At 40.4% G+C, this 114,769-nt stretch overlaps 1 protein-coding gene across 1 annotated transcript; it reads left to right on the top strand.

Moving 5' to 3' along the window:
• Positions 1-22,104: 22,104 nt before the first annotated feature.
• lamb1a (laminin, beta 1a) lies at positions 22,105-108,369 on the top strand. The gene is made up of 33 exons (XM_048554036.2): positions 22,105-22,442; positions 23,880-24,055; positions 31,346-31,475; positions 36,818-36,891; positions 41,439-41,627; positions 41,812-41,875; positions 43,180-43,385; positions 48,450-48,570; positions 51,755-51,943; positions 53,686-53,865; positions 55,757-55,869; positions 56,678-56,757; positions 57,254-57,389; positions 57,471-57,629; positions 57,723-57,850; positions 58,035-58,155; positions 58,586-58,787; positions 61,586-61,729; positions 63,095-63,326; positions 63,434-63,597; positions 67,209-67,433; positions 76,958-77,175; positions 79,404-79,500; positions 90,423-90,792; positions 92,563-92,747; positions 93,287-93,528; positions 93,991-94,194; positions 96,903-97,047; positions 100,663-100,870; positions 101,243-101,384; positions 103,346-103,522; positions 105,452-105,611; positions 107,849-108,369. The coding sequence occupies exons 1-33, from the start codon at positions 22,412-22,414 to the stop codon at positions 107,983-107,985; spliced, it is 5,349 nt and encodes a 1,782-aa protein (XP_048409993.2). The 5' UTR covers positions 22,105-22,411; the 3' UTR covers positions 107,986-108,369.
• The last annotated feature ends 6,400 nt before the right edge of the window (positions 108,370-114,769 follow it).

The following is a 114,769-nucleotide window of genomic DNA, read 5'->3' as shown; positions in this document are numbered from 1 at the left end:
CTGGCAAGAATTAGATTCTCAACATTGAGACAAACAAGTCCAATTTTCTGTAATAGGGATCAATAGATAGATGAGAATCTTGCTAATGATAAGGGAATGACCTATATGCATGTATTAACACCTCATTATCACATAATCTTTCCTCATTTATATGCAGGTTGCTATTTTCTCTGGTAGTAGAGAAGCTAGTTTTTATTGCAAAAGTATATTTTACTCATAGAGGGTAATCTTTATTTACATACATAGTTAGTGAAGCCATTCAGATCTACACTCTCTTTACTTACAGAGAATAAATAAACATTGGTGTTCGCCTTCCTCTATATTTACCATTAACCTCTTGGCATTTCACTGAGGCAGCATTGGCAGGACATTCCATGGTGGTATTTCCCCACTGCACCTTGGCAGTAGGTGCTCCAAGCTTTTGTGCATCCCTCAGCACGTTGTCCTGGATCTTGGAATGTGCCAGTCTGCAACAGTCAGGGTCAACTCTTTCAACTGAAAAACCAGCAACTTTCGGGCAGACCAAAGAGCGTCTTTCACTGAGTTGATGGTCCTCCAGACACAGTTGATGTTTGTCTCAATGTGCATCCCAGGGAACAGACCATAGAGCACAGAGTCCAGCGTCACAGGGCTGCATGGGACGAATTTCAACAAAATCCACTACACTTCTCTCCAGACTTCCATTGCATAGGCAAATTCCAGAAGGAGGCGTGTGACAGTCTCGTTCCCCTCTACAGCCGCTTCGAGGGCAGCATGTGGTGGCACAGAAAATCTGGATGAGCATAAATGGATCTCACGGGCAGAGCCCTTTTCACCACCAGCCAAGCAATGTCCTGTCATGTCATTACTTCATGTAATGTACTTCATGCTTCATGTCATACAGTCTTGTTGGAAAGCTCTGGGGATGAGGCATTCTCCCAAGTGACTTTGGCAATCTGCACAGAGAACCACTTGACAAGATCCACCGTCTCCTTTTCCTGAGAGGTCTCAAGGACACAATGTGCTGACCATTGCCCGATGGACTTGTGGTTAGAGGTGTTTCTCTTCACAAATTTCTCCACAAAGGACAAGTGATACAAGACGGTCCAACTACTTGGAGGGTTCCACGACAACGAGGCCAGTCTCATCCTTCACAACACTGGGGAGAGATAGAATCTCAGTATGCAACGACACTTGGTGTTTGTGCACTGAGGGTCTACACGTAGCTTGATGCAGCCACAGACATAGGTGAACATCCAGGCGAGGGCAGCATTGGGTATGTTTCTCCCATTTTGTCTAATTCTTTATACATAATGTCCCATCGAATTCTGTGTGATAGGTTAGGGTTAGGGTTAGGGTGAATAACATGAAAGATGGAACAAAAACAGAAGCTGCTGGAAAAGCTCAGTAGGTCTGACAGAATCTGTGAAGAAAAACATTGGAGTTAACGTTTTGGGTCCGGTGACCCATTCTCAGAGCACAAATGAAGTGAAGATAACAAAGTGTGGAGCTGGATGAACACAGCAGGCCAAGCAGCATCTTAGAAGCACAAAAGCTGACATTTCGGGCCTAAACCCTTCATCAGAAAAGGATTCTCCAGCATCTGCAGTTCCCATTATTTCTGATCACAAATGAAGTGAAAGTTGGCCTGGGTGACTGCAACGGCACAGGTTCAGGGAATAGGCCAGACCTGTGCCACATACAACACTGAGAGTACCTCATACCTGATGACCAGGTTTGTACCTGCAATCGAGAGAGACCAGTGTGCCCATCTGCTTTGTTTCTGCCTCAGTTTGATGACACGCTCCTCCCAAGGTTTGGTGCATGCCTCAACCCAAGTTAGTCTGCCCTGATGGTGAAAGGGATAAAGGATTGGTTGGCATAGTTCCCAAAGAGCGTGGGCTCACTCTTGCTGCAATTTACCTCGGCACCTGAGGCCAGTTCAAACTGGTTGCAGATGCTCACGAGTCTGCTCACGGACCGCGGATCTGAGCAGAAAACAGCGACGTCATCCATGTACCTGAGGCTTTGATCCACAGGCCTCCGCTACCTGGAATAGTTACCCCTCTCAGGCTCACATCCTTCCTGAGGGACCCAGCAAAATTCTCGATACAACACACAAATCAGTCAGGCAGGAGAGAGGGGGCAGCCCAGTTTGGGAAACTTTCTGATTCCAACCTGTTGTTGGAGACTGCATTAACGATGTTGGTGTAGAGCAGTTGAGTCCAATTGCAGATACCCTCCCCAACGCCCACTTTGGACAGCATTTCTCTCATGTACATGTGCGAAACCCTATCAAAGGCCTCCTTTTGGTCAAATAGGCAGGTGACCCCCCCCCCCCATCCTGCACATAGGTAAACGCATCCATGAGGAGCGTGGGGATCCCAGTGATCTTCCTTCCCAATATAGCACAGGTTCTGTCAAGGTGATCCTACAGTAGATCCAGCTTGGTTGGTAATGACCTTAGAGAGGTTTTTGTAATCTACATTCAACAATGAAATTCATTTCCAATTTCTAATCTCCTCCCTCTCCCCTTTCTGCTTGTAGATGAGGGTGGTGATGCCTTTCCTCATAGATTTGCACATGGCACCTGCCTAAAGCATACTGTCATACACCACCAGAAGGTCCTGGCCAACACAGTCCCACAGAGTGGAATGCAACTCACCCAGTAAGCGGTCCCTTCCAGGAGTTTTATTCTTCTCAAAAGTGTGGAGGGCCTTGGTCAGCTCATCCTGAGTTAACAGCTGCTCCATTCTCTCCCATGTGCTGTCATCTTAGGCCTCTGTGATAGAGGACAGGAATGACTGGGAGGCCGTGCTGCCTGTGAGCTTCATGTCATACAGTCTGACATAAAAGGATTTGAAAATCCTCAGGATGTCAGACTGACATGACGTTACCGAGCCATTTTCTTCCTTCAGGCTGCTGAGCACAGAGCTCTGAGAAGAAACACCAGTGTGTCTTATCCCGCTCTACAAAGTAGACCCTGGACTGGAAGTTTATCTTGGAGGCCTCCAAGGCAAAGGGTGAGGTTTGCTGGCTCTTCGCCTCCTGGAGATCCTCCATGACATCGACCTCGTTGTCTGCAGCAGGAATAGGTTCTGCACACTTTTCTGGAGTTTTGAGTTTTCCCCGCCTCTCTCTCGCTCTCTTAACACATTTGAGGAAAAAGAACCTTTTTGATGTTCCCTTTGACTGTTTCCCATCAGTCCACTGGAGACTCAAAGAGGGGTTCACGGTTTCCCAACCTGTGCAATCCCTTTGGAGCTCCTCAATGTTTTCTGGCATCAACAGTTTCATGTTTAGCTTCCACATTCCCTTGCCAACCTGCTGGTTATCCAGCTTGATGTTAGTGGATCTAAGTGAGAACACTGAGGACACAAAAAGAAAATCGATCTTTGAGTGGACAGACCCAACTGGCTGCAACCGGTTGTACCTGTGCTGCGCTCCATCTGCAAGGGTGCTGGCAATATCATGCAGCTTGGCGTCTTTAATCGTTTCCATCAGGAACCTGGACAGAGCGTTCAGTTTAGTGTCACATTCCCACAGATTGTCCATCCCCATTGATGATGCCGTTGAATTCTCTGGCCATAATGACCGGCCTGGACATAGCCAGAAGCAGTGGAAGCTGCTGCAAGATGGCGAGCCGCTCACTCTTTACCACCGGGGCATATACATTAATTGGTCTGAGGGCAGCGTTCCTGAACATAACGTCTGCATAAGGTTGCCCACCACCTCCTTAACTTCAGAGATGATAAAGTTGCAGCAGAATCCCCAGGCCAGAGGAGCAGGAATCACTTCCCCTCAGACCAAATCGAAGGCCCATGGGCCCACAAGCTCAACTATTTCCTACAACTGCTGAGGTGCAGTTAGGTTAACATGGAAACAGATTGCTTAGTAGATTTAACACTGCACACGTTAATCCTCACAGTTTTTAAACCCATTTCAGATTTGTACTATTGTTAAAACCCCAAGTCTATTTACCCAAGGTCTTATCACTGGGGAAGTCCCGGCATTCTTGTGGTGTAGTCAAACTGTTGGACTGATGGGATCTCAGTTTTACCATTCCTGCAAAGTCAGCATTTCTGATAGGGCAATACTCACACAGTACTGCACTCAACTGCCATGTTTTAGACATAATTGCACCACTTACTTTTCACTTGCAAGCCAAATGATGTAATCCAGAAATCAGCAGTAGTTAATGGGCAGGGGATACTATGTGTCCTTATCCCCAGAGAAAAGGTGGTGGTCATTAGAGTAATTATGGATAAGCAGTAGGAAAGAAAACATCGGCATGACTCATGATGAGATTTTATTCTCACAACCCAATTGCTAGTTATTCCAAAATTTCTTCTGATTTGCAAGTAGTAGAATTGTAATCAAATCTACTTGCTTAAATCTCTCCAAGCAAAACCCAACCAATGTGGTTTATCCCTTTCAGACGCACAGTAATTGTAAGCAGTCCAAACAATGGTAGATAAAGTTAGAAGGCAATTTAAAGGTGGGGTATAGTGCAATTCAGCCAGTAGATTTAATTTGATTTGATTTATTACTTTCAGATGTACCAAGGTACAGTTAAAAGTGTTGCCCTACGTGCTTCACAGGCAGATTGTACAACATGACACTAGTCTGCTCTATCACGATTAGTGTGGTTTTTACCACGCTGTATGCATGCTGCCTGCACGGGTACAGGATGTGCTCTGGTGTAATGAAGCATGTCATCAAAGTAAAAGAATCGAGCTGAGCATTGTTCCTCCTAGCTGGAGGTTCATTTTGCAGTATTAACAGCAATTTTGAGTTCTGACCAAATACTAATTGTTATGGGCTTTACTGTTCATCATTTGTAAGGTACTTTTGCATTGCCTATGCAAGTCTTATTTGTGACCTATGGCTCTGCCTGTATTTTATGCAATACATCATCAATTATCAGATGTTTTTAGTTTTACTAGGCATTGCTGGATGGACATTCTGCAGCAATTTGATAATACTTAAATTCTCACCCATCTCCAACTTCACCTCCAATATCTGTTAAGAATTCCTTTGGTGGCACTTTTCCATGACTTTGTCCAATATAGTGCATCACCATGGATATACTAAACTAGGTCATCATTTCTACAAAATGTCAGATTAGACATTCTGATCCCGGTCCCATAGCTTCAGATCCCTGACTACTACTTCATTAAATTCAGAGGCTAAAGGAACATTTGCAATGAGGTGTAGTGCTGTGTTTCAATATCACACCATGATCTGTTCAATAGGCGATTTATGTTCCTTATTGATAACTGTGGTTTCCTTTAGCAACAGCGTTAATTTTTATGAGGAGGGATGAAAAAATTGCAATTGCCAAATAATCAACTTCTCATTATCCAGACATCTAAATACAGAGGTCGTCTCCTTGGACCTCCTCACAAGCCACGCAAGGTTTCTTCCAAGGAATAGAAATAACATCTGGAACCACGAATTGCAACTTTACCACTTTATGAAATACGAATGCTTCATCATTTTCAATGTCCAAAAGCATTTTCACTATTTTCAATCAAAGACGTACTCGGTAATAATTATATTACACTCTGAATGATATCAGTACATACGAGTCCTGCAATTTCGCAAAGAACCACTCTCTTTGAAGATGATACCGAATTATCATTCTTCAATTGAAAGCAGATGCATATTCTTTGAACCCACTTTTGTTTACTTTGTCTTTGTTTTCCAAATAACGGTTCAGTGTGATACCACACACATTTCAGATATACCTACTATCTAATACAGCACAATTGAACGAATCAGCAACTGTGATACTCCTAGGTAAACTTAACTCTTTGGCTACTTACACAATATTTTCTTGCTGTTCGTTCTTATCAGATAGTTGACTCCTTATCCTTGGACAATTCCTGATATAGTGATTTTTAGAGTCACACTGGAAACATCTGCTAATTATTCCCTGAGGATTTCTGAGATTTATGCATTGTTGGCTCTCACCCATTCGAACATTTTTCTTGAATTCAGAAATTTATTGGAGGCATGGCCCTGTCAAAATGTTTTTCCACAATTTCTTCCTTATACAGATGCCTGCAACTAGGATCCCTTCAACTTACAAGGATTGGTAATCATAGCCCCTCTCTATCTCACTGCAGAACTCCTAGACTGTCCTGTGAAGATATCTGGAAACGGAAGCCTACTTAAAAATATTTTAGGATAGCAGCATGATCACAAAATTGAACACTGGCCAAAAACTAAAAGTCTATCTATGCATGAGATTTGTGTGCTGTCCAACAGCTTAAATGCCAGAACAGACTCTGGAATTTCTAAGATAAAACAAAGAACTGCGGATTATGAGGAGTTGAAACAGAAACAAAAATCACTAAAAATCTCGGCAGGTCTGGCAGCATTTTTGGACAGAAAACAGAGTTAATGCTTCAGATCCAGTGACACTTCATTAACATTGCTTTCTCTCCAAAATTGCTGCCAGACGTGCTGAGTTTCCCCACCAACCTCGGTTTTTGTTCCAAAATTTCAAGTTTCTAGCCTTTAATATAATCTCTCAAATGTCATGATATGTTTTTCCATAGAACGAAGACCAATCTTATCAAATTTATCAAATATTGTTCACATCTCATAAGTATTCAATAAGTCATCATTTTTGGAAACTCTGACTATAAATCGTCTTACACTGTCCAGCCTCTCTTCAGTATCCAGAATTATTGTATGCTGTTACAAAAATACTTTATTCTTAATTATACTTTTCCCTGGTAAGGATATGGTCAAAGCCATACCTTGTTTCTTCTTGATAGGAGAAGTGACCCGAATCCACATCTCTACCTGGTGGTGGTGGAGGGTTGTTTTTCAGACTGGAGGCCTGTGACCAGTGGTGTGTCACAAGGATTGTGGCTGGTTCCACTGCTTTTCATCGTTTATATAAATGATTTTGATGTGAACATAAGATGTACTATTAGTAAGTTTGTATATGACACCAAAATTGGAGGTGTAGTGGACAGTAAAGATTACCTCAGAATACAACAGAATCTTGATTAGATGGGCCAATGGGCTGAGGAATGGCAGATGGAGTTTAATTCAGATTAATGTGAGGTGTTGTATTTTGGAGAAGAAAATTAGGGCAGGACTTATTCACTTAATGGTAAGGTCCTGGGGAGTGGTGCTGAACACAAGAGAATTTTGAAGTGGAGTCGCAGGTTGATAGGATAGTGAAGTAGGCATTCAGTATGCTTGCCTTTATTGTTCAATGTATTGAGTATAGGAGTTAAGAGATCATGTTGTAGCTGCACAGGACATCGGTTAGGCCACTTTTGGCATACTGTATGCAATTCTGGTCACCCTGCTATAAGAAGGGTCTTGAAATGGTTCAGAAAAGATTTATAAGGACATTGCTGGGGTTAGAGGGTTCGAATAATAGGGACGGACTGATAGCTAGGGCTATATGCTCTGGAGCGTCAGAGGCTGAGAGGCAACCTTAAAGAGGTTTATAAAATCATGATGGGGATGGATAGGGTAAATAGATAAGGTTTTATCCCTGGGGTGGGGGAGTCCAAAACTAGAGGACTGAGGTTTAATGTGAGGGGGTGAGATTTAAAAAGGACCTAAGGGGTAACTTTTTCATGCAGAGGGTGGTGTGTGTATGGAATAAGCTGCCAGAGGAAGTAGTGGAGGCTGGTACAGTTACAACATTTAAAAGGCATCTGGATAGGTATATACATAGGAAGGGTTTGGAGGGATATGGGCCAAATGCTGGAAGATGGCACAAGATTTATTTAGGATATCTAGTCAGCATGGACGTGTGAGATTGAAGTGTCTTTTTCTGTGCTGTAATCTCTACAACTCTATGCTTATGTGGCTCCAATGCCAAAAACACTGGCAGATAATCATAATTCCTGATCCTGTAACATGACACTGCCCTTTTACTTTACAGGTCACTTGGAGACTTGTTTCTGCCACAGGCAGGAATGATCTTTCACTGTCTTTAAATTGAGAAATAGATCAAGGTTAGTCCTCTGTTATCCATATATTGAATCAAGCAGCAAAAGACTCTCAGAGATTTGCTAGGGTTTTATTGTAAATCCAGGTTCGTATGAGCATTAGTTTAAAGCTTTCCCTGCTTGAAATGCCCTATCTAGAAGACAATTCCACTGGGTATGAACCCAACTTTTTTTATTTAAATAATCCATCACCAAATTAACCAATCACCTGATTAACAAATAAGAACCCAATGCCTGAATTGTAGCTCATCACAGCTTCTTGAACCTGGTAGAGGAGTTGTGCATAATAAAGCTGGGGCTCGTCTAAAAGACCAAAGCTTATTCAATTTAATTATATGGTGGATATATTGTAGACAGGTGGTGCAAGGAGCTCACATGCACTTTATCACAACCCTGTTAGGAAATGGCACTGAGGGACTTTTAACTAATATAGGACCAAGGGTGGGGGTGGGGTGAATGACAAGGGCCGGGCTCCAATATAGCTCCAAATAGGTCCCACCTGCCCATCACATGGGTGGTGAGGCAGAGTTGATAGTTGAAGAGGGCTGGATGGCTGCAAATTGATAGGGCGGATACTCCTGCCGTGACGTCTCTCCCAAAACCCGTAGCCCCAGCCTGCATCCTGCCTCCATCTCCTACGTTGGCCTTTGCCTGAGGCATCCAGGATCCCAGCTTCTGCCTCCTCCTCGACCCTTTGTCTGTGATGAAGGCACTGGTGATGTCATCACTGTGTGTTTCGATGTTCTGCAGCCTCAGCTGTCACAGACACACCACTGGCCATACCGCGTTCAGCATAATTACACCATTAATAACGTCACATTTTGAAGACTTTCTGCTTTACTATCACTGGAAAGTTCAAGGCATGACATGTCTCATTGTGTAACATTCCATAGATGCCTGTTGCATCTCATTAATTAGTTTTATGTATTCTTAATAACATGTTGATACATAGAAAACATTTTTTGTTGTAAACATCTATTATACTCAAAGCACATAAAGCTAGTGAACTAGACAGCACAATTGGGACACTTATAGAAAACATCTGTGAAGACAATACTGCCTTTGTTGCTCTGCCCACACAAAAATTTAAAGAAGTATTCCATAAAATACCTTCTGAAATATAGTTTAGGGTCAGCTATCTTTTGTTTAGTATATTTTACTTAGTTTTCTTTCTTTATTTTCTCCAGTTAAACATTTGCAACACTAAATCCAGTGCCTTAACTCCCATCACAGGTTTTGCTCCCTTAACATTAACTACCTCTCCTCCCTGGCTATAACCCCTAAGGCCACAGTTACAATGCTCACATTCTGTTAACAACACAAAATTGACAATCAGTCAGATCCCCCTGCCTCCAACCCAGCAGCATTGCATGCCTCCACACTTAGCTCAGCTGCTGAAACTTTAATACATGCCTTTCTTATCTCCAGGGTCAATGGTCTTCTTGGTGTCCTCCCATCCTCCACTCTCCACACAATCTGATTAATCTAAACATTGGCTGCCCTAGGTTATTCTGTAATGTGTTTTATTTGCTCATTGTCCTGTCAATCCTGTTGACCTTAAGTGGTGTCTGGTTCCATGTTACTTCGCATTTAAAATTCTTCTCCTTTCCTTTGATTCCCTCAAGTATAAACTGGCTCCCTCTTTCCTGCAGAACATCCTCACACTCACAAGTAGTTTCCCTCCCCAAGAAATATCCTTTTTTGTGACTTTAAGTTCTAGTCCACAGGATCACCCGCTCTCCCTTCACCACTTCGTAGCTGTATATCTAACACACTATCCTCTTGTTAAAAAATTACTTTTCTAATTATCTCTGCCCTGTCACTTACTCTCCATCTTTAAAACTCACTTCATGCACCACGCGTTGAGTCAATCATCCAAAACTTTTGTCCTTTAGGTTTACATCTGCTTTCCCCATGTCTTAGCAAAACAAGGAATGTTTTTACTTTAAAGACACAGTATTTGCAACACAGAGATAACAAAGTGTGGAGCTTCTATTTCCCTTTATAATATCCCAAATTGAAGGGGATAGAAGGAAATAATTCTCACTTCAAAGCTAATCACCTGAGATATGAATTAATAAGATTTCATCATCTTCATTCCTACCTACTGTGCAACAAAGTATCTCCTCTCTATGACCTGCTTAAGATTAGTAATTCAATGTTTTGGATTCCATTTTTTAAGCCTATACAATGAAACAGTACACAGGGTTTCTAACTTTTTGTGCTTTACTTTAACAGTGCATACACTTAGCAGGACAAACTTGGGGTTTAATATTTTGCACACGACTAAGTGGCTGGACATATGGTAACTTTCAAGTAATCGTAAATCAGGAGGGGGAAAGAAATGCAAAAATTCTGCATGACAACTGTTGCTGCAGTTCTTGTCATTATGTTTTTTAACATTCTGCCTACGTTATATAGAAACAGTTGAATAATCATGGGAAATAGTTTCATTAATTCCCATGATATTGAAGACCACTTGAAATCCCAGTATGTAAAAGTTACAATTAAATCATTGCAGCACTGGAATATTACAAAGAGCAGAGTGGAGGCAGATGAAGCTTGTCAGACAGGCTGACGTGAGCTTTGCTAAATAACAGGAAATTCAAACAAACATTGCCTAAGTTCCAGACAGAGATAGGAAATCAGAACCTTACCCTGGGAACTCAGTTCCGACAGTGTGCAATCCACAAATCAGATGGTGTATGCCAACTTCATTATTTCTTCATTCTTTGCAAGAAAAGAGAGACCAGATTGAAGTAGAGCTGCATTTCCTTATTACGTACATATGCAGTTGGAGGTGCAAAAACAAAGCCAAGATAAATTAAAACATCTCATTGCAAATGATTCACAGTTTGGTTCTTTGAATTTGAAGCCAAAATAAAAACTCTATAAATGTCAAACACAGGTCAACACTGTATATATTTGTCAAAAAAATGAAATTGTCAGTACCAGCCACTTTCCAGATGGCTTTCATACAAAATGGGAAAAGGACAATAGGAATGTTCACCCTAGAACATATATTGATAGTGTACAAACTAATGATCTCATATTAAACTAAGTTGACCAAATTAACTACTATACAAGTAACAAAGTCAATAGCGTTGAAATTCCAACAGCATTTTTTGGTTCATTAGGGATGTGTAGTTGCAAATGTCGGAGTTATACCCTGTCTCAAATAGAGGGATACATTCTGGCTGTGGGCCCCTACGTACATCTCCAAATGATACAGAACTGATGGCACAAGTGACAACGCCAGAAATGTGTTCATTTAAATCAGAACTGGTCACAAAGTAAGTCAGCCTTGTAAAAATGAAGAGGTGGATGCATAATTTGTCACACAATGGAGTGGAATCCAGCTTTACCCAAAGACTGTATGCAAAAACATCAGCTTTGGTTGAAGCAATTAGAGAAATCTTTTCAGAGCCACACAACAAATAAAGAATTCTGCAAGATGTCTTTCAGGCTGGTTAATCAATTGCTCCTAACTTCCTGTCCTGAATGGTCATCTCTGTGGATAGTTACATAGATGTCCTTGTGGTGAAAGCAGAGCAGGAACTGAGGAGGAGGAAATGAGACATACATGTTACAAAGTGAAATCATGACAAGATCAGAGGCACCCTATCTTGACACTCCCTGAATAATGTTCCAGAAAAGGTAGGCTTAGAGAAGCAATGATTTGTTAGAGACAGCGATGGCAAGTTGAAAACTGAATCTGAAAATATCTGTTCAATCACAAACAAACATAAACGGATTTACCGAACTGAGTGTCAGTGGCATCGGTGGTAAAATGATATTGAATACCTAGTAGTATTGGGAAAGGAGGACTAAACTGAGGCACATTATGCATTACTATGTGAACTGCTAACAAAAAGAGGGTGGACAAATGAACACAAATTGTGTTTTAGCCTCATTAAGTCCCCAACTAAAATGTAAATTTAGTAGTAACACCACAATGCTATAGCGGTACCCATGTAATGCTCCAAGTTCATGAAATTTGCTGAATACATTGTTAGTAACAGAAAAAGTTAATACCACTCTTGTGCTCTGTCATTTCCTCATTCTTTCCTGGTTATGTGTGAAGCTCCCACCTGATTAATATTGGACCATTTCCCAGTGCACTATAGAAGCCATTCACAAGTTTCTGTTGCCAGACAATACAATTGTGGTACTTAAGGTACATCATAGTTTGCATAAACAGGGAATCATGGCAGTGAGTTCAGTTTTTCCTGTCTAGCTACATCGGTTTGCATGCATTCAGATGCACACAGTACTTGGAAAGTGGCAGTGAGGTGCATTGTCTGCTTCACTATGGAAAGGTGGTCCAAAGTACAATTGGCTGATTATTTCTGGACATCAAGTACTGGCAGTGTTGGTCAGTTAGCTCTTTTTAAATTTTTTAAGTTTCCTTTCTTGATTGTTGATTTGGTCTATTTGAATTGCTGGACTTGGAACATTTGGAAAGCAGTGTAAATGCTATCACTTCATTGGTGAATAAATTCTAAATAAAACAGCAAGATCTGCTAGTGAGATATAGGCAAATTAATGGCAACACTGATTTAAACTTTACATATGGACAACATAGCTCCTGCCAGACCCATTTGTTCCACACAGATAAACATTTTGGATTATTCCAGGACATGTAATTTAGTGCACATAAAGTTAATGATGGGGAGTAAACATCAATGGACTGCAAATCCAGAAATGCGTCCATATAAATAATAACAAAGTGTAAAGCTGGATGAACACAGCAGGCCAAGCAGCATCTCAGAATTCCCACCACATCCCAAAACCAGCCCAGTTTGTCCCCTCCCCACAATGCATCACACAACCAGCCCAGTTCGTCCCCTCCCCCCACTGCATCCCAAAACCAGCCCAGTTTGTCCCCTCCCCACACTGCATCACACAACCAGCCCAATTCGTCCCCTCCCCCCACTGCATCCCAAAACCAGCCTAGCCTGTCTCCACCTCCCTAACTTGTTCTTCCTCTCATCCATCCCTTCCTCCCACCCCAAGCCGCACCCCCATCTACCTACTAACCTCATCCCACCTCCTTGATCTGTCCGTCTTCCCTGGACTGACCTATCCCCTCCCTACCTACTCTTTCCTCTCCACCTATCTTCTTTTCTCTCCATCTTCAGTCCGCCTCCCCCCTCTCCCTATTTGTTCTAGAACCCTCACCCCATCCCCCTCTCTGATGAAGGGTCTAGGCCCGAAACGTCAGCTTTTGTGCTCCTGAGATGCTGCTTGGCCTGCTGTATTCATCCAGCTTCGCACTTTGTTATCTTGGATTCTCCAGCATCTGCAGTTCACATTATCACTGATCCATATGAATGATATTGCTTTTCTTGTTGTAATTGTCTGTGTTAGCAATTTTAATGATATGGCTACTCTGTGTCATGCATGCCTAATCTGTATCTTGAATTGATTAGTAATGCAGCCAGTTGATGTTTCTTAGGCAATTAAGCCTTGGTATGTGTGGTGTTTGGTTTCTTTGTGGGAGAGAACTGGTATTATATAAATTGATTTCAATGCAAAGGGACAGCACAGTGAATTCAATTCTGATGAGTACCATTGCTTATGCTATTTATACTTTTTTAAATGCTTCTATACAGTTAGGATGCTGCAGGTGTCAACTTCTTTTGGCATTATTATTTAGGATAATTTTCTAAGAAATGTGCAATAATTAAGTTGTTGTAGTACTGTACAAATTTGTTTCTCCATTCATTCACAGGCACCCTCACTCCTGAGGTTATAGGAGGCCTCATGCAGATGCATTCTGGATGAATTTGTAAGCATTCTTTGTATTCTCACGAGAATCTGAAAATGCATAAGGAAAGGTCATCATAGAATAGTACATTGCATAAGAAGCCATTTAGTTCAATTAATCTACGCTGGGGGTAACAAAAATTCAGTTACCCCCATTCTTTCTTAAAGCCAGTAATTTTTACTCCCTCACGTTTTTACCCAATCCTTTATTGGAAGCTTCTACTGAATCTGTTTCCACAATGTTATCAGACAGCGTATTCAAAATCTTACTTTTTGTTCCGTTGAAAATAAAAAGTCCTCAAGCTTCCTTGGTTTCTTTATCAATCACTTTACAATCACTCTAGTTATCAACCTTTCAGCCTTTAGGATCATGGGTAGAACACTCATGGCCTCTGAACAACATGGACAATGGTGAGTCAGTTAGTCAAACATAGCAAAAACAGAAAAGTGAGATTCTCAACAGAGAGAAAGAAGTCTGAATTTCCACCCAAAGTTTTAATCTTGGGATGAGAATCTAGCTAGTGAGTACTCTATTTCTGCGCATTATCAGTTCGCTATTTTCTAGTCTCTTCTCATTTATATGCAATTTGCTATTTGGCGGCAACTCCTGGCATGAAAGTCTAAGCAGATGTCCAGTGGCTGAAACTCACTGACCTCTCATCCAGGCATCCACATTAGCTAGGATTCCCCAACAACTCAGGGCATGTTCCATGGGCAGCTGACTGCGTCCACTTTCCATCTATGGACCTTGGCATCAAAGCACCAGACTCTCCTCATCATCAGGATATGTTTGGAGTGCACTTTGAACACAGTTCAACATTTCAATACTACACTGTAGTTCACTAAAATGGCACAGTGACTCGGTCATTAACACTGTTGCCTCACAGCACCAGGGGCTCGGGTTCCATCCCACCCTTGGGTGACTGTCTGCGTAGAGTTTGCACATGTCTGTGTGGGTTTCTACCAGGTGCTCTGGTTTCCCTCCAAAGTTCAGAGGTGTGCAGGTTAGGTGGGTTGCCCATAGAGTCCAGGGATAAACAGGCTAGGTGGATTAGCCATGGGAAATGTAGGGTGACTGTGATAGGATAGTGGGTACATCTGGCAGGGATGCTCTTCAGAGGGCTAGCGTGGACACAATGGGCCAAGTATCCTGCTTCCTCACTGTTGGGATTTTATGAACACCTTATATTATAATGCTGCTGCTAGGCCATTTTCCATGCAGGGACAGGCACCCATTTCATGCCTCAAATGAAGGTGTACTTCAGGACTGTTAGCTTGCCTTCTTAATGCTCCCTTACTTTGCACCTATTTGGATGCTCACAGCTTCTCTGCCTTCCCATGCCTTGCCTGTAAGCACAGACAGATAGCCAGGCAGGTTATTGGAAGCAATGAACAGTCAAGAGGGGCTATGGCCAGTCAGGGAGCTGGTCCTTTGTCATCAGGAAAAGTGATCGGATGTCCCAAGTGATTGAGTATGAAGCACAGAGGACACGAAAGGTTGGTAGTTTGGAGAATCTTGTGGATGAAAGCATTCAGGCAAAATGCTGCATGCAATACTGAGCATGGTAGGCCATGAAATTTCATGGAAGGTGGATACAATGGCAATAGTTACAGTGAGTCTGTTATAGCATGTGTAAGGTGGTGGCTCTTATCCTTGAAGAGTGCACTTTGTCTTTAACCTTCATGCAGCATTAATTCTCCACACTGTATACAGATATAGATATATGTACTGATATAGAAACATAGAGAACCAACAGGAGTAGGCAATTCATACAATCTAGCCTGTTCCACCATTCAATATAATAATATCTGATCATTCAACTCAGTGCCCTAATCATGTTTTCAACTACACCCTTTGATCTCTTTAGCCCTAAGAGCCATACCTCACCCCTTCTTGAAAACATCAATGTTTTGGCTTCAACCAATTTTGTGGCAGAGAATTCCGGTCTAGGAAAATCTTTTCTGCATTTACCATGTCTAGTTCTGTTAGAATTTTATAGGTTTCTAGGAGATTCCACCCTCATTCTTATAAACTCCAGTGAATATAATCCAAAGGGGTCAGTCTCTTGTCATACATCAGTCCTGGAACTCTCTCCTGATTGGCATTATCGGTCAACCACAGCAGGAGGACTGCAGTGGTTCAAGAAGGCAGCTCACCACCACCTTCTCAAGAGCAAGGAGGGACGGGCAATAAATGCTGGCCAGCAAGCGACACCCACATCCCACAGATGTATTAAAAAAGTCTTGTTATCCCAGGAATCAGTTTGGTAAACCTTCATTGCACTCCCTCATAGCCAGAACATCCATCCCCAGATAAGGAGATCAAAAAGTGTACATGATATTCAGGTCAAAGACCTTGCACAATTGCAGCCAGACAACCCTGTTCCTGCCTTGAAACCCTTTCGCTATGAATACATACTTTCAGTTACCAATGCACAAAGACACCTCCCCATTCCCCAATGTATCACTATTCACACAATAACTTGCCTTCCTGTTTTTGCTATGAAAATGATAACCTCACACTTATCCACATTAGACTTCAACTGCCATGCATTTGCCCACATACTCAACTTGTCTAAATCATTGTGAAGTATCTCAGCATCCACTTCACGGTTCAACCTCTCACCTAGTTTTGTCAACTGCAAAGTTAGAGATACATTTAGTTCCCTCATCTAAATAATTAATATGGAGTGGCTATTTCAGACCAGGCTGCCAGCGTACAGTCAGAGTTTAATTATGATATCCACAGTATGATTGTCACAAGGACCCAATAACTGCAAGTATTTCACCACTACTGAGTGGTGCATAGTCAATGAGGTGAGCTCCAGAGAACTGCATGGGATAACTTCTTCAAGCTCGCAGAGAGAATCCTTCCATGAAACCCATGGACTTTGACACTTGGTACTTTGGTAAAATTCAGCTGAATCTAAACCCTTCAAGAATATAAAGATCTCCAGCAAATTTAGTGCAGAGGAGAACCAACTCGTTTCTCCAGTCTATTGAAGTAACTGTGATCTCTAATTAGCAAATCCCTTTTTTACTTCACCACAGCCTTCACATAATTCCTAAGGCATGGTCTTTCGATGGAACACATTATTCAACTGAAGCTGAACAAGTAATTTAGAATGATTTAACACAACCTTCTGCTTTTGGTACTCTTTGCCTATATTTATAAATGCCTTGTTAATTGTGTTGTTTGACTATTCTGTCACCTTCAAAATTTTGTCCAATTTACAAAAACTGCAGAAAGCTAATAAAGTAGAGAAATTGCAAGGCTGAAATTAAAAAAAGGAGGGAAGGAAAATCTAATGTATTTATAAAACATCTTTGGGTTTTCACTGTTTTACTTGCCAATATCTTCCAGGCTTTCTCTTTGCCTTCCTTGTCTCCTTTCTAATTTCAAAACATGTCTTAATGGTCTGTTGGTCCATGTGCTTTTTTCTGTCTTACATCTCTTTCTAATTGGAATGTTCATAATTTCAAAGCACAGTGTGATACCATTCAAAACCATTTCCCCCCCCCCCCCCCCCCAAAGTTAGATAGGTAAATAAGTGATTAAGAAGGCATTTGGGATCTGTTGCTTTATTAGCTGAAACTCAAAGTAGAAGAGGAGAAAGGCTATGTAGAATCTATATGAAAAAGCAATTAAGCCACAACTAGAACATTACATACAGTTCAAGTCACCACATTATAGGAAGGAGGCAATCTCACTAGAAAAGATGCAGATCATTTATGGGAATGTTGCCAGGAATGGAGAATGGTCAATGGTGGGATCTTGAATTCAGTGCTTGAAAGGATGGATCATCATAAAGCATTCATTATAATAAAAAATACTTTGATATGCATGGAAGTGGGGGAGTTGATCATGTAGTGGTATTGTCACCAAAACCGTAGTCCAGGGAACTGGGCAATATGGTGGAAGCCCAAGTTTAAATTCCCTCATAGCAAATAGTGGAAATTAACTTGTAAACATAAATGTTTAATAATAATTTTGAAATAATAAAAACCCAATCAAGTTCATAAATACCCGTTAGGAAGCAAAAACTGTCAGCCTTACCTAGTCTGGCCTATATGTAACACCAGACTCACAGCATTGTGGTTGACTCTTACCTGCCCTCTGAAATGGCTTAGCAAACTACTCCATTGTATCAACCACTAAAAGGTCTCAAAAAGAATGAACCTGGAAGGGCCACCCAGCATCGTCCTATGTACTAGAAACTCAGCAGCAGGCTGAGCCCTGTCAAACTTGCAAATTCCTCTTTACCAAAACTTGGGGGCTACTGCTAAAATCATGTGGGCTGTCAAGTAACGTAGTCAGGATGTACTCACATCCACCTAATCATACCTTACACAAAACTGCCCAGGCAACACAATGCCCATTCCTGGGGTATGTTCTTATCCCAGTAGGATGGTCCCAGCAGTGGTGTTGGCACCGCAGTGTACATTTGGGAGTTGTCCTGGCAGTTCTCAACATTGACTTTGGTCCCAAGTATGAGATTACGTAAAGGCAAAGAACTCTCCTACTGACTACTATGTATGGCCCCTCCTGGACTAATGAATCAGTACTGCTCCACATTGAACACCATTAGGAGGAAACACGGAGGGTATCAAGTGCACAGAATGTACTCTGGATGGGGGACTTCAACGACTGACTGAGCTAGTTGAGTCCTAAAGGCATTGCTGCTAGATTGGCTCTGCATCGGTTGTAAGAAAACCAACAAGATAGGTACTTGACCACATCCACACCAATCTGCTTGCCATTGTATCAATAAGAATGGCTACCACACCAAACGTTTGGAAAAGACGTCCCACCTTAATGTTGAAGATACACTCCATTGTGTTATGTGGCACTATCCTTAAACAGAACTAGCAACTCAATGCTCTGCATTAATGATCTACAGAGGGCAATCAGCAGCAGCAGAACTGTACTCCAAGACTGAGTGAAACATCATGGCGTCCTTTCCATAATAATGATCAAGGCAAGGAATCAACACTATTCAATTAAGAGCAAAGGAGGGAATGACAAGAGCAGCACCAGGTGGACCTAAAAATGAAGTGCTAACCTGGTGAGGTTACTTAGCCAGATTGCTCAAGGCCTGAACAGCTAGGCTCGAAACCAGGCTACCTTTGAACAGCCCGGCCCAAAGGGATTTTCAGAACAAGAGCAAAGTATCCACACAGGATAAAGGCACGTTAAGGGCAAGTTCAGAACTGTGCTTAGAAACAAGACTGGTGAGTAATGGAGTATGGTCAGCAGACTTGCTGAAGGCCCAGTTTTTGCTATGACCCTGTATGACACATTGGGCATCCTTTGGCTGCCGTGGACTTGACCTGGAAGATCAGTTGGCTGACATACATAACATTCTGGAAAGACACAGCAGGGATCGACAAGGAATTAATGGTGGCCCTTCCCTCAGCAAAGAAGCGATCTGACCCAACAGCAGTGCCCCGACCACCCGGGGAAAGAAAGATGATGACTACATGCAAACCCAATCTTCACCAAGTCCATGACAGCCAACTACACAGCCTGGCCAGGTTTAACTGCACAGGTAATAACTGGTCCTAGTACTTTAGATAAAAATTGCATCAAAGTTTTAACGTTGCAATTGGTAGAGTAATTGATGTAAGATTTGGGAGTTTTATTGCAAGGAGCAGGGTGTTAGATAATATTGAGCTAAATGTCTTCATGTCTTTAGTGTATTTTGTTCATAAAATTGCATTGAATTGCAAGTCAACTCTGATCCTTCTTTCTTACAAGTGTAGCAATCAATCAAAAAGAGTTTCTGTAGAAATTGTGTTCAAAGCATAGTTACAAAACAGCACTAATTAAGCGTTAAACTGCATCAAATGACAGACAATTTGGTGATTCCAGAACCAGATCAGATTTAAGCCTTGCAATCTTGCCACATCCAGCTGTGACTGGTGATGGTCACTGAAGGAGGAGGAGAGTCTGCAAAATCTACCCATCTTCAATAGCAGAGGAGCCCAGCACAGCAGACCAGAAGATGAGACTGAAGCAGTCACAACAATCTTCAAGCAGACGGACGATTCACCTCAATGTCACAGATACCAGCCTTCAGCCAAATCAATTCACTGCACCTGGTATCAAGAAGTGGCTGGAGGCACTAAACACTGCAAAGGCTGCGTGTTCTGACATAATTCCTTCAACAGGTCTGCAGATGTGTGTGCCATACTTTGGCGTGCGCTTAAAGCTGTTCTAGTACAACCACAACACTCACGTCTCCTAGATTATGTGCAAAGTTTACCCAGTTATGTTCTATACTCAAAAAATCAAAAATTACTGCTCCATCAGTCTACACTTGGTAACCAGTAAAGGACTTTCAATCTAGCTATCATACAGCACTTGCTTTGCAATAACCAGCTCACTGATACTCCATTTGTTTTCTATTAAGTCTACTCAACTCCTGACCTCATTGCAGCCCGAGCTCAAATATGGACAAAAGTTTGAATGCTAGAGACAAGAGGAGAGTGATGCCCTTGACTTAAAGATGACATTTGACCATGTGTGATATCACAAAGCCTTAGTAAAACTGGGATGAATGGGAATCATGGAGAAACTGTCTATTTTTTGAGTCATACCTGGCCAAAAAGAAGATGGTTGTAGTTGGTGGAGGTCAGTCATCTTAGCTCCAAGTGTTCCTTGGCCCAACTATCTTCAGCTGTTTCATAAATGATCTACCTTCTATCAAAAGGTCAGACGTGGGATATTCATTGATGATCTGAACAATATCCAGCACAATTCCTCATTTACTGAAGCAGTCTATGTCCAAATGCATCAAGACCTGGACAATATCCAGGCAAGGGATAACAAATGGCAAGTAGCATTTATGTCACACAAGTGCCAGGTGATAACCACCTCCAATGTGAGAATCTAACCACTCCCCATTGACATTCAATGAAATTATCACTGTTGAAATCCCCAATACTGTTTCATCATGCTGAGGTGACCATCAACTCAAAAATGAACAGGACCAGTCATATGTTGTAGCGACAAGAACATGTCAGAGAATAGGAATCCTGTGGTTATAATCATTTATATCTTGACAACCCAAGGCAGAAGTCATGATTGCAATGGAATACTTCTGATTTCCCTGGATTAATGCAGGTACAATAATACTCAAGGCAATCCAGGGCAAAACAGCCCACTTGATTGGCACCTGATCAACAAGCATGCACTCCCTTCACGACGGATGCTCAGTAGCAGATGCATTGCAGAAATTTACCAAGATTCCTTCAACAGCACCATCCAAACCTACAGTCACTACCATCTCGAAGGACAAGGGTAGCAGATACATGAGATAACCGCCATTTTCAGGTTTCTCTCCAAGTCATCTCATCATGAGTTGGAAATACATCACTGTTCCTTCAGGGCCACCGGTTCAAAAGCCTAGAACTCCCATTCTAATGGATAGCGTGATCCACAGCAAATGAATTGGAGTGATTGAAGAAGATGGCTCGCCACCACAGTCTCAAGAGCAATTAGCGATCAGCATTTTCCCTGATTTTCTTTCTGGCTGCACACGTCTCTGAGATGCACATGTGGCAGTCAATACCGTGATCGCCGGAGCTTCGGAGAGGCAGTGTGCCTGCACAGCCAGGCAGCTTAGAGGGCGCTCTGCAAGGAATGGACAATAACTGCTGATCCAGCCGGTGGAACTCAAATCCCATTAAAAGATGTTTAAAAAGTGCTGAAATCTACAAGGGCACAGACCAAAATCTGGAAAGTTGGATTGCTGTTGGCACAGATACAACGGGCCGAACTGCCTCATCGGTAACCGTTCGATGTATCTACAGAGGAGACTCATTATTAAAGACATTGTCAGACTGATGAGCTAGTGGCTTATAAAGCAGAAAAAAGGGCAGGGGTCGGGTGGGTACAGTGCTAGCTACTCAGACTGGCAAAAGATAGAAAATACTATCCCAGGGGAGACCTTTGTTTTCGGTTTTAATTAAACATTTCAGGCTCTCCAGTCAGACACACTGCTGTATTGTTAAATTCTTGAACATCTCTGAAGGAGAGATTTAGTTAATACTTCAATACGCTGCGGGGCCGGTGAATATCTTACAAAAGGGCAGAACTCGCTGAAAATGTAAAATGCCCCATTTAAAATGTGAGGGTTTCTGGAAGCAGAGTGGGCTGCCGAATGGTCTCCCTGGGTTCCGACCCTTTCCTCCGTGTTATTCGCCAGTTTTCCTTCCTTCACCTTTTGTTTTGGTGCCTATTCAAGTCACTCTCTTTGTCTTAATTTAAAGAAAAGTCTCAATGAAAACATACTCGGAAGTCAGCTTTTCAACTATCTTCCAGCCAGCAAACAGGTCCCGGTGTGTGTCTGTGTGAACGGGAAGGTGTGATGAGAAACTGGTTTTTTGGTGTGGGGTGGGGTGGGGGGAGGTGCTGGACATGTTGCGTGTAGTGTCCCTCCCTCCGCCCCCGCCCCTCGCGGACCTGGAGGCAGAATTGGAAAAAGTCCGAGGCACTTGGAGTTAGGGAGAGTTCCGCGGATCGAGCCTCGCCCATTGCGGGAGAGTGCACACACTGTCCAGGCTCTCTCTCACACCCCGCTTCAACCTTCATTAACTCTATCCCTCCTTTCTCTCTGTTCGTGGTAAGCTGGAGCTTTCTACCCCTGTGAAGAGAGGGCGTTTCGGTCACAATGTTCCACTTAAGGATTTTAACTGTTTTAGGTGAGTTTCTCTCTTTATTCTCCCTCAAAACGTTCAGATGGTGTACGGCAAAGTCGGTTCTTTCGGGAAAACATTCAAGAGATTGAGCAGAAAAGAAGTCATTGTATGCGGCTGGGAGCAATTAACTTTTTTGTTCTTGCGAAACGCGAATTTCCTCAGAGAAATGCTTTAAAATGTATTGTCTGCCAAATTCGCAGGTTTTATTTGTAGGGAAAGTGCCCATCAGTTAAAGTGATGAGTTTCTCCTGTTGTGAGTGCTAACACTTTCAAACGATTATTATTGCAAGATATAGTGGTTATTTGTTATAAGTTCCGCACATTGTCGATTAATTAGTGCGGAGATTTGTTCAAATATAGCAAGAACTGAATCCATTCAAGGGATTTCCCCCTATCAGTTGTCTGATTCCAAGATAATTTTAACGATAAACTTTTTTTTACAAAGTTATAATTTACTGAGAGAGTTCAATAAAATTTGCATACGGAAAAAAACGGTATAAACTGTAACTTGGATCGACCTATTCTGCAGCCCCCACCCTCCAGAGTTCTTGAGTAATAGAACTAGCTTTTAAAGTTAAATTTTAATGACATCTCTGTTTGATACTGTTGTTGGCGTACCTTTTAACAGATCTCTCAGACTTCAGTGTTTCACAGACCTTTAGAATTTTTAAAGAGCCGTTTTAAAAGCAGCCACATCTAGAATCTGCAGTTCCTATTATCTCTGTGATTCCCAGTGCTCCTAAATGAGAGGAATGAGATAATCAACTAACCATAGCAGATGTTTCTCACAAACCAGCATACCAGTGCTGTGGAGCAACCAAGTTCCCTCAATCCCTCAATTTCATTTCAATATTGAAAAGCTTACCTGAATTTGGAACTTCAGAAAAAGGCACATTTAGCCCATAAGACATAGGAGTGGAAGTAAGGCCATTCAGCCCATTGAGTCCACTCCCATTTAAATCATGGCTGATGGGCATTTCAACTCCACTTCCCTGCACTCTCCCCATAGCCCGTGATTCCTTGTGTGAATGTTTGGTTGACTGGATGGCAGTATGGAAGGAAGCCAGCAATATCTCTGATTAAGACAGGTATCAAAATACATTCATTCTAATGTATCCATCTGAGTCGATCTATTGATCGCTATACTTTTGCAGTCAAGTGTTTTAACATATTATGCAGTCTTCATGAGAATATAGAACAAATCTTAAACAATGCATTAGGGAAAATAATCTAGTACAGTGTGTCTTATTTTAGATTTGTGTATTCAAATGCTTTGAACTGGATATTTACCTGAAGGTGGGAATTACAGGGAATTTTGGACATTTTGACAGAGATGTACTAGCCTGAATGGCTTTATTCTGAGCAGTATGATCCTGTGGTAGCGGTAGACATCTTTCCACCTATTATGTGCTGTAACCTGACATGCTTTTTGTCTTTCAGTCACACTTTGGCACTGTGCTATTGCACAGGGGCCAGAGTTCAGCTATGGATGTGCTGAGGGAAGTTGTTACCCAGCCACGGGAGACCTGTTGATTGGGCGAGCAGATAGACTATCTGCTACATCCACCTGTGGTTTGCATAAGCCTGAGCCCTTCTGCATTGTCAGCCACCTTCAGGTATGATATGCTTGAGTGTGGTTGTGAGAATTTGAAAATCAAGCCTTATATGTAACACAAATATAGTGGTGTACTGGAGCCAGGCTTTTGCCTACAGATTAAATGACCAGCTGCTCTGTTAATAGCTTGGTCTTTAGCTTGTTCATGTAGCACAGGTGCTAACATGGTAGGACTGGGATACAGCAAATGTCACCTTGATGGGAACTACTAGGCTATTTCCACTGCACAATCACTTGAAAGAAAACTGCTTTGTAATGTTTTCTGTGTCCGATCATGTGGAAAGTACTCTAATTGTACTGTGGATCAAATTGCATTGATCAAAAAGACCTATGCATGCAGCTGAAAATGCAGTTTTAAGATGGTTTTATGCTGAGATTAACACTGGTGCCATCGCCTATGGAAGTGTGGATCTTGTGCAAAGCAAATGCAAAACTGACACTCTGCAATAATTTGTTCAGTTCTTAATGCCTAGCTTGTAAAATGTGGCTGAAAACTATATGCAGAATGATATCCCTGAAAATGCCAGATTGAATAGAAATGCCTAGCTTTAGGTGGTCATTATACTGATACTTTCAATACTTGCCCGAAAAGAACTTGTCTCCAGTTGATCTGTTATTTGCTGGTATTAAAGTGATATTGCTGCTGTAGTTGAGACTGCTTATGGCAGCGGCTCACAGGTATTTCATAAATATTAAAGATCAATAGAAATCACTGAAAAATAATTATATCTGCATTTCTCATGTATTAATGCTTGTCAACAAGGGACTTCATTTTCGTGGATATATATGGCAATATCTTCACTTAGAAACGCTCTTTCTATTCAGTTACTTTTGTGCAGTACTGAAGGTGTGATGGATGATTTCAGGTGTCACCTTTTGACTGTAACAATAAGTCAAAGTCCGCCTTGCTGCTCAAGTGAATGTGCACAATCCCATAGAATTATCCATAGTGCAAGTGGATCTTACATACTAAATTAAAACCAGGATCTTCGTAAAGGTTATGGATTGTAGGGAAAATTGACCAAGGAAGTGGCGTGGAACTTAAGTACAAGAAAGCATTTGAGCAGACTATCGTCAGAAAAAGGAGAGGTTATGAGGCAGAGCTGTATTTGTTTAGCAGTAAAGTGTATGTAGAAAGAAAGAAAAGTTTTTTGTGTAGAAAGGGATATAATGGCACTCCAGTTTGAAGAAGCAGGGAAGCCAAGTAAGACAATGTGCAAGGAGTTAAACCATAAATCCTTGAGTGGTATAGTTAAGCTCGAAGTCGAAGTAGCTTGCTCATAACAAATCATCATCCGTGAAGAAGACAGTTCTTCTCAGGATTGGACACATTTCTAAGGCACTCGGTCTTCATATAGTGGCTCTTTAGTTTCAGTTGCAGTACAAGAGCTTTTTTCCTCTACGTTTATATGTCCTCACATTACTTGAGACCATAAGACATAGGAGTGGAAGTAAGGCCATTCGGCCTATTGAGTCCACTCCACCATTTAAATCACGGCTGATGGGCATTTCCACTTCCCTGCACTCTCCCCGTAGCCCTTGACTCCTTGTGAGATCAAGAATTTATCGATCTCGGCCTTCAAGGCATTTAACATCCCAACCTCCGCTGCACTCCGTGGCAATGAATTCCACAGGCCCACCACTCTCTGGCTAAAGAAATGTCTCCTCATTTCCGTTTTAAATTTAACCCCTCTAATTCTAAGGCTGTGCCCACGGGTCCTAGTCTCCCCGCCTAACGGTAACATCTTCCCAGCGTCCACCCTTTCTATGCCATATGTTATCTTGTACGTATCTATTAGATCTCCCCTCAACCTTCTGAACTCTAATGAGTACAATCCCAGGATCCTTAGCTGTTCATCATACATTAAACCTACCATTCCAGGGATCATCCGTGTGAGTCTCCGCTGGACACGCTCCAGGGCTAGTATGTCCTTCCTGAGGTATGGGGCCCAAAATTGGACAGTGTTCTAAATGGGACCTAACTAGAGCTTTATAAAATCTCATCATTGAAGCACATCACTGCTTTTAATATTCCAACCCTCTCGCGATAAACGACAACATTACATTTGCTTTCTTAATCACGGACTCTACCTGCAAGTTAACTTTGAGAATCCTGGACCAACACTCCCAGATCCCTTTGTACTTCTGCTTTACAAATTTTCTCACCGTTTAGAAAATAGTCCTTGCCTGCGTTCTTTTTTCCAAAGTGCAAAACCTTGCATTTGCTCACATTGAATTTCATCAGCCATTTCCTGGACTACTCCAAAACTGTCTAAATCTTTCTGCAGCCTCCCACTTCCTCAGTACTACCTGCCTGTCCGCCTATCTTCGTATCATTGGCAAACTTCACCAGAATGCCCCCAGTCCCTTCATCCAGATCGTTAGTATATAAAGTGAACAGCTACGGCCCCAACACTTAACCCCGCGGGACACCTTTCATCACTGGTTGCCATTCCAAAAAAGAGCCTTTTATCCCAACTCTCTGCCTTCTGTCAGACAGCCAATCCTCAATCCAAGCCAGTAGCTCACCTTGAACACCATGGGCCCTCGCCTTGCTCAGCAGCCTCCCGTGAGGCACCTTATCAAAGGCCTTTTGGAAGTCTAGATAGATAACATCCACTGGGTTTCCCTGGTATAACGTACTTGTTACCGCTTCAAAGAATTCTAACAGTCTAACAATTCTAAGTGCAGTCAATGGTGGATTTCAATCTCCTTGCTAACTGTACTTTGATATGTATAACCTAATTAACTCGAATCGATTGAACCGTTTCCCCACAAAAGCATTGGTCTTCAAATTTTCTGCAAAATTAAAGCCATAAGTTCTTATAATCAAGTGTCCTAGCACCCTTAATTACAAGCAGGTCTGCGCATTACATGGTTGAGCTACTTCAAGTTTCACAACATCTTCCTACAGCAGGGAGACCAGAATAGAAGTGTTCCAGTAGTAGCCTAACCAATGTCCTGTACAGCTGCAACATGACCTCCCAAATCCTATACGCAATACACTGACCAATAAAGTCAAGTATACCAAATGCCGCTGCCTTCAATATCATATCTACCTGCAACGCCACTTTCAAGGAACTAAAAACCTGCACACTTCCCAGGACCTTGCCTTTAAGTGTATAAATGCTACCCTGATTTGTCTTTTCAAAATACAGCACTCACATTTATTTAAATTTAAATGCATCTGCTACTCCTCAGCCCACCGGCCCATCTGATCAAGGTCCCATTGTACTCTGAGGTAACCTTTGTGGCTGTCCAGTGCACCATCGATTTTGGTATCATCCGCAAACTTACTTACCATAACTCTAATGTTCGCATCCAGACCATTTAGCTAAATGACAAAAAGCAGTGGACCCAGCACCAATCCTTGTGGCACATTGCTGGTTGCAAGTACCTAATCTGAAAATCAACTCTCTTCCATCACAGTCTGTCTCCTACCTTCAAGCTTGTTCTGTATCCAAGGAGTTGATCAGTATGAAGGTGAAACTGAATATATCTTTCTACATCAGTCAGTCAACTTCAGTAACTAAGCTAGAAAAACTCTCGATCTGGCAGCATCTATGAAGAGAGAAACAGAGTTAACATTTAGTTCAATGAGCTTTCTTCACAGCACCACAAAAATGTGGGTCTGCAGTTCTTTCATCACATTCGGAGCATAGGCTCCAAAGAAGACAGTACGACTCTGCATACTAATGAATCATGTCTCTTCCATGGAAAGGTTATCAACTTGAAACTCCAGCTCTCTTCCTCTCTCTGCAATTACTGCTGAATATTTGAAACATTTCAGTATTCTTTTCAGCATTAAGCAAACCTAATTCATGTAAACTTGACTCATTATTTGCACCTTCAAGTTTCAAACTTCAGTTTCGACATCTTGTAGGAACGCATTAAACTGATCCAGTTTCTTTGAGCTTAAAAAAATTTGTTTCTCCTCTTCGAGTTAAAGCAGTAACAAGCTTTTAGTGACATGGAATATATAAGCTTCTCTTAAAACTTCTCTTGCAACTGTGTTGTAAAGCTTTACTTTCAGTAAGTCCAATCAATTGGAGTACGATAGCTGCTTTAATCTGAAATCACTGTGTTTAGAAGCAATCAGAACTCCTGTTTTATTTGTCTGCTTTAAGTGAGATCTCGTTAAATTTGGATAGTGCGGTTTTTTTCTCTTTGTTCAAGAAACTATGTAAATAATGATGCCCTGAAGAAATGATTATACTTAATTCTTACTGACAGCTGTAACCTGGTCATAGGTGTTCCATGGCTGTCAATGTATTAAGCATCACATGTAGATTTCTAGTCAACATAGCTGAAAGTTATTTGAATTCTCTGTCTGCTATATGCTTTCTTGCACAGGCAAATTTGTTTCAAATTTTAAATTTGCTGGAACTGGGCTGACCGATCTTTTATCCCCGACACCATCGGGACAGATTACCTGAAGGTGCTGGGTGTGTGGTTTGGAGGGGCTGGGGCATGTGCCAAAACCTGGGAGGAGTGTATCACCCAAGATGAGTCAGAAACTGGGCAGATGGGAGCACTGTAGGTAAAAACCTAATCATCAGGTGAGAGATGCTCTGTATGTGGGGCAGGTCTGGCCTATTCCCCAAACCTGCGCTGCTGCAGTCACTGAGCCATCTTTTATTTCATTTGGAGGTTAAAGCTGGACCATGTCTGAAGGGACACTGTGTAAAGCGCTGGAGTGAGGAAGAATGTACCCAACACCACTGTTAATCTGATGGCCACATTCATGTGTGGCTGCATCAAGCAGTGCATAGACTCTTGTTACACAAACACACGTGTCGCTATGCACTAAGGCTTTACCTGTCCTCGTTATTCCAAAGGATGGGACTGGCCTTGTTTGCTGCAGCACGGTCCAAGTAGTTAAGACAATCCTGAATCACCTGTCCCTCATGGAGAAGTTTGTAAAGGAGACCTTGACCATAAGTCCATCAGGCAATGATTAGCACGTAGTGTTCTCGAGACCCTAAGAGAAAAGGAGAGAGTGGATCCTACCATGGGTTCCCTGAGTAGACTGCCTAAGCCATTTGGCAGAATACTTAAGCACCAAGATATCACTTATTTTGTGGGGAGAAGGGCACTCGACTTGAGATCCTTCATGAATGCTTGGACTCTCTGTGCTACCACACACTGCCTTCGAGACTGGGTTGAGACTGTTGCTCATCTCCTGCTGGAATGAGCCTATGCAAAGGAAGTCTGGAGAGTGATGCGGTGGTTTTTGTTGAGGTTTGTCCTGAGCAGTCACATGACGTGGGATTCTGTGCTCTGAGGTTTGTTCCCCAGGATGCGCACCAAGACAAAAATCAACTGTATTTTCCTGCTGGAAAATAATCAACTGGGCAGAAAACGCCCTTTAGTCTGCCCAAACTTGCCAGTCTTCCCGTTGAAAGAGTTGATCCCAATCGAGTGTTGCAGACTGGCACGTTCCAAGGTCCAGGACTACATGCTGAGGGCGCACTAAAGCTTGAGGCAGCTGCTGCCTAAGCGTAGAGGGGAAAGTGCACTGTCTAAAGTCCCTCTGCCAAAATATAGTGGGGATCCATTCAATTATCAAACACCTCCCAGCAGCTCAGATATATGTAAATAGTTCCTAGAGCCTAGTATAGTTAAGAAATAACTTTGTATAAGTTGTATCTACCAAGAAAGTCAGACACCAATGTTTGTCGTCTTCTTTTGTACACAAAAACTGTGTTGATCTGAACTGCTTTAGTAACTCTCAGTACGAAACGATTTCCTTTCTTATGAATAAAGTATATTTTGGCAAAAATAAAGATACTGTAAGCATTTGAATTGCATGACAGCATAGAAGTATTTTGGCATTTCACACTTTATTTATAATTACTTTCTAGGCAGTAATTTTGATTAAATATTATGAACACAAGCCAGGTGGGGTGCATAATAGGCAGCTGATCCACAACTACCCAAAGTGAACCCTGAGTAAAATTGAATTTTACCCCTTGGATAGATTTTAAACTGCATGGTATGTGATTTGTTGGGAAGTCAGTAATAGTTTGCAGATGGATAAATTGGCTTCCATGTTTTTGATTTTTAATTGTAGTGATTCCAAAGTTATCAAAGGCATGGACAAATGCCTAAGAGTAATTTATGATTTCAAAGTGCTTTCATTTTGTTTTAAAAAGATGTCGGATGAATTTTTTTTTGTTCACAAACGAGATGTAAGAGTAGTAAGTTTGAAAGCAAGGTGTCATGTTACTTGCATCTGATATCATAAAAGAATGATACATGATTCTACTTCTTTATGAATACTTTATCATGAAGTAATCACCAGAAGTTTGTTTTAAGACATTTTTCCTATGCTGATATGAGATTGTGACATAATACAGTGTTAAGGACTGTTATTCTATAATTCTACACAATTTATGCCTGGTGTACAAACTGCGAAGTGTAGCCTTTTTTTTTACTATACATCAGTTGCAGATCTCCTATCATAACAAAGATGCTTTGAAAGGTAGGAAAGAGTCATGTTTAGCAGAATATTTTAGTATACTTTCTGTCATGTTAAATATAGCTGTGTGTGTACTCCTGTGTTTTTTGCTGACCTGTTCTTGACTAAGAACTTCTGAACTAGGGTCGTTGGGCCCAAAATGTTAACTGTTTTTTCTCCACAGATGCTGCTAAACTTTTGCTGAGTTTTCTCAGCAAAGTCTGTTTTTGTTTTTGATTTCCAGCATCGGCAGTTCTATGGATGTTTACCCCTTTGGTTCTGAAACCATCACCTTCAGATTTTACAGCTGCCTCATTTCTGGCTCCTTTTCCCTAATTTTGATTATTTTGGAATTCCCTGCTGTTATCATTTTTCCTCTTTTCCTTCTTGTCTCTCTCTTGTTCTGCATGTACGTCTCGCTCACTCGCTCTTTTTGTTTCTTCGCCTCTGCCTACTTCATGGTTGAATGTCTAACAAGATCAGACGTATATTTCCCCACTCCATGGTTGAACGAGTGTAAAATAATACTTGTTATCCCTGCTGTCACTCTAATTGATCTTCTATTTCACCATTAACTATAACTGAGACTTGCCTTGATCAGTGAGACTCCGCATCATAATTGATTCATCTGTCCACATTAAGAGCATTGAGAGTTTTTTCCTTTACAAAGGGCAAGATAAATTTGGCACTGTGTGTATTCCATATAAAATATGAACAAAACATGTTTACTATATGTATTGGATTTTGTTCATTCGGTTTCATCCAATTTTACATCGTATTCAGTAAGAAGAAACTACAAAGCATACTAAATATTCAGTTTCTTTTTCACAGGAAGAAAAAAAATGTTTTTCATGTGATTCACGTGAGTCTTTTGCTGAAAATCCAAAAAGTCATAGGATTGAGAATGTTGTCACGACATTTGCTCACAATCGATTAAACACCTGGTGGCAATCTGAAAATGGTGAGTGATATGAAAATATAAATATAACAAACATCATAAAACAAGCTGTGTTTAGTGTCCGAATCTTATTGGATAATGCAAACCAACAAAAACTTGCAGTTGTACAATACTTTTGAAGCATAATTAGCACTAACCTAGAACTTTGAATGGAGTAAGTTTGAGAGTAAATGGCTTCTAGTATGTTACTAAGCAAACAGACCTGCTTTAGAAGTTATAACTCTCCACAGGATAGACAATATAAGTGCACAAGGCTGCTTTCATTAATTTTACTCTTTCTGGATTTGGAGAGGGAGAAGTACAAATCGGTCAGAGTATCCAGTCAACAGCTCTGTTAGGTAACCTCACTGCCGGGAAATATTGATAGAGACAGACATCCACTGGGTTATGATATCCCTCCAGATGCCAACAATAAAATTTTATCCTCTGTTGATTTTAGGGGATTCATGGTTATAATTAACTAATACAGTCAGTTGCTTTTATAGCAGTTTCCTGATAGTTTATTGAGAAACAACAGTTTAGAAATGGTACATTAATTAGGCAAAGGAAGGAAATAGACAACCTGTGATGGATGAGAATGCTTTACCAATCCAGGAGCTTTTCTGCAGAATGGAGGAGTAAAGGCATTGCACTCCTACACCCCTAAGGTCCTGTGTCTTTTGAGATGATCTTGGAAACAAAAGTCCTTGTTCTTCCCATGGACTGATGTCGGGGAGCTTCCTGTTTTCCCCCTAAGGAGGTGGCCTGATTTGTTTCCCAAGACCAGCTTATCCTTGTCTTCTGTTCCTATTAATATTCCTCATTTTGGGGATGGCCATCAGTGCTGTGTTAATCATCATCAGTAGCGTAGAACAGCCAATCATGGGTCAGATGACAATTGTCCCCTTCCCCACCTCTATTTGAAGGTTAGTCTTCATTACTTCTAAGACCAGAACCACCTTATTTTCAATATACTACATTTGGTAATAGAGTGAGGTGGCAGATGAGCCCAGACCTGATGATTTGTACGTTCTCTCCTCTATTTTCATTTGGAGATGTGTTTACATTTGGAGAAGGCTAGTTACTAATATCTAACAGATGAGTTCATACGGAATGCTGAGTTAACAGTGGTTTAAGGAGGTCCCCAGTTCTCAAAACCACCTAGAACTTGCACTACCACTTGGTGGAAGTGATACAGGGCTTTTATGGTTATAAAACAATATCTGCATTATGTAAGGAGAAGTTTAAAAAAAACAAAGAAAATTGAGAGGAAAATGTCTTTCAAAAAATCATAAATTTGAAAAATGTTGACATAACAGGAGAACTCTTTTGTAATGAAGGGAGCTTTAACCAGCATCCAAGACTCTAGATGTTTGTGTTCACCGAGTTGGAAGGTTTGATAACTCTGCGAGCCCACTACCATCTACAAACAGCACCCAAGCTACAAACCTTCACTCAAACCCTGAATCCAAGACTCTAGTCCAATGTATATGTTGACACCTGGAAGGACTTGATCCTTCAAAAAAAATTTGCCAAAGCAAAACATGAGGTCCTTATAGTTTAAATTTTGGTAATTAATTTTTGTTTACGCAGTAAACTAGTGTTGATGGTAGGAAGCAGTAATGATTAGCTATTGAAAATTAATTTGACCCAGTGTTTTCAAAATGGCCAGAATATTCTAAAATGTAAATCTAAATGGCTGGAGTCAGATTTCTCAGGAAGTAACTTGTTGACCCATGTTACTCATTTGAGTAACTTAGATGTTCATTGTTGGTTTCTGTAACATGGATTTTTACAAGAGAGTCTAGATGAATTGTGTCTAGTTTTCAGGCCAGTAAATAGTTTCCAGTTTTCAAAAAACATGTCATAGCATAGTATTGTGAGCCTCCATATGTGTTGCCTCTAGTGTCATTGTTATTTTACATATGCAATCTTCGTTAGTTGTTATGGCTTATCTGTTCATGGACTAACCAGTTCCACAGGTCAGGTTTATCTACTGTGTTACCAAGAGGACTGGGCAGCGCAGCGGCTCAGTGGTTAGCACTGCTGTCTCACAGCACCAGGGACCTGGGTTCAGTTTCACCCTCGAGCGCTTGTCTGTGTGGAGTTTGCACATTTCTGCCAGGTGCTCTGGTTTTCTCCCATAGTCCACAGATGTGCAGGTCAGATTGATTGACCATGCTAAGTTGCCCAAGGTGTCCAGCAGTGTGTAAGTTAGGAGGATTAGGCATGGGAAATGCAGGGTTCTAGGTAAAGAGTAGGAGGATGAGTCTGGGTATGCTCTTCAGATGGGTGGTGTGGATTGGTTAGGCTGAATGGCCTGTTTCCACACTGTAGGGATGCTATGATTCCGTGATTGGAAGATAGCTGTGGATATGGAAGACCATCCAGGCCACCTAAGCTTATCTACCCAGCAAAATCTTCCCACAGCTTCTCCTTTCTGCTCTGGAATAAATCTTTTTGATTGGTTTGAGCCAAAGATGTCAGATTGTAATTACGGTATTCATCCCATTAGGTCCATTTTGTTAATGATGACATCATGGCTGATCTGATAATCCTCGAATTGCCTTTCCTGCTTTATACCCAGAAATCTTTAATTCCCTTACCAATTGGAAGTCCGTCACTCTCAGCCTGGAATATAATTAACAAAAAGCCTTCACACCCCTCTGCAGTAAAGATTTCCACAGATTCACCTCCCTCAGAAATAAAGGCCAACAGCTCATTTGTGTTCCCTACTGCACACTGAATTTTGCTACCTTTGTGACTTGCACAATGGAATTGCCAAAGCTTTGTGTAATTTACTGATGTTTAAATAATATTCACCTCTTCTATTCATCTTGTGTATAAAATACATATTGTCACATTTTCCACATTATATTCCATCTACCAAATTTTTGCCCACTCCCTTCATCTGTATCCCTCTGGAAACTCCTTATGACATCCTCCATAGAGTCATAGAGCTGTACAGAATGGAAATAGACCCTTCGGTCCACCTTGTTCATGCTGACCCATATCTCTCTCAACCCTTCCTATTTGTACATCCATCCAGATGTCTTTTAAATGTTGTCATTGTACCACGCTCCACCACTTTCTCTGGCAGCTCCTTCCATACATGTTCCACTGCAGTGTGAAAGAGTTGCCCCATAGTGCCTTTTTAAATCTTTCTCCTCTCACCTGTTAGAACTGTGCCCTCTACTTTTGAACTCGGCTACTCCAGGGAAAAGACTTTGCCTATTCACCCTATGCATGCCCCTCATGATTCTATAAACCTCTACAAAGTCACCCCTCAGCCTCTGACACTGCAGGGAAAATAGCCCCAGCTTATTCAGCCTCTCCCTGTTGCTCAAACCCTCCAACCCTGGCAACATTCTTGCAATTTTTTTCTGAGCCCTTTCAACAACACCCTTCCTGTAGCAGAGAGACCAGAATTGAACACAGCATTAAAAAAGTGGCCCAAACAATGTCCTGCGCAGCCGCAATATGTCCTTCCAACTCCAATACTCGATCCACTGACCAATAAAGGCAAGCATACCAAACGCTGCCTTCACCATTTTTGCTCAGCAACACTACCCAAGACCTTATCGTTAAGTGCATAAGTCCTGCCCTGATTTGCCTTTTCCAAAATACAGCACCTTGCATTTATCTAAATTAAACTCCATCTGCCACTCCATGGCCATTTGGACCATCTGACGAATGTCCTGTTGTACTCGGAGATAACCTCCTTCGCTATTCACTACACCATCAATTCCCTTTCCATATATTTTTGTGTCAACTGCAAACTTGACAATATTACATTTATTTCCATCATTTAAGTCATTAATAAGTTTTGTTAATATTTGTGGCCTCAGCAACGATCCCTGTGTGACTCCACTAATTGCACTTTGAAAGTGATCCCTTTACCCGACACTCTGTCTTCTGAAAGTTAGCCAATCCTCTCCCTGTGCTAATATACTATCTCCAACACCATGGCTTCTTATTCAGTAGCCTTGCTTGCAGAGTCTTATCAAATGCCTTTTGGCAATAGAAATATATCTACTGGTTCTCCTTCATCCATTTTGGTTGTTACCTCCTCAAATAACGCTGATAAATTTGTCAGCCGTGATTTCCCCTTCATGATGCCTTGCTGCTTCTGCTGGATTATATTGTATTTCTAATTGTTCTGCTGTTACATCCTTTATAATGGTGTAACATTTTCCCAATGGCAAAAGTTAAGCCAACTGGCTGATTAATTTTTTTTTCTGTTTGATAAGGGTGTTATATTGGCAGTGTACCAAACTCTGGTCCCTTTCCAGAGTTTGAAGATTCTTGGATATTCCCACCAGCGCGTGGACTATTTCTGTAGCTGCTTCCTCTAAATGCCAGGATACAACCCATCGGTTCCAGGAGACTTATTGGCCTTAGCCTTATTAGCTTTCTGCATATTTTTTTCTCCAGTGATATTTATTGTGTTTACCCCTTCCACCCCACCCTTTAACCCCGATTATTTAGTCATTTTTGAACTGCAGTTAGTGTCCTCCACCATGACTCCACTTTGAAGCTGGATCTTTCACGACTTGTACTAATTTGCCTCATTCGTTGTTATATTAGTCAAGGTAATGATTCCTGTACATGCATTCCCCCTTTAGCTACTTTTTCAGAAGAAAACAGGAAAAAATATGTCTGAAGTTATTAGGAAATTTATATTTTCTGCATTATTTTTCTGCCAAGTAGACATAGTTTGATTTTAAATGATGTGCCTTTTAGTGTCTCAAGACTTTTTAATAGAAGTATTTATAAATACTTTACTGCTGTTATATTTTCAATACCCATTTTCTTTCCCTGTCTGTTGTTCCAACAAGAAACTCAGATTTTCTCACAACAGAGTCGATGATAGAGTAAAAACTCTCAGTTGAATTGTGAATGTGGTCCATTCCCTCTTCTTGAACACAGATGCACAGAACTAAAACTCTAGCATTTGTTAGGGCACTCTTGACATGTTCAACGGAATTTCGGCTTCTGCTAAACCCTCAAATCTGTGCTTATAGAAAAGATATTGGAAAATTGCTCGTGGAAAAATATGTTTCTCTTAAATGCTTTCATTTTGTCATTTCTCATATTTTTATTAATTATGCTTTGACATTTTTTAATAGTGTGGTAGAAGTTATTGCTTTCTGTATTTTTATTAGTAGCGTTTTTATTTGGGAGCAGACTTGTGTAGACCATGAACTCCAATATAGATCAGTTACGTTGAAAGGTCTGTTTCTGTGTAAGTCAATTTCAATGTAATTTGCATCCTGTCTTTTGCCAATTACTTGTAGTAGTAACATGTTTAAGTGTTATGAGCTTTCCCTGCATTTATTTTTAATTTAAAATTTGCCTTTCCATAGGTGTGGAAAATGCTTCCCTTCAGCTAAATCTGGAAGCTGAATTCCATTTTACCCACCTCATCATGACTTTCAAGGTAAACAGTTAGTTCAGCACTAAGTGATCCTGTTGCTGAAAGGCTCATAAATTTTATTAACGGAAGGAATACGTGGAATGACCTTTTTATCAGTAAACTTGTTTTGACATGAGTGAGTCACAAATGATTATTGGTCATTCATGAGTTTCCAGACTTTCTAATAACTGTGTGTATGCATTAAACTTGTATAAGTTACTGCTACTTTGAGCTGTAAAACGATTGAAGTTTCTTTCAGGAGTTTACGAATCTTGCTAACCTACTACCACGCTTTTAGAAAGGCAATACTTTACTCGATCATGAATAGCCTGACATTCACACCTTTTATTTCTGTTTTGTAAAGCTCCACTTAAGGAATATACAATTTGTTTTTATGTTTAAATGTACAATTTATGCTTGATTTCCACCTGCCTGGTAGAGGCTCTCCTGTATTTGAGTTAGTCGCCCTATAAAGACTGGTCTATAAACCACCAGCTGAAAAAAATTAAAAATTATTTTATTAGTTATAGTATGGCAAATTGAAATTAGAAAATGAATGTGATTCTATGCCATCATAATTTGGATGAGCTGGTCCGCTTAATGTAAAGAGCACATTCACCCCTGTCTGCATGGGTTTCCTCTGGGTGCTCCGGTTTCCTCCCACAGTCCAAAGATGTGCAGGCTAGGTGGATTGGCCATGCTAAATTGCCCGTAGTGTTCAGGGGTGTGTGGGTTATAGGGGGATGGGTCTGGGTGGGATGCTCCAAAGGGCAATGTGGACTTGTTGGGCCGAAGGGCCTGTTTCCACACTGGGAAATCAACTCTAATCTAAAGCGATTCCAATTTAGTTGAGTTAATCTTTCGTTACCATTTGTATAGCATCAACTATTATTAAAAATTCATTTTTGTGATGTGGCATCGCCAGTAATTAACTTATTGCTCATTCTCAGTTGTCCTAATAGTAGACTCCTTTCTTGTTTGTGTTCTAGTTGTAAATACGTTCATTTTCCTTAATTTGTCTTTTCACAATTGAAGAATCCTAATCAAGAGCAGTGTGGATGCCCAGTGCAGTGCTACTCGTACTGTTTGTTGTTACTTGGAGGAAACATCTGCAGCCATGCCACCTCTGGTCATTCTGTGGGTTTACCTAATATGCAGAGTTCAATCTGGATGCCTCTCAGAATATACTGGAAAAGTGCTAGGTGAAACTTACCCCTGGGCATAGGGCAATTTTTTTTTTTGGATTGAGCTGTTACAATGTTTAAAACCTTCTTTAAATTCCAATTCAATTGCAGTGTTTTTTTTAAAATTAGCTTCTATTCCCAAGTAGGTTTCCAGTATCTTTTGGTACTAACTAACTAATGCTGATAGGTTCTTTCTATGCAGCTAGGGATTGAACGAGGGACCTTCTGGTCTGTATTGTGTAGTTAGTTTCCATCTGTATCATGGAGAATAACATGATAATTTAGTAAAATTTGACAGCCCTTTCTAATTGCCCCTTTCCCAACAGAATACTTTGTGTTACCTACAATGTATAAACAAGGAGCAGGAATTATTTGGCCCCTCAAATCTATCAGCTCTGCTATTTATTAAGATCTTGGCTCATCTGATTATATGTCAAACTTGATATACCCACCTGCGCCGATAATCTTTCACCATCTTGTTTGCCAAAAATCCATCTGCCTCTGTTGTAAAAATATTCTAAGTCTCTTTACTTTAAGTCTTTTCAGGTGATGGTTCCACAGACTCTTAATACTCTGAGAAGAGAAAGAAAATGTCCAGTTTAATGACTTCTGGTTTTAAACAGTAACCTTAACTTCCAGATTCTCCTATTGGAGGAACCATCCTCTCCACGTTTGCCCCTATTATGACCCCTCAATCAGGTCATCTCGAACTCTTCTAAACTTCAGTGAATATGAGCCTAGCTCATCTGACCTTCTTTGTAAGACAATACACCAATTTTCAGATATTAGTCTGGTGAACATCTTTTGAATTGCTTCAAAGTCATTTAGATCCTTCCTTAACAATTTTCTACCATACTCCAGGCATGGTCTTGCTGATGCCCTGCATAAGTGAAGCTTAATGTTCATATTTTAGGATTCAATTCCCCTATCAAAGAATGGAAAAATTCTATTAGCTTTCCCACATTTTCTCACTATTTATTATTTTTAATACTTCTAGCCAAAATGGACAATTGGGAAACTGTCTCTGCTCAGATCTTTGTCCACTCATTTAGACTCTGTATATCCATTTCATAGTTTATTTTCCTAACTATCATTATCTTAGCAGCAAGTTTAACTCCCATACCATCTAAGCCAAATCATTCCTATAAATTGTAAACAGCTGAGGTTGCAGTGCAATTTCCTGTGGTACATAATTTATGAAATCTTGCCAAAATGATAAAGACACATTTTTTCCTAAGCACTGTAAACCATCCAATTACCTGGTCATTTCAATAACATACACCTCTGTTTTGGCAGTAATCTTTGTGGCACCTTATTTTCTGGACATCTACGTACAATACACCCTCCAGGTCTCCATTATGCACAGCACATGTTATTTCTTCAGAGAGCTCAAATAAATTGGTTAAATTGATTCCCCATTTGTCAACTCTATCTGATTACCCTGAACTGCTAGAACATCTTTACTGATAACTTCTATCATTTTTCTTATGACTGATGTTAAACAGACTTTCCTATATTTTCCTGTTTTCTGTTTCCCTCCCCTTTTTTTAAAAAAAAAGTTACATTTGCCATCTTCCAATCTAACGAGACCTTCCCCGAATGTAGGGAATTTTGTAAAATTAATAGCAATCTGCCAACTGTCTCACTGGCCAATTTTAAGACTTGACATGAAGTCCACTAGGTCCTGGGCTGGTCAGCCTGCAGCTCCCAACAATTTGCTCAGTACCACTTCTCTGGTGATTTTAATTCTCGTGAGCTCAATCCATCCTTCTACTTCCTGGTGTACTGTTGCCTGTCAGGCATACAGATGTATGAATCAGGAACAGAAATAGGTCGTACGGTCCCTTGAACCAGCTAGCTATTCAGTAAGGTCACGGCTGAACTGATTTTAAGCTTAAATCCACATTCCTACCTACTGCTGATAGCCCATCAATACCTTGCTTAACAAGAATCTATCTACCTCCACCTTAAAAATTTTCAAAGACTCTGCTTCTACCACTTTCCCAAAAATTTGAGAAATGTTTTAAATGGGTGACCACTGGTTTTTAAACAATGATCCCTAATTCTCTTGCAATGTTTTAAATAGAGATGAAGGCAATAAGCATATCTAATCTCTACTTATTATTAAAGGTAATGTCTTGTGCTTTGTGACCTTAAAACAAGATCTAAGCAATATAAAATGCATTGGAAAAATAATGAACCTTGACCATAAACAAAATTTGTATTGAATTGTACAGAATAGAAATCTGGCATATCAAAACCATGTACTCCTGTACTGTACTAGTTGAGTTCTGAAGCCTTTTGAACTTTCCTCCTCCTGTTATAACCTAAAAATGGAAGAACAACTTCAGAGAGTCATTGATCTGCTTTCCTAATTGATGCACACATAACTCCATAGAGGCTGAAATTTCTCCAAATTTGTGCATGTTCAGTTGATTTGAAAATATTTCTTTGTTAACCTAACAAATATTTGTCTAAACATACATTATGGCTATGAACAAAATGCGGTTTTCTTCTACAGATATGAAACTTTTTTTCAGAAGGAGAAGGAAAATGCAGAATGGCTAGTAGGGCAGTAACATGCCTTAAGTAACAATAGCTCTTTATTCAGTGACAGTACAGCGTGGAGCTGAAGGAACATAGCAGACTAGGCAGCATCAGAGGAGCAGGAAAGCTGATGTTACGAGTTGGGACCCCTTTACCCTCCACATTTCTGAAGAACGGTCCTGACCCGAAACATTAACTTTCCTGATCCTCTGCTGCCTGACCTGCTGTGTTTCTCTAGCTCCATGCTGTATTGTCTCTGACTCCAGCATCTGCAGTTCTTGCTATCTCTAAACTCTTTAGTCAGTAATAGTTTCCATTTCAAAGCTGCTCAAGTTTCTTACATTGCTTTGCAGTTACAGGGGTGGTGAGTGTTGAATTCTAAAGAGATTTCACATAAATTTACTTTGTATTCCTTCCAGTTTAGAAGTGTGAGAGGTTATCTAATAAGAGGATTCTGTAAGATAGCTACTCCCCTCAAGAGAAATTCCATAATGTAAGTAATCTTAAAAATGGAGCAGGACCTTTCATATGTAAAATCTGGAAGTGGTATTTCATACAAAGAATAGTGAAATACATGAAATTCTCTCCCAACTGATGTTGAGCCCATTGAAAATTTCACAATAGATCAACAGAACATTGTTGGATAAAGGCTTCAGGGAAATGGACTAAAGGTAGCTAAATAGAGTTGTAATTAGCCAGGATCTAATTAAATGGCTAAATAGGTTGGATACACCAATGCTGTTCATAAGTTTCATTTCACACATACAAATCATTGAATAGGTTTGACTAAGTTTAATCACTTTCTGAAAAAGATAAAATATCTCTCTTTTCTCTCTCTAGACTTTCCGCCCAGCTGCTATGATGATAGAGCGATCTTCTGATTTTGGGAAGACCTGGCAAGTCTATCGGTATTACGCTTACGACTGCGAATCATCCTTTCCAGGCATTCCAACAGGATCATTAAAGAAAGTGGACGACATTATCTGTGACACTCGGTACTCAGATATTGAGCCTTCTACCGAAGGAGAGGTTTGTAACAAATGCGTAGTAAGAAGCAGGTCAGGGCTTTCAGCTTAGTTCAACTCAAAATCCAAAATAATGATTGAAAATATCATTCCAAAATACTTATCTAAACATTATCATGTTTTTCTCATCTTTATAGGATGCACGTGCATTGCCACTTGTATGATTTATTAAACTTTTCTGTCTTCAGGTTATCTATCGGGTACTGGATCCAGCCTTTAAAATTGAAGATCCATACAGCCGGAGAATACAAAGTAATTGTTACTTCTACACTTGCTAATATTACTACAGTTTACTCTTTTTAATAAAAACTAAACATTCCTGTAATTTTTCCTCTCATTGCTATCAATGATTTATACAGTGGTACAATGATTTAATTGTACTCCTGCCAATATTAACATGGACCTCTAAATATTTTCTATTGTACTCGTTTTTCTGATAATGTTTCTTTATCAGTGGTGGTAACTGGGTAAATAGATGTGTGTTAATCATTGTTTCCTGTCTGCCCGACATGCTTCCTGTTGACCTGAATGTACTGGTTACAGTAAAGAAGTGTAGGATGTTCCCCATCAGGATATTGTTCTTGGCAGAGGACTGGAAATTGTAGATTTTTTTAAAAAAACTGTTAACTTCCAGGTTTTGTTTGATTTTTGTCAGTTCCATTTGTGTTCTCAATGAAACAGTAAGGGTATTCTGGTTGTGATGGTGAAAGAGAATACAGAGAAAGAAAAAGAATGTTTAATGCTTGCATAGCATTTCTTTGTCTGTGTCTTCCCATCCCCTCTTCCTCTTCCCCCTTTGCCCCACCCCCAACCCCGAGAACTGAACTTGAGCATAAACAAGAGTTGGATTTCGGATGAATGGCAGATTCATCCAGGTTTACATTTAAATCCAACTTGTTTGTTTCAGATCAGTGGAAGCACTCTCTCTCGTTCAGAATCTACCAAGAAAGGGGGTACATTAGTTGTGATTAAGCTGAATTTTGATCTTGTGCAGCAGTTTCACTCAACTTGACCTCATGCAGGGGTTCTCCAGCTTTTTATTTTATTGGCTTTGTGGAATTCAGGAAGAAACCTACAATTCTTTTTGTCCCTCAATTGATCTAGTTTTTAAAGATGAAATAGATTTTGGAACTGATTGACCAAAGAGGTGTTGGTTCTGTCAGACCTATGTCAGTCTTTAATTCTTTCTGTATTGTAAATTATGCAGAGATGTCCACTGAAATGTTATTGGAAAAGATTAGGCAAACTGATTGCAGTATATTTTGCATTCCGTTTGTAGTGCTGCATTGAGATTGAGCAGAAAATCTACTTCAATTTCTAAACCTACCGATTTGTCATAAAACACTTATCAAGATTATGAAAGTCGACAGATTTGAAAACATGATTTTTTTAAAGCTTCTAATTAGCGTTGCAATACAGTGAAATTGCAGAATTAGTGGATGTTGGCTAGTAAAGTTAACATTTTGAATGTATTTGAGAAAATGAACAACTTCATTGTTTCTAAGGCACTAATTTTAATGAGGGATTTTAGTTTAATTAGATGTTTTGTTTTGAAGATATGCTGAAGATCACAAACCTGAGGATAAAGTTTACTAAACTCCATACTCTGGGTGACAACTTGCTGGATTCTCGAATAGAAATCAAAGAAAAATATTATTATGCTATCTATGATATGGTAGTTCGGGGGAATTGCTTCTGCTATGGACATGCCAGTGAGTGTGCTCCTGTTCATGATTCCGATGACCAAGATGTGGATGGGAAGGTAAGTACAAGGGTCATTCGCAATCATATTGCCCTTCCTGATTAAAGCAAATATGTTTTCAATTTTAGTCTTGAACTATTGTTTAAATACTTTTCATTGTTTGGGCTTTGACGTGCCGCATTACGGCAATAAAACGTATATTTTTTCTTTCAAACTGGCTGCTACAAAATGTAAAGAGTTGCAAACTTTGTTTTGAGCCTTGAAATGGGAATGTGACCCGCTCCAGAGTGAAGCGAAATAAAACTCCAATCAGACTTTAATTGAACCCAGATGAAAAGTTTCCTTGACCTGACTCTGCCATTTCCTGTTCTTGAGCCTTAAGACAAAACTGAGCTTAAGTTTGCAAAGACTCAGCAATTAGAGATTTTTCACTTTCCTGTTACCGGGGTCAGACTGGTGTCTGGACGTATTCGTTTTGCATGAGACGCACTGCAGTAATTTCATTAGTATCATTTTTAATTTTTTTTCCTTCCTTTCCCCTCTCCCTGGGTTGCATCCCAGGCGCTAGATAAAACTGGCATCAAACCTGTTTCAGCCCTTCACTAACAGCCTGATCCAGCTGATAGGATGTAGAAAACAGTGATCTCTGGGACAGAAACTGCTTCTTGTTTCCCTTTTGGTGCCTCTGATTCCTGTTTGCCCAGCTGTTTAAAGGCAGAGATAATTAATTCAGTGGTGTGACTTAAAGCAGTATGCTTGTGTCTCTGTTAGACGGCGTAGTGCTTTAGCCTGCTGAGCCACCATGCTGTTTAAACCCTTTGCTGATGAGAATTTGAGTAAAGTTTGAACTCCACAGATATTCGTCTTGGCATTTCTTATTACTGAAGTGTTTCATTAAATGTACGCTCATTCAGCTTTTGGGCAAAATAATTTTTGATAAAGTAGATACGCTCTTCATTCCAATTTTGATTAATGAGTTTTTCCGAGTCTTTCAGGAGGCCTGTGACCAACGGTGTGCCACAAGGATCAGTGCTGGATTCCCTGATTTTTGCCATTTATATAAATGATTTGGATGTGAACGTGAGAGGTATGGCTAGTAAGTTTGCAGATGACCCCAGAATCGGAGGTGTAGTGGACAGCAACAAGAATACCTCAGAAGACAAGGGGATCTTGATCCGATGGGCCAATGGGCTGAGGAGCAGCAGATGGAGTTGACTTTAGATAAGTGTGAGGTTCTGCATTTTGGAAAGGCAAATTGGGGCAGGTCTCATATATTTAATGGTAAGGTCCTATGGAGTGTTGCTGAACAAAGAGACCTTGGTGTACAGGTTCATAGTTCCTTGAAAGTGGAGTCGTAGGTAGACAGGGTAGTGAAGAAAGCATTTGGTATGCTTGCCTTTATCGGTCAGTGTATTGCATAGAGGAGCTGGGAGGTCTTATTGAGGCTGCGCAGGACATTCATTAGGTCACTTTTGGAGTATTGCATACATTTCTGGTCTCCCTCCTATAGGAAGGAAGGATGTTGTGAAACTAGACATGGTTCAGAAAAGATTTCCAAGGATGTTGACAGAGTTGGTGGTTTTGAACTATGAGTAGAGGCTGAGTAGACTGGGGCTGTTTTCCCTGGAGGCTCAGGGTGACCACCTACAGGCTTAGAAAATCATGAGGGACATGGATAGGGTAAATAGGCAAGGCCTTTTCCCTGGGGTTGTCGAGTCCAAACTGGAGGGCATAGGTTTAAGGTGAGAGGGGAAAGGGACCTAAGGGGCAACCTTTTCATGCAGAGGGTGGTGCATGTGTGGAACGAGCTGCCAGAGGAAGTGAAGGAGGTTAGAACGATTACAACAATGGAAACATACAGCATCTGGATGGATGTATGAATAGGAAGGGTTTAGAGGAAATGGACCAAATGGTAATTTTGATATATCCAGGAAAAATTGGTCAGCGTGGACAATTTGGACCGAAGGGTCTGCCTCTGTGTTGAATATCTCTTTGATTCTATGACTGTAAATGCATTTCCCCTCTTCCACAGTATCATTGCAGGTGAAACAGAAAAAAGATTTCAATTTCACAAAAACAGTGGTGAAATTGCTCTCTACCTTCCAAATATTTCTATAGAATATGATTGATTAATAATGATTCACAAGTGCATAGTGTTCCTAATACATTAAAATTTTGAATCTTTGAAGAATAATTTTGTTTCAAGAAATATTGGGCCTAAATGTTGAAAATTATGAATGTGTGTAGCGGTTAGCAGTTTGATTTCGATCCATACAGAGAATAAGTAGTTTAATATTTGTGACTCAACTGGGAGAGCTGCAAGAGTTTTGAACTCCAAATGTTCCTGTGTGTGTCAAAGCAGCATTTATTTAGACACCTAATGATTATAATCAAGTTAAATAATGGCCCGGATTGTGTTGTTCCCATACCTAGTCTCTTATCCTTTGTCCCCTGTTACAGCTAATCTTCAAGTTTGCCGATTTATTTTGGCTCCAGAGAGGGTGCCCTCAATTGTTAAGCTCCTGAGTGAGGCAGGATGTACTGCTTTTCCTTCTTTATTCACCTGTGCCCTTAGGTTGAAATAAAAGATCCCTCCCCTTTTTTAGGGGGTACCTTTCTCCCAGATCAAATGAACTTGTTGTAGAAGAGCCTATGTAACCAAACTTTCTTCTCTTAATGAGAGAGAGTCAATTGGTTACTCAGGCAAGCACAAACAAGCACCTCTGCACGCTAGCACAGGCTGAAGCTTGTTTTGCTCCTTGTATTCTTGAAAGGGGAAAATGCAAATATGTCTCTCACCCAAACTGCTGTCTTTTCTCCTATCATGTGCACTGCCTGAGACAGTCAAGATCCTTCTGAGGAAGGGTCACCAGACCCAAAACATTAACTGTTTTTCCCTTCACAGATGCTGCCAGACCTGCTGGGCTTTTCCAGCAACTTTGTTTTTGTTTTTGTTCTTGATTTACAGCATCCGCAGTTCATTCGGTTTTTATTTGGTCAAGATTGTGTGTTCGCTTGCAACGCATTTCTTATTTTGAAACTTCCTTGACCTGTTCATGTGTGACATTCTGGAAGACATTCCGGACAGCCATGGTCACAGTCACCCTTTGGCAGTTTCGCCTTATTTTGAACAAAAACACTGCAGTTAAAAGTTCAGCTTGTCCATAGGGATCAGGCATTATGATCCGCGGTCATCACATCATTCTCTGTATTTCTTGGCCTGAGTTCCTGTGCTGGATGTTTTACATTATGTGTAGTGTACCTTCAGTTTAGCTGAACCCTTGTGTTATAGCATCATTGGGGGATGTCGGCTGTATCTGTTTTGTTTGAAGTAGTGCTAATTGCTGGAGTCCAGTAAGTGAAGAGTTTAACTGCTGCACAGTCTCAGCAAAAATCTATGGAGGGAAGGGAAGTGTAAGGAAGGTAGGTGAAGGGATAGTGTAGTAGATGAGTGGGTGAAGGGATGTGGCAATATGTAAATAGGTGGGGGTAGAAAGATGACCGGTAAGTGGATGATATGGTTATTTTATGAGCAGTCCTTACCACTGTTCCATAGTGTTGCATGGTCCCTCTGTAATGTTGCTCACCATAAGATGGATTTGCTGCTACCACCATCTTTTGAGACAGGGATTTACAGGATCTGCTTCGTTTATTGTGGCCAAGAAAAACTACTTAATCTCCTCTTGTTAGACTCTTGTAAGAGAGAGAATTTATTGTATGTTAGCAACAATGTATGTTACGCTGATAAAGTCACCATAGTTACAAAAACTGAGGTAAAAGCAGTCACCTTGGTGCCAGAGGATAAGGTTGCATTACAGAGGGAGACAACTGGTAGCTGTTTAACCTGAGGGTCAATTTCGAGTAAGAGAACAGGTTGAGAAGAAGAAGATTTCAGAATAATATCAGCTAGTGCGGGAATTGAATCCATGCTGTTGGCATCACTCTGCATCACAAACTAGCTTTCCAACCAACAGACTCACTGTGTTGGTCGTACTGTTGAAAGATCGCTTCTTGCTTGGTGTGATATCTGTCGCTGATACAGAGGAATCCTCCGAGGAGACTAAGGAAATTAAGTTTAAAAACCAAAAGAACTGCCAATTCTGTAAATCGGAAACTAAATTGGAAACAAAAACAGAAATTGCTGGAAAAACTCAGCATGACTGGTAGCATCTGTGGAGAGAAATCAGAATTAACATTCTGGCTCAGACCACTGAGTTTTAGTCGCCAAATTGTGTGACCCTCTGAATTATGTCAGTTAAAAATTCAATGAGTTCTGCTGTGGTATATGATCTAATAATATTGTGACGTTTGCCTCTGTATCAATTTTAAAAGTTGTGAGATTAATTAACACAACTGTTTTCTTCTCTTGGTTTTTCAGTTGCCTGCTGTATCTGATGAACCTCTTTTGAACATCCATTTGAGTTGATGTGTTGTGATTATGTACTACCTCAGCACACAGTTCCTGAAAATGACATATTGCATTCCTGTTAAACTATTTATGTTGCATTATCAGATTATGTACTGTGGCTGAAGAAACACTATATGTAGCAGAAGCAGTGTGATAACATGGTCCAAGTGATATAGTACTTGAGGTTAAAGGTATACTACAAACCAGTCCCCAATAGCCGAGAATTTACATGCACTTCAGTAACAAGAATTCTCACCCTTGGCATATGACTGCATTTGGTGTCCTCAGTTGTACAGGACTTGGAACAAGTTTTAATTCCTCAGTCATTTTACGTTGCACTAAATTTTCTGGATATTGTTATTATTTAAATAAGTGAGTAAAATTCCTTGAAGTCTTAAACTCTGAATTAGAGTTGAGGACGTTTTTAGAGGGTTTCAGACACCAGGTAAATAGCCGTTGTAAGTTTCAACTTCTTGAACAAAGCCTGTCTAGTTGGTGCATTGGAGCATCCAAGAGGTTCTATAGTGCATCTTCCAGACTATGTTGCTGCAGCAACTATTTTCCAGCCAGAAAATCTGGAATTATTGGTTTCATGGTTAACTTGTGTTAAAATCAAGTGAATGTAGATATTCTTGACAATGTTAACAATATTTATGTTACAGAAATATCATTGAAATAACCATTCGTAAAGCACTCAATTCAATTTTGTTTTTCAGGTGCATGGCCGGTGTGTGTGTCGTCACAACACCAAAGGGTTAAACTGTGAGCTATGTCAGGACTTCCACCATAATGCACCTTGGAAACCTGCTGAAGGACGCAACAGCAATGCATGCCAAAGTGGGTTACACTTAAAAAATATTTGCAAGTTGATGAATACTTTCAGTTTGCTTCCTTTTTGCATGCAACATATACTTGTAGCTTTCTTTTTCCTTAAAATAAAAAAGGTAGCATTTCCCCGGAGCTCAGTAAGATTATCTATCGAGTACAGACCAAAAGGCCTTGGGTTCAATCTCCTGAGTTCACCTCCCTCAACTAAAGTGACAATCGAGTTGGTTGGAATCAACTACAATGCATGTAGTTTGCTGAATGATGATACAAACTTGCTTCCTGTTGTGGTTTAGTTCTGTGGGCAGACAGACAGACAACTCTTGTGACCTAAACCACAGACCCACATGCGTGCAAACAATAAGAAACACGATCCCACATATTTGATCTTTTTACCATTGACTTTCATATCTGACAATTTTCCATTCCTTTCTTTTATTAGAATTCACAGAAATATATCACAGTGGAATCACTTTATTGGATTCTTAGTGACAGCATCAGTAGTCAAATTCTTGCTACAAGATTGATTGAAAAGATAAAGCAGCACAACAATTGCTATTTGGCATCCACAAATACCTAGAATAAAGCAGTGTACAAACTTAATTATTTTCCTGGATATGTTTTGACTTACGTGAAAACCAAAAGAACTGTGGAATTTCCTCCACCTGGCTGAGCTTGTCCTCACCATGACCAGCTTCTCTCTATTTAACTCTTCTGTCACTTTCTTCAGGTCAAAGGGGTGACCATGAATACCTGCATAGGCCTCGGTTATGCCTGTGTCTTCATGGAGTACCCCACCCTTTGTCCTCACCTACAATCCCACCAGCATCCACATCCATGGAATTATTAGTCACCATTTTCACCCGCTTCAACAGGATTCCACTGCCAAACACATTCTCCTCCCCTCCCTCGTCAGCCTTCTACAAGGATCATTCCCTCCAGGAAACCTGGTCCACTCTTCATTCCTTCCTAACATGCCCCCTCATTCCTAAAGCACCACCACCTGCTATCACAGCAGGTGTAACGCCTGCCTGTTTACTTCCTCCATGGTATTCAAGGGCCCAAACACAACTTCCAGGTGAAGCAGCGAATTACCTGCATTCCACTCTGTCTAGTTTACTGCGCTTGCTGCTCAAAATGTAGTTTCTACATTGGGGAAACAAAGCGTAGACTGGATGACAGCTGGATGCAGAACACTTACGGTCTGCCCAAAAGACTGAGCTTCCAGCAGCCTGCCACTTGAACATAGCACCTTGTTCCCTGGCTAACATCTCTGTCTCAGGCCTGCTGCAGTGCTGCAGCAAAGCTCAGCACAAGCTGGAAGAGCAGCACCTCATTTTCTGCTTGGGAACTGTACAGCCTCCTGGACTGTGTTAGGCTCAACAGTTTTAGGGCTTGATCCAATGTCTCCCACTGCTGTTATTCCAGCCGTCTTATACCACCCCTTATTATCACATGGTCTAGTATTACACACAACCCATTGTTAGTTGTGAATAGTCCCTATTAGCAGCTATTCATTATTGACTCCTTGTCCAAGTGACCTCCTCTCTATTTGGGGTCTATCTCTACCTATCGTTTACTCTTTGCCCCCTTCCGCCACCCTAGCTTCTGCATTGAAAAAAAACAACTGTTTGCTCGCTGCTTCTGAAGGAGGGTCACTGAACCCAAAACATTAACTCTAATTTCTCTCCACAGATGTTGCCAGACCTATTGAGTTTTTAATTTCTGTTTTTGTTTTTAACTATCGTAAATGTTTTAGTTGATACCTTTAATATACATAACATGAATGCTGATCTGTCATTGTACCGTTATGTGAGAGAATCCATTTGAGTTCGCTATCTAAAGTGAACTCCTGGAGATTTACAAATAAGTTCACTTTAGATACACGAATCAAAAGGATTCTCTCATGTAACCATACTATATTATCAATCAATTTTAGCTATCACATGGATATTTCATTTGATAAAATTCAGTTCAGTTACTTTGGAGATCTGACATTCCAAATAAATATTTTGCTCATAGTATGTAGCTTTAAGACTGAAAATTCATAAACAATAACCTCCTCAAAAACAGGCAGTTTCTTATTATTTCCTAGACCATGGCAATTAGCCAGCCACATTATTACCTCAGCCTACCCTCTATAAAATATCCTCTGTAGAAGAGTCGTATCGGACTTGAAATGTTAACCATTTCTCATCCACAGCAATGGATGCTGCTGCCCGACTTGCTCCAGTATTTTGTTTTGTTTCAGATTGCCAGCATCTGCAGTGTTTTGTTCAGAATTGTGTACTATTGGACTTTTCTCAAAGAAAACAAAATGTTTCAGAAGGCAGCTAATCAGAGTTCTCAAAGTTTCTAATACAGTTGTCTCTTTAAAATTTCCTGTGAAAGAAATGAGATTTTACAGTTTTGAAGTAAACTGGTGCGATGTTTTGTTGCGTTTAGACCCCACACCCAGTTGCTGACCAGCAACCACGATTGAGAGTTTGCTTTCAAAGTCTGCATTGGACTTTGATCTTTTACTTCCACAACTTGCTAATATCTGCTGTTGAGACTTGCGGAATAATGAAAGTTACATCAGTGGCATACCAGACCATGAATTTGCCTCTTGCAGTAGGTCCCACATAAAGGGAATAGAAAAATTAACAAAACACACTAAGAGCAACAAATCTATTTTCTGGAGCGGGAATGTTTGGTTATTTATACTAAGTTAGTAAATGTTTTAAGTTATTCGTGTTTTGATCTTGCGCTTCCACTTAAATCAACCCCACTCTCTTCAAATGGCGCACGAGTTGTAAAAAATGGCTGCTATACGAGTTCAGCATTCCAGCTAGAGTCACCCATTCTCAGTTACAATGATTTGCAATGGAATAGCATTAAAATTGCCAAAAATCTGGTTGAAAGTCTCACCCCTTTAACAGAACGTAATGTTATAAGATGCTTCAAAGAACTGTGATCAGACTAAAGCATTTCTTTCGATTCACTTGTAAGTCTGTGTGCCCTTGTATGCCTTGGATTTTTTAAAATGTAACATAATGTAATGTAACCTTCTGTAGAAAGTGTGCTGGCACTGATTAGCTGCCAGAGGCCAGCGTTGGATGGGTGTGACCATTTATCCTTTACATGTGTTCTAATGTGAACCATGAATGACATGGACAAGTTATGTTAAGTTTGCTTTTTGTATCTTCAATTCCAGGATGTAGCTGCAACGGGCATGCTGATAAATGTCACTTTGACATGGCTGTATATATTGCATCTGGTAATGTTAGTGGTGGTGTTTGTGATGGCTGTCGGAATAATACAATGGGACAACACTGTGAACAATGTAAACCTTTCTACTACCAGCATCCAGAACGAAGCATTCGTGCCAATGACATCTGTGAACGTAAGCTCTGTTATTTGATACACCAGGATCTATGAAAGAAGTGGCTGACATTGATCTGTTTGATCTTTCTTTGAGGGAATTCCAAGAGTTTGAAATGGAACATGCTTCAAGGCATTTACCTTCCTCATTCAGCTTTCTTAATAAATTCAGTGTTACCTCTGAAATGAAGAAATTTGAAATGATCTACTTTTAATTCAAAATTATCTACATACAAAACAAAATTACAATTGAATAAGAAAATGAATTTGTTACCATAAGGACTGGATAACTGATAGGACACTGTTGTGGTAATGTCGCTGGTCCAGTAAATGTCATTGGGTGGTGTGAGGATTGACTTTGATATGGATAGAAGATTAGTTAGCTAATCAAGGTGAAAAAAACTAAGGTAACATGGGTCATTTTTCTGAATGGCTAAATATAATGAGTGGTGTGAATGGGAATCAATGCTAAGTCTCAACATTTTTCAATGTATAAAATGACTTGGATGCAGGTATGAATGTATGGTTGCTAAGTTTGTTTGAGACATAGGAAACTAAGTTGTGAGGGAGACATGTGGCTCAACAAGATAGAGGTACGTTAAATGAGTGGATCAAGACCTGGGAAATAGTAATCTGGGAAAATATGCCCATTTTGACAGAAAGCATATTAACAAAGTTGTTTAATTGGTGAGAGACTGCACATTTCTAAGATGCAGAGGGATCTGGATGTCCTAATGCATTAACTGTAATTAGTTTAGTGTCCACATACTACAATTTCAGCACTTAAAAGGCATCTGGATCAGTCCATGAATAGGAATGGTTTGGAGGGATATGGGCTAAATGCTGGCAAATGGGACTAGATTAATTTGGGTTATCTGGTCAGCCTGAACAAGACGGACAAAGAGTCTGTTTCTGTGTTGCAGAATTGTATGACTCTAAGTAGTTAGGAGAGTTAATAGAATGTTGTTTTTTTTAAATTGCAAAGTGGATTGAATTTAAGAGAAAAACATCGGAAGGTTGTACATTAATTATACAAAGTATTGGCAAATCTAGGTGGACTTTTGATAATCCAAGAATGAAATGTGTTTGGGGACAGCATGAAATGTGGAGCTGAGGCTGCAATCTGATCAGCCATGATATTACTGAATGGTGAAGCAGTCTTTGAATGTTGATTTGACCTTTTTACATCTTGTGAATGGCCTTACTCCTATGTTCGTACGAAATACAGAGACCCAGGTTCAAATTCCATCACACTATTTGTTGGAATTTAAACTGCATGAATTAAAATAGAATATAAAGTTAAGTCTCTGTGATGGTTATTATGAAACGGTCATTGTTGTAAAAACTTATTTCGTTCATTAATATCCTTTAGGAAAGGATATCCACCATCGCCACCCCGTCTGTCTTACCTGTGAGTTCTGGCCCACAATAAAACAGTTGATCCTTTAAAATACTCCAGCAAACAACTCTGTTCACGGCCTGTTAGGAATATTGAACAAATGCTGGCCTTGCACGTGATGTCTGCATCCCATGAGGATTAAAGAAAGCTATTACTTTGCTGACAATTCATAGCAACTGAACCAAACATGAACTTAGGGCTAATATATCACCTTTGGCTCAAATTTACTTTTGCAAATGATCATGTTAAAACAAACTCTTTGAACTCAATATATAATTAATTGATAGCATTTGTTTAAGTAATTCAAGGAAGGGTTTTCTGTACTCTTGATGTATATAAATTACTTGAATCTACTGTTAATGCAGCTTGTAACTGTGACCCTGCTGGATCATTAAATGGCGGAATCTGTGACAGCCACACTGATTTGACAGCTAATCTCATTGCGGGACAGTGCCGTTGTAAGCTAAACATTGAGGGTGAGCGCTGTGATCTGTGCAAAGAAGGTTTCTTTGGTCTAAGCGCAGATGACCCAGTGGGATGCCAGCGTAAGTAGATGACTATTTTTTGAAAATTGATATACTTTGTGTGCTCTGATTTGCATTTTCTACATCTTTCTTCTCTTGTGCGGTGTCACTGAAATCCATTTACAACTGCAATAGTTTATTCTCAATCCTGTTGTTTCATTGTAGGTTTGTGTATGTGTAATTGCATCAGCATACACTGCTTTGTTCATTAGTTTAGAAAAATGAAAAAATTATGTTCAATTGATGATTTAATTAAATTTGTTGACTTAAATGATTTAATTAAATATCTACCAGCAGATTTCTGCAATAACTCTGGGGGAATAACAATTAAGACTTGGGCCAGTTTAGCATAAACTGCACAACTTTCTTGAAATAAATATTTTAGAAGTACTATGTAGGTGCTGGAAATCTGGAAAAAGAATTGGAAATGACCGGTTAGTATGTAGGATATATATTCAGGTAGGACCAATCCGTTTAATCTTTTGAGAGAGCACCCTTTGATAAATTGAATGGTTCACGCACAGGGTCCAAGTTTCTCCCACCACTGTAGCGCGTTTGTTGTAATCAAGCAGTAGCTGAATATCCCTAGCCTTAACCCTTTTGATTTATATTGTGCTACGCACCCATACTTGTACTTTGTTCATGACTGCCAAATCCACTTATCTTTTAAAGTTTGGCCAGAAAGTGAATTGGATTATCCATATAAATACTGTGGCTACAAGAACAGATCAGAAGCTAGGAATTCTGCAGCAAGTAATTCTGTCATCTATAAGACACAAGAGTACGATGGACTGCCCCCAATGGCCTGGATGGTGCAGCTCCCAAAACACTCAAAATAAAACTCGTCACTATTTATTACCAAGCAGCCTGCTTGACTGGCATCACATTCATAAACATTTACTCCCACCACCACTGGCACACAACAGCGGTGTGTACCATCTGCAAGAAGCAATGCAGAATTTCATTAAAGCTCCTTAGCTCCTTCCAAATTCACAACCACTTACATCCACAAGGGCTGCAAATTCCACCACCTGCAGGTTTCCCTCCAACCCGCTCACCATACTGACTTTGAAATGTGTATTTAGTGCCTCCACATCAAAATCTGGGAATTCCTTTCCTAACAGTTTTGCACATTTTACCTACAGCAGGTGGATTGTAGTAGTTCAAAAACACAACTCACCACCACATCCTCAAGGGTAAGAGGGATGGCCAATAAATGCTGGTCTAGCCTACAGTGCTTACATTCCATAAGCAAATTACAAAAGAAAATTCAGCAGGAAATAATGGAAAGCCTGCTGAGCTTACAGTATCTGTTAGTAGGTGTAATCAGGCAACTCATTTCCAGGTTCAACTTTGATTCCGATATTATGACAGTCTTTGGGACCAAACTGGTTTCACTCATTTAATTGACTTCTCCACAAGTGAAACAAGAAAATACAATTTGGGGTGGAGATGAAAATGGTTTGCAAGCTAGATAGAATTGGGGATGGTGCTACTGATCCCACTCACATCTTGAAAAACTTAAAAGGCTTGCCTCAGCTTAGGATGCTTCAATGGCCCTCTAGGAACAGACCGCTCAGCGCCCAGTGTAACTAGGAAAAGAACGTGTGCTCTATGTATTAAAACTATAATCCAAGCCATGCAGTCAGCGTAGAAGTCTTTTTAAACAACTTTCTGCATGTATGGGTAGAAGTGGTAGGGATACATTTAACTATGTGCCTGATTCAGACATGTACCAGATTTTTCCTCGTGTCATTCACTCTTATGGTGCGGGGTAGCAGTTACAATTCCTTAACTCTCAAGCTGTAAATTTGCCGTGCCAAAATTAATTTTAAATGTTCCTGCACCACTGGTTTTCTTCTTGGCCTAAAATGGAGAACGTTGCTGACACGTTTCATTTTGGTCACCTTAGCATGTACCTGTAACCACTTGGGAACTCATCCAGGCGGAACTCCATGCGATGATGTAACGGGAAGTTGCTTCTGTAAACGTCTAGTGATGGGAAGGAATTGTGATCAGTGTCTGGTAAGAAAACTACAGAAACAGACATGGGCAAAATGCCAAAAATTGTTCAAGGTTTCCGAGTTGAACGTAATTTAAATCTTTCAAAGAAAACATGGTTAGTTTTAACATCCTGGAGAAATATTAAATCTTGGAAATAGCCAATCTACTGTGTAGATACTTGTTGTCTACTGGCACCATTGATTTCTGTGTGTCAACCTTCGCCCACAAATGTGCTAACAGAAATTTATTTCTGTTGATATCTGGATAGGTCAATCAGATAATCTGTTTCTTTAAGTTAGAGTACTAAAACCATTGACTTGATTTAATGTATCTATTTTGTTCAAAGAATCAGAATAAAATGAGCATGCTTTCTTGTAATTGAAGTCATCATTGCTCAGCCCTAATTGGATCTGGGGCATGAGCAGTGATTAAAACTACGACCTAATGTTTCCACAAAGCTTAAGTTATATTGACAGAAAATGAAAAAAAATACTAAAGTTTAACGTTCAACAATGCTGATGAAAATATTTTACCCCTTTTTCAATGGAAAATTGAGCTAATACTCTATTTTAGGAATAACAAACATGGGATTCAAATTATTTGTCACTGAAAACAGCTTCTCTATCTTGTTTCAGATGCTTTGAATCCATGGAATTTTTTTCTGTGGTAATGTGCTTCTTATGAAACAAAACTGCATTGAAGTTGAAGAATATGAATTAATTCTTTCTATCTGCCATATGATTTAAGACCAAGCATAACTAAATTCATTTTAATGGTTTGTCCACAGTCATGTGATATTTAAAACTATACTGATTTTATTGTTTTACAGCCACAACACTGGGGATTAAGCAGTGATCTTGATGGGTGTCGCCCTTGTGACTGTGACCTAGGGGGGTCATACAGTAATGAGTAAGGCTGGCCTCTTAATCATTTATTGTAGAGAATAAAAATGTTCAAATGATTACTGATTAACTGGGAACACTTGAATGATATAACAGGTGGACAAAGGAAGGTAGTGATAAATGCAATACCAAATTGCTTCTAAAAATATCTTTTTTGTTTGGCTTTGTTGTAGTTGAATAGCAATTGAAAGAATGCTCCCAAATGATGATCTTACTCCAAAAATTACTTGTGCCAAGATGAAAGTTAGTCCTAATTGAGAGAATCCTGAAGTAGATTACAGCAAAATTATGTTTGTGTGTGAGCATTTTTTTGTTTAATAATAACCAAAATGTTAGCTTTACACAGAAAAAACTTGTCTTTTGTTTTAATGTCTGCTGCTAATGATGTGCCCATTAGAAAGGCATTGGAATTTTATATGTAATCAGACAAGTACTTCCATTATGCATAGTCAAATGTGCATGTTTCAGGTTGCAAAGAAGTAATGCTGATTTTGCTTTTGCAGCTGTTCTGCAGAGACAGGCCAGTGTCCGTGCAAAAATCATATGGCTGGACGTCGCTGCAATGAGGTTGAATCTGGGTTTTATTTTATTGCCCTGGATCATTACACATATGAGGCAGAGGAGGCTAACTTGGGTCCTGTAAGTTAGCTTTGAGTGTGCACTCATCTGTTGTGGCCCTTTCTATTTTTTGAAACACTTATGATTACTTTTTCATTGCAGGAAGTGACAATAGTGCAGCGACAAATTCCACAAGGTCGTTCTCCAACCTGGACAGGAATTGGATTTGTAAGGGCTCCTGAAGGAACATATCTGGAATTCCATATACACAACATTCCATATTCCATGGAGTATGATCTGCTGATTCGTTATGAACCTCAGGTTAGTAATCTTCATTCAATAAGCTAGCTACATAATTCTTTCATAGAACTGTTAGCACTATTGACATGAATATGATGTGCTGCTTCTGCTCAGCTACCAAAAAATTGGGAAGAAGCAAAAATAACTGTGTTCCGTCCTGGTAAAATTCATAGCAGCAGTCGATGTGGGAATACAACACCTGCTGATGACAACCAAGTCTTTTCTCTACCATCAGGATCAAGGTGAGAATAAAAAAGCACTTAATTGTTTTACTGGTTAACTATTTTAGATTTTACATATTCTTTGACAAAATCCAGAGGGAAGTAGCATTATAAAGCCAACTTAAGATAATTTTGTGAATTATAGTAAGCCACCAGTCTAAAGAGTTGGGTTAACTATGAATGTTGGTCATAATGTTCCTCCCAGGTATGTGGTCCTACCTCGGCCTGTATGTTTTGAGAAAGAACTTAATTACACCATTCGTTTAGAATTAACAGAGTACTCAGCTGATGATGAAATGGAAACTCCTTATACATTCATAGATTCGGTATGTATGTCTAGAAATAAATAAGATTATCTAAAATTTTCGTAAGTGAATGTAATTGGTTAACACATGTTTTGGCATGACCAGGTACATGTACCCTTTTACCCCATTTTAATTCTTGTATGTGTCTCAAGTCATGATTGTGGTGTTAAGCCAGTATGGTTATAGAGTTTACTGATATATATAATTAACTGATAGATCTTTCAACATGTTGGCCTAGATTACAGCTTTCTTTTCGCTCTAAAGTGAATCAGAATTTCCTATTGCAGTCAGCATTTTCAGTCAGATTTTTCCTTTACACAAAAACAGTGATAAGTAAAATTGCTCCTAAGCTTAAGCCTTAATGTCCAATCAGACAAAATGTAAAACTTGAACTTCCTGGAACGATAGATTTTGACAAAAGAACTGATTTGTTAATTGAATATTTTTCCAGCTTGTACTCATGCCCCACTGCAAGTCACTGGATATATTCTCTGTAGGAGATTCAAGCGAGATTGTCACAAATAAAGCCTGGGAGACCTTCCAACGATACCGCTGCTTGGAGAACAGTCGAAGTGTTACTAAGACCCCAATGACTGATGTCTGTAAGGGCATCCTGTCTAGCATTTCTTCCATAATCCATGAAGGAGCTTTATGTACGTTTATCTTAATTCATTATTTATCATGAGTGAATCGGTGGGCTGGTGGTTAAGAAATATAAGGTAATCAGAGCAGTGATTACTTAGGTTTGAAAACGCAGGGAATTTTAATAAATATGGTATAAACATACATTCACAGTTGGAATACACTTACAGTTTACAAGGCAATATAGAAAGAGCATTTAGACATAGGCTTTGAAGACTTAATTACAACTTTTCTTTGAAGGGTTGGACAAAAAATCTAGTGAAAATTTGTTCAGTGTATCACTAACAAGAAGGCATAAATTTAGGATTGGCAATGAAATCATAAGGGAAGCGATCATGGCTTTGAATGCTGCTTTAAAGGATAAAGAAGTGTGGAATGTGTTACTGGGAACCACCTTCAATAAGTCAGCACAAACAATGGGATAGTTAAATATTTTAGGAATAATATATTAAAAGGTGCCAGAATTGTACTCTTCCACATTGAAAGTTGTGATTTTTGCAAAAGTAGTAACATATTCACTTCAGTGTGCTAACCATGTATGCTTCTTGTTTGCTGAAGAATTTGTCTCTTCTGGTACACAGTTCATGTATGATTATCTTCAGTCGTGGCTTTGTGTTTCTAAAATAAATCAATATTAGAGTGTGTAACTGCTTAATTGGAAAGTTGTGGTCATCAAATTCCAGTTGTTTTGGTTTTTAACTATTTTAATTTTATAAAACAATGACTTGAATGTTTAACAAGAAGTCACGCATGAGTTGACAATTTAGACTAGTTAATTTGACATTTTTTAGTGAAAAGAATCTTCAGATGTTTTATGAACCCTTGTCTAAAGAGCATAGCTTCAAGAGTTATGAATTGTGACCCTTGAGGAACGCTTTGAAGAGCTATGCTGATCAGTGAATCAGTGATTCTGTTTGAATGGGATAGATACATTTTCAAGGAGCATTTCAAGTTCCATGCCTGAGGGTACGTAAAACAATGAGTAGAAGAACAGTGACCAACAACTATTCAAAAAGCCACAATAGTTCTACTGCTCATAAAGTTCTTAAAACAGGATGAAGAAGAACGCAATATTTTAGGACCATTGGATAGATCTATTTTTGAAGTTGGAAACATCCCATAGTCTATCATCAGTAGATTAGCTCTAGTACAGTGGTAGTGTCACTGTCTGAGCCAGGAGGCATCGATCCAGGTCACAGTTGGTCCAGAACTGTATAACAGAAACTTTGAACAGGTTGATTAGAAAATATCTATAGCCTATAAGATTTCTGGTTCATTTCAAAGAGTGATATAATTAAACATTGTGTTTAGAATATCTGGACAATACATCTATTCATAACTGTTGCTTGGTGCTGAAAACCAATTTCACATCCTGGCACCTACTGCCCCTTTTGCTCTAAGTTTTATCCATGATTACGTGGCTATTATGTGACACTTCACAGATGCTTTTTGGTAATCCACGTACATCAGAATAACCATCAGTCACCCTCTGTTACCTCATCAAGAAGCCTCAAGCAACTTTGAGAAACTCAGTTTTCTCTTGATAGATCCATGTTAATTTTTCATGAATCAATTCATATTTGTAAAAGTAAATGAATTTTGCCCCAAAATACAATTTCTGAAGGCCTTCTCACAATTTCTGGGGAGTCAATTGCTTAGTGATGTTATCACTGGACTATTAATACAGAAACTTGGGTAATGTTCTGGGGATAAGAAAGTGTAGAGCTGGATGAACACAGCAGGCCAAGCAGCATCTTAGGAGCAGGAAAGCTGATGTTTCGGGCCTAGACCCTTCATCAGAAATGGGCCAGGGGGAAGAGGCTTCTGAAACTCCTTTCAGTTTCAGAAGCCTCTTCCCCCTCCCCCATTTCTGATTAAGGGTCTAGGCCCGAAACATCAGCTTTCCTGCTCCTAAGATGCTGCTTGGCCTGCTGTGTTCATCCAGCTCTACACTTTCTTATCTCGGATTCTCCAGCATCTGCAGTTCCTATTATCTCTAATGTACTGGGGACCTGTGTTCAAATCCATCTTGTCAGATGTGATTAAATTCAATATAAAATTTCTGGATTTAAGAGTCAAAGTATTGTCAGTTGCTGGAAAAAGGCATCTGGTTCACTAATATCCTTTTCAGAAAGGAAACTGCTATCCTTAACTGGTCACTGTTCAGGCCTACATGTGACTCTAGACCTACCTAGTTTTGCTAGCCCTGTGAGCAATTAGGGCTAGCCATAAAAGAGTTGACCTGGCCAGTGATGCCCACAACCTGTGAATGAATTTAAAAAAACACACAATTTTCTTACTGACCTGTTGTTGCTAGGCTTAACCTTCCTCCCTTTTTTGTTTTGAACAATATTGTAAAGTTTGTAATTCTCCAGTCCCCAGTCGCTAGTTTACAAAGGATTAGAGGATTTTGGTCAGATTCTTTGCAAAAAGGGAAGAAATTGCAATGTGTTTGAATGCAGATTCAATCCAGATCACTTTTAAAATAAGTACAGGTAGCCTGTCTAATGTTTCCTTTTTTTTTGAAACATTTTTGTCCTGTCTTGTGCCCCAACTATCTCCTTCCAGTAGAGCTGGGCAGCATCTCCTTTGTAAATACAAATACAGAGTGTTCTCTCTTAGCACCTCGCCCATATCCCCTGCTTCAGGCACGATTTGTTCTTTCAATCACTAATAGGTCCAATTCTCCCTCTTATGACCCATTTCTTATCTACCTAAGGATGGAACACCTCTGGGTTTTTTTTGTAGGTACAACTTTTGGCTTCTTGTGAAATTTTCATTTTAATTCATACTTATTCTATTTCTCTAGCATGCCGGTGTGATCCTCAGGGATCTCTTAGTTCTGTTTGTAATCCCAATGGAGGACAGTGCCAATGCCGCTCCAGTGTAGTTGGCCGGAACTGTGACCGATGTGCTCCCGCAACTTATGGTTTTGGCCCTAGTGGCTGTCGGCGTAAGTACCATTTTCTCTAACATTGCGGTCGGAGCCGTCCTTTCACGTTTGAAAGCGTTCCAGAGAACTTTGACAGAAAACACTTATTTTTGTTTAGCTTAGATCTTTGCACTGTTCTTGCACCATCATTATTGGGCTAGTGAAATCAGGTCTTTTTCCACTTCCTTTGAGTAATTTGTTGAAGCATTGTTATTGTATTCTTAGTCTGGCACAGCGGTGCCAAGAGACGTAGTTGATAGCATGGTTTGCATCCAGCTGTTTATCTTTTAGCAAAACAAAATTTTATTTGCAGAATCTACAGATTTTGAGGATAATCTCCTGGATGCAGCAAACAAAAGCAGTATTTTCTTTCCAAAGTAACAACCAAGTAATTCCTCCAGCTGATATTGAACGGTGGACAGCTGCGAATTATGGTGCTTACAGTCAGGTTCTATCATTTGCAACAGTGTAGTCTTAATGTGTGAAGGATGTATCCTATTATTTGTATCCTGCCCAGGAATAGTGGCGTTATTTTGGAGCTGTTCATAGTGTAGGGGTGAGTGAGCGTTCGCCTTCTGATTAAACCACATTTGCCACTTGTTTTCAAGATTCCACTGTAAAGCACACAGATGTTGTGAAAATAAGAAAAGTGATTGGAATAATATTGTTGGACTTTTAATTTGTACTCAATTATTTTATTGTCCTATTGATAAATGCTTTGAACCAGCATCATTCAACAGTCACTGCGATCCTTGTTAACTTGCATCGGTTCCCAGTCATGCAGTGTTTCCAATTCTTTACTTAAATGCTTACCTATTTTGAACTTCCACCAGTCCTTCAAATTATTCCAAAACTTTGCACTCTTCTCCCCTGGCTTCTGTGAATTGCTTTCTCCTCTTGATCTTGCGTGAGTGACCTATGCTGCACACTCTGAAATTCTTTCCTAAATCCCTTTCAGTTTTTTTTTGATAGCCCTGTATATAACCAACCTTTACAACCTAATTTTTGGTCATGAGTACTATTTGTTTATTTGACTTGGCATTGACTTTTTTTTGCTCAGTTTGTGCCTCTGAAGCACTTTCTGCTATTCTATATAAGTTGCTGGTTTTTCTCCACTGATTTCCATTTAAGTACTAATACCTCTGGCTATGAACGTCTAACTTAACAGCCAAGAGATTGAACATAGACCATTTAACTCCATCCTTAACTAGGCTTCCCAAAGATACTTCTAGCGTTGAGTATGATTTTTTTTTAAATAAATGTGCATTTGCTGTGTGGACTAAGATTGTTGCAATGGTGTATGCAAATGTTTAATCCCAATTCCCTCACTGAAGTGGCAATTTTATATACCATTTCTGAATGCATATGTTTTAAAATTTACTGCAGCTTGTGACTGTCATCTGGAAGGCTCAGTCAATGAATTTTGCCATCCTGGTACTGGTCAATGTCAATGTAAAGAAGGAGTCTATGGTCGGCAGTGTGATCAGTGTCAGCCTGGTTACTGGGGATTTCCCAGTTGTCGTCCGTGCCAGTGTAATGGACACGCAGATCACTGCGACTTAGAAAGTGGCGAGTGTTTGGGCTGCAGAGATCATACTGGTGGACATAATTGTGACAGGTATTGCCTCTCTTTTGCTTTTGCTAGTGTTCACTGTCCCCAAGTAAAATTACATTTTCTAACATGAGCAAACAACTGCTGATAAAGCTTCCTTATTTCTCTTGTAGCTGTATGTCAGGTTATTACGGGAACCCCATACTTGGGTCGGGTGATCACTGTCGCCCGTGTCCTTGCCCAGATGGTCCAGATAGTGGACGGCAGTTTGCCACTGGCTGTTACCAAGATCATAGTTCACAAAATATCGTCTGCCTCTGTCACGATGGTTACACAGGTATGTAAGGATGGTGTAAATGTATACTAAGCGTACCCAAATTGCAAGTAGCCTTAATACCTACATTTTTATTTCCCCCCTGTGCAAGAGCATGATATACTGCAGAATGTACTGTCAGTTATATTCTTGAAGCAGAAGCCATTTCACCTCCCAATCAACAGATTAAACCCAAGTTGTGCCGTCCTGAGTGGTAGCAATTAAGCCACAAAAAGGGAGACTCCACAAATATGCTCATCTTCAATAATCTACGTAAAAGATAAGGCTGCTGCATTTGCAACAATCGTCAGCCACAGGTGCCAAGTGAGAGGTCTCTAGCATTGCATGTGCCAAAATTCACCCAATTTCTTGGCATATCAAAAAATGACTGGAGGCACTGAATACAGCAAAGCTATTAGCCTTGATAGTATCGCAGCAATAGTACTGAAGGCCATAGCCAAGTGGTTCCAGTACAGCTAGAATACTAGCATCAACCTGACAACGTTTGTGACAGGAAATAAGAGTCAACGGTTTGAGTCAGGTTACGCTTCCTACAAACAGGTAACTGGACCTGTAGCATTAACTCTGATTTCTCTTCACAAATGCTTTTCCAGTGAGCTTTTCCAGCAACTTCGGTTTTTATATTTGGTTTACAGCATCCGCAGTTCTTTAAGTTTTTAATGTAGAAATTTGTCTAGGTATGTCCTGTGCACAAAAAGCAAGACATCTCCAACCTGAGATAACAAAGCGTGAAGCTGGATGAACACAGCAGGCCAAGCAGCATCTCAGGAGCACAAAAGCTGACGTTTCGGACCTAGACCCTCCTTCAGAGAGGGGGAATGGGAAGAGGCTTCTGGAATTCATAGGGAGAGAGGGGGAGGCGGACCAAAGATGGAGAGAAAAGAAGATAGGTGGGGAGGTAGAGAGGGGATAGGTCAGTCCAGGGAAGACGGACAGGTCAAGGAGGTGGGGTGAGGTTAGTAGGTAAGAAATGGAGGTGCGGCTTGGGGTGGGAGGAAGGGATGGTTGAGAGGAAGAACAGGTTAGGGAGGCAGAGACAGGCTGGGCTGGTTTTGGGATGCAGTGGGGGGAGGGGACGAGTTGGGCTGGCTTCCTGGACCCCTCAGTCTCCATCTCAGGTAACCAGATAGAAACTGATGTCCATTTCAAGCCCACTGACTCCCACAGCTACCAAGAATACACCTCCTCCCACCCACCCTCCAGCATAAATTCCACCCCTTATTCCCACTACCTCCGCCTCCGCCGCATCTGCTCCCAGGATGAGGCATTCCACTCCTGCACATCCCAGATGTCCTCGTTCTTCAAGGACCGCAACTTTCCCCCCGCAGTGGTCGAGAACGCCCTTGACCGCGTCTCCCGCATTTCCCGCAACACATCCCTCACACCCTGCCATCGCCCCAAGAGGATCCCCCTTGTTCTCTCATACCACCCCACCAATCTCCGGATACAACGCATCATCTTCTGACACTTCCGCCATCTACAATCCGACCCCACCACCCAAGACATTTTTCCATCCCCACCCTTGTCTGCCTTCCGGAGAGACCACTCTCTCCGTGACTCCCTTGTCCGCTCCACACACTTCACCTTCCCCTGCAACAGCAGGAAGTGCTACACTTGCCCCCACACCACCTCCCTCACCCCCATCCCAGGCCCTAAGATGACTTTCCATATTAAGCAAATGTTCACCTGCACATCTGCCAATGTAGTATACTGTATCCATTGTACCCGGTGTGTCTTCCTGTACATCGGGGAAACCCATCGGAGGCTTGGGGACAGCTTTGCAGAACACCTCCGCTCGGTTCACAATAAACAACTGCACCTCCCAGTTGCGAACCATTTTAACTCCCCCTCCCATTCCTCAGACAACATGTCCATCATGGGCCTCCTGCAGTGCCACAATGATGCCACCCGAAGGTAGCAGGAACAGCAACTCTCATTCTGCTTGGGAACCCTGCAGCCCAAAGGTATCAATGTGGACTTCACAAGCTTCAAAATCTCCCCTTCCCCTACTGCATCCCTAAACCAGCCCAGTTCGTCCCCTCCCCCCACTGCATCCCAAAACCAGCCCAGCTCGTCCCCTCCCCCCACTGCATCCCAAAACCAGCCCAGCCTGTCTCTGCCTCCCTAACCTGTTCTTCCTCTCACCCATCCCTTCCTTCCACCTCAAGCTGCACCTCCATTTCCTACCTACTAACCTCACCCCGCCTCCTTGACCTGTCCGTCATCACTGGACTGACCTATCCCCTCCCTACCTCCCCACCTATATTCTCCTCTCCACCTATCTTCTTTTCTCTCCATCTTCGGTCTGCCTCCCCCTCTCTCTCTCTTTATTCCAGAACCACCTTCCCATCCCTCTCTCTCTGATGAAGGATCTCGGCCCGAAACGTCAGCTTTTGTGCTCCTGAGATGCTGCTTGGCCTTCTGTGTTCATCCAGCTCCACGCTTTGTTATCTTGGATTCTTGTGCATCTGCAGTTCCCATTATCACCGATACAAATTCAACCTGGCCAGCTATAGCTATATCTGTTCACCCTCCATCATTTCAAAGTGGGGCGTGTTGTCAGTGGTGCTGTCGAGCTATTCTTGCTAATGATTAACCTGCTCGTCACCCAGTTTGGGTTCCACCAAGGAACGCCAAGGCTCTGTTCATGAGCACACTGCAGCCTCTGTTCCAAACACTGACAAAAGAGTTGAACCAAGTGTGACATAAAGGAACCCAAAAAAACTCAAGTTATTAGGAATTGGATGTGTGGGGGTTTGCCAGGGTTGAGGGTGGTAGAGGGGCGTGAACGGGTTGATATAATAATCTCTTCTGTTTGGAGTCATACCTAGTTTAAAGGCAGATAGTTTGTGGTTGCTGGGGTCTAATCAGTTCAGCCACAGGACCTCCCTGCAGGAATTCCTTAGGGTCGTGTCCTAGGTGAGACCATCTTCAGCTGCTTAATCAATGACTTTCCTTCCACCATGGGGTTTAGAAGTGCTAATATTCACCACTGCTGCAGAATACTACACATGCATGAGTCCTCTGAGACCGAAGCAGTTTGAGTCCAAGTGCAGTAGGGCCTTGGTGTGTAACAATTGTGCCACACTTGTGCCATTCAGGACAAAGCAGCCTGCTTGATTGGCACTTCGACATTCATTCCCTCCACCACCTGTATACGACACTGCAGTGTGTGCCAACTATAAGATGCATTGCAATAACTCACCAAGGCACCTTTAACAGCACCTTCCAAACACTTGACCTCTACTGCCCTGAAGGACATGAGTGTGCTACTATCTGCATATTTGCCTGCAAGCCCCACGCATTCCCCACTCGGACTATATCACTGCTGCTCAGTTGTCACTGTCAAAATACTGGGATTCCCTGCCTAATGACGCAGTAGATATGCCTAAGTCACGTGGGCTGCAATGATTCAAAAGGACAGCTCACCACCATAGGCAATAATTGCTGGCCTAACCAGTGATGCCCACACCCTGTGAATAATTTTTAAAAAATTAATGGCAAAATCAACTAGTTTGTTTCCATGTTGTAATTTTAATGTAACTACATTAAATGTCATTGTGCCAAAGTATTTTCTGCTGTTTAAAATTGTTGTACTGTTTCGTTTCTGCCAGGTGCCAGGTGTGATGAATGTGCTTCTGGATTTTATGGTAATCCTAATGAAACGAGAGGGCATTGTCAGAAGTGCCAATGCAGCAACAACATTGACATGACTGATGCAGAATCATGTGACTCGCAAACTGGAGAATGCCTGAAATGTCTGTATCACACGGAGGGCAAACATTGTGACCTCTGCAAGCTTGGTTATTATGGCAATGCGCTGCAACAGAATTGTAAAAGTAAGAGGCACTTCATGTTTTAATCGACACATGAATTTAAGAGTCATGAAATGCACATTTTGCTTTTTCATTTCTTGGCTGAATTATGTACTTTCTAAAAAATTTCATTACGTTCTGATCTTTCTGTGGTGTATGTTCATTTCATACCAGCCCTTTTTGACCTCTTGTGCTTTTTTCGTCATTTGTTTGTGTAATGGATTGGTCAAGAATGTCAGTTACATTGGTGCTAAATTTTCTTTGTTTATACCATGGTGAAGGCTTAGTAACACTGGGCAGCAGTATGTATGCAAGATGTGCACGTTTCAAATGTTTGGCCCTTTGGTAAAGCCCTGGCCAAAAATCCAGCATTCTGAAAATAACACTGCTGTAGTGACAAACTGAGTTCCACCTGCTTATGGCTAAATATTAAATGATGGTCACAACACCCAGTATTATTTGTGATGTTCATGTACTTTACAATTGACACTTGAAAGTACAAAGCAAGACTCCTAACCTGCTTTAGTGTTTGTAGTATCATGGAGTTAGAACATAGAACAATACAGCGTGGAACAGGCCCTTCAGCCCTCAATGTTGCGCCGGCCTGTGAACTAATCTAAGCCCATCCCCGTACACTATCCCATCATCATCTATCTGCTTACCCAAGGACTGTTTAAATGCCCCTAATGTGGCTGAGTTCACTACATTGGCAGGCAGGGCTTCCACACCCTTACCACTCTGAGTAAAGAACCTGCTTCTGACATCTGTTTTAAATCTATCACCCCTCAATTTGTAGCTATGCCCCCTCGTACAAGCTGACATCATTATCCTCGGAAAGAGACTCACTGTCCACCCTATCTAATCCTTTGATCATCTTGAATGTCTCTATCAAATCCCCTCTTAGCTGCCTTCTCTCCAATGAGAACAGACCCAAGTGTCTCTGCCTTTCTTCATAGGGCCTGCGCTCCAGACGAGGCAACATCCTGGTAAATCTGCTCTGCACCTCTTCCAATGCTTCCACATCCTTCCTATAATGGGGCGACCAGAACTGCATGCAATATTCCAAGTGAGGCCGCACTAGCGTTTTGTACAGTTGCAGCATGACATCACGGCTCCGGAACTCAATCCCTCTACCAATAAAACCTAATACACCGTAAGCCTTTTTAACAGCACTGTCAACCTGGGTGGCAACTTTCAGGAATCTATGTACATGGGCACCGAGATATCTCTGCACATCCACACTGCCAAGAATCTTTCCATTGACCCAGAATTCTGCCTGCCTATTATTCTTCCCAAAGTGAATCACCTCACATTTATCCACATTGAACTCCATTTGCCACCTTTCAGCCCAATTCTGCAGTTTATCCAAGTCTCCCTGCAACCTTCAACATTCTTCCACACTGTCCACCGCTCCACCGACTTGTGTCATCTGCAAACTTACTAACCCATCCACATATGCCTGCGTCCAAGTCATTTATAAAAATGACAAACAGCAGTGGTCCCAAGACAGATCCCTGAGACATACCACTAGTAACCGGAATCCAGGCTGAATATTTTCCATCAACCACCACTCATTGCCTTCTTACAGAAAGCCAGTTTCTTATCCAAACTGCTAAATCTCCCTCAATCCCATGCCTCTGTATTTACTCCAATACCCTTCCATGTGGAACCTTATCAAAAGCTTTACTGAAGTCCATGTACACCATGTCAACTGCCCTACCTTCATATGCTTGGTCACCTTCTCAAAAAACTCCAAAGGTTTGTGAGACATGACCTGCCCTTGATGAATCCATGTTGACTATCTCCAATCAAATTGTTACTTGCTAGATGATTATAAATCCTATCTCTAATAATCCTTTCCAAAACTTTCCCTACAACAGACGTAAGGCTCCCAGGTCTATAATTACCTGGGTCATCCCTACTGCCCTTCTTTAACAGGGGCACAACATTTGCAATCCTCCAGTCCTCTGGTACTAAACCAGTAGACAATGAGGACTCAAAGATCAAGGCCAAAGGCTCCACCACCTCCTCCCTAGCTTCCCGGAGAATCCTTGGAAAAATCCCATCCGGTCCAGGGGATTTATCTGCCTTCACACCTTCTAGAATTGATAATACCTCCTCCTTACGACCTCAATCCTTTCAACTCTAGTAGCCCGTAACTCAGTCTTCTCCTCGACAATATTCTCCTTTTCCTGAGTGAAAACATGAGAAATATTTGTTTAGCATCTCTCCGATCTCCACAGGATCCACACACATGTTCCCACTACTGTCTTTTGACTGGCCTTATTCCTACCCTAGTCATCCTCTTATTCCTCACATACCTATAGAAAGCTTTAGGGTTCTTCTTTATTCTACCTGCTAATGTCTGCTCATGTCCCCACCTTGCTCTTCTTAACTCTCTCTTTAAATTCTTCCTAGCTAATCTGTAATTCTCCATTGCCTCATCTGAGCCATCTCATCTCATCGTCACAGAAGCCTCCCTCTTCCGCTTAACAAGAGATACAATTTCTTCAGTAAACCATGGTTCCCTTACCTTATCACTTCCTCCCTGCCTGACAGGGACATACCTGTCAAGGACATGCAATATCTGTTCCTTAAACCAGCTCCACATTTCAAATGACCCCATCTCCTGCATTTTGCTACCCTATTCTATGTTTCCTAAGTCTTGCCTAATCACATTATAATTGCTGTTCCCTCATCTATAACTCTTGCCCTGTGGCATGTTCCTATCCCCTTCCATCACTAAACTAAATGTAACCGAATTGTGAGTGATAATGGGAACTGCAGATGCTGGAAAATCCAAGATAATGAAATGTGAGGCTGGATGAACACAGCAGGCCAAGCAGCATCTCAGGAGTACAAAAGCTGACGTTTCGGGCCTAGACCCTTCTTCAGAGAGGGGGATGGGGTGAGGGTTCTGGATTAAATAGGGAGAGAGGGGGAGGCGGACCAAAGACGGAGAGAAAAGAAGATAGGTGGAGAGGAGAGTATAGGTGGGGAGGTAGGGAGGGGATAGGTCAGTCCAGGGAAGACGGACAGGTCAAGGAGGTGGGATGAGGTTAGTAGGTAGGAAATGGAGGTGTGGCTTGGGGTGGGAGGAAGGGATGGGTGAGAGGAAGAACAGGTTAGGGAGGCAGAGACAGGTTGCACTGGTTTTGGGATACACTGGGTGGAGGGGAAGAGCTGGGCTTGTTGTGTGGTGCAGTGGGGGGAGGGGACGAACTGGGCTGGTTTTGGGATGCGGTGGGGGAAGGGGAGATTTTGAAGCTGGTGAAGTCCACATTTATACCATTGGGCTTCAGGGTTCCCAAGCGGAATATGAGTTGCTGTTCCTGCAACCTTCGGGTGGCATAATTGTGGCACTGCAGGAGGCTCATGATGGACATGTCATCTAAAAAATGGGAGGGGGAGTGGAAATGGTTTGCGACTGGGAGGTGCAGTTGTTTATTGCAAACCGAGCGGAGGTGTTCTGCAAAGCGGTCCCCAAGCCTCCGCTTGGTTTTCCCAATGTAGAGGAAGCCACACCGGGTACAGTGGATGCAGTATACCACATTGGCAGATGTGTAGGTGAACCTCTGCTTAATGTGGAAAGTCATTTTGGGGCCTGGGATAGGGGACCGAAATATGGTCACTCTCTCCAAAGTGCTCACCTATCACAAACACCTGGCCTGGTTCATTAGCCAGTACCGGATCCCGTGTGGCCTCCCCTCTTGTTGGCCCTTCGACATACTGTGTCAGGAAACTGTCCTGCACACATTGGACAAAAACTGATCCATCCGACGTACTAGAGTTATAGCACTTCCAGTCAATGTTAGGGAAGTTAAAGTCCCCCATAATGACCACCCTGTTCCTTTCACTCCTGCCCAGAATGGTTTTGCCAATCCTCTCCTCCACTTCCCTAGAACTTTGTGGAGGCCTATTTTAAAAAAAAAACTCCCAGCGGTATGACCTCTCCTCTCCCGTTTCTAACCTCGGCCGACCTCAGTAGACGAGTCCTCGTCAAAAGTTCTTTCAGCCACCGTTACACTATCCTTGACTAACAAAGCCACACCTCCCCCTCTTTTACGACCTTCCCTGATCTTAATGAAAGATCTAAACCCTGGTCATTGCAACATCCATTCCTGACCCTGCTCTATCCCTCTCTCCGAACTGGCCACAACATCGAAGTCCCAGGTACCTATCCATGCTGCAAGCTCACCTGCCTTATTCCGGATACTTCTGGCATTAAAGTAGACACACTTCAAACCAGGTTGCTGTCTGCCAGCACACTTCTGTGACATCCTGCCCATGTCCTCCCTACTCTCTTCCTCCTGTATACTGGAACTACACCTCAGTTTCCCATCCCCTGCTGAGCTAGTTTAAATCCACCCGAATAGCACTAGCAAATTTCCCACCCAGGATATTAGTGCCCCTCTGGTTCAAGTGGAGACCATCCTGCTTGTAGAGGTCCCATCTTCCCCAGAATGAGCCCCAATTGTCTGTGTACCTGAAGCCCTCCCTCCTGCACCATCCCTGCAGCCACGTGTTCAGCTGATATCTCTCCCTGTTCTTCGCCTCACTATCATGTGGCACGGGTAACAACCCAGAGATAACCACTCTGTTTGTTCCAGCTCTCAGCTTCCACCCTAGCTCCCTGAAACCCTGCCTGACATCCCTATCCCTCTTTCTGCCTATGTTGTTGGTACCTATGTGGACCACGATTTGGGGCTGGTCACCCTCTCCCTTCAGGACCCCAAAGACACAATCCGAGACATCGCAGCCCTGGAACCTGGGAGGCAATGCAGCAACCGTGAGTCTCGTTCATTCCCGACAAAAAGTTACTTTACAACATTATTAAGCTTGCTTATCATAGGAGACAATCTTCTCAAATAAGCAAATTGTAAATGAGGTAATCTCTCTTCCTGTCCTGATCAACAATTGGGGCAATTTGACTTTTACAGTTTACCTTTAAAAACGTACATGATGAAGAACAGAACATATCTTTGTTAGTTTAAAGATGCATGATCTAGAAATGTGACGAGAGAGACTGGATCAAGTATTGGTGTCTATAAATTTCTGTGACTTTCACATTTTTGTTGCACCTACTGTTTTTCTTTCTTGATGTCCCTCGTGATACCTTGATTATCCTAGACAAATTGATTTCCCAATGAACATGAAGACAGCAGGTAACCTCCACAAGTCTCAACCAACCTCCTCTCCCATCTCACATTCCCATCTCCATCCCCCAACCCAGAGGTCAAAGTTGCAAATAGTCATTGTTCTTTATCACCGGATCAACATGTTTTGTTCCCTGTGGATTCACAAGCCTGGGGGAAATAAAAGCTTTGTTTACATAAGCACTAGTGATCTTCACATTGGAATGAATGGTAAAGTAATTAACAAAGGATTCTTGATCACTTCACGTTTGCTTCAGTGATCTTCTTGAAGCTTATGCAGCAGACAACACCCATTAATTAGTTCTCCACTGTGACAACTTAGTGAATTACAAGCACAAAGTGCATGGGGGGATTTGTTCATTGTTTCCTCAGGAAAGATTTAATTGAAGATCAGCTGGAGGAATAATTCTTAAGCAGGAATCTGATTACTTCCCCCCCCCCCCCCCCCCCCCAAATGCCACCCATTCTTAGCTATCATGTTTTCTGGTGGCTTTGTTACATATCAAGAGCTGACTATCTTGTGTTACAGTTACAGTTCTGATTTCAATCTGGTGGAAAGCATTTTTCCTGCTGGTTTTCTTTTGTAATTTTCTTTCAAGCAGTTGTGTATAAATTGAAGTCAGTGCAGATTCCATGTTGCAAGATTCTTAAATTGGCCCACATTCTAATGCCAGTACAGAAGAATGTGTTTTGGAATAACTTGAGTATGTGCCTTAAAATGTCATCAACTTGTATTTAATAAGTTTCTTAATATACCAGAATATCCCAGGCTATGGCGCACACTGGGAAAAGGGAATGCAGACACTGACTAATAGTTAACATGGGTTCCAATTGGGTGTAGTGAAGAAGTCAGTCTTGAAGATGTCTTTCAAGGCAAGTCATTGATGCCTTTTTTGTTAGAGTAATATCGAGGAAATTTTGAAGTTATTTACTAACAGTTGGATGCTGCAGCGCACAGGAAGGTAGGAATGTATAGAAGCGAAAGACTACAACAATCAAGCTAGCAACAGTGATTATTTATAGGTAATGCTGGAAGGGTTGACTAAAATGGTCTTCCTGATTTGATGGAGATAGTGGGAACTGCAGATGCTGGAGAATCCAAGATAACAAGGTGTAGAGCTGGATGAACACAGCAGGCCAAGCAGCATCAGAGGAGCAGGAAAGCTGACATTTCGAGTCTAGACCCTTCTTCAGAAATGGGGGAGGGGAAGGGGATTCTGAAATAAATAGGGAGAGAGGGGGAGGCAGATAGAAGATGGATAGAGGTGAAGATAGGTGGAGAGGAGACAGACAGGTCAAAGAGGCAGGGGTGGAGCCAGTAAAGGTGAGTATAGGTGTGGAGTTGGAGGGGGTCATGGGTTAGGCCAGGGAGTACGGACAGGTCAAGGGGGCGGGATGAAGCTGGTAGATAGGAGATTGGTGTGGGCATTCAGGTGGGAGGCAGGGATAGGTGGGAGAAAGGACATGCTAGGGAGACAGGGACAAGCTGGGCTGGTTTTAGGATGTGTTTTGGGGGAGGGGAGATTTTGAAGCTTGAGGTCCACATTGATACCATTTGGGGTGCAGGATTCCCAAGCGAAATTTGAGACTCTGTTCCTGCAACCTTCGGGTGGCATCGTTGTGGCACTGCAGGAGACCCAGGGAGGACATGTTGTCTGAGGGGTGGAGGGGTGCAGTTAAAACGGTTTGCGACTGTGAGGTTCAGTTGTTTTTTGCGAACTGAGCATAGGTGTTCCACAAAGCAGTCCCACGCCTCCACTTGGTTTCCCCGATTAGAGGAGGCCACAACGGGAACAGCGGATGCAGTATGCCACATTAGCATTTGTGTAGATGAATGTCTGTTTGATGTGGGAAGTCGTCTTGGGGCCTGGGATGGGGATGAGGGGGAGGTGTAAGGGCAGGTGTAGCACTTCCTGCGGTTGCAGGTGCCGGGGATGGTGGGGAGTGTGGAACAGACAAGGGAGTCACGGAGAGGGTGGTTCCTCCGAAAAGTAGATAAGGGTGGAGAGAAAAATGTCCTTGGCAGTGGGGTCAGATTGCAGATGGCGGAAGTGCCAGAGGATGATGTGTTGGATTTGGAGGTTGGTGGGGTGGTGTGTGAGGGCGAGGCGGAATCTGTTTTCGTTGTTATTACGGGGAATGGGCGTGAGGGATGAGTTGCGGGAAATGCGGGAGACACAGTCGAGGTCATTTTCAACTACTGTTGGGGCTGTGGGTGAACGTTGCAGTCCTTGAAAAACGGGATGTCCGGGAATGGAATTCCTCATCCCGGGAGCAGATGCAGCAGAGGGGACGGAATTGGGAATAGGGGATGGTATTTTTGCAGGAAGGTGGGTGGGAGGAGGTGTATTCTATGTAGCTGTGGGAGTTGGTAGGCTTGAAATGGATTTCGGTTTCCAGGTGGTTACCAGAGATGGAAGCAGAGAGGTCCAGGAATGGGTGGGAGGTATTGGAGATGGCCCAGGTGAACTTAAGGTTGGAGTGGAAGGTGTTGGTGAAGTGGATCAACTGTTCAAGCTCCTCATGGGAGTACAAGTCAGCGCCGATTACAGTTATCAATGTAATGGAGGAAGAGGTGGGGGATAGGGCCAGTGTAGCTTCAGAAGAAGGATTGTTCCACATATCCTACAAAGAGGCAGGCATAGCTTGGGCCCATGAGGGTATCCGCGGCCACCACCTTGGTCGGATGGAAGTGCAAGGAATTGAAGGAGAAGTTGTTAAGGGTGAGGACGAGTTCAGCTAAGCGAATGAGGTGTCAGTGGAGGGGTACTAGTCAGGCCTGTGGGATAGGAAGAAGTGGAGGGCCTTAAGGCCACCTGCATGGGGAAGGCAAGTGTTTGGGGACTGGATGTCTATGATAAAGATGAGGTATTGAGGACCGGGGAATCGGAAATTTTGGAGGAAGTGGCAGGCGTGAGTGGTGTCACGGATGTAGGTGGGTTTGATATTTCATTTTCTTATTTTGAGATAAGAGTTATAACAAATAATCCAGGATACAGCACCGTAATGCTGATACTGCTGTGTGACTAAAGAAGACATCAGTTTTCTACGTGTTCCCTAAAGCTATTCTGCTGGAGGTTATAAAGACAACGCGACGTGAGGTTACAAGAAGTGTTTGTAAGGTACTTTTTTTTGTCAGCTTAGTATGAAATACCAACAATGATTTGTCAAAACTGTTTTAGATTTAATAAAGTAGAAGCAAATATTTAAAAACAGTGCAAGTATTAACAAAGACTTTAATTTGCAGAATAGTTCTTGATTTGGCTCCAAACAGCAGCATTAGTTTGTTATAAAGATAACAAGAAATTTCACATCAAATGAGTTACTGTTAAGTAAAGGCAATTTTAATTAAGTTATCATGAGTGTCAGTTTTCATTGTTGAATGGCCAGCTAACTTGCTTTTGGTCTTAGTTTAGGGATCCGAAAGGAAGGGTGCTACCGTCCTTCACTGCATGGTACTTAAGGCTAACATTGACTTGCAAGGTGTTTTTTAAAAGGCAGGAATGCTCTTAAATGGATAAATTAATGTTCTTCAAAACGTATGTTTTTAAAGTTTTTTTTTACTAAATAATCAACACAATTAGCTCAGTTTTTCTATTGGAAATGATAGTGGAACTGTTAACATTCACTCTCATTATTCTCTGAAACTAACACCACCTTCTGGAATTCACACAATTTAACCGGGAAGTCCAGATGTTGCTGACCGCGCTCTCCCATAGCTGCATTGTTGAAGTCCGCCCAGACTGCTATCAATAACTGAACTGTTGGAAACTCATCCAATTACATAATTTAACCATGTTGTCAAAAGTCTTGGAATTACACATTATTGAATAAGGTGTAACAGGGTTTCTGATTATTGTGTACTCATTCATAATTACTGTTAACAGTATCCCTAATCTTAGAAATTGTTTTATTTATGAAATATCAGATTTTTCATTTATGATCAAATTCATGTTTTTAAACTCATTACATTTATATAAATTTGATTTTCTATCTTTATCCCATGCACATCTACCAATGATTTGAAAAGTGGTTGGGGGAGGTGGGAATTCAGGCAGCAAGACCAGAAGTGAATACACTCTGAATAGTTCACTGGAATGGACTGCTAAGCCTCAATTTTGACATAATTGTTGCTGGATTCCTGGTGAGTGCTCAGCTTGATGATAGGCTCACACTGATGTTGGGAGTAGCGAAATCCATGCCACAGATTGCTAGAACTTGTGGCAGCTTTCTTTGAGATCAGCAGTGAATACTGTTGACTGTAAAGCCTTTTCCAGTGTATGCCTTCTAGTTGTTTGATCTGTAGTTCTGAAGAGCAGTTTTGCATTTCAGAGTAGCATATGTGAACAAGTTTTTTCATGGAAAGTAACTATATCTATGACTTTTTTTTAGAGTGTGTCTGCAATTACTTGGGTACTGTAAAGGAACAATGCACTTCAGCAGATGAATGCCACTGCAACCAAACCACTGGTCAGTGCCCATGTCTTCCCAATGTGGTTGGTCTTATGTGTGATCAGTGTGCACCTAATACTTGGAAACTAGCAAGTGGAGCAGGCTGTGAACTTTGCAACTGTAATGAAATCCACTCACATGCAGCATCTTGTAATGAGGTGAGAGAATTCCTGAAAAATTGATACTTGAGTGGATTTTTTTAAAAATGTCGTTGAAATTTTGAATTTTTTAATTGAGCTTCATTGTTCGCACTCATAAGAATTACTGTAGAAAGTTGTAATTCTTAACACTCAAGTAGTTATAATGAATAATAACCTTGTTTAAGTCGGTCTGTGAAGTGTGACCTGAGCATTTTGTACTTATAGTTACGTGTACTTACTGTGTAGCAGCATTATAATCCAATAGCCTTACTAGGAAAATGTAGCTATGAATTTAATTGCATGCTGCAGGCTCAACAGGAGCACACTCAGTGTAAACTGTGACACAGGCCTGTGCACCTTTTTATATGTTCACCATTGTTTTCCACTCTTTCTAGTGTGTTAACCTCGTTACCACTACAGACCCCTAAGGTTTGCAGTCCTGAAGGGTAGTGCTAAATTAAATATTTTTCTAGAATTTTCTCTTAAATTAAACATGTTCAGACATGTTATGACGTGCAACTTACACAGGTGAGGCTTGAACCCTGAATCCTGGGCCAGAGCTAGGGGCACTACCACTGCATCACAACAACTCTCCCGTAAATGCCTTAGTGAAGAGATTGTTTGATACAGCACGGTGCCCAGTGATGCACATCTGTGATATTGTTTGCAAATCACTAATGTTTAACTATTAACGTGGGGTGTTAGTCAGCTCAGTTAGCTAGCCAGATGGCTGAAGTGTGATGTAGAATGATGCTGACAGTGAGGGTTAATTCATTAGCTGCCACACTTTGCCATATGCTTGTGGAGCAGAACCTCTCGAGCTATATATGTAATCAGTTGCCTTTTTAAAGGAGAATGATTCCTGAGGATGTTGGGGGAGTTATTAACCAGGAATTTACTGTGTTGTCCTAATAAACCAAGTGGTTTTCAAATGACCTTCAGAAAAGCTCACCTTCCATTCTCATGTAATTACTTGCAACTCCAGTGGCTGATTAATTTAGGAATGAATAAACAGAATTCAGCTCAGGATTATGTACTAGACATGTTGCAATTTCCCTAGAGTGGCTAGCAGTTTTATTCAGCAAACGTGCCCAGGAAGACCAAGAAATTTTAATCTAGTGTTGAAGTGAGTTATCTGATCTCAGATGTGGCAGTTGTGCATGGGAAAAATGCTGGTGCTTTGATTTCTGGATCACTGATGTCCTGGAAATTGAGTGCATGGAGGCATAACTGGATAGAAATTTGCTGTGGTTCCATACTCTCTTTTTCCCCTCCCCCTCACTCTCTCTTCCATGCTGACCCACACACTATTGAGGCTTAAAATGAATTGTTCCCCCCCCCACCCTAGATTCGCAGATTGGTTACAGCAGAAAAGGAGACAGTTTGACTGGTCGTGTTTGTGCAGTCTCTTTGCCAGAGCAACTCAACTGGCCCCATTTCCCCACCTTACTCCTCATAGCCCTGAAAATTATTTCTCATTAGTGCTTATCCAATTCTCTCTTGAAAGGTCCATTTGACCCTGTCTTTCCAATACACTCAGTATATTCCAGATCCAATGACTCAACATGAACACAAGGTTTTCTTCGTGTGACCTCCACTTCTTTTGACAATCTCTTCTTTTAAATGCATGTGCTTGGCTCCATGATCCTTCTGTCAGTGGGAACAGTTTTTCTTCATCTTCTCTGTCAAGGACTGAGATAGACAGCAGCAGGGTGACTGTGTGGAGTTTGCACATTCTCCCCACGTCTGCGTGGGTTTCCTCCAGATGCTCCTGTTTCCTCTCTCAGTCCAAAGATGAGCAGGCTAGATGGATTGGCCATGTTAAATGGCCCATAGTGTTCAGGGATGCGTGCATTAGGTGGGTTACACAAGGATGGGTCTGGTTGAGATGCTCTGAGGATTGGTGTGGACTTGTTGGGCCAGAGGACCTGTTTCTACACTGTAGGGATTCTATGATTCTATGATATTAGAGTCTGTGCTTGGATGAGGAAGTTCTGTCTGAGGTAAGCTTGAGTCTCATTTAGTGGGCATGACTACATTGCTGAACCTTCATGCATATCTTTGAGATAGTGTCAAAATTCTGTTAGCTGTGGAAGTGGGGAGAAAGAGAAATACTTAATCACCTTAATATCAAGGCATACTTTGTAGTTTATTCACTCAATTTGCATTTTTACCTTCAAGTTGGTAATAAAAATAAAATTTCTCAATAGGAGATGATGTCAGCTGTTGACTTTAATTTTTAACAGTTCACTGGGCAATGTCAGTGCATGGCTGGATTTGGAGGGCGCATTTGTAGTGACTGCCAAGAATTCTTCTGGGGAGATCCTGATGTGGAGTGTATGAGTAAGTAATTGTGCAGAACGTATTGGAGTTCATTTCATGTTTGCTTTTCATGAAAAAACTGCAGCTACAGGAAATACTTGTGACTTGTCTTTGTACTATTATGAAAACCAATCTGTCTCCTGCCTCACAAAATTAGTGCTAGGACTCATTGGACAGTGCTGAACTGTAAACTAAACTTAATTGATAATTGGCTTCTTCATCTGATTTTGTGAAAGAACCCACAAGATGTTTATGTAATTGAGATGCATGCAATAGCTTTTTTCACAACACAACTGCTTACATTAAACACCCTGCTAAGATGTATGGTTTTGAAATTCTATCAAAGAGCTTTTTGTTTCTTTGTGCTACACTGTTTTTACTCTGCTTTGGTCTTGTTTCAAGTTTCCACATCTGATAGGATCAAGGAAGAAATGATGAGTACCTTTTTGATGTTCCAAAGTAGCTTTAATTCAAAAGTAGTTGCAGTAATATCATGTATATCTAACTGAGATATTAATTTTACAATAAAATATCAAGACTTGATTTCTTCATGTACAGCATTGGTACCATTGCGATTAACTTTATCTTGATACTTGTAGAGTTAGAAGATGCTTTAGACTTCGAGAAGAAAATTGTTGCCAGAAATGCTTTTTACTTTACAGAAAGGCATTTTAAATGGGAACACACTTTTCAGCTATTTAAGTACTTTGCGAAAGTGACTGCATTTCGATGTATTTAAGGAAATTATGCGCAACACTTGTCAGTTTTGAAGTAGCAGGTTGTTAATAACCAGAATCCTTTTTTAATTGTCTGCCGACTCCCAGTGCCCCTAGCAGCCACAAATGTGCAAGGCCCTAGCCAATATGCATTTCTCGATTTTGATTAGAAAGAAAGCTGTCGCTTGTGAGCTGCTCTCCTCCACAATAAGCACAGAAAATGCTGGAGGAACATAACGGGTTTGGCAGCATCTGTGGAGAAAAAGAGTGTGTTATCGTTTTGAGTCCGTCATGACTCTTCAGAACTGTCATCCACCTCCATCTTCCCTTTCACCCCTCCGTTATTATCCTCCTTGTGCCCTGGCTGAGGGAATGGTCTCCACGGGGCTGATGCCCATAGATAAGGCAGTCAAATTTGTCCATCGCTCCTCACAACTCCTGACACTTGGGCCTGCTGCTGAAATGAAATAGCAGCGATCAAAATGTTATCACAAACATCGTTTTTAATACTGGCAGCCAGCCCAGTTAAAATGGGACACGTGGACACTCTACAAGATTTCAATCAAGTGTACATATGGAAACATCTGGCTACAGACTACTGCACATGCTGCAAGGAGTCAGCAAAAGCAGCTTTTTTAATCAGAGAGAAGTGAATATTGAGCAGGATGCAGGTGATAGCTCCTCTGCTCCTGTAAAAGGGGACTTCTTTGTAGCCAAGCTGAAGGAGCAGACAGGACTTTGGATTTAATGGCTCACCTATAAGATGGACATGCTGACAATACGGTGCTCTCGTAATGCTACGTAGGAGCGTCAATATTAATGTTTCCACATCCTGAAGGGCACTTGAACTCTATTTTCTGACAGGAATAAGTAGCACACGCTGTGTTAAGCCTGACTCACCAGTGATCCCAAGGACTTCAGGGCTGAAATAATGTGCTCTTAAACCACAACAAATTTTGAATGTCGAATTCTCAAGGCCGTCCATTCAATGTGTGTCTGGACAAACAGAAATCTGACCCCTCTCAGTCCTGGGATCTCCTTGTAGCTTCTAGTTTGAAACCCTTTGTTTTTGTTATCATGTGAGTGAGGTTATTTCTGTGTTCAGCATGACAAAACCATGAGGGTTATTTACATTTTTTTTTGAAAGACATGTCAAAGTAGAGTGAGTATGAAAATAGGTGACACCTCCTCCCTGACTTGGTTGTCTTGTACTTGTACTTTTGTGTGTTGGTCAACTTGACATGAATTGAAATGTTCTAGCAGCTCTTGTTAGTAACTTCCCTTCCTGGCCCAGTTTCAAAATGCAAAACATGAGATCTAGCAAAATAATAGTTTGTTAGATTGAGTGAGTGAAATTTGTTGTAGAAGCGGTTTGAGATAATGAAGCTTTAAAATCTTATGATTTACTATTCATTCCTTTTGGTTTTCTGTCTCTCTTAAAAAGAACTTCTCCAATCTGTGATCGTGAGATTTGCAAATGAGAGCCATCCTTTGTGGTAGTATCACGGGTGATCTAGTTAGAAGGAGCTCAGGAGGAAGTCACTTTTTCCTCTGACTTTCATTCTCCTCTCAGTTTAAGAGCAAAAGTGTAAGTGAACTGCTATCAGGTCGTTATGTTACTAGCTGCTCACAGAGAGACCAAGGGAAGATTTTCTCAAATAAAACTATGCCCACCCAGTCAATATCAAAATATTGTGAAGCACCAAAGTAAAATATTACGCTACTTCTACATCTTCATAACCTCATTACAGCGTTGCATGTTGCTCACCCTTGCCCTAGATAATATTTTCCTTTGCTGTCAAAGGTATTGGCTGGAATTAAACCGGAAATAAAATATACGGCAAATGATAAAATTGAATATTTTGCTTCCACGTCTGAAGTTGACAATCTCACTTAAGGTGAGAAGAAATCTGAGAAAGACAGACAGGTAAAGCTAAGCAAATTCCCAAAAAGATTTCCCCCTACACTCTCTCCTTATGTCATTGTCTGTTTTCTCGATGGTTCCTTGGTAGTGTTACAAATCATGAAGTCAGAGTTGCTGCAGCAATGTGCACCCTACCCGCAAGCAGCTGTCTGGAACTGTGGATAGCGATGATAAGTCTCCAATCTTCTTTCCTTCACATACCTAACCAGAATATGTTCTTGTTGCCTGCCATTACAATCTGTTAGATGGTTTGCAAGTTGATGTGAATTTGTTTCGCCACATTATGCATACACCTTTCTTGGCCATAAAGTCCTGGGGCAGGAAAAAGCCAAGCTTCCAGCTTAAAATCAGGGGCTTTACTGACTGGACCATCTGTTTGAATATGATCAGTCCAACGGGGACATCTAAAGTGTAAAATTCATATTTTTTTTTCCATTTCAAAGTGGTTTTCTCCCCCTTTAGAGCGAACATTGTCAAATGTTCTGCAGCCAAGTCTCACCTGACTGACCTGTTCGCACGTGGAAACCATAATTTTTGTGTGGTATCTGACAGCAGATAGTTTAAAATGTGTAACAGAGAATAGACAGGATTTGCCTATCTGTAGGAATACTTTGGAGTCTGCTAATGGAGCAGACTGCACCGAACATATACTCCAGTCAAGAGAATTTGAAATTTATAATTTAACACTTGTTTTTTGTTTGATAAATGTTAGCCTGCTTTTGATTTGTATCCTACTGTCCCTTGCTAGAATCATTACATTTGGAAAATCTGTAGTCATGCTTACCGTTCTGAAGAGTTTCCAAACTTCTCCATAAACTGAAAGCTATCAGTATGTACTTAGGCCTCAAATAGAATTGGGCAATTTCAGGAAAGGAAGGAGGAAGTTAAGATTCGGGTTGCCAATGTAAATGCGATAGATGAACATTTTCTGTTGAAAACTTCACATTCCTTTTTACAGGTAGGTGAATGTTAGTCCTGGCATTGTCTCAGGATTTCTCATCTCTTTGCAGCCAATAAATAACTTCTGTGTATTCTGTTGTACCTTGCAAGATCGTAGCATTCCCCCATATCCTATAGTAGTAATATAGCATTGTAACTTCCTGCATGATACGTTTTATTTAACATAGTAATGATGTTAATCAGTTATGTCATGCTAGATAATTTGTGTTTTTTCAAGTTGCATTTTAAAGTGTGTTAGCTGCAGAACTGCAAAAATATGTAAGTTTAATCTCTGTAAACCTTTGATATGACTTTGAAATCAGCCATATGTTTCAGGTCAGAAAGTTGCTTAAGCCAGAATTCTGGAGGATTTCCTGTTGAAATTGAAAAAATAAGATTGAGTGAGAAGTCATAATTACATGATTTGACTCCTTGTATAATGTACCTACAGTAATACATGTAATACAGTCAGTGAAAATTTGGAATGTTCTGTGTGGCCAACCCTAAGCCTTGAGTCTAAAATGGAATTGGAGAAACAAGAGTTATGAGCTACATTCATTTGCATGTCTACTTTAAATCCTATAATTCTTCCTACAATCCTATAAATTTGAAAAGAAAATTCTGTGAATGAATATGAATATACCATATACTCAACCATGTTAATTTATTATTGATTACACTGGAACAATAAACAAAATTTCTAAACCTAGAATTAGAATAAACAGTAATTTAGAGGAGAATTACAGTAGCTCAGATTGTTGATGGACAGAATATCCTGTGGTTGGTAAAACATGCAAATCGATTCAAAATTGGCAGTAGATTCTTAAGATTTGGGGTCATCACAGTACTGGCTGACAATTTTCTTATCCTCCTGCCACACACTCACTCACTCATCCAATCCCACTGTATGGAATTTCTGGCCTCTGTATTAATTCACCTGGTCTTGGTTCAGCCCTTTCTCATTCCACCTGACAGACTCAGCTCCATTTGCTCACCTTGTCATGTTTCCCCCCCCCTCCTCTCATCCACAGATGATTATATTACTTATCTCTTCTTAGTTACTTCCTTATTTTCTCCTGTACTGCACAGCTTATTTCTTCCATTGTTTCCTCCATGAATCTGCTTCCTCAGTCTCTACTGGTTAAAATTTAGTTTACACAAATAGAGATTGCTGGAAAAGGTCTGCGAAGAGAAATCAGAGTTAACGTTTCAGGTCAGGTGACCCTTTTTCCGAGCTAGATAGAAAAACTAGTTTAATTCTCCTGAGGTATTTGTTAAGAAATGTAACATTTGTTCCTTATACAGTATAAACGTGTAAGCATCTTTATGCCCGCTGAGTAGCATAGGCTACACTTGCGGAGCAAAGACTCTTGCCCGGTGGCAGAGACACAGTTAGTAGTAACTTAGAGCATGATTTATAGACCACCTGCAACTCCTGACTATAATATCGGGTAAGATTAATTTATTGAGCCTAGTGATGTCTGTACACACAAATCAGCCACTTGGCAGACCAAGAAGGTTTCAGAGACCAAGTATTGTTTCATCACTGAGCTGCTGGAGGGCTGCATTGTCCAAGTAAGGAATGAGGCTTATTTTATTGGTTTATACCAGCACAGGATCTGCAGCCACCTGAGCTGGACCTTTGTTTCAGTCCTGATTTGGAATGGTCATTAACTTCTGAGGCTTACACTGACTTCCTTTTCTTGCTATAAACAAGGTATGTTTAAAGAAAAAACGCAAATGAACTGTGGATGCTGAAAAACAGAAATTGGAAAATCTCAGCAGGTCTGGCATCAACTGTGGAGAGAAATCAGCTAACATTTCCCATCCAGTGACTCCTCTTCAGAACTGCTAAACCTGCTGAGCTTTTTCAGCAACTTTTTTTGGATGTTTAAGAAATTGACGTCATGACGCTGAGCAAAATTATTTAAATGATACTTCTGATGAATCATATCTAAAGTGCATCACAGGTGACTTCACGCACAGATTTTTGACAGTACTGCCGAAAAATAATTCTATAAAATCTAAATGCATTTAACAACTCAGTTAAAGCCATGCTTGAAAATCTTGCAGCATGTTCACTTCAATTTGGAAATAAAGCTGCAAATTAGCTTCCTACAGTATCTTCTATGTTGATTTTAAAATATAAAAGTGGAAACAGTTTTTACGTAGTGCACTTCAGAGATAGGCATGCCTGCCTACCTGCGATAGGGTTTGTCACTACAAATGTCATGCAATGAGTAACAACAACCTCATACTTGAAGTGCTTTTCCAGGATATGTTAGAATGTCCTTAGGCAAATGATTTTGAGGAACAGGAAAACCTTTTGATAACTGTGAATGCTGTAAATCAGAGACAAAAACAGAAATTGCTGGAAAAGTTCAGCAAGTCTGACAGCATCTTTGGAGAGAAATTGGAGTTAACATTTTGGGTCCAGGGATGCTTCCTCAGAACTCAAAGGAAATTTCTGAATTTGAGACTTTTGTACCTGTACAATAATGTTTTCATGTAGATGTAAATGAAGTCTGAATTGGTGATATGTGAAATTACGTTACCAGGTTTATCAGCCTTTTGACAAACAATAAGACTTTGACGATACATAATCGTTCTGAGTGTCTTAATACCCTCCAAACTATCTCTACCCACGACCTAGCATGTATTATATCACTGAATTTGATTCCAGATGGTACAGATTATTCTGTGGCCAAGGTTTGAACATCTGGCTTTCATACTGCCCTTAAGTTTGCATTGGAGGTATGGAAGAAGTATTGAAAACAAGCAGTCCTGAGTGATTCTGGTGGGAGTTACCAAGTGACTTTGACTTTATCCTTTCTGTAAGTCAGTGTTAGTCAACTGACAGAAATAATTTCCTTATAAATTAGTTATCAATTGATCATTTTGAAATAGATGCATTTTTAATATGCACTTGCTTAATTCAGCTATGCTCCTATCTTCCTCCCTCCATCTTATAGTATAATGTTTAAGATGGTACATATTAGCCTTTATCCAAGCACTTGTGCTTGAGTCAGTATGTCTTGAAGTAGTACTATATTTTTGTCTTTCCCAAAGGCCAGGAGCTTTGCGTACAAATGTAGGCTGCTTGAAGTGGAGAGCAGGCTCTGCATTCCAATTTGTAGTTAGCTACATGACAACCCCTGCAGACTCCACTGAGGCAGCACATTACAAGAAGTAATTGTAAGCATTGTCCCATATTTTGAGTTCTGATGCAGTGAATTTGTGCTGACACGTTCAGCTGTTAACAATAATTAATGTTGTGAATGATTTGGAAGTAACATGAACATTTAAAGATGACCTACACTGATACAGGAATATCTTTTTTAAGGTTTGTTAAATTTTTAAAGTATGTTACAAGCAGATGTCATTTCCTGCGGAGGCCTTTGATCTCTTGAACTTTTGAATGCCTGTTCTACCAAATAAAATGCCACAACGTAATGGTAATGACCTGCGTAAACTGTGAACTTCTCCTTCCAGACTAAATTACTTCCTTTGTTCATTTGTCAGTTTTCCATTGTTAAATAGTGGACTCGTGGTCAGTACTTTCCTGCTCGGTAACATCCTCTCCCAGTCTGAAAACTGACTTATCACCCGAGGTCAAACTAGAGTAGTAGACTCTTTACTAAATTACAATGCCTCATTCACTATCAAACCCACCACACAACATTTCAAAACATGATTGAATTACCAATTTGGTCACCAAGACCTATTGTGTTCAGGGGGAGAAAAGTAATTTAGTTAGTTATTTGTATTTCAGTTTATATCAGCTGCTTTTCTTAGAAAATTTGTTTAGCTTCCTGTCAGGTTTTTGTTCCTGCACTAATAGAACAACACACATAGGACAAAAAAATTTGAATAAAACTGATTGCAAATAGAATAAAGCGCACCCACACAATATTTATGATTAATTCTTACTTTGCATTTTTATTGCAATTATTTTCCAATTCAATGGAAAATCTTTTGTCATAGATCTGTTGGCAAATTGTTATTTGCAGTTCTGTGGTATATGATTGGCTTTTGAATTGTCACTTAGTTTTGTCCCATTAGTTACAGGTGTTTTGTGCTTTTGATTCTCAACTCAGTACAGAGAATTTTTTGACTAAAGGTTTAATTGCCCTGCCAGTTGTCTTTGTTTCACATTGAGTGCTTTCCATACTTGCCTGAGTATTGCTTTCCCTTTCACCTCTTCACAACACCGTATGATCCTAGAAGGTTTTAGAGCATGTCAGGTGTAGATGTGGAGCAATTTGTGGTAATTTTCAGAGATAATGAGTGAACGGAGTCAAGTACATGGTTGAATTGACTACAAGTACTTAATTTTGCTGAGCAGTTAAATGTGTGTCTGGAAGAGTTAAAACAAAAAAAAATTCTTTTACATTGTAGGATGATTGGCATAGACATTGCTGGCTTGTTGCTTAGCAAAGGCAAAGGATATTGATTTTAATTTGTGGTCAGCTAGGTGCTCTCAATTCGAATGTTTTCAGGAGCCTGTCACATTTTGCCATGAAAGCTAGGTAAACAATTAAAGGAGGTAACTGATTTTTTCAATGGCAATTCCAATTCACAGGGACAGAAAATCTAAACAACATTTGCTTTTTAAAATGAAAATTGAGCAGCCCTCCATCGGCTGCACTTCTGCAGTTCCTTTTGTTCATTCTTGGAACTGCCTTGATTCTAGATTAAAGCAAATGTGAGTTTGGTAGGGCACTGCACCCCAGTCCAGGGTCATTGGATGTCAGTCAGCAGATCAGAAAACTGTTTCTCTCTCCATTGCTAACTTTTTCAAGGCCTGAGAGAATTAAGTGCTGCAAGTTCAGAAGCAGATAGGTAGTGGATAAGAGGAGCAGGGAAATTGAGACTGTCTGATCTTGTGCTACTAATTCTCAATTCAAAGATCAGAGAGCAAAAGTCGAGAGGAGGGGGTCCCGGTGAAGGGGAAATATTGAAGTGGGTAACTGGATCCTAACCAAAAAGCTCAATTCAGTGTGACAATGGATGTAATTGGATGATTATGAAGCTTTTAAGGGCAGATCATTTGGAGTCAGAAATGGGGTCGGGAAGTGAAGGGGAAGAAAGGCACGACAGGGTATTGGGTCATGTGCTGTTGAAGCTTGTAATTCTTCCCACCTAAAAGGAGCAATGAAAGATTGTGTGCTGGTTGAGAAGTTTGAAATGAAACAGCAGGCAACTCTGAGTTAGTGTTGAAAAGGGCAGTCAAGACTGCAATGGCATCGTTTGGCATTGGAAGTAAATCTCGGGTTCTCAGAACTTTTGAAAGATCATCAGCCAGAACCATTAACCCTTTCTCTCTCCACAGATATTGCCTGACCTGCAGACTATTCCTAGCTTTTTCTGTTTCTACTTCAGACTTTCCAGCAACTACAATGTTCTGCTTTTATATTTCTGAGCTGTTACTTGTCACTAATTTGTGAACACATTCAGTAATTTTAGCCATTAGTGAATTTTGGTTGTTTTATGTTGGAACCTCCAAAAGTTATTAACGAGAAAAGATCTGAATTTAAGCAACAGCAATGAGACTATAATTACTAAATTACAGAAAAGCATTATTGGATGCAATAAACTAGCCGTTTGCTGGCTTAGAACTAGCAACTTGAGTTTGGTCTTTGATCAAGCAGCAACACCTTTAAGCCCACTGCACCAAGACAATGTAAAAATTCTGTGCATTCTGCCCAGAGAGAGTTGATCTAGCAGTCAGAAGCTTAAATGGATGGAGTGGGGACGAAGGAATTCGTTCCTTCACTTTCCAGTTAAGACTTCTTAGAGTTGAAATAGTTTGAAATTAAATACAGATTTAATATTAATTTGTTGCCAGTTGGATTTACCGTAGTGATGCAAAATAATCATTCTGGGAAATGTCTTCGTGGCTTCATTCCTGTCAAAGATGCATCAATGATTATGGATTTTCAATACAAATTTGGATTTTGTTCAAAGCATTTTAAGAGTACCACTGGTGTGCACCAACCTCTCCATTATCCGCACCTTGTCAGTTCTTGCTATCCTAACATTTAAATCAATAATTATGCTATGTACAGTTTGTAGTCCTGTAACAATCGAACTTAACATTAAGAACCATGAATTACAGTGATCACTATAATTGTGCATATTCTGCCATTGTTTCTGTGTGATTTTGTTAAGCTTCCTTCTCTGACAGGAAGCTATGGTATTTTAGCTCTTAAGATTCTTATTGTGGGAAATAAAAGACTAGTTTGGAGAACTAATCTTGTACTGTAATTTCACGATAAGATTTTTAAAATTCCCTTATTGTAGTTTAATTTGCCACTCGCTGTTCACCAAAATGGCATTATACGCTTCAGCATAATTTATTGCATTAAATGTACGTGTGACTACTTTTACTTTTGCTCCCTTCACAAATGTTTTCTTTAGTGAGGTGTTGGTGTAAGTGGTGCTATCATTAGACTATTAATTCAGACGCCCAGTTAATGTTCTAGGGACCTGGGTTCAATTACTGCTGTGGCAGACAGTGGAATTTGAATTTAATAAAAATCTGAAATTAAGAATCTAGTGATGACCATGAAACCATTGGTAAATATTGGGGGGAAAAAAAATTCAACGGGTTCACTCATGCTTCAGGTAAGGTAACCTGATATCCTTACCTGGCCTCGCAAACGTGGGACTCTAGACCCACAACAGTCTGGTTGATTCTTAACAGCCCTCTTGGCAGTAGCGAGGAGAATTAACTGCTTGTCCAGCCACATACTTGAATGAATTAAAAGAAAGTTAAATCCATCCGTTGCTAGTTTCTAAATCAGTATTATAGAAGTAGTTTTTAAATTGGGTAACCACAACATTTATGGCAAGGAGAAACTGGAACGGTGTCACCAGCTTAGTTCTTTGCAGTATTTTTATATAAGGTAAGTCAGCATTTCCTTGTCGATCCTCTTTGGTAACTGGGTATAAAATTTGATGCTAAAATTTTGTAATTAATGTGAATACAACCATCTGTGAACAATCAGGGAATTGTTCAGATGCTCACTGTAAAATTGAATGAAATCTTATGTCGGTCAACCTTGCTACAATGGTGTTGTTCTAACTGTTATATAGATACTGTGTGATATCAAAGCTTTAGTGGTGGTTTGTTCTTTGACTCAAACTGCATAGTTTTTAGTAATCAGAACTTCATTGCTTTGGGGAGCCTAGAATTTGCTCTGTCCCATTCCCCATGTGGCCAGGAGTACGTTTTGCAAAATTGGGTGCTCTTATAGAGAGATTCTAATAAATAAGTTCTATCTTTCATTGAGTTAATTTATTTACTTTTATCAGTTTTCATTTTATATAACTACTCCAACATTTTTGTTTGTGTTTTCCAGAATGTGATTGCAATGAATTTGGTATTGAGACACAGCAGTGTAACCAAACCAATGGCCACTGCATCTGCCGGGAAGGGATTGCAGGTGAACGTTGTGATAAATGCGCTAGAGGGTACTTTGGTACATTCCCGCATTGTGAACGATGTCATGCATGCTTCAGACTCTGGGATAAAGAAATTGAAGAACTGACTAACCGAAGCAAACAACTTGTAGCGCAGGCTGGTGAGGTCAAATCTAATGGAATAATTGGGCCTTACCAAGAAACTGTTAGTGCTGTACAGGAAAAAATTAATGATATACGAACCCTACTTGCTGAAAATCCTGCTACTGAACCACTTGACAGTATTGGGGACCTCTTGGTTGAAGCCAAGTAAGTAAGATTAAGTTCTGAGGAAGGGTCACCGGACCCAAAACGTTAACTCTGTTTTCTCCTTCACAGATGCTGCCGGGCCTGCTGAGCTTTTCCAGCAACGTTTTGTTCCTGATTTACAGCATCAACAGGTCCTTTTGGTTTTTATTTAAGTAAGATTAAGGTTGTGTTAATTTCTTCTCTTGCCCTCATTTTGTACACTGATATTTCTCACTCCATGCTGCTGATACTGGGACATAGTGCTGCTGACATAACCTCATTTACAATATGCCATTTTAATGGAAAGCTACCTGAAGAAAAGCACTGGGGATATTTCACAATCTGAATGCTGTTCTCAAGTGTGAATTTGCGATTGGTTTATATAGCGAGATTTGCCCTATGGTCAAAATGATGTATTGAATTGACTGATAGCATGAACTATATGGTTAAAAAATATGAATAGATGTCTTCATCTTAGTTTTTGTGTAATGCTGTACCAGATAAGTGATGGGGCCACTTGGTATAATTTCTTTCTTAGATTTAATCCCAAAGAAAGTCATATTGCCAAAAATTAATAATGAAGATTCTTTTCTAGTGGAATCATACTGTTGAACACTTGCCGACCAGAACATGTTCCCATGGGTAAAAGACCAAAAAGACTTTTTGGAAACTAACCATATTTATTGAGCTAGACAATTTGGCATCAAAATCTTCGTTCATGTTTGGCCATCTGTGCACTACAGTTAATCTCATTAAATTGGTCTTTTATCTAGTTGTGATTAACCAGGAATGTTTTAAGCCTTTTCTACTCCTAACAGGTCAGCAGGGAAATGTTGTTTAAAACCATCTGCAAGGCAGCTGCGTGAAGCAGTTTTCATGCATTTATAAACATTTTTTGGCTTACTTTGACAACAGAAGCTCTCACATTTGGTGCGTTGCTCCAGCAATTTCCTTTTGAATCAAAGTTACTGATTGAGTTTTCTGTATTAATTTTAAAATGAAGGTTAATTGAAGAATATTAAATTATGTACGCTGTTGTCATCTTCATTCCTTCAACTTCCACCCATACTGATTCTGTATATCCCTAATGCAGATACAGGTTATTGTTGTTTGTATCCGTATGTGTTACAATACCATTTTTTTAAAAAAAACTTATTCCTAATATGACACTGGAAACTCAATGAGCGTGTTCTCAGGAATAGTGTCATAGTTTGGTCCATATTGTCTGTTTAATATAATTTAGGTTATACACACAAGGTTACTTACGAATACAATATTGAGTGGACATGGTTGCGTTCTTTTGCATAAGGCATCCCACACATACTGCATTCATTTAGATCACTTGCCCTTTAGAGGGGTAAGATTTTACAAGGAAGATGTCACGATGGAATTGTACTTGAATATTGATGCTGCTCATGGGAAAAGAACTGGCAATGTTTGGGATTTGCAGTCTTCCGTAGGATATGGTAAAGTGTCATGACTTGTAATCTAAAAGATTTAACACATTGAGACGTGTCACTGAGTCTCCTCCATTTGATATCAGTTTCAATATTTGTATGTGGAGAATGGACTGCATTATCTTTCGTTATCTTTTGGAGGGTTTTAGATATGGGTACTTGGTCACTATCAAATTGATTCCCTTCTGATTTAATCAAGTGTTAAATCCTTTTAAATGTTGCATGTTGTGGTAATGTTACCATATTTCAAGGACTTTAAAGTAATTTCATCTGGGATACTGTGGCTGTTCTTAGTAAACTAATTAGATTAAGGTTTAAATTTTTTTGATTTCAGGAAGAAAGTTCTTGACCTTGCAGAAAAGGTTACTGTAATTGAATCAGATATCGCAACAACAGCAGACCGAAGTAATGTGACAGACGGAGAAATAAGTGTCCTTCAGACAGATGCTGAAAGTTTGAAAGCCATTGTGATTGAGCTAGCAGAACAGTTGGAGTACATTAAGAATTCCGATGTCCATGGTGAGGATTTGATTATGATAACTGAAAATTGAATGCTGTTATATTAATATCTATGCATTCATTGATACCTCAATATCAGAAGTTGGTTGTCTTTGTTTTATAAGTTTTATGGATTTACACTGATTTTGAATGGTGAGGAATGAGATTTTTGATATGTCTTCACAACTCTCTCTAAACTGAAATGTTTCACATTATTTCAAAATAATGAGAATTTCTTTGGATGTTTAAAGCATCTGTTGGATGTTAATTACAATTTCAGAAGTCACTGAGTTGTGTTCCTAACTCTATGCTTTGTGAATGGAACTCCAGGAAGTGCTGCAAGATGCTTTGGTGTAACTGCAATAGTTTGTTAATCAGTTCCTGTAATGTTCTACTGTGTGCTTCAGTGTAAAAGGCAGTAGTATATATAGTGCATAGCTCTACATGGATATGATTAGTGTGCTGGACTAAATTTTCTATTGCTCCACAGAATCTTGTCATGTCACCTTTTAAAGTAATGCATGACTTTTCTGTTTCCTGTTCTCTGCAATACTCTGTAGGAGCCTTGGATAGTGTCCAGAAATATTTTAACCAGTCTCAGGAGGCTCAAATGAAAGTTAACGCTTCAACCACTGATCCTGGTAACATACTGTTCGAATCTTTTAGCATTCGTGAAAAGGTGGATGATATGATTTTACAGAGTCAGGATCACTTCGAGCAACAGCAAAAAGAACATTCACAAAGTCTAGAAGAACTGGCTGACAAATTGCAGAGTCTAGATCTCTCACCATTAACTAAAAAGGTACATTTCAAGGTTGATTTTAACATTAGAAAAGCATGTTAGATCGATATTAAGCTGCCATTTATTTTTAAATGGCTATTTCTAATGGGTCCTTTTGAAAAATATCTATAATCAAATATATATGGTTGAAAGCAAGTTGAGTGTGACAACATGGTTTCTAATAGTGATTGATTGTAACACCAATGCATTCCATCTAAACTGCATTTTTAAGAAAGTTGTGATCAGAGATAATGGGAACTGCAGATGCTGGAGAATCAAAGATAACAGTGTGTGGAGCTGGATGAACACAGCAGGCCAAGCAGCTTCTCGGGAAGTTTTTTGCTATGTTAGATGTACCACTGTATTTAGTATCTATCCTGCTTTTAAGGTATTGCGACCAGAGCACTCCAAAATCTGTGATAGAATAAGAAACAATTTTTATGAAGTAATATGTTCTGAAATATGCTTACTCTATTTGTCCAGATTTGTGGTGGCCCGGCAGGAATGCCTTGTGCTGAAGCAGTATGTGGTGGTCCAAACTGTCGAGCTGATGATGGAACGAGAAAGTGTGGTGGGATTGGCTGTGATGGACTAGTGACTTTAGCGCATAATGCATGGCAGAATTCCATGGATTTTGACACAGAGATTCTAAATGCTTTGGCAGAAGTGGATCAGCTTTCAAAAATGGTATGTAGTTGCATTCAGAAATGTTATTTGCCGAGTAAACCAATGCAGTTTATCGAGCATTTTGTTGCTTTGCTTGAATTGATTTGTAGGGAACAAAAGTCTGTGATTATAAAAGTGTGAACGAAGAATGCAGGTTCTCACTTGAGGACGTTTTTTCCAACACTTCATGACAGCATTCATCAAAACAATTGCCAGATGTGCAATGTTTTTAAATACTGAACCAGATCTCGGATATTTCATGAGCAGCACCAACACCATTCCCAAATTAAAAGCCACACTGTCCTTGTAGAGTTTTTCTTTTCGTATTTACATGTGACAGCTGACAAAATGAGAAACAGTATTTAACCTGCTAATAAAAGCAAAATACTGTGGTTGCTGGAAGTCCGAAATAAAAACAGAAATGCTGGAGAAACTCAGCAGGTCTGGCATCATCTCTGCAGGCAGAAATAATTCACATTTCAAATCTGATATTATTCTGCTTTAAAACCAGCTTACAGCGTGTTCTTGTCCCAATGTTAAGAGTCCATTCAAAGGAAGAAATAGCAGAACATTTAGCAAAGCTTAATGTAATCAAACAGGTTCAACATGGTTTTGTGGAAGGGAAGTCATGTTTGACAATTTACTGGAGTTTTTTGAGAATATGACAAGCAGCGTTGATAAGGGGGAACTGGTACATGAAGTATCTGGATTTTTCAGAAAGCATTCGATAAAGCCTATAGAAAAAGACTGGAAGTCCCAGAGTTGTGATGGCATGGATTGAGGATTGATCAACACGCTGAGACGGGGTCAGGATTAATTAATTGTGCATCGAGTTTGCTAAAACATAATTAGCAGAGTGCCAAAAGAATCAATCCTAAGGCCTTAATTATTTACTGCCTACATTAATGACTTGGAGAAGTGGGAAGAGTGTAATTTAGAGAGATAGTAGGAACTGCCGATGCTGGAGAATTTGACTTAACACGGTGTAGAGCTGGATGAACACAGCACGCCAAGCAGCATCAGAGGTGCTGGAAAGCTGACATTTCGGGTCGAGACCCTTCTTCAGAAATCAGGATTGCTTTCTGTGGTTGATTTCTGAAGAAGGGTCTTGACCCAAAATGTCAGCTGTGTTCATCCAGCTCTATACCTTGTTATCTAAGAGTATAATGTATCCAAGTTTTCAGAATACATAAAATAGATGTTGCAATATAAGGAATCTGTAAGGGATGTAATTAAATGGGCAAAAGCTTGGCAGATAGAGTTTAAAGTAGGTAAGTGCATGTTCTCACACAAAAGTCAAACTGTTACTGAAATGGAGAAAGAGCCTCGCAAAACAAAAAGAGGCACAGGGGGATTCTGGTTGTTCTTGTGCATGAAACACCATATATTAGCATGCATGTGCAGCAAGTAATTAACAAGATAAATGGAATTTTGACCTTTATTGCTCAGGAGGTGAAGTTTGAACAAAGGGAAGTTTAGATACAGCTGAAAAGGGTGTCCATGAGGCTTCATGTAAAGTGCTGTGTGCAGTTTTAGCCTCTCTTTTAAAAAGGGTATGCTAACATTGGTGTTGGTTTGAGAGATTTGCTTAGCTGATTCATGCGAGGGAGAGTTGACTTATCAAGGACAGCTAAACAATGAGCAAGTTTTGTAATATTAAACTTCTTTTCTTCAGGACGACAGCAGGTAATGATTTGGATCCAGTCTGTCTGTACCATCTCAGTCTCACCGTTGTACTGCCTGTAGATTTGTAACTGGTAGTTGTACAGGGCAATAAGATTTAGTAACTTACCATTCCCATAGTGAATTGGAAATATACTACTACTCATCTGTTAAACCCTGAGGCTATTTCAAACAGATTCAGCTGTTCAGTCAGGAGGTAATAGGGCAGGTGACCAAAGGTTTGATGAAATATTGCCTGACTAGGAGGAGGAAAGAGATTGAGTGCTTTAGGGAGGGAACTCGACTAAGAAATTTTAGAGAGCCTTAGTGAATTACTACCAAAGATCCTGTAGGTGGTGCACTGCAGCTACTGTAATGATGATGGTGGAGTGAATATTGGTGTCGGATGGGGTGCCAGTCAAGCCGCTGCTATATCCTGGATGGTGCTGAGCTAATTCTATGCAGTTGGAGCTGCACTCATCCAGGCTAGTGGAGATTACTCCTTCGTGTTCCTGACTTGTGTCTTGTTGACAGGCAAGGGCAATTATGAGGCCAGTTAAAGTTGCTGCAAAATTCTTAACCTCTAAGCTGTGCTCATAGTGACAATATTTTTATGGCTGGCCCTGTTCAGGTTATGATTGGTATTTCTCTCCAGGATGTTGGTGACGGATTCAGCAACAGTAATCACAGAATGTGAAGTGGAGATGGTTAGATCATCTTGTCGGTGATGGTAATTGCCTGGCATTCATGTGGCACAAATATTACTTGACACTTCTGAGGAAGGGTCACTGGACCTGAAATGTTAACTCCGATTTCTCTCCACAGATGCTGCAAGATCTGCTGAGCTTTTCCAGCAGTGTGTTTTTATTACTTAACACAGCCCAAGACTGGATGTTGCTAGGTCCTGCCACTTCTGCATCTGATGAGTTTGTTGCTTCCTACTTCAGACAGTCTGGTTTCATTATAGTTTGTGTTGCTGTCTTGGGGTGTGTATAATTTAGTGAAACTTCACTGTGCACCTAATAGATTGAATGGAATTTATTAGTGCTAATATTATGCCCCTAAAGGTCGCTGATGCAAAAGTTAAAGCGGATGAAGCTAAACTAAACGCACAAAAGGTCCTGTTAAAAACCAACGCAACAAAAGAGAAAGTGGACAAGAGCAACGAGGACCTAAGAAATCTTATCAAGCAGATCAGAGAATTTCTTACACGTAAGAATTGAGGTTAAGTTTTTAATGGTCACTTTCCATGCATTCTGTTGTGTGATAAAATCAACAGTGAAGAAGAATCCAAATGATGATAAGCTGCATTGAGTTGACTGACTTGAAATTTGCTATTGCTATTCACAATCAGAAGACCAAATAGTCGCTATTAATGATTTTCTGTGTTGCTTATAGTTCCATTTTCTTCTCTCTTCTCACTCTGCCTGTCCCTAGTTGACCTTGAGAAGGTGGAATTGAGTTGGTGTCATGAACCACTGCAATCCATTTGTGTAGGTACACTGTCACTATTAGGGGGGGGGAGTTACAAGGGCAGGAAGGTGATACATTTCCAAGTCTGGATGGTGTTCTTGCAGGTGGCAGTGTTCCCAACTATTTGTTGCCTTTTGTCCTTCTAGATGATGGTGGACGTGGGTAGTTACTGAGCATTGGAAACAGAGGGAGTGAATGCTTTGTAGACGTGATGTCAATTACATGGTTTGCTTTGTCCTGAAATGTATCAATCTGCTTGATTTGCTGATGATATGCTTATATGGAACACATTTGCTTATTCAAATTCACTTCTTTTGGTTTTTGTACGACCAGAGAATAATATTTTACAGTCTAACTGGTATCCATCTATTTGTTTTTATTCCTTTTGCTTTGAGATTCTTGTGTTTCATCACAAATGTTGATCATCCCACCATTATTATATTGTTTTCACAGTTGGTCAAGGAGAAAGAACAACTGTTGTAACACAGCCCTTTCACCAGCCTTGGTTTGGTGCCTTTCCAATCTAGTTTATGTTGTAGCACACTTAGGCTGCACATGGAAGCCAAATTTGTCATATAATATTAATCAGGTTAGAGTACGTTGCTCGTGGCTGTTTATATAAGTAAAATTCTTGTACTGAACATACCATGAGCAAGACAAAAATGTTTGTTCCATTAAGACATTGTCAGCATTCACTTTGTGACATGTTTTCCTTATAAAGTCTACATGCACAGATTTTTGTCACCTATTACCAGTTGTGTTTGTACTACTCAATATGTCTGTTCAACATTGAACTGAAATCAGTTACATTCAGTAAATGAAATCAGTGATTTCTTCTAAACTTTCTATCATAACTCTTCTCTGAAAATCTATTCTCTGTGCAAGACCAGTATTCTATATTCTCATTCCTTGCTTGATGTGTGTTCTGGAAGCATCTCAGTGAAAATTACAATGATTTGAGCTGGTGAAACATTGACTGTTTCAGCAGTTAAGGAGGAGTAATAAATTTGTTTTCCCTGTGCTAGTCAAACAAACTTCAGAACTGAGAAATGTGTTTTTTTTTCTAGCTCTACTTTTCTTAATTGGCTTCAGCATGTTGCAGCTGTACAAAACCCTGGTGCGGCCACAGTTGGAGTATTGCGTAGAGTTCTGGTCGCTGCATTATAGGAAGGATGTGGAAACATTGGACTGGGTGCAGAGGAGATTTACCAGGATGTTGCCTGATATAGAGGGAAGGTCTTATGAGGAAAAGCTGAGGGACTTAAGGCAGTTTTCGTTAGAGAGAAGTAGGTCAAGAGGTGACTTAAGAGACATACAAGATGATCAGACGATTATATAGGGTGGACAGTGAGAACCTTTTTCCTCGGATGGTGATGGCTAGCACAAGGGGACACAGCGTTAAATTGAGGGGTGATAGATATAGGACAGATGTCAGCGGTAGGTTCTTCACTCGGAGTAGTAAGGGCAAGAAATGCCCTGCTTGCAACAGTACTGGCCATCTTTAAGGACATTTTAAATGGTCATTGGATAAACAAATGGACGATAACAGAATAGTGTAGGTTAGATAGGCTTCAGATTGGTTTCACAGGTCGGCGCAATATTGAAGGCCGAAGGGCCTGTACCGTGCTTCTATGCTCTGTGTCAGCATGATATATATAGTGGGTCACTTTTACATGAGTGATTTTAAACTGAATTTCTCTAGTGAATAATATTTGGGGCTGGATTGGTTTGAATGTTTTTGCAGTGGGTTAATTTCTTGCTGTGCACATGGGACCAATGGAGTTCAGCATTACTCTTGTCAAATGGACAATGGATCTTTGATTTTCTTACTGTTTGTAGTTGTTGGAGTGAAAAGTGCAGTGCTTAGACAGTGTTGCTCAAAGGGTGGCATGTGGCCACTAATTTATTGATCAGAGTTTTCCCAAACCTGTGCCAGCTGTAAATACTGTTACCTTCAATCCACTGCCCTTTCCAGTTCAAAACATTCTTTTATTCCACTACCTGATGGGACACTCCAAGTATTAGATATCCTTTACATAAACAGGACTAACTTCTATCTTCTTTTGGAATTTATCTTAAATTCATATCCCACTACTGCTTTGTTTTCCAATAGTGGATGCTTCAAACTGAAAGAAGTGATTTTGAACAAGTTAAAAATTGCTATAGTGCCATTGCCAATAGAGGCCCTTGAAAAGGGAAAGGCTTTTTTATTCTGGTGGTACTTTTTAAAAATCCAGACATCTTTTCCAACTTTAACCTCATCAAAGCCCCTTTCACAATACTTCCCTTAGCAATAACTTTGTTCCGTTCTGATAATGCTGTATATCAACATGATGTGTAAACCCCCAGCTGGCCAACCTCAGTGATAATATTTAACGTAATGAGTCATTTCAATGCAGGATATTTTTGTAGTTTTGAGAACAAAACTTTCAATTGAGGGGGTTTTGCATTTCAATTAAAGAAGCCTGAAGCTGAAAACTAATTTTTGAGCGAGCTAAAATCACCTACAGTGACATGGGCAATAGATTCCCTTTTAGAATCATGCTGTTCTGTTTGTATGTTCAAAGGTCAGATGATAATCCTCTTCTATATTTTATAAACGAATTCATGGGTGGTGCTGTTCCTGATCAGACAGGCACTGTTGGGAAAATTCATCAATTTGTAATTCAAGGACCTAACAGGTGACTCAGTGAAACTGATTTCATTTGGAATTTTTATAAAGAAAACTGGCTCCCCCTTTTGATTTTGATTTTTTGATTTTGATTGTGACATACTCCAGTACAAAAGTGCAGGAGTACAGTGAAAAGTGTAGTGTCGTCACACAAGGCACCATCTTAACTACAAGTACCTAGGTACAGAAACTTTAAGAACAAAGTAGAAAGAAAGAACAAAGTTAAACATAGCAGTAATTATAGTGTCGTGTGAAACATACGAAATAAAATTAAAAGTTACACATTGCAGACCATCTTCATGTTGTTTCTTGTTCTGTGTGCAACCATTTCAATAATGTAATCTTTCCTTGTGTAGAATTTCTGGCCCAGTTTAACAGCCACATTGTATTTATCAATGTAAACCCAGTGCTAATTGCACATAAGAACCAATCAAATAAAGAACAGTGCTGTTGTCTTTCCCTGCTCATATCATGAACAACCATTAGTTCATAAGATGATCGCTTTTATTTCAAAGATATTAATGTGCATGTTATGTTTCTAAATCTTAATACATTTTAGATTATCATGATTTAATTTTACTCTGGTTTCTCTTGTGGCTGCACTTTGCACCATATCCATTGCACTTTAGTCCAATAATTACTTTATCCAAAAACATAACAGCTTTGTTTTGCTCATGCTGTAGAGGATGGTGCTGATCTGGAGAGCATTGAAGCAGTCGCCAATGAAGTATTGAAGTTAGAAATGCCCACCACTCCTCAGCAGCTTCAGGATCTGACCAATGACATTCGTGACCGAGTGGAGAGTCTGTCAGATGTGGAAGTAATTCTAAACCAGAGTGCTGCAGACATTGAGCGGGCTGAAGCATTGTTGGATGAAGCCAGGAAAGCCAAGTGCGACATTCTTTTTGCTTAAAGTATAAGCTGTTAAATGCTAATTAATTAAAAATATTTGCCTCCTTTAGAACTCATTTGAGTTCACCAACTTGTCCTTTCATTTTACTACTATGTATTAGCTATATTCAGTGGGTAATGACATATTTCTTAAATACAGAATGATTGATTAGTAATCTTTAAAGATTTCTTTCTACATTTCCCCTCATCAGTATCCATAAGTAATTGCTGTCGTCAGTAATTAAAAATATGAAAGTCCGTATTATAATGGAAATTAGATTGTTCAATTCACCAGGTTTAATTTTCTCCAGTTAAATTATGAATTTTACTTTGGAGGCTGACCATATTAACGTGGCTACTTCTGTGTCGTAGAATTCATGCAACAGATGTTAAAGTTGCAGCTGATCGTGTGAAGGAGGCCTTGGATGAAGCGGAAAAGGCGCAGAATGCAGCTGTAAAAGCTATTAAACAAGCTAACGAAGACATTGAGGGGACACAAGACCTTCTAACCTCAGTATGTTCCTATTTAGATAAGATTAACTTCGGTTGCAAAGAATATCCAAATAATAGAAGTTCAAATGTCCTTATTCTTTCTTTGCCCTCTGCATATAGGGAAGCTATGCAATGATTTTATAATTTTGACTTTGTATGTGCTTTTAGGTTCTGATGTTAGCTTTAATCTGCGGTAAAATTGACATTCCTCCCACCCCCCAAAAAAAACACAAATCCTAGCCCAAGACATTCATCCTAAACCATTGGAACTGAATTGTGTGTAATATATATATTTGTTGTCACTCTCCCCCTTCTACATCCTAGCCCCTGAAAATCCTGGCATACTGTTTTAGTTCAGACTTCGGTACTTTGCTCAGGTTTCCATTCTTCAACTATGAACTTGGCATCATGAGCTGTTTGAGTCTAATGGGTATTACAGGAGAACATCCCTCAGCTAATGTTTTGACATGCGCACCTTTAATGGAAAGATTACAAGACTGAGTGATGTGAAGGAGGAATCCTCTACACTCATACTGCAGTGCCCTAGCTAAGTAAGCTCACTTGATTCAAACCAGGAACTGGAGATTTTCCTGTTCTGTACAGCACCAAACAAGACGTTGCATTTAACAACCATACCATGGGGAAAAGAATTAAAAGCCTACTTTTCAACAAGTAGTTGGCTGAAAACATTTAGCAATGCTTTGAATATGGCTATGGATTCAAAACTACTTCACTTCACTTCTATTCTATTCAGGCTCTTTTCTAAAATTGCATTTAGTGGTTGAAAAATTCTGTTGTAATTGTCAAGCAGCTCTGATGCCTTCACCTGATAGTTGTGAATTTATAGCTAACCCACAGCAATAAAGCATTAAGGTGCTAATGTCATACGCTTTGAACTACTCTGTACCGTTTTATGTTTCATGATAAAATGCCAGCATTTCACCCATCGCCTACAGCTGTATCGCCACTTACATCAACAAAATGGTCCATGATAAGTCGAAGTTAGAGCAGCCCCTGTGATTAGATCAAAGACCTGGAACAAAGTTAACCATTACAGTTTCCTAAGTGCATATTTGTTTGACAGAGAATGCAGAGCACAATCTGTTGCAGTTAGACTGGTCTTTTATCTCTCTCTATCACCCTTGGTTATAGCACGTTTTTGTCTGTTTCAATAATCCAGTCATGCTCGTAGATGGATGCCTGTTTGTTTAAACTTGTCATCTGAATGAAATGTAAAGCAAATGCGTTTGAAAGTAAAGAAAGTAGCAGCCTTAATTCAACCATTGAGAATTGAAATGACTGTGTGTGTAGATATATTGCAAATCAATTTACTGCTTTCATGCCATGAAACTTGAGAAACTGCTGTTGGCTAGTATGTTTGTACCGTTTAGTTTGGTCAAAAAAAGTAAGGTTGATTGATTAGCTAATAATGCTCGTTCTGAATGCAGGCTAGTCCTTAGCCAGATTCAGATCTCAAGTCATTTCAGTCTTTGTGTTAGTACTAAATGTTTCGCATCCTTTTGCAATCTAATTTTTTTTTGCCAGAATTGTTTCTTACATTCTTTATCCTAATGAACAAGAAACTCAAATTCATGGAGGTAAAATTTCTTGCGTATGCAAGAAATTTCTGGTTCTACTGTAGCTGTAATTTGCCAGCCAAGGTACAAACGTAGTCGTGAGAAGAATTGTTGTATCTTGCCCTTTGTGTACATTTACACCACCTGTCATGCCCTGTCTTTAAATAGTTTTCTTACATGGTACAGCTTAGCAGGCAAGAAAATTGAACATTTAATTGGAAAATCAGAACAGTTTTTATTTCAAAACAGGATGGGTAAACATGCTGGTTTATAAGCCTAAATGAAAATGCTTCCCTTGTGTTGAACTTGTAAACTGTTGGATAATTGCATTTCAAGAATATAAATTGTTCTTGTTTACCTACTCTGCTCCTGTATAAAAATGTTTGCTATTTTAAATAATATTTAGATCGAATCAGAAACAGTAGCGTCAGAGCAAAGCCTCAACAATGCTACTGAACGCTTAGCACAGATTGAAAAGGACATTGATGAAATAAAACAAAAGACCACAGACAGCATACACACTGCAGAAGACATTGGGGATGCAGTGGATAAAGTAAAGCAAACTGCAGATGAAGCCAAACAGGTGAGCATTTTTAACCATGGAAGAAATTCAACATTCAGTCCATTTTGTCTTAGCTGAAACTATTCAATTAAAACCAAGAAAATTTTCATCTCTGGTAAAGTAATCCCAGGTTCTTCATGTTCATCTCATTACCTCTGATACCTGAGGCTAGGAATCAGTTAGATTGATCCTTTTTGTATTACATTCAGTGGCTGAAAGGTAGCAGCCTTGTCTCTGGGTCGGAATAATTAAAATCCAAGTCCACCTCAACGGTCATGACTCCAGGCAAGTTCTTCAATGTAGTAATGAGGGGAATGCTGCACAATGGGACATGGTTTTTTTTTTGACTGAGGCATTAAGCTCTGACTTCAACTTCTGAGGTGAAAGTGAAATATTCCACATTCAATACTCAGTGAAGCAATGGGTATAGGGTGGGGAAGACCAGGTAGCTGCAAATTGTCAACTTGGATGGACAGAGGCTACAGGTGGGAGAAGCTGCGAGTTGTTGGTTGCAAGAGAGAGGAAGGCTGCGAAATGATGGGACAGCTTTAAATGTGAAATGACACTCAGTTAACTAGAGTCTAGGAAAACTTAAAATGACTGGGGTAATGAGTTGTTTACAAATGAATTTAGAATCTGCACCTTAAGGCTGTTTTTGTTGAGGAGCTACTACATGAGGAAAAGTGCAGTGGATTGTACTGTAATGAACACTGATCAAGTTTAAATCAGAAATTCATAGTTGGTATATTCCAGCTGATATGATTATGTGGTAATAAAATGTGAGGCTGGATGAACACAGCCGGCCAAGCAGCATCCCAGGAGCACAAAACTGACGTTTCGGGCCTAGACCCTTCATCAGAGAGGGATCTCCTGGGATGCTGCTTGGCCTGCTGTGTTCATCCAGCCTCACATTTTATTATCTTGGATTCTCCAGCATCTGCAGTTCCCATTATCTCTGATATGATTATGTTATTGCTTTGATTTCACCAGTAAGTAGAGTTTGAGCTGATAGCTTTTATTTTGTTTAGAGCTGTCTTCTGTTTATCTGTGGGGAAAAGGAAGCTTTTGTTCCTAACTTATGACTGTGATTTTCAGTTTAAATACTCTAGTGTCAAGGAAATCTGGTATTTTAGAGTTTTGTGGCTTTAAATTTAGTGAAGGCTTTATAATTATTCAGGATATTGATGAACTCTTCTAGCTCGGATTTGCCTTGCGTGTCAGAAGTAGCGAAGGTAATATACCCCATGGTGGTACCTCATAATAAATAAGTTCCTGAAAAGGAGCCCCTGAAAATCAAAATGTAATATTAAGGAAAGCTCATGGGAAATCCTGTTTATGGTTGGTGGGCAGCATAGAACGATATTTTGCCCTAATGTTCAAAGATTACGAATGGCACTCTATACATGAAAATCCTTTTTCTTTCAAATAAAACAAGTAGCAAGTCCGCCATCCTTTAATTTCTTGCATTTGGTTCTATGTCACATACTTTCCACTGCTCCCTATTTTAATACTCCCTTAAGATAGGGAATAGGATGTGACTGTTTCATTGACCACCTCTCGATGTATTTTGGACAAGGGTACATAAAATTGGGCCCAACCATTTGGTCTCGATTCCTCAGGCTGCTAGTGACTGCCTTAACCAAAATTTCTTTTTTATTAGTACTCCTACCCTCAACAGAAATTCAGTGTCGGTAAGCTTCTCATGTTGCTGTGGGAATACATTACATTGCTTGGTTGTTCTGGAGGAAGTGAGGAGTGGGAGGTTCATTGAACACAGACACATCCTGTCAAATGGCATACATTTATGCTGTTAATCTAATTATTGCACTGTACATTTAATTCCTGATTCCAATATGTGAATACAGTTGACAGAAACTTCCTGCAGAGTACATTGATTACCTGCCCAGTGAGATGTTATCTGTATATTACAAGGTGCTTTCTTTAACCTAGGTACTTGATACTGTCCTGAAAGACAAGTACACCATAGTAGAAGACACCATCGTAAAAAAATCTGATGCAGCTTCTGATGCTAGGAAGAAAGCAAAGTTACTGCAGAGTGAAGCTGAATCTTTGTTATCAGATGCAAGTCGGAAACTTGAGTTATTAAAGAGTAAGTATCACACTGAATATAAAGTGGTGATTACACGATTCAATGGGCAGGGCGATAGTGAAAATGCTCAAGCAAAAGACTGAGGCTGCTTCTATAAATATTTATGGCTTAAATTCAAGTTTTATTGACAAAAACCCTTAAAGTTAAATGTACTGTAAACTATTCCAAATCCGGTGTAAGATGGAATTCAGTCCAGCTGTTCAACATCCTTACATTTGGAGACACAGCACTGTTTATTTCTGATTTGAGTAGCTTAACAATTACTCATTGACAGGCATCGAAATGTTTGGGCTAAGCAGAAGAAACTATTTCGTGACGATTGATGTTAAGGGTTTAAATTTTGTGTGGATTGAGCTTGAGGGTTGAGTGAATAAGGAAGAATTACTAAGGCATTGTGCCAAAAACATGTTATACTACAAATTTCTGATTCATATATATGTCTTTTTTATCATCAGCAGCAGATCAGGAGAAAGGACCTTTCTTAAAAAAAACATGCCTGCATAAATATTGTTTAAAGCAATTTCTTATCTAAAACTATCATCTTCCGACTCACATATCTAATTTTGATTGCAACAAATTGAAGTTAAATTCATAAATTGCCAGTTATAACACTCAAAAGGAAATGCCATCTAGTAGTTTCAATTGATAGTTCCTATATTTGAGAATTGTAGATTTTCAAGATTTGCTTTCTGCTTTATTTCGGCAAACGTCTGTCCTTTGCTAGTAAAGTTCATTGGATTTCTCCAGATTTTTTTCAATGTTTACGTCTGCTAACATCTTATTTCTTAGCACAGCCAAGGCTGAAAGTCCGTCTCCTCAATCATCTTGATACTCGTTTAATTACAGTAATTTTAAATTAGTTATTTTGTTGGATTGCAGGCCAGAACAGAAGCAGTCAAGTTTTATGTGTAGGTTAGTTGCAGTTAGATTTAGAGTTTTTCCTATCTGATTGGGACTCGGGGTTATACCAGTCTTGGCACTGATGGTAACAGAAGTCATCTTGTGCTACCAGAGTGTTCTGAAATTGCAGTGACTCAACTTTGCACACAGCTAACTGGATATTTTGAGGGTTATAAATACCAAAAAAATTCTGGAATAAAGCAAGTCTGAACAAACTAATCTATATGCAAACCATCCATATGTTATGGATGTGAATTTTGTATCTCCTAATGCCATCTCCATTTTGGTTAAATGACTTGATTCAAGCTGTAGCTTCTATGACTTTTTTCATCTCCATTCTATTGAAGGTAAATCACTTTATTAGTCACAATAGATTGTGCAAGGATATTGTCAGCAAGTTAAAGATTAAAATTAATAAAATGTTTTTTCATGCACTTTGGCTAGTTCATATGTTCAAATCACATTATTCAACATGTTTCATCTGAAGGAATGTTCACCCCAACCCAAAGCATTAACTTTACTTCCCTCAGCTCTAAATAGCTTTGACAAGGTGATGTTATTACTTGTAGTTGAAGATTTTATTTTCTGTAGTCAATATCTTCCTGTTCATACATTGAAATATTAAATTTATGAATATTTCAAAGCAAAATAATGGAAAAAATGTGAATCAGATTAGTACCTTGTCCATGCATCTACCAAAGGTATTTTTCTACTTCCATGTCTGCAGTGTTAAATTCTTGTGATTTTCAATTTAAAAAATTAAAACGAAGCTAGTAGCTTGTTCTAAAGTAAACTGCACCAGATACAAGTTTGAAGACTCCAGTTAACAATACTAAATTAAAGCATGTATGACTTTGAAAAGAAAAAGCATGAGTTGACCAACATATGAATGTATGATTTTATTCTTCACTGGTACATAAGTATTGCTAAAAAGGCCTGCATTTGTAGCTCTTCCCAAGTTGTCTTGAATTGAGTAGCTTGCTAAAGCATTTCCAAGGATAGTTAAGATTTGATCGTATTGCTGTGGGTCTGGTGACACATGTTGATCAAACTAGATAAAAATGACAGATTTTCTTCTGTATAGGAAATTGGTGAAAAGAGCACTCTGATTTCACCAATCAATCGTTTTATGGTCACAGCTTCTGAGACTTGCTTTGTGATCCAGATGTATTAAATTTAATTCCAATAGCTGCCATGGTGAATTGTACTAGGACATCTTCATTCTCTTCAAATTTAAGCTAATTGAGTTGTAAAGCAGATAAGACAAGACTGTTGGAAATTGTGTATTCATATCTAACTGGATAAGAATTGCAAGTTAATGTTGTATTTTCTTACAGAACTGGAAAAAAGTTATGAAGACAACCAAAAAGCTTTGGAGGAAAAAGCCCAAAAGTTAATAAAACTGGAAGATGATGTGCGCTCATTGCTGCAGACAATTAGCCAGAAGGTTGCCATCTATAGTACCTGTTTATAATAAGAATCACTTCACTGATACTATATACTTAAAGTTCCCTTCCTGTCAGTCCCTGAGATTGTACTTTTTAAGCTGAAGAACAATCCATGACAAGCCAACATTTTAAATGGAAAGCTTGCAATTTTAATGAGTTACTGGCTAAAAGTGGTACACTACTTGTATGTACTTTAGTTGTTAAACATTTTAAATAGAAACCAATGTTGCAACCATAGAATGCAATTTGCAAGCACCAGCAGTATTTTTGTATTATTGTACTTTAAACTTTGTCTGAAATGAAGTAAAAGTTCTCAGGTAAAGGTAGCAAACTTTTGTAGCCAGTATTGAATACATTTATTGCATTCAAATTTTATATAAAATGGTCATTGTAAACATTCATTGCGCAATAAATACTTTCTAAAACAAAACTGCCTTGGCCTTTTGTAACTTCTTTTTATTCACTCACGAAATGTAGGCATCACTGCCTGGCTGGCATTTATTGCCCATCTCTAGTTGCCCTTGAGGTGGTGGTGGTGAGCTGCCGCCTTGAACTGTAGGCTGCATGCTGCAAGTGGACCCATAATGTCTTTGCAGAAGGCATTCTAGGATTTTGACCCAGTCACTAAAAGAATGGTAATATATTCCCAGGTCTGTGATTCAGCTCTCTTCCATGTTTGAACCCAGGCTGTAATGGGGTCAGGAACTGAGTGGCCTTGGCAGAATCCAAGCTGAGTGTAACGGAGAAGTTCATTGCTGTTTGATAGCACTGTTAATGACACTGTCCATCACTTTACTGATGACCAGAGGTAGATTGATGCGATGATAATTGGCCAGGTTGGATTTGTTCTGTTTTTATGTACGGGACATACCTGGGCAATTTCCACATTGCTGGGTAGATGCTCGTATTGTAACTGTACTGGAACAGCTTGGCTAGGGGAATGGCAGACTCTGGATCACAAGTCTCAGTACTATTGTCAGAATGTTGACAGGACCCATAATCCTTACAGTATCCAATGCCTCCACGTGTTTCCACTCCAGGTGGAGTCACTGAAATTGGCTGAGGATTGTACCGCTGGAGGAGGCTGAGATGAATCATCTATTTGGCACTTCTGGCTGAAGATTGTTGCGAATGCTCAGTCTTACGCACTGATGTGCTGGGCTCTCCCATCATTGAGAATGGGGATATTTGTGGAGCCACTTCCTCCAGAGACTTATTTAATTATCCACCACCATTCACAACTGGATGTGGACGGGGCTGCAGAGCTTAGATCCGATCTATTGGCTGTGGGATTGCTTAGCTCTATCACTTGCTGCTTATGCTGTCTGGCCACTTTACCAGGTTGACATGTCATCATTTGAGTAGGCCTGGTGCTGCTGCTGGCATGCCCTCTTGCACTTTCCATTGATCCAGGATTGATCCCCTGATTTGATGGTAATAGTTGAGCGGGGGGATATGCCAGGCCATGGGGTTGTGTTGGAGTAAAATGCTGCTGTCGATAGCCCACTGCACCCCATGGATGCCCAGTCTTAAAGTGCTAATTCTGTTTGAACTCTGTCCCATTTAGCACAGTGATAGTGCTACACAACACAATGGAGGTTATTTTCACACTGAAGGCAGGACTTTGTCTCCACAAGGACTGTGCTGTCTTATTGATACTGCCATGATATCTACATCTGTAGCTAGCAGATCAGTAAGGATGAAGTCAAGTATGTTTTGTTGGTTCTCTCACTGCCTGCTGCAGGCCCAGTCTGGTGACCAGCTCAATCAGCGCTGCTACAGAGCCACTGATGATGTTGAACATTGAAATCCCTCACACTTAGTGCTTCTTCCAGGTGTGCTTCATTGTGGAGGAGAACTGATTCATCGGCTGACAGAGGACAGAACATGGTAATCAGCAGGATATTTCCTTGCCCATGTTAAACTCGAAGCCTTGAGACTTCATGTGGTCCAGAGCCAATCAATGTTGAGGACTACACTTATTGCTGGGTAAAGTTCTGCGGCACTTTTCTGAAAACCTGTCAAACAGTGGAAGGGATGGTGAAGTCTAATATACCAAACAATCTACTAGGGCTATATTTGGATGACTGTTATCATCATGCAAGCAAAGCTTCAGGATACTGGCTTTGAAATGAATAAACCACATGGTCCTGAGATTGGCTATTTCGGCTCTCTTCTGGAAGCCAAGTGAACTTCACAGTTGAAGATGAGGCTGACCAATAATTATTGGAGAGCTTTGAACATAAATGTTAATAATTTACTATAGTTGTCCATTATCAAATATAACAAATTAGAGACTGTGTGTCCTTAAATCTAGAAAAAGTCATTTTTACTGATTAGGTTGAGTAAACCAAGCATTTCCAAGTTTGGAAATCACTATCAATGCTGAATCTGAGCAGAAAATAAGTCAATAACTAGTTGGAAATTGGATAACAAAGAAAAAGAGATCATCTGGGTGCCAAAAGCCTTTTTGTTTTCAGTTTCTTGACCTGAGGCTGGGATTAAAGGCAATTATTCTCTCATTGCCACTGATCCAAGTGCTAATATGGTGTGAGCCCCTGTAAATTTGTCATTAGAACATTTGGCCGTAGAGTGGAGATTTAAAATTGCTTTAACCGTTGCTCCTCTTAAAGACAGTTGTGGATTTCCAAGCATGATCTCCAGCAGGAAATCTGAATCCCCAGCCAAATGGCTAAAACATTCAAATCTTACAGGCTTCTATTGGATTTGTGGAGAATGTTAAATTACTTCTCCTCCTACAATCTTGGGTTATATTTTGTCATACCAGCTGTCTCCACAGCAGGTGGAAAGGGATGGCAGACTGGAGGATAATGCAAACCTGAAAGCACAAGCACAAAAGGATTTTGCTGGAGGGCGATGGTGTGGAGGACTACCATCTTTAAAGCTTTGAATACAGATGTGCAAATAGAAATAACTAAATGAAGCTCACATAGGAAGTATCAGAAATAATGGGAACTGCAGATGCTGGAGAATCCAAGATAATAAAATGCGAGGCTGGATGAACATAGAGGCCCAGCAGCATCTCAGGAGCACAAAAGCTGATGTTTCAGGCCTAGACCCTTCATCAGAGAGGGGGATGGGGTGAGGGTTCTGGAATAAATAGGGAGAGAGGGGGAGGTGGACACCCTGTCTCTGCCTCGCTAACCTGTTCTTCCTCTCACCCATCCCTTCCTCCCACCCCAAGCCGCACCTCCATCTCCTACCTACTAACCTCATCCCACCTCCTTGACCTGTCTGTCTTCCCTGGAATGACCTATCCCCTCCCTACCTCCCCACCTATACTCTCCTCTCCACCTATCTTCTTTTCTCCATCTTCAGTCCGCCTTCCCCCTCTCTCCCTATTTATTCCAGAACTCTCACCCCATCCCCCTCGCTGATGAAGGGTCTAGGCCCGAAACGTCAGCTTTTGTGCTCCTGAGATGCTGCTTGGCCTGCTGTGTTCATCCAGCTCCACACTTTGTTATCTCATGTAGGAAATAGTTGTGTTTCAGAAAGATCAAACATATGCTCTAATCTGAAATATTTTACCAGTATAGGAATGCAGCAATGTAAGTAAAATCATTTTTAAATTACATTATGAAATTTGAAGGGATCTTTCCGTATTTGTCCACAGATTCCCGAAGGTGACCAGGCAGGATTAAGGGGCAGTTAAGGCATATAAGAGAACTTCCTTCACTATAGTATGCCGTGTACTTGATGTGCTAACACTATTATCTCCTTCTCCTGCTAGACTATTTAAAATTTTTCCCAAGAGCATTAACACACACACTGGCAAGGATGTTGGTCCCATCTCAGATCTGTTGTAAAGATGAAAATAACATAGGAAAAGTAGAAAATTCATGAAATGGATGCCCCCTACTGGCAATTACATCTCTACACAACGTTACAAAAAAGTTTAATGCTACATTGGTTGTATGATCAAACATACTTTGAAAAATATACTTTAAGAGACCCCATGTGCTGACTACCAAGAAGTTTGAGGACAGCAAATTAACCCTTCACTTAACCCTGGGCACATCTCAACAAAAGAGTTAGCATTCAGTCCAGTTTTTGTTTGGATTGATATAAGGCAGTATTAGCAATCATATCTATCCCCTATTCCCAATTCCTTCACCTCCGCTGCATCTGTTCCCAAGATGAGGCACTCCACTCCTCGACATCCCAGATGTCCTCCCCCCCCACCCCACCAAGGACCGCCACTTGCCCTCCACAGTGGTCGAAAATGCCCTCAACCGTGTCTCCCGTATTTCCCACAATTTATCCCTCACACCACAATAACAACCAAAACAGAATCCCCCTCGTCCCCAAGTACCAACCCACCAACCTCCAAATCTAATGCTTCATCCTCTGACATTTCCGCCATCTGCAATCTGACCCCACTAGTAAGGGCATTTTTCCCTGCCCGCCCTTACCTGCTTTCTGGAGGGACCACTCTCTCAGCAACTCCATTGTCTGCTCCACACTACCCTCCAGCCTCAGCACCCCCAGCACTTTTCCCTGCAACCGAAGCAAGTGCTACACCTGTCCCTACACCTCACCTCCATCCCAGGCCCTAAGAAGACCTTCCACATCAAACAGATGTCACCTGCACATCTACTAATGTGGCATACTATATCCGCTGTGCCCTCCTCTACCTCGGGGAAACCAAGCAGAGGCTTGGGGACCACTTTGTGGAACACCTACACAGTTCACAATGAAACAACTACACCAAGTCACGAACCATTTCAACTTCCCCCTTGCATTCCTTAGATGACATGTCCATCTTGGGACTCCTGTGTTGCCACAATGACGCCACCCAAAAGCTACAGGAACAGCATCTTGTATTTCGCTTGGTAAACCTGCAGCTCAAGTGTATCAATGTGGACTTCACAAGCTTCAAAATCTCCCCTCCCCTGACTGCATCCCAAAACCAGCCCAGCCAGTCCCCGCCTCCCTAACCTTTCCTCCCACCTCAAGCCCCACCCCCATCTCCTACCCACCAACCTCATCCCACCTCATTGACCTGTCCGTCCTCCGTGGTCCGACCTATCCCCTCCCTAATTCCCCACCTACATTCGCCTTCACTGGCTCCAACCCTGCCTCTTTGACCGGTCTATCTCCTCTCCAGCTATCTTCTCCTTTATCCATCTTCTATCCGCCTCCCCCTCTCTATTTCAGAATTGCCTTCCCCTCCCCCATTTCTGAAGGGTCTCGACCGAAATGTCAGCTTTCCTGCTTCTCTGATGCTGCTTGGCCTGCTGTGTTCATCCAGCTCTACACCGTGTTACCTCACTATAGCAATCAGTTTGGATTACATTTGCATTTGTGACTAATTTCCCGTCAGGATCTGCACAAGTTGTTCAGCAATGAATTAACCCTGTCTCATCAATTATTAACAGGTCATGAAATATCAATTACATATTAACCATAGAGAACCCAAAACTTAGAATGTATTTGTAATGTGTTAATTAACAAAATAAACATTAACAGCTATGTTATATCCCCACTATTGACAATTTTTTTTTTAAAAATTGCAGTTCAAGTCTGTAGCTAAGATTAATTTAGTTCAATCTTAGTTGAGAAGTTAGCAGTACTCAAAAAATACCAAAAACTGAAGCTGTGGGATGTCAAACAAAAATTGAAATTGCTGCAGAAACTAAGCAGGTTCAGCAGCATCTATGGAGAGAAAGCAGAGTTAATGTTTCAGGTCCAGCGAATAATAATTTTAGGGCCTGAGCACCTACCACACACACCTGGCCTTATCATCTCATGGGCTGCTACCACAACAAAGTCATTTGGGGTTTGAGTGAAGACTTGTTGCTCAGTGCTGATTGTAGATGTCGCCGAGCTCAGCAAAACAAACAAACATCTACAACAAAGCCATTGTCAGCCACTAATGGTCCATATTAGCAGCTATTGATTTTCCCAGGCTGACCATTTCCCATTCATTTATTTGCCCAACTGCTGTATTCTGTCGCCGGGTTCCATCTCCACATTGTTTCTTCACAAACACAACAGCATTTTCTTCAGCACTGATTATTAGGGAGAAAAAAAATCACTGGACCTGAAAAATTAACTCTGCTAACGCTCTACAGATGCTTTAAATCTGCTGCGTTTCTCCAGCAATTTCTATCTTTATAGTGACATTAAGTTGTACAGCATGGAAACAGACCCTTTAAGTTAACAGTATTTATCAGTTTATGTACAAATACAGATGGTCTACATTTTTGTAGCTGGCAATTTTTCCAGAACTTGTACAACCCTTCATTCTTAACTGAAATAGATGAACTGGGATTTCCTGAACTTCCTCAGAGGATGGAGATTTTGTTTGTCAAAGTGCTATTAATTCATTCTGGAGCTGTACAACATACAGAAGTGCCTAGTTAATCTTCTATTATTTTTTCCAATCTATTTTAATTTTGCTACACACATTAGAAACAAATTTCCCTCGATAACTTCAAAAAATGCCAGAAGAATTAGAACAAAACCAAGGCTGGAGATATCTTTTGTTGGTAAAGAAAAAATATCTTGTCTATCATTCATTTAAAATGTATTCTTATTTATCAATCTGAGTAATATGTTACAGTTCAAACCCTCCTAGTCCAAATTGTCTTAACGCTCTATTCACATGCTTGTGACACCAGCACGCAGACATGTCAGGTCAGCTATTTAGTTCCTTGCTTCTGAAATCTTCCCAAAAAGGTTCAAGATAATTAAGCACATCTTTATATACTCTTAAATATTGTGTAACTGCGCAAGTGGTTTGTGGAGCTAATTTTCTAATTAGTAAGGAATGTGTATAAATAATCA

The sequence above is a fragment of the Stegostoma tigrinum genome, chromosome 25, assembly GCF_030684315.1.
Source record: "Stegostoma tigrinum isolate sSteTig4 chromosome 25, sSteTig4.hap1, whole genome shotgun sequence".
Classification (NCBI taxonomy): Eukaryota; Metazoa; Chordata; class Chondrichthyes; order Orectolobiformes; family Stegostomatidae; genus Stegostoma; species Stegostoma tigrinum.
Note: the sequence above shows the minus strand (reverse complement) of the source record. Positions and strands in the feature narration are given on the sequence as shown.

Coding starts and splice junctions, on each gene's coding strand:
- lamb1a (XM_048554036.2), top strand. CDS start 22,412: ATGTTCCACTTAAGGATTTTAACTGTTTTAG. Junction 58,788..61,585: donor AATCCATGAAGGAGCTTTAT/GTACGTTTATCT, acceptor CTATTTCTCTAG/CATGCCGGTGTGATCCTCAG. Junction 100,871..101,242: donor GATGAAGCCAGGAAAGCCAA/GTGCGACATTCT, acceptor TCTGTGTCGTAG/AATTCATGCAACAGATGTTA.